General features: G+C 31.0%; 10 protein-coding genes, 1 long non-coding RNA gene and 1 pseudogene across 36 annotated transcripts; 6 read left to right on the top strand and 6 right to left on the bottom strand.

The window, feature by feature from the left end:
• Positions 1–1,526: 1,526 nt before the first annotated feature.
• Positions 1,527–7,203, top strand: LOC137814643 (nuclear transcription factor Y subunit A-10). Of its 11 annotated transcripts, none has more exons than XM_068617475.2 (8): positions 1,527–1,986; positions 2,099–2,150; positions 2,640–2,685; positions 2,817–3,140; positions 5,154–5,263; positions 5,364–5,432; positions 5,558–5,698; positions 6,333–7,203. In XM_068617475.2, exons 4-8 carry the CDS (start codon positions 2,876–2,878, stop codon positions 6,738–6,740), a joined length of 993 nt encoding a protein of 330 aa, XP_068473576.1. In that variant the 5' UTR covers positions 1,527–1,986; positions 2,099–2,150; positions 2,640–2,685; positions 2,817–2,875; the 3' UTR covers positions 6,741–7,203. The 11 variants fall into 11 exon arrangements, with proteins under 11 accessions (XP_068473576.1, XP_068473577.1, XP_068473578.1 ...); XM_068617476.1 differs by having other exon boundaries at positions 1,537–1,986; positions 2,099–2,272; XM_068617482.1 differs by having other exon boundaries at positions 1,647–1,986; positions 2,640–2,700.
• Positions 7,204–8,716: 1,513 nt separating this feature from the next.
• Positions 8,717–12,083, top strand: CP33 (chloroplast RNA-binding protein 33). Its single transcript, XM_068617472.2, has 4 exons — positions 8,717–9,258; positions 9,395–9,496; positions 11,317–11,625; positions 11,733–12,083. Exons 1-4 carry the CDS (start codon positions 8,845–8,847, stop codon positions 11,859–11,861), a joined length of 954 nt encoding a protein of 317 aa, XP_068473573.1. The 5' UTR covers positions 8,717–8,844; the 3' UTR covers positions 11,862–12,083.
• Positions 12,084–12,920: 837 nt separating this feature from the next.
• Positions 12,921–24,728, bottom strand: LOC137814641 (TatD related DNase). Of its 7 annotated transcripts, none has more exons than XM_068617470.2 (12): positions 24,576–24,728; positions 24,457–24,477; positions 24,288–24,388; positions 23,928–23,985; positions 23,794–23,837; positions 23,645–23,725; positions 23,347–23,417; positions 23,118–23,228; positions 22,656–22,738; positions 22,044–22,260; positions 21,682–21,765; positions 12,921–13,488 (listed from the first exon to the last, which is right to left on the bottom strand). In XM_068617470.2, exons 1-12 carry the CDS (start codon positions 24,595–24,597, stop codon positions 13,422–13,424), a joined length of 960 nt encoding a protein of 319 aa, XP_068473571.1. In that variant the 5' UTR covers positions 24,598–24,728; the 3' UTR covers positions 12,921–13,421. The 7 variants fall into 7 exon arrangements, with proteins under 7 accessions (XP_068473571.1, XP_090161068.1, XP_090161065.1 ...); XM_090304942.1 differs by having other exon boundaries at positions 23,118–23,232; positions 23,626–23,725; positions 24,576–24,694; XM_090304939.1 differs by having other exon boundaries at positions 23,118–23,232; positions 24,576–24,694.
• LOC150029677 (uncharacterized) lies at positions 18,240–19,266 on the top strand (annotated as a pseudogene).
• A 1,350-nt stretch (positions 24,729–26,078) lies between the features above and the next one.
• LOC137814640 (syntaxin-121) lies at positions 26,079–28,524 on the bottom strand. The gene is made up of 2 exons (XM_068617469.2): positions 27,659–28,524; positions 26,079–26,923 (listed from the first exon to the last, which is right to left on the bottom strand). Exons 1-2 carry the CDS (start codon positions 28,200–28,202, stop codon positions 26,571–26,573), a joined length of 897 nt encoding a protein of 298 aa, XP_068473570.1. The 5' UTR covers positions 28,203–28,524; the 3' UTR covers positions 26,079–26,570.
• Positions 28,525–36,292: 7,768 nt separating this feature from the next.
• On the bottom strand, positions 36,293–37,652 carry LOC137816221 (syntaxin-121). The gene is made up of 2 exons (XM_068619297.2): positions 37,094–37,652; positions 36,293–36,654 (listed from the first exon to the last, which is right to left on the bottom strand). The coding sequence occupies exons 1-2, from the start codon at positions 37,650–37,652 to the stop codon at positions 36,293–36,295; spliced, it is 921 nt and encodes a 306-aa protein (XP_068475398.2).
• A 2,115-nt stretch (positions 37,653–39,767) lies between these two features.
• On the bottom strand, positions 39,768–55,671 carry LOC137814639 (Tetratricopeptide repeat (TPR)-like superfamily protein). 5 transcript variants are annotated; one of them, XR_016523263.1, is made up of 27 exons: positions 55,246–55,658; positions 55,063–55,157; positions 54,808–54,910; positions 54,333–54,437; positions 54,005–54,167; positions 52,892–53,012; positions 52,626–52,694; positions 52,439–52,519; positions 52,216–52,310; positions 51,961–52,111; positions 51,209–51,295; positions 50,965–51,084; positions 50,757–50,885; positions 50,557–50,654; positions 50,328–50,451; positions 50,065–50,172; positions 49,127–49,265; positions 47,038–47,148; positions 46,809–46,933; positions 45,575–45,754; positions 45,359–45,469; positions 43,170–43,334; positions 42,939–43,097; positions 42,472–42,705; positions 41,945–42,142; positions 41,015–41,127; positions 39,768–40,891 (listed from the first exon to the last, which is right to left on the bottom strand). XR_016523263.1 is itself a non-coding variant. In XM_068617468.2 (27 exons), exons 1-27 carry the CDS (start codon positions 55,412–55,414, stop codon positions 40,345–40,347), a joined length of 3,870 nt encoding a protein of 1,289 aa, XP_068473569.2. In that variant the 5' UTR covers positions 55,415–55,671; the 3' UTR covers positions 39,768–40,344. The 5 variants fall into 5 exon arrangements, 3 of the variants coding, with proteins under 3 accessions (XP_068473569.2, XP_090161056.1, XP_090161052.1); XR_016523264.1 differs by having other exon boundaries at positions 41,945–42,112; positions 42,939–43,087; XM_068617468.2 differs by having other exon boundaries at positions 41,945–42,112; positions 55,246–55,671.
• Positions 55,672–58,050: 2,379 nt separating this feature from the next.
• LOC150029676 (uncharacterized) lies at positions 58,051–58,620 on the top strand. Its single transcript, XR_016523262.1, has 2 exons — positions 58,051–58,157; positions 58,268–58,620. It is a non-coding gene; the product is annotated as an uncharacterized LOC150029676 (long non-coding RNA).
• Positions 58,621–61,594: 2,974 nt separating this feature from the next.
• LOC137816220 (Dof-type zinc finger DNA-binding family protein) lies at positions 61,595–62,743 on the top strand. Its single transcript, XM_068619296.2, has one exon. It carries the CDS (start codon positions 61,931–61,933, stop codon positions 62,717–62,719), a length of 789 nt encoding a protein of 262 aa, XP_068475397.2. The 5' UTR covers positions 61,595–61,930; the 3' UTR covers positions 62,720–62,743.
• An 8,625-nt stretch (positions 62,744–71,368) lies between these two features.
• On the bottom strand, positions 71,369–72,974 carry PUB22 (plant U-box 22). Its single transcript, XM_068617467.2, has one exon. It carries the CDS (start codon positions 72,842–72,844, stop codon positions 71,588–71,590), a length of 1,257 nt encoding a protein of 418 aa, XP_068473568.2. The 5' UTR covers positions 72,845–72,974; the 3' UTR covers positions 71,369–71,587.
• Positions 72,975–86,845: 13,871 nt separating this feature from the next.
• Positions 86,846–89,281, top strand: LOC137814635 (BTB/POZ domain-containing protein). Of its 4 annotated transcripts, none has more exons than XM_068617462.2 (4): positions 86,871–87,034; positions 87,238–87,285; positions 87,741–87,909; positions 88,009–89,281. In XM_068617462.2, the coding sequence occupies exons 2-4, from the start codon at positions 87,274–87,276 to the stop codon at positions 89,049–89,051; spliced, it is 1,224 nt and encodes a 407-aa protein (XP_068473563.2). In that variant the 5' UTR covers positions 86,871–87,034; positions 87,238–87,273; the 3' UTR covers positions 89,052–89,281. The 4 variants fall into 4 exon arrangements, with proteins under 4 accessions (XP_068473561.2, XP_068473562.2, XP_068473563.2 ...); XM_068617463.2 differs by having other exon boundaries at positions 86,918–87,068; XM_068617460.2 differs by having other exon boundaries at positions 86,846–87,034; positions 87,741–89,281.
• Positions 89,282–92,373: 3,092 nt separating this feature from the next.
• LOC137814636 (BEL1-like homeodomain protein 1) lies at positions 92,374–97,674 on the bottom strand. Of its 3 annotated transcripts, none has more exons than XM_068617464.2 (8): positions 96,577–97,674; positions 96,233–96,353; positions 96,014–96,101; positions 95,706–95,798; positions 94,733–95,551; positions 93,798–94,171; positions 93,584–93,644; positions 92,374–93,504 (listed from the first exon to the last, which is right to left on the bottom strand). In XM_068617464.2, exons 5-8 carry the CDS (start codon positions 95,519–95,521, stop codon positions 92,689–92,691), a joined length of 2,040 nt encoding a protein of 679 aa, XP_068473565.1. In that variant the 5' UTR covers positions 95,522–95,551; positions 95,706–95,798; positions 96,014–96,101; positions 96,233–96,353; positions 96,577–97,674; the 3' UTR covers positions 92,374–92,688. The 3 variants fall into 3 exon arrangements, with proteins under 3 accessions (XP_068473565.1, XP_068473566.1, XP_068473567.1); XM_068617465.2 differs by having other exon boundaries at positions 96,014–96,058; positions 96,577–97,122; XM_068617466.2 differs by having other exon boundaries at positions 96,014–96,058; positions 96,198–96,353; positions 96,577–96,759.
• Positions 97,675–109,998: the final 12,324 nt, after the last annotated feature.

Genomic DNA, 109,998 nt, shown 5'->3' with positions numbered 1-109,998 from the left:
AGGGAGGGGGAATGGGCCAACCCCAACAAAAGGATATAATTTGTGGTCCTTTCCTGTACTTGGTTTCTGTATGATTTTTTCCCTCCTTTCCGCTTCTCTTCACATGTGTCTTTTTAGTGAGTGGTTCGCTTAAATAGTGTACAATTATTTGTTGACAAACCTCTTATCATAAAAGAAGGGAAAAGTAATGAAAAAGGAGGTCTTGGTCTTCCTAAGTAACAGTTATCTTAGAGAGCTACCTAAATTAGAACATAGGTTTCCATGGAACATGTTCAAAATAAACATTATAGCCGGCTAATGAAAATGAAGTTAAATAGATTGGAGACAACAGAATCTACACATGTACCTAAGATTCATCTGGACTCTTAAGTATATTATAAACCTTTATTTTCTCTTTACTATATTTTAACACTATAAATAAACTTCATGTACTTAGGCTAAAGAAGATTACGGATTGAGTGTTCAAAGAACTAATATAGTGTCAATAGTCAAATATTCATCATCACTATTTCATCATGAAATCCTGATAAGAAGAAGAAAATCAAATGCATATTTCTCTCATGCTTTCCAAATTAATTTACTTCTATAACACTTGGTGGTTGTTTCAGCAGTGGCAGCTAAGCAAATTACAATAGTTTCTATCTAAAAATTTATTGAAAATGTAACAATGGTGGTACGAATGTGTTATGGTGAAAGCTAAATCCAAAGAGATAAGAAAACTGGGGGAATATCCAGTGTAAATAGTATTATGCCTTGTTCGCGTTGTAGGCGGATTTCTAGATGTGTAAATGTTTTCTTTTTTAATGACACTCTGTTCATAACATACTATTTCTGAACCATCTAGTTTCATCACTGAAATCGAAGTTTTATCTACTGATCTGATCTCTGTTATTTCTAAAAACGTAGACCATAATATAATGGAATTTGTCAAATCAGTAAAAAAACTTAGTTTGAACAATATTTTTTAGACTAAGATAAGATAAAAGGAGATATTTGCAGATATGCTAACATGCTATACTATCAAAATTACCGTGCCAATAACCTTAATTCAATAGTAATAGACTGTCATGAATAAATTTATATATTTATTAAAATGTTTGGTATAACAATCACTGATTTTTTTTAAAGTACCAATTAATATTGGCAAATTAATATAACATAGGTATTATTCGATTCCTTCCATGTCATAATGGTTATGCATAAGCAACTCTTGAACTGGAGAGGGTAGGGGAAGACCAGAAAAGGGTGATATATGGTTTGGTGTCCCACAAATATGTATAAAAGTAGTGCAACAAACAACGAAAGTGATAGATAACTTTAAGGTAGTTAAATGAATTTAATTTTTAAAGGGCGTGAACGGTTAAACTTTTTGAGTGTTGGAAACAACAATTCTATTCACGTATACAGTAAAGAAAAATGGGAGATCTAGACAATTTTCTTGAGCAACCAAATTTTGTAAATACGAAAATGGGGCAATCAAAGGGTATGTGTGTAACTAAAATAGTATAATGCTACCGACCCCTCTCATCATCTAATGGACCAAACCAAAGGCTAATAAGCAAGCATGCAGACTTGAGAACTCAAGACAGGACCACATTTTCTTTCTAATATCTATAAACTTAGCATAAGGTGCCTCCTCAACTTGCAGTAGTGAGAATATAAAATTAGAAAACAATCAAAGGGCATTGCCACAAATAGAGAGGGTGGTGGTTAAAATATTGGCACAGCTTGGCCACCATCCTTGATTTGCACCATCCTATTTTGGGTTTTAGAGATGAAGGGGAGAGTGAGAGAGGTAGAAAAGCAAGTATAATCAATGTAAGATACTTGAAAAGATTAGATCAGTGGCAATTAGTGATGTTATAATTCATTCAAAAATAAAATAATATTAAAGAAGGGGTCACATAGTACTAAAAGGAGTTGGTGGAGGGACCTTGGTGTGCATGAAAACCAAACCTCATTGGAGTGTTATTTTCCATTACACTTGTACGCTTTCATCTCCCTTCTTTCCCTTCACTTCAACTTTCTCTCTCCTTTCCTTTGCTCTTGTCTACCGACATCGCTCCAATCTAATGGGGTTAGTTCTATTTCTGCGTAGGATTCGATGCTGCTACTCTTTCTTCAGTCTCTCTAATCACTGAGTTTCATATGTTAGTGCTCTCCCTTTTGGTCTCTTCTCCTTCTTGGAGTTAACGGTTATTGTCAACTTACTCCTTGGAACTTGATGCTGACATAAGAAAAACTCCTTGGAACTTGACTTTTCTATTTCATGGTGTGTGTGTGTGTTTTATTTTGTTTTTTTGGTTCTTCTTGTATCTCTAGCTTGGGTTCCTGGCTCTGTTGGTTTATGTATCTTAGTTTTGTACTTCGTATGTATGCTCATATCTGGTTTATTGTTTTTCTGTTGGGATAGTTGTTGGGGTGTGTTTTTCTTGATTGTAATTCCCATCTCACTTTTGTCTTCTTCTAATTGTCTTCACTTTTGTGTCACTTTTCAAGCTCTAAGGTCTTCTGATTATTGCTTTGGCTTTCTAGAATAGTCTAATTAACTTATTTTGTGTGTTATTAGTTAGTATTATAGTTGATTATTGGCAAGGCATGGAAATTGAAATTGTCTTTTGATGTATATTTCAATTCAGCTCCTCTCTGTTGATGTTTATGCTGAAGACTGAATAAAAATCTGAGGTACATGCCATTTATGTACTGATTCTCCCCTCTTTTCTTTTTCTTTCTTGGAAAATTTGATATTTTGTATCTTCCCCTTGGCCTTATTAGTTGTCTTGCTTTGATGGTTGTTATTCCATCCTTGCTTACAGGAACTTTTTTTCTACGCACCAATACCATTAACTTAGAAATCATCTTTTGGAGGGCGTATATGGCGATGCAAACTGTTTATCTTAAAGAACATGAAGGAAATGCACCCAATTTTGTGGGGGCCTTGTCATCTGCAGCTTCAGCACCCTGGTGGAGTGCTTTTGGATCTCAAGCTGTTCATGGGGGTGAGTCTTGTGTACAAATGAAACCCTTTTCATTGGAGCTTCCTAACTGCATAGACCAGCATGCTGTCAATAAGCCTTCGGCAAGAGGAGCTGAACATGTGTTGGGCAAAGGACATACAACTCAGTTTACCATCTTTCCAGGTATTTAATTTTGGATGTATCTCTCTGGTTAAGTTGTACAATTTAGTTCAATGCGTTTTCACCAAAATAGTAATTGAAATTAACTATTGATGGAGTTATGAGTAATATTTCTAGTAAGGTTTGATTCCTAAAAATGTCCTTCTTGGGTGGGAAATGCCTATACAAACACATACTAACTGCACATAGTTTGAGAAAATCAAAGAAAAAGCAAAAAAGTTATTTATTTCTTCTTAAACTTTGGATGGCTAAAAAAACTATCTTGCAACAAATATTCTGGCCCTTTGTTTTCGGACTTATTTTCATTTGAAAGAAGAATGATATGCAAACAAGGGAAGCTTGATGTTCAGAATGGTGGGTCACCTCACCATCACCACAAGGAAATAAATTATACATATGAACGATCTAAGGACTTCAACTTAATTTTTCTTCTTGATTTACTAACGTTAGAGTGTGACTAATTGTGCTTATTGACCTGAACTGGTGAAAGTAAAATAAAAAATTACTTCACTGAAAACATTGCAGACGACACTTTAGAGTTTACCCCTTTTGTCAATGAAATAAAAAGGTTAACGTACTCACATCGTCTCTGTAGTATCTCTCCAAACTCAATTAAGTTTCTACAGTCCAAAACCCTTTAAAAAGTCCCTTATAATTTTCAAACAATGCAAAAATGGTCCATATTGTAGTTCAATACTTTCACTCTAAACAGAGAATAAATCCAATAAACATGGTTGATTACCATTGTTGGAAAACTGTAGGGATTTTCTCAAAATGGTTTTAAAATTTAAACTCGGTAGGGACATAATTGAATTTTGAGTGAAAACTATAGGGAACAAAATTTGATTTAAAAAAAATCCGTGGACAGTATTTCAGTACTTAATTAGCTTGAATTTTGAGGAAACTGCTTTCCATAATCACCTCAAAAGACTGTCATTATTGAACGGATACTGATACGAATATGGATATGACATGGACACAAACACTTCAACAAATATAATTTCTAAAATGTAAACACGAAGACATGAATCTATATGTTATTATTATGAATCATATAAATTGACAATTATGTGAAAAAGATTAGTCAAATATAATAAAAATGAATCTAATTCATTTATCTAAAATCCAAAAAGTGAAAAAAATATAATTTATTTAAGGGATTTCATCCCTTTCTTGATTATCATTATTGAAAACAACACTTTAGCTTAAATTCATTTAAAAACAAATTAACAATTTAAAGAAAATTCACATTGTATTGAAGATATGATAAGAAAATTAAAAAAAAACATTTTCAATAATTCATATATAATCTAAATATTTCTGATCATGAGTAGGTTTTGTTTTTTCTTTCAAGTCATAATTATACAAAAGTTTGAGATTTTAAAATTATTGTATTTTTTTTTTTTAAGATTGTGTTAAAATAATGTTAAAATGGTTAGATATTCATTTGAATTGAACATTTATGTGTATCTCCTTATACGTTTCAGACACATGTGTGTCATATGCTGTAATTAAGCTAAGATAGTCAATAAATTTAGCTGAGGGTTGAAACTCGAAACATTCTACCAACTGATAACCTTCAGAAGTAAGACCATTAATAAGATATATCATCTCACACTTTCACACACACTAGCAGAAACACATTCATCCACAGAGAGTATTAAACTACTGTTTTAAAAAAAAATTGGTATTATTGATGAAGCCAATTCCTACTGTCTTCTCACGCTGTGTTCCAAAATTCCATAAAGATTGCTCATCAAAATGCTGTTTATCAGTTTTAAGACAGATAAAATGAGATTATCCTTTTAGGCCCATGTGCTAGCTTCCAAAACACTTGAAACTGATTTTTTCGTGGATTGAGTTCTGAATCTAAAATCCCATCGCAGACTCCCGTAGAATTGTTGATTGTTTAGAAAACTACTCTGCTTTTGTTTTTCATTTGTTAGAAGTGACAGTGTTTGCTGTACTTGACACATCAACTTTCCTGTGGTAACCATTAAGACGTTTCTTCTTCAGATGATTGTAAAATGTCAGATGAAGCGCAAACGCTTCAGACAACCATATCACTGCAGCCATCACTAGCTGACTCCCATTCTCGTTTTGAGATAGGATTTAGTCAGCCCATGGTAAAATCTTCTCTCAAAAGTAACCACTTTGATGTTTTAGCATTTTTTATTTGTGTGATTAAACATGTTTTACTTTTTCTTGGTACCCTTCTCTTTGTAGATATGTGCAAAATATCCCTATACGGATCAATTTTATGGGCTCTTCTCAGCTTATGCACCTCAAATTTCGGTCTGTCTTTTACTTCACCAAGCTTGGTTATACATGCTCTCACTATATATGCTTTTGCCTTTGGTAATATAATGTAATCTTTCACTGTTTACTAAATCATCTATGTACCATCTGTAACAATTTAGGGACGTATAATGCTGCCACTTAACATGACATCTGATGATGGACCAATTTACGTAAATGCTAAGCAGTACCATGGAATCATTAGGCGTCGGCAGTCCCGTGCCAAAGCTGTACTTCATCACAAATTGACTAAACGTCGCAAGGTATCCCAATTTTTTTTTCATCTTATACTAATCAACATATTGTAGCCTCACTCAGCTTCACCCAAATATGACTTATGCAGTGGTGGATTATTTCTTTTAAGTAACGAGTACTATATACCATTGCAATATATAGTGCATTTGTTAGGTGCATGCTGTCATAATTCTTCAAATATGATTCACAGTTCAATACCATTCGATTGGATTTGACTATTTATATCATAAGATGAATCTTACGTGACTTTGTATCATAGTATCATACTCTATAGACATGAATGAATTTGTGCAATTTTTTATATGAATCACTCATTCAACTATTCATTTTTATTTTCTTTCACCAATTCTCATGAAAGAAATAGAAAAGACATAAAAGTTTAAATTGTCAAATGAGCTTCACAAACTTGGATCATCTCAGCAATAAACACTTGTATTCTTTTGTGATTTTAACAGGCAGAAATAATATGACAATGAATTATGATATCAAGTACGTTTAAAATTCTTTTAACAGAAGAAATTTGATCATTAAGGTGTTTCTGTATTAAAGAATCCAATCTCACATTCTGTGCTGATCACTGGCACTGATTACTTGTGAAATAGTACTATTTCCTCTTAACTGAATTGTAAATCTGTCTTACAGCCTTATATGCATGAATCGCGCCATCTCCATGCAATGCGGCGACCAAGAGGATGTGGAGGTCGCTTCTTGAACACAAGAAAATCTGCTAATGGAAATGGCAAAACTGGAAATGAAGTGCATGAAACTGTAGGTGAACGATTGCATTCCAGTGGTTCTCAGAGTTCTGAATTCCTTCAGTCTGAGGCTGGAACTTTGAATTCATCAAAAGAGACTAATGGCAGCAGTCCAAATATTTCGGGCTCAGAAGTGACTAGCATGTATTCACGTGGAGGTCTTGAAAGATTTTCCCTCAATCATTTTGGATCTTCTGTGCACACTCTGGTAGACATGATAGATGGTGGGCGTGGTATGATCATACCCACCAAATGGGCTGCAGCAGCAGGTAACTGCTGCAACCTTAAAGTTTGACTAGCAAAGAATCAAGGGGGGGGTTTAGTTCAATGATGCACCAAGCCCCTCCTTTATGAGACCAGATGAAGAAGCTTGTTTTCAGTTGGCTGTGTTGACTGTGACAAGTTTCGTTCTGTAGGATCGTCCTAACATCTGGTCTAGGCAATTCATCCCTGGCTCATACTTTGGCAATCCATCCTTGGCTCATAGTAACTGTAGGCAACTCATCCTTGGCTCAATGTACCTGTAGTAATTTGTCTTTCTGCACCGAACTGTCTTTGACATGCTACAAACTAATGACTTGATACCCTGACGCAGAAGACAATTCAGTGTCTTTATCTTTGTGTGAAAATAAAAGCATGAAACTCCACTTATGTGTATTTCTGCTATGTCTAAACTTGGTTTTGTATTTAGGAACTATGTATTATAGAACTTTGACGTGTGGTCTTTGTTAAAACAATGCACTGGTGTGTTTTTCTCCTCTTGAGCAAGTCAAAATTTTATTATCCTACCAAACTATCGCCATATGCAGCAGACAAGTCAAAGGTAGATGGACTATCTCATAGCCACATCAATCCATCGTCTAAATATCAAGAAATATCTGATAACTAGACAGCATTATTCACTGAACTCAGATGTTACACTAAAAAAAATAAACTAAATTTTTATAACAAAATAATTTGTTGCAATAATAACTAAATTAGAGACCATTTTAGAAATTAAAACAAAAATTTGTTTCTAAATTAGTTTGTATTATTGTTAAATAGTTTATAAATTGGTATCTAATTAGCACCAAACTTTTAGAGACTAAATTTAGAAACTAAATAATTGGTAGTTAAAACATTGATTGCTAATTAGATACCAATTTATAAACTATTTAATAATAATAGAAACTAATTTAGAAACTAATTTTTGTTTTAGTTTCAAAAATGGTCTCTAATTTAGTTACTATTGCAACTAATTATTTTGATTTCTAAAAATTGATTTTTATTTCATGATTTTTTTTATGAGTTCTGTTTCTGTTTTCAGCTCTAAGACTGACTACTGTTTCAAGATTTCCTTTGAGATGAAAAAAAGAAGCATGGTTTGTTACATGCTATAGTAAAACTTCCACTTTGCTCATTAATTCGATTTTCACATGTCATACAATTGATTGTTCTTTAATTTTATACACACAAAAAAAAACTGTCATACAATTTGCAGGAGTGGAACCTGAGACACGAGACTAAGATAGGCCTGTAATCTTCAAAATATACTACATATTATATCATAATTATATAAATTAAGATTTAAAATTTATGTGGACAAAGTTAATCAAATTTAAAATAGAATTAATCTAATTCATTTATTTAAAATTAAAAAAAATTATTAAAATCATTTACATTTTTCTAAAAATTAAACTGAAATCGTGCTAGAATTTCGAGAACTTGACATTTCGTATAATAATTTAAATTTAAGAAAATTTGGGTGGAATATTTAACTTTCTAATTTTGGGTACATAATAGTTCAAAGTATGCCAAATCACCACTCCTACCTACCCATCCGCCAAACAAATTACTCTCTCAACTTCTTTGACAGTTTGAATTATTCATGATTTATTGTTTTAATTTACCAGTTAATTATCATAATGTTTATTATCTCATTCCTTTTTTAATCATTACATCCAACTACTAAGATTAACAACGGTCTACTTCTTAGAAATTAAATGTTTCCATAATTTTACTATTTTTATAATAATTATATTATAAATAAATTCTAAAAATATTTTATCAGTTGTAAGTATAAAAATTAATTGATGCAGAGAACTTGAACTGTATTAACATATTGCATTTAAAAAAATACCGAACCAATTCTTAAAACTAATTTCATAAAATTATTGAATATTCCACTATAACAAAACCATATAAAATGGAAACAGTAATCTTTATTTTAACTTTGAGTAAAAAAAGAAAAAAAGAAAAAGTGAGAGTAACATTTGGAGGTGTTCCCAAGCAAAGAAACCTTATCCTGCGAAGTTGTGAATAAGAAAACCCAAACTCTGCAGCATTAACAATAGGTGTCACTTCACTTCCAATTCTATACTCAATTCTGAAACAGCAACCCTTTCTCTCTCACACGCTAAATGGCTGCTGCAGCTTCTTTTTCCTCCTCTATCTGCAACAGAATATACAATCTTTCCCTCACCCACTCTTCCGTTTCACTCACCTCCAACTTCCTTCAGAGACCCATTTTCCAAAAACAACTCAATCTTAACCTCAAGTCCCAAAGCTTCAGTCTTTCATTTCTCCCACTTCATCGGCTGTCCCCACCTTCCGCCACCTTCGATGGGCTGGAAGTGGGTCAAGACATAACAGAGTCCCGACAAGACGAGCCAGTAGCAGAAACCTCTGAAAAAACAGAACAAGAGGAAGAGCGAAAGGTTTCAGACTACGATAACGATGCTGGGAGGCTCTATATTGGAAACTTGCCATTTTCAATTACTAATTCCCAATTGGCAGAGCTCTTTGCAGAAGCTGGCACCGTGGCGTCTGTTGAGGTTTCTTCCTTTTGCCATTTTTGCAAAACCTTTTCACCCTTTGTGCTTGTTTTTCTGTTTGATTGATGAATTTGAGGTATTTATGGTGCAAGCTAATACTGTTTCTTACCTTGTTTTGTTTGATTGAATTTTTTAGATTGTGTATGATCGTGTCACGGGTAGAAGCAGGGGATTTGCATTTGTTACAATGGAAAGTGTAGAGGATGCTAAAGAGGCAATTCGAATGTTTGATGGCTCTGTAAGTCTCAGTACATTACCTGCTATACAATTTTGTTTGTGAAAGATGCTAGTAATACACCATCCAGACTCCAATTCATGTAGGTCCTACCACATGCTTAGGTCTTATTCTCCATTTAGCAGGTTTCATTCCCAAACTAGCGAATTGAATTTCAATCAATAGGTGAAAATATGTTGCAAAGAGAGTTAGAGACTGTATTATTAGAACTCTTTTATGGTTCATTTACTCAGTGTTCATAATCATAACGACAAGGTGTTCCTTTCCAGCAGAAGTAGCTGCTTTTCTAATCCAATAATTTGTTTTTTCCTCCTGTCTTTAATCAAAGTAGTGTGATAGACATTCCCTAGAGTTTGTTCTGATTTTCTGAGTTATCAAAGGATGATGAAGTCCTTATATAATGAAAATTATTCATGAGAAAATGATTCACCATTCCTAAAAAATGGAAAAAATTCAGTTTGCATAGGGTTTTATTTTCTTGTTGCATTATTTGTACTACTTCCTCCATTTCATATTGATTGTGGTTTTAGCATTAAAAAGGTCATATTGATTGATGTTATCACATTTCAAAGAAATATTATACCTTCTATTTCAATTTTGTCCTCCAAATAAATACTATTGTCTTGGCAAAACTGAATGTTGCAATTATCAAAATGAAATACTATTTTAGCAAAATTGACCCCAAATAAATACTATTCTCTTGTAATAGTTAGCAATACCAAATGGAGGCACTAATACTTATATATTCTATGTGTGAATAAATTTCTTCATAACCACTTGTAAGAGAAAAAAATTAGAAGAAAATAAAATAATTTTTGGGATAAAATTAGTATATACATAAATTAATTTGTAGAGGTTGTAGAAGTTATCTCATTAATATCTCAGTAACTTAGTTTTAACTTATACATAAACTAATTTTAGTTTATAGAGAACTTTTTTTTCTATTTTCTTTTCCTAGGAGTATTTATGAGAAACTTATCCTAACAAGGCCACAGCTTCTATAAGGTTACATTAAAAAACGTCGGTTAAAGGGAAGTTACTGGAAAGTTCCATCAGTTTGTAGATGTTAAAACTAGGAGGCAAAGCAATCAGAATAAATTACTGCATTGTTAAAACTTGGTTAAAATTTAGTATCTTAGCAGAAAAAAAGATAACTGAGAGAGAAAGATAAAGGGATTGAAGAAAATAAGAGAAAGGACCATGGTAAGGAGGAAGGAAGGATTGTCAGATGGATTAACATGTTAAGGAGAACTGAGGTCTTGTGAGGGATCAATGACTGAGCCATGAAGAAAGTAACCATAAGAGCCCTAATACCATAACAGAAAATAAAGATAAAGGGATTTAAAAAAATAACAGAGAATGAGGAACTTTTCTCTCTGCAAAAATGTGTTCAGATGTTTTGACATATGTACAGGCACTGCATCAATGCTATGCATCACTGAAAATAAAAGAAAAAAAAAATTGCCATATTGCTGGGCAATAGCAGAATTGTTGAGTTGTCCCTTTTGTAACAGAATTACTGAGTTGGTATTAGCTCCTTCTAGAAGTCTTCCATCCTTATCCTTATATATATATATATATATATATATATTTATTTATTTATTTTCCTTGCCTTATCATCATTTTGGATGACAATTTGTTCTTCCAAAAGATCTCTCTTATTTTGGTTGGTTTTGTGCGGTAGGAGATATCTTATAAAAAACAATACTCAAATGCCGCAACCAGGCTTTCAAATTATCTTATTAAAAGCCTTGATCACATCTGAGCTTTCTAATATAAATTATCAACTCAATGCTAAAATTAATGACTTTTTTGGTGAGCAGCAAGTTGGTGGTAGGACTGCTAAGGTAAACTTCCCAGAGGTACCCAAAGGAGGGGAAAGATTGGTAATGGGGGCAAAAATAAGGGACAACTACAGAGGCTTTGTAGACAGCGCTTACAAGATCTATTGTGGAAACCTTGGCTGGGGAGTCAACTCACAGGGTCTTAGAGAAGCTTTTGCTGAGCAGCCAGGCATATTGAGTGCCAAGGTCGTCTATGAGAAGGACAGTGGAAGATCTCGAGGTTTCGGGTTTGTTTCTTTTACAACTGCCGAATCTGCAGCAGCTGCCTTGGACATTATGAATGGTGTGGTAAGAACATTTTTGGTACATCAGTTTTGTAATTTCAAGTTCATCTTATGATATCAGTCTAACTATATAACCACATTCCTTCTGAATGTAATGATGTGTTTTTTCAGGAAGTGCAAGGTCGCCCATTGCGGTTGAATATAGCTGAAACAAGGACACCACCATCTCCTCCAGTAATCGAGGAAAATGCAGGAAGCAATGCTGAAAGCTCGGAATTGGTTTCAAGTGCCAGAACATAAGGAAAATTTAATCGATCAAAATTTTGCCCGCAAAATGCACGTTATTTGGCTTCTTCCTGAAAAGTTTCACTTGGTATCAGTAAGTTGTGAAATCTATTTTTTATTGAGCAAATATTGATCATATCTATACAGGGTCGATGTTAATTATACAGTTTGTAATTATGGAAGTCTAGCTTTCAGAGTTTGGTAAACTAATAATTTATTCAAGTGAATTCTTTTTAAGTCCTGTTGTTGAGGGGTGAAATAATGATAAAATGGAAGCGAAGGCGACATACATAAGAGCCACTAATTCGCTATGTAGGGAAAGCAGCTTGGCTAAGAGCATGTCAAAGGCAATCATTTAAGCAAGGGATTAATTCAACTCATTATTTCTATATCGTCATTATTTTGTACATAATTTTAATAGCACCCATTATTAATTGCCGAATAGGCCAGATGTTTGGCAGCTCTATATATCATAACGATAAGCTATTTTAGGGTAAACATTCAAACCATTATTGTAGAAAAACAATTATAAAAATCCAAAAGAAAAAGAAATCGTAAGTGATACTTGATATTAAAGATGACAATTGGAACTGTTTGAACAAATTACCTAATAAACTTGTGTCGATTTCACCCGTATTCTGAATGGACTGTTATTTTAAATATGATATAGTCCTAAATTTGAATCAAGATTGACTTGTTTTAAAAGTAAAAACAATTAAAAGAAAGATAAATAATAAAATAAAAATAAAATATGTACTTTGAAATTTAAGTTACATCGACAAAATTATTTTTATTTTAGATATAATGATTTAATATATAAATTATAATCATAATTATAATACACACATATGTTATAATAAAAGTACAACATTTAATACTTATTTAAAAATATCTTGTTAAATGGACTAACCTAAAACTTTAGATTGCGATTAAACCAAAATCCATTGAGATTGTGCGATAAAAAAGTTGGTAAAAAATGATGTAATTCGTTTTAAACAACTTTTTAATCTGATACCGATTCATTCCCTCCTGATAGGTCTGCTTGATATCACATTTTTATAGGGATGTCCATCATTGTCAACAAGTTTTGTGATATTAATTTTCAATAATTTTTTGAACAAAGCATGATATGACGAGTGATACAGTGACTGTTGCATCATCTTACACCGGGCTTGAGCAGTTGAACTCATACTGACTTGAAAAAAGTGAAAAGCAACAAAAATGTTTGGAGGCAGCACTTAGGAGACTACAGAATGATCACCAATCAGCCTCCATTGATTTACTTCTTGACATGACATCCAACAAAACATATCCACCATACGACATATCGAATCCTATTGGCTTCTGGTTTAGTATCATAGTTTCTTCACATTATAAGTTCATTAAAATAGAGTGCAATAATTTGTCATACACTCATCAACCTCTGGGAATCAGTCTGATTTGTCACTTCCCAAAAGTGACTGGACTGACAATCTCAGTTGCATTTCAAGACAGTTAGCTTTCACGAGAAAATGCACATTTGGGTTGCAGAACAGCTCCCAAAAAATACGAAGGACAAGTCACTAGCAGGTCTGTTTAAGAAGAATTACCGCCGGCTAGTAGAGCATCAGCAGCAGAATCCAAGTCATGAGGGAAAAAAATCCTGCAAAGCAAAATTTTTATTGGAGCCCAAGAATACATATTAGGAAAATAAACACATGCACAAGCATAGAACAAAAACATAGAGACATCCCATATGATAACGAGTCACACGTAAATTTGGGGCTTTTTACATCCTGGTGTAATGTTTTTAAAACTACTAGAATTGAGAGAAATCAAAATACTTAATCAAATTACTACGAATAAGTGGTGAGTGCGAGGCACGACTCTATGCACAACTTTAATTAAAATGATAAAGTTGTGAACAGGAAAGACAGTTTTAATGTTGTAATGCAATAAAAGAGAGTGTTACAGGACAAGATAAAAATAACTCAAGCCGTGCGTTAAATTTAGGTTGAACAGGTTGAACAGAAGTTCTCTCCCAGTTCCATGACTTCTGGATTGAAAGTTCCGTGTTGAATGGGGTGATCTGCAGTTGACGAACCACAAGACACCACGTCAATGCCGTAATAACCTTCCACAAACATCATCGATTCCTAGATTTTACTCACTCTGGCCCCACCTTATCATTATTAAATATGTACTTTTCGTCGCTTAGGTTGGCGAACTGGCACCCCATCTTGTCTCTCCGGTACCGCACCAGCTTGCTTGTCACGTTCGCCACCTGCTCGCTCCACCACAGCGGCTCAATGTCCACTGCCACCCTCGCCACACTATGCACCTCCAAGAACACTCTCGCCGCTGTAGGGAGCGAGGGAGCAACCGTGGGAGTCTCTCCCTCCGATGAGCCGAGGAACGTGGCGACAGCTTTACCAGCAGAAACAGTGCAGGATAAAGCATTTTGGTTTTGATGTGAAGTGTGGCCAACTCGTCTTGTGTTTGTTGTGTTACTGTGTCTAAGTTATACACTATATATACTAAGCAATGTAGAGACTATTTCAGTCCGATATGAAATTGTTACCCATGCACAGAACTTCGGTTATTTACTCCATGCACATAACTTAGTTATTTTTACGTTGTAATAAAATTGTGTCCAATTAATATGACTTCTTTTGATTGCATTACAACTCCAAAGTTGTCTTCCATGCTCACAACTTTACCATCCTAATTAAAGTCATACTCAGCAATAATGATTTTGGTACAACTAGAATTTTGAACCAAAGTCGTAAAATCATAGACATGATTTATGCTTTTAATTTCAGGTCCAACTCAAGTCGTGTTTAATAATGACAACTTTCCTTTCTATGAATAAAGTCGTGTCTCTTTGGCACAACAACTTATCCACAATGGTAAATAGAGTTCATTTTAAGGTTATCAAACTCTAGGATTAACTTGTATATCCTTACGAGTTTAAGGGTCAGGTGAAGGTTGACGAGTCGACTCGAGAGTAAACTCGGTCAAACTCGTGAGTTTAATACCGAGTCAATGAGTTGCGAAAAAAAAGGCCCAAAACAGTGCGTTCCATTGTGATTAGATTAGATTTTAAGGTTTCTTTACCTGGTTTCAAGGTTATCAGACTTGAGAGTCTACTCAGACTCGTGGGAGCCCGGCAAATGAGCTCCAATTACGCTCACACCCTAAAGAACTACAAGTTAAACTCAAAACTCGAATAACAAACCTCTTTAATTCTGGAGTTCTATCCCCAAACATCTCCCACCAAACTGCAGGTAACATACCTTTCCTACCCAGTTTTGCATCTTCCAAAGAAAATATTCCTCTTGCATGATGAAAATCAATAAGTTGCAAATTGATTTTTTTTTTCTTTCTACAATCTTCTCATGCACATGTACAGCCCCTCCTTCACCTCGGCATCATCATTTATAAAGTTTGGTTGATAGTGTAATTGGGGGTTTAGGTAATAGGCAGTTGCATGCAAAGGCTTATGAAGCTGATTATTCCACCTCTGATCAATGATTTTCCAAACAGGTTCATAACTACGTACCAATTATGTTATGTTAGAAATAATTACACAAATAAATAAGTATTTAAATTTAAAAAGGAAGAAACTTAGAAATGTTACCTTTTCTTGATATTATTAAAGTTGTTTTTAATCTTCTCTTTGGCACAATCCATCTCCTCATATATAAATCTCATTGCGAGTTTTACATCCGAATCTACCAATCGAAGGACCGCCATAAGAGGGGCAACAACTTTTAAGCATATACTTACATTCTTCCAAAATCGACTATCTAATATCACATTTTGAACTTTTCTCCCTTCTTGTGAAGTTCCAAACTTGATTGTTTTACATTCTTTTAAACATGGTCATCAATGATATTTTCATTTCATAAAAACAAGCTAGAGTCAAGTATGTTGGGGCAAATCTAGTCATTCCAAGCCTTATCAAGTCCCTTCCATTTGTAAACTTTTTCAAAATGGTAATTAGCATTGTTCTACCATAAATGTATGTAGTGATCCTTCTTAATAGTAGTTTCATGGACCTTTAATTGCTTCTCAAAATCTTCAAATATTAAATCAACACAATGGGCAGCACATGGAGTCCAATATAAGTACTCCCTTTTTTGCATTGAAATTTGCAACATTATCAGTAACTATCTAGTATGTTTTCCTCACCAACAAATTCTACCGCATCATCCAACATTTTAAATATTTTTTCTGCAGTTTTTGAGATGTCGAAGGTATCTAATGAATAGAGAAACACAGTTCCTTTAGGACTGTTCACCAAAAAATTACAAATTGAACGTCTTTTTTTGTCTATCCATCCATCAGACATAATGGTACAACCTATTCTCTTTCATTCATCCTTATACTCTTCAAGTTATATATCAGTTATGTCTACGGCTTGTTTCATAAGCTTCTCTCTAATATCATGATATGTTGGAGGTTTATAGCCAACACCATATCTACCAATCATGTCACACATCTTTGCAAAAGCTAGATTTCTAATAACATTCATTGAATGGGATGGCACGTGTGTAGAAAAATTCGGCAATTTGAGCATCAACTTTTTCTTTATCACCTCTTTTGTACATTTGATTTAGAGTAGCTTGAACACCATCAAGAGACGAAGATTTACTTTTAAACATCTTGCTAGTGGTACTTTCACTATATTCTTCACTATCAGTTTGTCCAAGACTATTGAACTTTTTTTTCTTCAATGGAGACATATTTAGCTTCTGAGACAACTTTCAACATTAAAACTTTGATTTCTTCCGGTACTGATACACAAGGTTCAGAGTCATATCTTGTTCCGACAAGATGATGTTTGAATCTAAAAATTCCTCCAATAAATATTTTTGAGCAGTAATTACATTTCATTTTTTCTCCGTTCCCTGAAGCATCAGTTTCATGCTTCCATCCAATATTTGTTCTATTTCCGGCAGCATTCTTACTTCTAGGTGGCAGTGGAAATGGTGAATTTAAACCACTTCCAAACATCTTACAATATGCCAAAAATTAAAAAACAAACAATCAATTAGTCAATATGCCCTACAACTAAAAAAAAATCCAATTTGTCCAAAGAACTAAATAAACTTCAATCTGCCCAAAAATCTGCCCTAAACCCAATCAACAAAAAAAAACCCAACCCATTTTTAAAAGCTAAAACCTAATTTTAAAAACCCTAACCCTAAACCCAATATGTCCTAACCCTAAAAATTCACCATAGCAACAGCACGTACCTAACCGACAGCGAGGACGCGCAGTGCAACAAGGATCGCGACGAGCAGTGGTGCGACTCGACGAGCAGCGGTGCAGTGCGACGAGATGCTACACCGATGAGGGCAGTGAAGAAGATGAGATCGTGAACGTGAAGAGTGGAACCAGGTAAAACCCTAAAAATTCTAACATAATCACAAGGGAACGCACCATTTCGGGCCCTTTTTACAAAACTCGATGACTCGACTATAAACTCACGAGTTTGACCGAGTCAACTTCGGATTTAGTCAAAAATGAGTTTACTCCTGAGTTGACTCGCGAACCTTCACCTGACTCTTAAACTCGTAAGGGTTTACGAGTTAACCCTAGAGTTTGATAACTTTGCGTGGTTCCATTTTTCACGCTCACAGTGCCATCTTCTTCATTGTCGTCGCACTGCACCGCTCCACTCGTCGCACTGCACCGCTCCACTCGTCGCACCTCACTGCGCATCCTCGTCGCACCGCGCATCCTTGTCGCTGACCGTTTGTGAAGCACTTAAGTAATTTGATTTAGGGTTAGGGTTTTTTTAATTAGGTTGGGGCTTTTTAGGTGATTGGATTTATGGCAGATTTTTTGGCAAATTGAATTTTTTTTAGTTTTTTGGGCAGATTGGATTTTTTTAATTTTAGGGCAGATTGGATATTTTTAAAATTTTGGCTACTGGATTTTTTATTTTATTTTTGGCACATTGTAAGATATTTAGAAGTGATTCAAATTCAGCATTTCCACTACCATCTAGAAGTAAGAATGTTGCAGGAAATAAAACATATATTGGATGGAAGAATAGAACTTATGCTTTAGGGAACACAAAAAAAGTGAAATATAATTACTGCTACAAAATATTTAATGGAGGAATTTTCAGATTCAAACATCATCTTGCCAGAACAAGATATGACTCTGAACCTTGTGTGTACCAGAAGAAATCAAAGTTTTAATGTTGAAAGTTGTCTCAGAAGCTAAAGATACCTCACTAAAGAAAAGAGAGTTCAATAGTCTTGGACAAACTGATGGTGAGGAAGATAGTGAAAGTATCACTAGCAAGATGTTTAAAAGTAAATTTACATCTCCTTATGGTGTTTAAGCTACTCTGAATCAAATATACAAGAGAGGTGATAAAGAAAAAGTTGATGTACAAATTGCTGAATTTTTCTACACAAGTGTCATCCCGTTCAATGATATTAGAAATCTAGCTTTTGCAAAGATGTGTGACATGATTGGTAGATATGGTGTTAGCTATAAACCTCCAACAAATCATGGTATTAGAGAGAAGCTTCTGAAACAAGTCGTGGACAAAACTGATATAAAACTTGAAGAGTATAAGGATGAATGGAAGATAACAGGTTGTACCATTATGTTTGATGGATGGACAGACAAGAAAAGACGTTCATTTTGTAATTTTTTGGTGAACAGTCCTAAAGGAACTGCGTTTCTCTATTCATTAGATACCTCTGACATCTCAGAAACTGCAGAAAAAATATTTAAAATGTTGGATGTTGTGGTAGAATTTGTTAGTGAGGAAAATGTAGTGCAGATAGTTACTGATAATGCTGCAAATTTCAAGGCAGTTGGAGGACTGTTGATTCAAAAAAGGGTGCACTTATATTGGACTCCATGTGCTGCCCATTGTATTGATTTAATCTTTGAAGATTTTGAAAAGCAATTAAAGGTCCATGAAACTACTATCAAGAAGGGAAGAAGGATCCCTACCTACATTTATGGTAGACCAATGTTAATTACCATTTTAAAAAAGTTTACAAATGGAAGGGAGTTGATAAGGCCTGAAATGACTAGATTTGTCATAGCATACTTCACTCTAGTATGTTTGTATGAAATGAAAACATCATTGATGACCATGTTTAACTCTGAAGAATGAAAAACAAGCAAGTTTGGAACTTCACTAGAAGGGAGAAAAGTTCAAAATGTGGTATTAGATAGTCGATTTTGGAAGAATGTAACTATATGCTTAAAATTTGTGTCCCTCTTATGGTGGTCTTTCGATTGGTAGATTCATATGTAAAACCCGCAATGGGATTTATATATGAGGAGATGGATTGCACCAAAGAGAAGATTAAAAACAACTTTAATAATATCAATAAAAGGTAACATTTCTAACTTTCTTCAATTTTAAATTTAAAATACTTATTTATTTGTGTAATTATTTCTAATATAACATAATTGGTACGTAGTTATGAACCTGTTTGGAAAATCATTGATCAGAGGTGGAATAATCAGCTTCATAGGCCTTTGCATGCAGTTGCTTATTACCTAAACCCCCAATTACACTATCAACCAAACTTTAGAAATGATGATGCTGAGGTGAAGGAGGGGTTGTACATATGCATGAGAAGATTGGTTAATGACGTTGCAGAATGGACAAAAATCAATTTGCAACTTACTGATTTTCACTATTCAAGAGGAACATTTTCTTTGGAAAATGCAAAGGTGTGTAGGAAAGGTATGTTACCTAGAGAATGGTGGGTGATGTTTGGGGATAGAACTCCAAAACTAAAGAGGTTTGTTATTCGAGTTTTGAGTTTAACTTGTAGTTCTTCAGGATGTGAGCGTAATTGGAGCTCATTTGAAATGGTAATTCAAGTTCTTGAAGTTATTTAAGGTTTATCTTGATTTGATTTATATATTGACAAAAATTTCATATTTAATTATAGGTTCATACAAAAAGAAGAAATTGTTTGCACCAGAAGAAAATGAATGACTTGGTTTATGTAATGTATAACTCGAAGTTGAGAAACAAACAAATTAGAAGATTTGTTGCTCTCCCATTTGAAGACATTGAGTCAGATAATGAATGGATAACTGAAGAATGAGATAATGTTGTTGAGGTTGAGCAAACTCAAGTTGAAGATGATGGTGTGAAAGTTGATTTAGTTGGAGGAACAAGTTTAAATGATTTAATTCTAGATGCAGCAAATTTTGATAATATAGTTTTTAATGATGGTGTTGATGGTGATGAAGATGATGATTAAGATGGTGATGAAGATGATGATTAAGATGGTGATGAAGATGATGATGGAGATCTTGGAGATGATTTCCTTAGAGGATTATATGAATGAGACTTTTCAACTTGATAACATTTGTGTTGTTTCAGTTATTTTGTTGGTGTATGAACTTGTTTATTTCAATATTATGGAATTGGTATCATGAATTATTATTTTTTTTGTTAATTTTTTTATGTGAAGTAGACTCTTACATGTCGGGTTTACAGGGCTCCCGCGAGTCTGAGTAAACTCTTGAGTCTGATAACCTTGGTCCATTCTAGTAATTTCGAAAAGAAATTGCATCACTAATAAAGGTAATATTGGTGAAACAAAGAACTTACGTCTTAGACATAACTAAATATAAAATACAAGTTGTTAGTGAATTATTAATTTCTTATTCCATAGAAATAGGAATAGCATTAATTTCATCCCCTCCTTGAGAAACGTGAGTAAATAAGATCACTTCTATTTTGATTCATCAAGAGACAATGAAGACTCTTCAAGAATTTCAACACCATCATAGCTATGTCATGCATCTCCACCAATGCCCCCACACCTTATAAATGTATAAGAGTGTATTTTAGAGAGTGTATTCCCTTATACATGCATTCTTCTTTTTTCAAGACAAAATTAGTATGCACAAAAACCAAGTGCTCTTATGATTCAACTTGTTTATCTTCGATGATTGAATGGGTTCCAAAACTCCTTTCACAATATGAGAAATTAGGTTGTGCATAAAAGGCCCTAAAGCAAACATTTTAAGGAGGGGAGCAAAAGAACCATGCATCACCCATTAAGATTTAGAATCTAATGTCCACCTATCTTCATTTGACTTAAAAGAAGCATATTATTTTCTTTCTACGAGGAATCATTATATTCAACTACAACATTTTTTCTATCCACAAACAGTTGTGAACAACTTTTTCAAACCCTTGTCTCTCTTTACAATAAAATCTCTTCATCATCATGGGGAAATTCTATTCGGAGCCACTCATCACTACAATACCTATAAGTCGAGCAAAAGTTAATAGATAACTTAAAGTAATTATCTAATTACTTATAACAATAGTACTTCCGAACTCAATTATGAGCAAAATTAATTACTTTCACTGATTAAGAATAGTAGTTAAATTTATTTCATATTATTTTCATACAATAAAGTTATATTTCCAAAATTGCTCTCAAATTATATTTATCGAGAAACAGTTATAGAAGTCATCCTAATTCCAGATGATGCTCAAAGAGAAAATAAAATCGATACTCTTCCTATTTCTAGGAATTAAGAAATTACTTGTAACTTCTAGTTTATATTTGGTAATGTATAAGAAGTATGTTTTTGTTTGGATTTTTGGAAGACAATTATTTACAATTTTTATTTTATATTTACCAATGTTAAGAAGTATATCGTAATTTGATTATTTTCAAAATGTATACCATACATATCTTATCCTATACATATTGGTGTATTGGGTATGACTCATATCTGATACTGTTGTATCTCCCATGATCAAAGATTAGTAATTGCACAAGTTTTTAATTCCATCAGTAGTAGACACAAGTGTAGAGACAGGCTATGTTACCTGCAAGTGTTATGGTATAATGTTCTGCTGAGGTTAGCCACGTCATTGATGCCTTTACAGCCAGCAACAACTTCAAGAACTTGCCTGGAAATTGCAATCATGATTATTTGAAGACGTATAATTCTATGCATAAAGTTAAATTCATTTAGTCAGTATAGGAAAGTCTTATAAAGTAACAAAAAGGAAAAACTAGCAAATCATGCTGAGGTTTTCAATTTTAGCAAACTTGAATATTCATTTCCTAACTACAGTTACATTGACTAGAAGATATTCCTTGTGGCGATGGTACCAAAGCCATATAGAAGCAGTTAATAAACTAGTAAGTTGTCACAGGCCAGCTCAAACAAAACCATCCCACTTACTTAACTAAACAAGGTTCATTGCGGCCTTTAACAATGCACTCTTGATCATACTTCTCTTTCTTCTTAGAAGGCCATGTAGATTTAACAAAACCAATTCCTGCATGAGTATTCTTGATTTCACAGTATGGTGAGTCTGTCTCGATCATCATTCTCTCAATAGGTATACCCTTAACAACATCAAGATTCTCAGTTGTCTTCAGAGAGCACCCATTTATGCCTGACACAGAAACAAGGTAATATTGGTGAGATTTAATTGGAATTCTAGTATTCAATCACCACAATCCAATATCTGAAACAGAAATTTTATTTAAGTTTTAACAAGGAAAGTCAAACACACCAATGTCCTATACCGAAACACATAATTAGCCATTACATATTGAACACATCAATTATATGTTTATTGTTGTGTTTCCTTTTTCCTTTTTTAGTATCCAAACATCGGAACCAACGATGTGAAATCTTTCTCAAGATATATTCATCTTTTTATCTCAACAAAATTGCCATTAGAACAATAAAATCCTATCTTTGGAAAGACAAAGCCTAAAATCAGACATATCAAGGTGACTTCAAATTGTTCAAAATACATAATAAAGCTTGAAAAGGTGGATTTACCTATGTACATTTTATCAAATGAGAGAAGCTTAATGCTATCATCCATACTACCAGTAAAGGAATGGGTGACTCCAGCAGTGAACCTGATGTGCAAGTAGAAACTGTTAGTACAATTTACATCTTGAATTGATTATCTTATAAAATACAAGCAATAGAATAAAACATGTGCGCTCATGTATATTAACCTAAAAAATAAGGGTAAATGACATAAAAAAACTCAATGTTATTTATTTATTTTTGCAAATAATATTTGTATCATGTGTTGTCAAAGGCCTCAATGTTGCACTTTGTCTATAAGGATCTTAAACCGTTTATAGCCTAGGATGGCAATGAAAATGTCAAATCTCACAATTAAATTCATCTTCCCAATATAAATAGAATGATAAGCTAACCATGGGATAAATTAAAGCAGCATGATTACAACATTATCAATTTCAAAACAGTAAGATTCAGCAATCGCACCTGTCCTTATTTTTCTCTACTATTTCACAGAAATCTGCAGCAGCTTCTCGCATGTGCAAAAACATAGGCAGTTTTGTGATATATGCTAATTCAAATTGTTTCTCGAAATACCTTGCTTTCACAGATAAAAAAAAACGTGTGATTTGTTGATGATTTTAATATATATAAAAAAAATAAAAGAGAAAAGGAATATGACATATCTAATCGAGACTATGGTGAGAATGCATACTTCTTTTGAGTCTCTGCTGGGCAAAAATGAAGCCTGTCATAGTCCAATCCACATTCTCCAATAGCAACCACCTTGCATATGAAGAAAAGTAAGAATAATATAACAGTTATTTCTAAATAATTGGGTAGTTTCTGAACTAGAACACAAGTTCTGCAACTATATGAGAACAACATACACAATGACAATGTTTAGTGAGCATGTTTACAAATGAGATGGAACTCAACTATGTAGATCTGAAATATTTAGTTAAAATTTGGAGATGTTTGAAAGTTGTCTTACCACAAGTGTATAACCATACCTTTCCTTTCTGAATTCCGTCTTTAGCCAAGGACAAAAGAGCTTGAAAATGCTTTTCTGGATCTCCACTCTCCTCAAATTCCTGAACCAATACACTAAGTCATAGTTACAAACACTTCCATAGAAGAGTTCCTAAAGGAGAAAAACAACCTTGCATCGTGTTGGATGCACACCAACGGTGCAGAAAAGTCTTCCTATAATTGATCAATAAATAATCAAATTAGTGAAAATTCACATTCTGCACTAGAAAGCCATCAAGAGAAAGCAATGTTAAGAAGACAAACCATCTGTTTCTGCAATTGCAAGCGCTTCCCTTGATTCTTCAAGGGACCCACCAGTTACCTGCGACACAAAAAGCAAGTCCTAACTAAACACAGACCATTCACACATAGAACACAGTTCATATTGTATGTTATCAAACTGGTGTCCAAAAGGCCTTTGTCCAATCAACAGGTTTAAAATTTAAATACCCGAAGCATCCCTCGTTGTCCCAATTGAAACATGTAATATCTTCTTCAACTTTCAATTTCATAACTCAGAATTTCACTTAATTTCCTCAATTAATGATTAAAGCAAAACTAACATTAGTAATAAAACTTGACATTACAGATATGAAAGGTTGGTTGAGAAATAGGGCACATTACAATAATTCGGGTGACTCCAGCAGCCCAAGCCCTGTTCAAAACGGTTGCAATATCGGAGACGTGACATTGCTTGCCGTGGTAGATTCCCTTGAACATGCCATCTGCAGTTTTTTGAATTAGATAGAGAAAGACGAATGACGAACAGAAAATGTTTGATTGAATGCCTCACCGGTTAAATTGACGGCTATATCTGCATTTTGTATTCGTTGGAGAGAAAAGAAATGGTTAGTTCATTTGACTTACAATAGAATCTGAATCGAAAGCAACGTGAGGAAGCGTGTTACTTACCTATCATTCGAATGCCTGCCATGGCTGATTGGGTTGCCTCGCTCAACAGTGAGGAGCAAGTGGGCTACAACTTCGTTCATAATTGGGTCTGCTGGTTTGCCATTTTATACGCTGTGCCCAATTTCCATTCTATCACTTTATAATAATAATTTCTCATTGAATTTTGAAATATATTTTATTTATAAACATCACCCCTTTTTTTCAATTTCTTTTTGGAAAGTAAATTTATATTGTGGATTTATAAAAATTTGCCAATCCTATTAGTTAACTAAGACTCCTTTACTAACTTAAACTTTTTTTATCCTCTAACCCAACATTTTTTTTCTTTTTATATATGTTGAATCATTACATACATTACTTTTTTTTCTACCATTAATACATTTATATATATATATAAGTGACAATTTAAAATAAGTTTATTAGATTAAATCAGTTTTTATTTAATGATTTTTTTTATAGTGAAAGTTAAATTATTTATATTAAAAAATTGTTACATTTTTTTATTACAATTAATATATAATTATTTGTTTAGACAGGATGTTTATTTGTTCAATCAATTTTAAAGTCTATACAATACATTTGTTAAATATTTCTAAAAGAAATAATGGTAATTTAAATTAATATATACAATTTTATAGTATTTTTACTATTAATTACTTTATGATATTATTTTAATTTAAATATGGTACATCAAATTAGTCTTTTTTATATGTAATTTATTTTTACTAGTGGAAACATAGTCGCAACCTTGAGCCTGTTTATCCGTATTTTCCTTTTTCTCAATTTTCATGGTGATAGAAATTTAACATACATGCATAAAAAAATTGGATGAGTCAAAAATGAAAAAAAAAAAATAACATATGTAAAAAATATGAATTGATTAAACAATCTTTTTTTTTCTTCTCCGGTTTGAGTCTCTCTTCTTCTTCAAGTTTTTTCTCTTCTTCCATTGGTAGTTTTGGGATCGGAGTGTGTGATAATGTTCACGTTAAAGTTAGGATTAACTTGATGATGGATACAAAATAATAATGATTTTACCAAAGAATATAGTTGTTTGAAATGGAGTGAAGAGAGTGATTGGAAATGAAAGTTATTTTATTTGATAGGTGAAATTTGGTATAGAAAGGTGAGAGTATGATCTCTCTTCCTTTTGTTGCCTTTAAATAAGGAATTAAGGAAAAGAGTCGGAGAATTTACCTATAAAAATTGTACATTAAAATTAAATTAAAAAATAGTTTTATTTTTTAAGTAATTCATATGAAATGAGAAAATATTTCATTGTACTAATCAAATGAGATATATATTAAATAAGGATAAAATTGAAAAAAAATTATCTACACAAAAAAATGATATTAATGAAAAATCGTCTTTATATATAGCTATAAATTAACCAATATTAAACTTTTTGCAAAAATATACGGGTTCAAACAATAGTTTGATATAAAAATAAATTATCCAGTGAAAAATAATCCATAACGATACTAACTAAGAAATTAGCCGTACTATAACCAATTGAGAAACAACATTTATAAAGTTTTAATATATACACACGTACACCAAATGAAATATCGTACGTAAAACGTATCATGCCTACAACTTAGTGATATATACACCAATGCTTCCTTGTTAACATGAACAACATCATCCCACCGTAACCCTGGTTTCCATTCTCTTCTCTCTTTTTTTCCTTCTTTCAAAGAGGCCATGAAGAGATAAAAGTATAGTGCTTTAGCTTCAGCCTTCATATGCAAGTAGAACTTCCATTGTCGGAAAATTCCTCAAACAGTCGTTAAACAGCGGCAACGAAAAAGCATACGAAACGATACCAAAATATATATATATATATATATATATATATGATCACTACGAAAGCCACGCCAAATTAGCTTTGACTTCACTTGACTTGTACCAAGTTTTGATGTTAGATCCCATATATTTGCCACCACTACCAATGATGACACGAACAACCAATTGGAGTTTGACATTAAAATCTGATCAATTTCTGAAAACAATGGGTAGAACTATGACCAACATGATAATGAAGAGGAGTATGGCAAAACAGGTCAAGTTACGGGTGTTCTTCTGATGATTCCTCACAACCTGCAAATGATGCACCCCTTTGCCCACGAAGGAATTTGCAAGCTCCATGTGGCTCTCTATGTCATCCAAGTGTTCACCCTGATGTTGGACCAACAGTGCCATGTCCAAGAACACTTGGTGCAGCTCCTGTAGATTTCTCTCTATCTCTTTTACCGTGCCGTGCCTCTCCTGAATCTCTTGGATGGTGTCCATGATGGTGGCTCTCCCTTGCTGTTGGATGGCTTTCTGTAAGAAATTTTCACTCTCACCTGCTCCATCAAATGTTATCACATACGTGTGCCATGGTGCCATCAATTTTAGTCGGTGCATTTCTCACACAATAGTAGTCAAAGATCAAAACAAGCACACACAAAATTTTGTTTAACCTAATTAATTTTGTTCATACAATTAACTTACTGTTCTCTATCTGGCTATATATTTTGCCGCAAGCAATTAAATGTGGACTATTTGTGTAAATTTAATGACAGAAAATATATTCCCGAATATCAGAAAAAGGTTTGATTTGATATGTATGTCGAGTTACATACATCAATATGTAAGAAGACAATTTTCTTTTCTCATCACTCTGAGGTGAGAGCTGGTGTCACAATTTCTCCCTATTTTTTGGATAACCTAATGTACTTTCTGAAATGGCTTCACCGAAAGCAGAAAAATTGAGCAAGATAATCATACTAAATACTAAATATAAATAAAAGAAGTTCATTTACATAAGCAGTCTAAAAATGTAAAATACCAGAAATTTTCTGCAATGCTTTCTCATAAAAACTGAATAATCAAATAAAAAAAAACTTAATATAGAGATTAACAGATTAATTTAGTAAAGAAACAAAACTTATATTTGTTATTGTTTATCTACTCAATTCTTTTTTTTTTGTATTGCCCGTATTCTTCAAATAAAAGTTCAATTCTAATAAAGAATACTACAAGTATCTCTAAAAATTGCATTAAATTATTTTAGAAGTGAAAATGTGATTATTGGTTACCTGTAGAGATGAGGAGATCAATAGTTTCAGCATCAGGATTTTCTCCGGTAACAGCGTAGTATCTACGTTGCACAGTATCTCTATACTCGTACGATATCTGTTCCCTTAGCTTATTGAAATTCTCCATGGACTGTTTCAGATTCTTGGTCAAAGCTCCGACCAGTGCCGTTCTGGTCCGGTCGGAGTACGAACCGGGTCCACAGTCGGGCAAGGAGAGGGTGGCTTGGTTGGCGCGGCGGAGAGCCTCCAAGCGAGTCTTCACCAGCTTGGCTTTGGTGAGAGCAAGAGCCACGTCTAGGTCCATGCGAGACCGAAGCTCCCTAACGCCCTTGGGGCTGTAAAGCGCTTTTCCGTTTTGGTTTGAGCCACGGAGACTTAGGTGGAGACGCTCTAGCTCCTTCAGTTCTTCCTTCACCGATTCCACTTCTTGGAAGAACTTGTCCAACGCCATGCCACCTTGTGTTATTTCGATCACGTGCTGCCCTTCTTGTTGCTGCTGCTGCTGTTTTCCCTTGGAGAACAAACTCGATAACAAGTCGTTCATTCTATTGATTATCTCCTTCGTGCCTTAAGATAACACAAGTAAAGAAGAAAATCTTTCTTATCCAACTTTAACAGGATGATGCTGTGTGTAACAGGTGAGAAAAAAAGTGTTTTGAGATAAGATAACAGATGGTAGGGAAGAAAATCAGAATTGTCTTTTATTAAAAATACTATAAGAAGTGAGAAGAAAGATCTTTTTCTATTCTAGTAGATTCTGTCTATGACAACAGAAGGAAGAAAGTGCTTGAGATAGTAGAAGGCAAGAAAGAAAGAAGGTAATAGTATCTGAAACAAACAAGAGAAGGAAAAGGTGATTTGAGAAATAGCAAATAAAAGGGTTGTGTTGTGTTATATAGGGTGGCTAATGTACCTGTGGTTACCAGGTTTTCATTGAAACTGAAGTTGGTGGTGTATAGCCTTATGTACTTGGAGAGGGAGAAACAGAAAAAGATGATAATTATCTGGTCAAATGGATTGTGTTTTGTAGATTTGTTATATAATTGAAGCATAATTAAGGAAAAAGAAACAGTAGAAGATGAGAGGAAGCACCCCACAAATAGACGGAAGAGGGAAACGATTCGTTAATTAGTTGAGAGAAAGAGTTCTGGTTTAAGTTATTAACTAGTTATGTATTAACTGTATATGGTCGCTAGTTTGGCTTAAACTATGGTTGAAGTGTTGTGTTCTACGACGTGTACCTGCTCAACATGAAGCTTCCTATGAATACTTGGTCCTTCGAGATTGTAACTAGTTTCAGTACAAGGCTTATCCAAAATAAACTTGTTTAGATACTTTTTTAGTATTAATTCCTCTATTTGAAGATAATTTTTTTTACATAGCATAATTAACGTAGTACTGTTTACGAGTAGCAATTTCAACATATTTTTAATGCATTTTTTAACAACTCAAGTTTTGTTTAAGATTTATTAGAAATTACAAAATAAGAACGAGATTGATTAAATACATGCAAATATGACTGTCAAATTTTTATCGTTTTTAATAATATGAAAATATTCAATTATAATATTTTATATTAGGTGTGCTTGTGAAATAATAGTCAAGACTCATTCTTATTCATCTCAACAATTTAATAGTTAAGGACATTTAATTTAAAAACTCAACCCAATAGAACACAGCAAATTAGATAGATCTAATCTGTTGAAATTGTATAATTAAAAATATACAGCTACAATTAAGACGTACTATTTTGGTAGCATGCACATATTTTACAATGTATAAATTATCTGAAGTGAATTAATAATGTCGATATAAATAATACAACGTTCAAAAATATAAATTTAATAGTTACTGTTAACAAATTTGAAATAATATTAAGTAATATAACTTTTGAGGTAGCCAATGGAAAAACCAACAAATTTACACGCATAATAACTTATAGTTAGATAAAGTTATGAAATTATTTACATTTTTAGTGCATAAATTATTTTCTCTTGTGTATATATGAAAATCAAATATGTCAGTAGTTAAGCAAAAACTTTATGTCTTGTATATAAAATTTGTATTCCACTACAATTAAGCTTGGAGAAGATAAGCTAGCAGTTTTTTATTTTTTTGTATTCAGGTTTTACAATATATTATGTTAAAAAAATGAATTGGTACCTAAGTTAAATTGTTCATTCATTCGTAAAAAACAGTAATTAATGCATAATAAAAGATAAAAATAAAAACAAAAAAGGCCTGATATTGAACTTAAATATTTATGGATACGATTGACAACTCAAGACCACGTAGTTCTTATAGTAGGTAGTAATCGATTTCAGACTTTTAAATTATAATGATATATCTCTAAAATTTTATGTATACATATGGAACTTATTGTTTTGTATTCGAAATATTTAATTTTACAATTAGAGCAAAAAATAATAATTTTAAATATTTTAGTAAAAATGATAAAAAAAAGTATTTATATTTATAAAATTGAAATTAATTATTAACTAAATGACTAATTTTACGTGTGGTTGATTTAAGGGTACATGTCTGATTTTGGATTTAAAGTTGGAGCTTTACGTATAAAATGGCTCTCACTAAAGAAAACTCACCACTGCATTCCAACTTTAAATAGGTTTTACCTCTTTAATTTGTCCTAAAGGAATTGGATAATCAAAACCTAATCAAGAACAATCGTATTGACCAAGGATTAATTATTAATTTATCCATTAAAGCATGAGAAAATTTTATAATGAATAGACTTTGTATGTGTGTGTGTGTGACATATATAGTAACTAGATAAACTAGTTTTATTAATAAAAAAATATTTATTACACTTTTGTATTTCTAATGTAGAATAAATAATTTTTTAAAATAAAATATTATCCCTTTTAGATCATTAAATTAACCATAAAAAATGGTGGTATAACAACTACATGTGTTATTAATTATTAGCTGATGCATTTCATTATATATGTGCTCATTCACACTGTTTTTTTCTTCTTCCAGATTTACATTATTTTTTCATTTTTAAACAAAAGTTAAAATCATTTAAAGTTTTCATACATAAAGTGTAAAATTAAAAATAAAATTAACAGATATTTGTTTTTATTTACTAAACACAAATAACTATTTCTACTTTCATTGTAATAAATAAGATTATATTTAATTAATATATTTAAAAATAAAAATAGATTATGTATTGACAATATAAAATAATTTTATATCATCATTCTTTCACATATTACCATAATAAAATTGTTGAATTTTACAATAATTATATTAAAAGTCATAAAAGTTATTATTTATATGTTCAGTATAAAAAAAAATTAACAGTGGACAATCATTGAACTCTTTTGAAAACTTTGAATGTTATAAATGTTGAAAACTTCACCTTTAAATTATATAACCTAAAGTGTGTAATTGAACCGTATGTTTAAACGTGTAGTGAGAGAATTTTGAGTAGTTTATACAAAATTCTAGATTTTAATTTTATCGTTATTTTAAAGTTTTCACCAAACATGAAAATTTATAATATCATATAATTCTTATCTTTTCATTTTTCTATTTTTTTATTTATAAAAAATTTTCATGTTAGGTATCATTATGCTACTTGAGATCTCAACTAGGCTGATATCCCAAGTAACAACAATCATTTGTCATCGCATAAAAACAATATTATTAAAAAAAAATACAAAAATATGGGGGACTAGATCTAAACTTATATGTTAACAAAAACGATATATAGGTAGACTATATCTATTAATAAAGAATTTTAAAGCCTAGTTGAGATTTTAAGTTGTATAGTGATGCCTAACATGAAAACTTTTATTTTAAAAAAAAGAATTCTAAAAACAGACTAGATGGAAGTCTATTATACCAATGAAATGATTCTCTATGAATAAATCCTAAATTAGCCAACTTTTCAGCATACACATTCTCTTCATGACGAAAAATATGAGTAACCCTAAACCTGATTTTTCCACAGTAATTAAGACAAGTATTTCATCGATTACGAAGCATCCGAGAAACATTTGTCCTAGCACTAAACGCAACACAAATCAAGACAGAGTCACATTCCAACCAGACATTAGTAAGACTCAACTTTTGAGCTTCCTCCAAAGCATATATAACTCCATAAAATTTAACAATCAAAGCAGTTCAGTAAAGAAACGCAGAGAAAGCTCATACATAACTTTTCATTTTATTTAAGTGAAAAACAATTCTTTTTACGTCAACTTAATTTTAATGTTCTTATAAATATTATTCTAACCATTTTTCTTCCAATGTATTCGTTAAACATAACGGTCATTTTATATACAAGTTAAGTTATTAAAAAAACTTTTATCAGTCAAATTATTCTTCCACGTACTTTTATTTTATAAAATAAAAACAAAACATCCTTTTATAATTTTTTGAGTATTCCATAAGAAAAAGGAAGAAAAGGTCGATGGTTTTAACTTTTGTTCGGAAAAACAAAATAAGAAAATATTTAAAAATTAAAAAAGTAAGAAGAATTTAAATTTTTTATACTGGTGATATTTGTTTTGAATTTTTTTAATCTAGAGAATAAAATTGAAAAATTAAATAATGAGGAGTAGGAATAAACATAATAGAGTGATTAATTGGTCTCATTCTATTTTAGCTTATATCATAACTAAACTAATCCACCGTGCCAAATTAGTCCTAGGACACAAGGTAGTAGGTATATATGTTCACATCATAGAAATTTCGGTATTTTTTTGCTTCATTGAAAAGGAATTGGAATTAAAGCTGAAATAACTTAGAATTTGATTAATTTGCAATTATGTGTGATGGTAATGTCAAATATGGGATGTTATTGTTTGTATGAGAATGATTATTAGAGTTCTTTAATATAAAATTTTAAGTGACAAACAAGGAATTTTTAAGATAAAATATATGGATGACACATTTTTTTTAAGAAGTAAATTTTGTTTAACTCAATCTTATAAATAAAGTGAAGTTTACACTAAAATCTTTGCTAATTATATACCAATTTAGAAACTATTTAATAATAATATAAACTAATTTAGAAACCAAATTTTTTTTAGTTTATAAAATGATCTCTAATTTAGTTATTATTGTAACTAATTATTTTGGTCTCTAAAAATTGGTTTCTATTTCATGATTTTTTTTTGTAGTGTTATAACCATTTATATACTATTGAAAATTTTATTTTTAGTTGATATGTAATCTTCAACATGTTCAATATGATGAGATTTGTCAACTTATGTGTGAAACTATATAATGAGTAATTCGACAGTGGATGAATTGATAAATTTAATAAATTTTTGTTATAATGCTTGTTAGTTCATATGTTGTTTTTTAATTTCTTTTGTTTGGTTTCATTATTATTTTTATTAGTTTTTTTATTATTTTTGCTACGTAAAGATAAAAAATAATGCTTAAAATGGTGTGTGATTGTATGGAATTATGATATCATCCCAGGTCAGGTAAAGGTGTTATGTTAAGCCAATAAATAATGACGTTATTAACAGAATTACATCAGTAAATAATTATATTTAAAATTAAATGAAATATGTTTATAAGAATTAAAAATAAAAACAAGTAAATATAACCGATATCATAATTGAAAATAACAATACATAATCATTCACTTTAGGACAAAAAAAAAATAGTGAATCCAACAAGATTTAAAATAGGATTTGTTGATTTAAAATGAAAAAAAAAGATTTTATTGAATTTAAAATAAAAGTTACTAAAAAATTATTTATATAATTTTATTTTAGTTTTTAAATAATTGTAAATCTTATAGTTCAAAAACATAACGGCAATTTTACATACAAGTTATTAAAAGAATTATCAGTCAAATTATTCTTCCACGTACTTTTTATTTTATAAAATAAAAACAAAACATCCTTTTATCACTTTTTGAGTATTTCATATGAAAAAGGAAGAAAAGTACGATGGTTTGAACTTTTCTTTCGAAAAACGAAATAAGAAAAATATTTAAAAATAAAACAAAGTACGAAGAATTTTTATTTTTTATATTGGTAAATATTTGTTTTGAATTGCTTAAATCTCAAGAATAAAATTGAAAAAAAATAAATGAAGAAAGAAAGGAACTGAGGAGGACGAATAAACATAATAGAGTGATTAATTGGCTGATAAAAAAGAGAGTGATTAATTCTTCTTAGATTGTAGCATTGGAGAGAGGGCTTGATCACTGTGTTTTAGATGGTTAGGAATCCTATCTCTTCAAAATAAGGATTTAAAGACTCAAAGCATTCATTTGATTCATATGAACAAAATATATTTGGAAGGTTGTGTGAATTACTCATATAACATTATTTATATTTTTTATACATAATGTAACTATTTTTTTTTTTTTTATCTACACCGTTTCAAAAGTAAAAACATAATAATAATAATATTTTTTTTATAATTTTAATTTTAAATACATTAAAAAATAAATATTTTTAATATTTAAAATAGTTATAATTATAATTAATGAATGAAGAAGTGGGTTTCTACAAAATAAAAAAAGTAGTAAATTAAAAATGTTTAGTTTAATTTTTTTTTTAAGAATTAAGAAAATAAAAAATTAAACCATACAACAACATAAAAGTTGAACCTATGAACATAAATTAGTATTTTTTATTATTATTATTGATTATGTAATCATGTTAATTTCAACTAAAAAATACAGGACATAATTATTAAAAAAAACAAAGTCAATTAGTATTAATTAGTAGTAGATATACAAATAATATCGAAGTGCCTACCCTAAATGCAAAATCCTAAAAAAAACTAATGTAAATACTACGCTTAATGTTTAAAAATGAGAAGAAAAAAATGTAAAAATAAATAAATATAGAAAATAAAAACAGTAACAATAAAAATAAAAATAAAAATAGAAATAGAAATAAATAAAGGATGGAAAAAAAATAATAACTAAAAAGTGAAAATATATAAAATAAAGGCACCACAAAATAAAGATAAAGATAAAAAGATATAAAAAAAAATTAAAAAAAATCTAATTAATACTAATTGAGTTTGGTTTTTTTATAAGTATGTTATATATATATATATATATATATATATATATCTTTTTGTTTGAAATTAACATAATTACATCATTAATAATAATAAAAAAATATTAATTTATGTTTATAAATTCAACTAGTATCATTCTTTTTATCGGCGGTTGGGATACATGTGAAGTATGCCATTTTAATTAATTTAATTCTTTGCTGATAAAAAAAATTAAAACAAGAAAGAAATAATTTATATCTTGGTTAAAAATAATTAATATAAGGAATAATTAAAAAAAATATATAGAAAATGTCAAAAAAATTATGTTTTAGACGGAGGAGGCTTTTTGATAAATTAAATTAACATGAAAATATAAAATATTCAATTTAGTTTTAGTTCTAAAATAATAATATAACTACAATATTGGTATCTTAAATGTAATCGTATTTTTTTAATTTAAAAATTAAATAAGATTCTATTTGAATTTAAAATAAAATATAATTAAAATAAAAACAATTTATATAATTTAATTTTACTTTTAAAATAATAGAAAATCTTATAGTTCAAAACAAAATCTGATTCAGTATAAAATTGAATTTTTAAGATAATAATAATATATTTATAATAACAATAATTTAATATTTTTTTAAATTGTACAATGTCAGGAAAAGCTAATAACAGTCTCAAGTTGTACTATATAAGAAAAAATATATATAAAAAGTGAATTATTAAATTTATAATATGTGAATGAATCGAGGTTTCCTCAAGTACAAAATCACATTATTTCCTCATATTGTTGTGACAAATAGTTTATTTGAATGATATTAACTTTAAAAGTATCTGTTTAATCATATTTTAAAAAAATATACGCACAAGTTTTTTAATTAATTTCAAATTTAGTTTACTAAATCTTTTTCAAAATATACAATTTTAATTCTTAAGGTTTTTAGATACACTTACGCAAAATATTCATTGTATAAAAGTTTAAATAGGTTATTTATCATTGAAAAATATTTAATAAAGATAATGTCATATTGCATTAATTAAGTTTAGGAAGAAAAATAGTATTTTAACATAAGTGCTATGTAGAATCAGTATCTTTTTATAGTTCATTTCATGTAAAGTGAAAAACTAAGTTTAATATTATAATACTTTGCAGTCCATTTAGAAAGAAAAAGAAAATATACATTGACTATGTAAAACTACCACCTAACTATCTTTAAAAAATATCTAAAAGAAAAAAAATTATGACTGGTAAAAGAATTCCCAAGAAGAATGATACATTAACAACTTGAAATTTTATGTAAAGAAAGAGGGTTGTATATGAAACAAGGTTTTCTATCATTTTTCAATTCCTAAATCTACTCAACAGAAGTTACAGAAGAAACAACCTTTTCCAGATTGCAGCATATGTAGAATTATAGCATCTAACCTTTGGTCACCCTCTACACTTCCTTCCAAGTAATGTTGAAAGTGTGCCAATCACCCTACCTTGTAACATGATATTGATTGATCCAAGACATAAAAAGTTCCAGATGAATGAAACCAATAAGAATGGTAATTAGGTTAAGTTGTTGTAGGAAGAAGAGAGAATAAGTAATGGTGGTTAGTGGCTAGTGACTTGTATTACTTTTCCCATGGTCTTACGAAAAAGAGCACCACAAACAATACAATTGCTACAAGAAGGATAATAGCACAGTAGCCCCACTTGCGGTGGTTTTTCTGCTCCTTCCTTGCAATTTCCAGATTCTGAGTCCCATTCCTGACGAAGGAGTTTGCTCTTGCCACTTGGTTTTCTATATCATCCAATTGCTCCCCTTGAGATTCAACCAGCACTGTCATGTCAAGGAACACCTGATGCAACTCCTTCAGATTCTTCTCCAACTCTTTCATCTCATCATGCCTCTCTTTTATTTCATTCATAATGTCCTCAATTCTTCCCCTACCCTGCCCTTCAATGGCTCTTTGTAGTAAATTCTCACTCTCACCTACACCAAAAATCGCATCAAATATGAATTGTTACTATCACTCAAGTATTAATTTGTAAGTATCTATTTAAAAGTCACATTTAAGCTGATTTGTAAGTGGATTATATATTATGCAGATAAAGAGAACCAAAGCTACTTCTAACTTGTTACATTTTAGACTCAAAAGTATTTGGGTGAATATTTGAAAGAACTTAGAACATTTTATAATTCAAAATATGAAAAGGAATTAATTTCATTATCTATTCAATAGAACAAACACTAGCTAATATAGTAACCTAAGGTTTCTCAGTCACATAAAAAATCTTATATATAAGAACTACTTTTATAAGAAATGTTAAAAACAATGTCAGAGTGTTAATATTATTTCTCGCTATAATGAACTTGTTGAAACACAACACGACGAAGTTGATGACAAATGTGGTAGAAGGATTTGTGTTACCGGAAGAGATCAAGAGGTCGAGGGTACTGTCGTCGGGATTATTGCCGGTGACGGTGAAATATTGGCGTTGAACGGTCTCACGGTGTTCCGTGTTTATCTGGTGACGCAGTTCATTGAATCCGTCCAAGGAATCCTTCAGCTTCTTCCACAGGGAGATCACCACGGAGGTTCGGGACCGGTCGGAGGACGAACCCGGTCCACGACCGGGAAGGCTCCGGTGATCGGCGTTGGCGCGTTCGAGCGCCTCCAACTGGAACCTGACGAACTTCGCGGTCTCGAGAGCGAGTGCCACTTCGGCTTCCATGGAGAAGCGAAGGTCCTCCATGGCTTTACCGTTGTGAAGAGTCTTGCCTTGTTCGTGAGACCTCTTCAGACTCTGCTTCAACTGCTCCACCTTGTTCAGCTCTTCCGTTATTGCTTCCACGTTGCCAAAGTACTTGGCCAGACTCTTTGCTCCGTCGTCGTCGTCGTAGCCGCCGGCCATCTCGATTACACTGTGATCCGATGGCGGAAATTGGTAGCTGCGGCTGGAGGAGGTGGTGGACAACAAGTCGTGCATTATTATTTCACGTAAACGAGTTGTTGTTTTCGCGATTTCACTTTATACGAAGTTTGAAAAAGTTTTATGATAGAAAGAAAATTGAGAAAGAAATAGTTAATGATAATAAAGAAGAAGGGAGTGAAGATTGAAGAAGAAGAAGAAGAAGAAGAAGAAGATAAAAGATGAAGATAAAAGAAATAGTGAGTTGGTTAAAATTGGGTTACATTATATCAAATAGATAGCAGAAAATTTCTGTTTTTATTTGTTTTAGATAATAACGGATATAATCTAATTGATTTTGAAAAAGTTTGAAGCCAAGTGTAAAACATATTATAATTATAGATTATGAAAAGAAAAATTGAAATCTTCACATTTCAGCATTTATATAGTGTCAGCAAATGTTGTGATAACTTTTAAATTCAAAAGTTACTGTAAGAGAAGAAAAAAATGTAAATCCAAATGCACCAATTTATTTTAAACTGTAATGTGTTTTAATTCAATTTTATATGGTTAAATTTGTTTTATCTTCCCATTTATTTATTTTAAATTAAGACTGTGGATTTTAAGAATAGTTTATCATCATTGACACTATTTTATTTATTCATTCATTTATAAGGGAAATAATTTGAAGTGATGAGAGAATTAAAGAGGATGCAGTACGAGAACCAAAATAATAGAGTATACACAATAAATAATTTTATATTAAAATAATTTTAAATATTATGAAAATATTATTAATATTATTCATTTTTTTCACTCTCTTTTTTATTTATTAAGCAAGTGAAACAGTCTTTTTTTTTTTACTTATTTCTTTATGATTTTTTATTCATTCAAAATCACACATATTTTTAATTAATTGTCATCTATTTCTGTTATATTTTCTTTCTTAACTATTTCTCCTCTATTTTATCTAATCCAAAGATAATCTTAAAAATCAGGTGTATGTATCAAATTAATGGATATTATTTTACATGACATGACATGAATAGGCATACACATGATTTGGTTGGATGGTACAGTTAAAAATGAAAAAGTTTAATGGATATTTTTTAAATATCATGTGAATAAACATATAGTAATATAATACTGGGTTAAATATGTTTTCCTATAATGTGAAATTGAAATCATCCCAGTTTCCGTTAAAAATGTATTTATCATATAAAAAATAACAGAAAAAGAACCATCCAACAAACTAAAAATATATTTAACTCTTAATATTTTTTTATAAAAAACTTTCATGTTATGCATCACTATGCTACTTAACATCTTAATTAGGCTGACACGTAACAACAATTATTTGTCATCACATGAAAAAAGTATTATTAAAAAAAAGAAAAAGAAAGAAAATACAAAAATATAGAGGATTAGACCAAAATTCATATATTAACAAAAACGATACATAGGTAGATTATACCTATCAATAAAGAATTCTAAGAATATACTAAATGGAAGTCTATTATATCAATGAAAGGATTCTCTATTATAATTCGTTAATATTTTGTTTCAAATACAATATAAAATGAAGAATTGAAAAAAAAAAGATAAGAAGAGAATAAAAGTAGTTTATAATAAAAGGAATATTTTTTATTATAATATTATTTTATTTTATGTTTATTATATAGATTTTTTTATAATAGATCATGAAATAACTTCTAACATGATCAAATTATGAAATTTTTAACCCACATTTCACTTATTTCGATTGAAAAAAACCCACTGGAGAATTTTTCTTTGGGCACTTCACCTCACTGAAGCAATGAAGGATAAAGGATAACCTATGTATCACACATATTACCTTAAAGATTACCCGTCCTGCCTTAATGAACAATAACAAAAGTTAAACTGAAAAAAATGATATGATAGTAAGTATTTTCTTTTTTTTCTTTTTCAGCCCCAAAAAGGCAAGCCTACTTCTCTAACTCAAATTCATAAAAGTGATATATTATAATTTGAATGATGATGATGATAAAGTAGTGACTATCTTTCGCAAAATGATATCATAGTATGCATTTTCCTTTTCAGCTCCAACAAGGCAAGCCTACTTCTCACTCAAATTCATGAGAAATGCAATTAACCTCTGCAATTGAGTTCGGCTTAAAGGTAATGCGATTCGAAACTTGTGTTAACTCTGAATTAAAGAAATCAAGTTATTATAACAATAAAATGCCATATCCTCTTTTTTTACATAAAACTAAGCAATCTGAACTGCTTGGTTCATGTGTAGAAACAATAGAAAGAAGAATTGCTCCCATCCTCGTCGAAGTACGCTTAAAACATTTGGTGCAAGTGCAATCACTTCTTGCGCTGGTGACGCTTGTACGCCGCCTAGATGGGTAAGGGATGAAAAACTATCATTCGATTACCTCTGCTGTGTCCACTCTGCAATTCCATCCATCCCAACTTAACAGTGAGGCATGCAAAAAATTAAAGATGGTCTTGGTAAAAGTACTTATATAACTTTCTTTCTCAAACTTGGCCAGTCCAAATACGCCAGCCAGTCTGTTGGATGAATTGTATGTTGCCATCGTCGTTATTGTTCGGATAAAAAAGTTGAGTTTACCACTTTATCCACCGAACTTTTACAGTGTTCCTAGTTCCTAACGACATTTTAACAATACATGGAAACGTATACAATATATACAGCCCCCCGGCTACAACTCATCTCAATTCTAGCATGAGATAAACAAACAGCAAAACATTTACAAACTTCTCAAGTGGACTGGAGCACGGTAAGATAGTATTTATACCCTTGGCACTGGCCTGAATGCTGCTTCTTTTCATCCCTATCTCCCTGTCCATTGGATGGAAGTTTCCAATTCAAAACATAATTTGACAGGTCATATGTCCCAGGAGAGAATACACAGATCTGAAGAGGAATTTCTGCCGAGGACATAGCCTCAATGTGGAGGTGGGTTGAGCTTGATCCAGACCAAATATATGAGGAGGCACTTTCCAATGATAGTGCCTTTCCTGGTTGGGTTTCAAGAGCATTTGATGTGACTTTGAGTTCATTCACTGGGGTGATATCGTGCCATCCAGCTTGGTTATCAGTAGTTGCAGATTGAACCACATTTACACTGTTCATATGTCCACCATTACCAGCTGAATCTAAGGTGTCAATGCGTACAAAAGCGGTGGCACCAGATGAATTGTGAATGTGCATCTTCATACTTATTTCACAGAACGATGCAGAGAAGTCATGATGCATGGTTTGAGGTCCATCCACTAGCCACGAAATAGGGCCCGTGCTAGCAGTACTAGCAGAAAACAGAAACTTATAAAGATAATGCCACCAAAAGACTAGTAAATAACATACACATGGAAATTTAAAATTTATCATAAAGTCAAAATTAGAAGTATTATGTGTGGAAGAAACATACCTGAAGTGGCACGCGTGATGGGACATTACAGACGAAGGATTAGAGAAACCTGGATCGTCGCTACTCTTGAATGGGCAAGAGATTAATACAAAATCAACGGTATTTAAGTCACCCTACCATAAAAACAGATGAAGCTCGTATCAGTAAAAGGAGAGAAAAACAATAAACAGTGACAAGACTTTTGTAACAGTCAATAGTAAATGTCCTATGACACTGGCAAACAAATTTGTCCTACAACCTATGCCTGTGGCAGTCAAAGTGAAATATAAAAAAAACTTATATTAGTACTAATTGAAATATCTTATCTATCTTCCTAGTTAATTAACCAACAAAAGATAAAGTGAAATCTAGTAAAATATGAAAAATAGATAAAAATATTCTCATAGCTAATTGAGATTTTGATACTTGGTTAGTCAGTCCTACTTGAAAGTTAAAAGCCTCAACTGATCGAATAGAATGAAAAAAACATGTATGACAGAAAAATAATTAAAACAAAAGGTAAGGAAGCAAAGAAATTATGAGTGCAGTAGCACGACCCAATCCAAGCAAATCAGATATGCCAGTATCATTAAAGCAACCATGGGCTTAGAAGGGAAGAAGATAAATATATCCCAATGTATATTTATAGCCAAGGAAAATCATTTAAAAGGTGTATGGTATTTAAGAGAATATGGTAATGGAAAAAGTGTATGAGCTTGAGAAGCCGGAAAATATGCAGAGAATATCACTTTACTCTGGATTAGTACCCTAAAAGGGCATAAAAAAATATAATAAAATACATTTGGTTAAAAAATATTTTTATGCCATCATTTGCTTTCTACCCTCCCACTTTCACCAGCACAATCAAACATACCCTAAATGATATGGAATTCAAATTACAAAAAAGATACACTTTGGTTGGACTCACGTGAAAACAAAATAAACATCTACCTTGTATGAAACTTCCTGCTGCAATCTTTCATAATGATGGAAATTGACCAAAGGTGCACTGTTTATATCATAAACTATATCTTCAATACTTTGGGGTACCAATCTTGCATTACTTCTGACAGGCAATGTGGACATGTTGTCCCCAAATGTCGGAAGCCTCCTTGATTTCTGAGGGCAAAGAATAACCTAATTCAGCAACTGTAATAATCACACATACACAACAAGCACACAGATTCCAACAAGTAACGACATTTAGTACAAGCACATAAACAGAGGATACATAATAGAATAACACTAATAACATTTTGTGGGGTTAGAACTACCCACACGAGTTGGAAAAATATAAACAGGGTTTTATAAAAAAATGTTTGGTTTGCATGAAGTTAAAGTCAAGTTTGGACCTAAAAGCATGTTTGAGTAGAAGTGAAAATATAGCTTTTATGCTGGATTGAGAAATTCATATTAGGTTTGAATACTAACTTGCATTTGAAATAAAAGTTTTCACACATAAATCACTTCAGACAAACCTTTAGTGTAAAGAAACATGATATTGCTTGACCAGCCATCAATGATTGTGAAGGAAAAATACTATCCGGAGCTTGAACTAATGAGATTTCCCACTGGTGACCAACTGATGACAACTGACATACTTGGAAACTTTCTGAGCTAGTCTTATTAACAACATCCAATCGAACAAGAAATTCTTCTAAGCTTGATCGGAAAGGAAAGATTTGAAAGGAGACATCCAATGATGGTAATACCTGCAACGACCAAAATTTGGTACTTGCGAATTAACAAGATTCTATGCCATGCATATACAAAAAATGAACCATTTAACTGTTTTTTTTTTTAATTCACAACGCAGCAAAAAATCACACTAACACAATCATTCAATTATTTTTTCCAGCCACCAAACAATAAAAAACAGGTTACAATATAAAGAAAATAAAACCAGTGAAGCCCAAAAGTTTTCTTCAGCATTCATTACGCTAACCTGCACATTGTAATGCAAGCGAAGAGTGCGATACTTGATGATACTTGATACATCTCCCATCTCATAATATATGCTCATGCAAAGAGATATATCACCTGGAACAGCAGCCCTAAACCAAAGAGGCCACAAGAAGGGTGTTTCACCTTGAACTGATGTACCCTGAAAGGAAGTGTAAATCATGTGATCAAGGAGTTAACAGGAGCCAAATATGAAAGAAATAACAATACTGACCTCTGGAAACAAAAAAACAGTGTTAGACGTGATATTAGGATTAGCATGCAGATCACTTTGTACTGAATCTGTCTTCTTTCTTAAACATGCAGGAAACTCTGACATCACAGTTTCCTGCTTCCCAATTATAAGGAACCTAGGATGACTTATCTTCATCTTCAGATTCTGCCAAAACCACAAATGAGAAAATGTATAAAGAAAAAAGCAGTGCTAAAGAAAAAGGAGGAAGAAAGAAAGATCTGAAGTTCACCCAATACAAGGCCATGCTAATAAGGAAACTAGTAAAAGAACATTTAAAACATCTTACTAAAAGTCTTTTAATATCCTTATATAATAGCAGGTATTGAATAGTTTGTGTTTTCAATATAATAAATGCTCTTTTCACTAAATACTTTCCTCTCATTAGCATATTATATATACACACACATTTTAGAAGTGATTGCTATATAAATATTGGCTTAAATATTTTTGTAGTCCCTAGAATATAATTTTTTGTTTGTTTTTGTCACTTATTGTGTGTTTTTCAAGTTCTGCTCCCTCATTATTTGAAAACACCTAACTTTAGTCATCATTATCTTGCTTTGATAGAGGGTAAGATGTGTAAATGAAATGTCATACCATGGTAACATCATCACCTCCACCTATAATAATGTGAAGATTGACCTGCTAAAATCTTGTCTAAAGGTTCCTAAACAGGCTAACTGTGCTAGACCATCCGGGTTTGATACACAAATTCTATCATGTTTGGTCGATGGTCTTAGGAGATCATCTGGTCTCTTAACTTCTACTGAGACCATATATTGTTTGGTGAAACCATCTAAGTGACTTTCCAGTTCAGTAAAGAGAAGCACTATTCACATATCTTCCTTGTTAGTTTAAGCAGGTTTCACTTGTGTTATTTATGATGGTATTGATGTATAAATAAGACATTTGTATCATCAGTGAAAACTAACGTTTGAGTTATTTATACTTGAGTGAGAGTTTGTTGTGCAAGAGAAACTGTAATGTTATAGTCTCCAAGTTTAGTGAACTCTCCCGTGGATGTAAATTGAAATTCATTAACACTTCAATTGAACCACATTAATTTGTGTGTGATTCTTTCTTATTCTTCCTCTTGCTGTTTACCTTGTACCATCTATATTTTGCAGGTTTCTTTGTTATCGTTCTCTATTTGTGTGGTAGTTGCTATGCAGTGAATTTGACTGAGCTACTGACATACCATAACAAAAATTTGAAAATCAATAAGGAATCAAAATAGAGTGGTTATAATTATGGGAACCCAAAAACATTTAAAAAAATAGCTTTTAAGGATCATGCATGCAGATCCCATATTAGGTATGCAGAAACCTCTTTTACGGATGTTCAAACAATGCTGAGAGGACAAAGTAAAAACTGAGTTTCTTTCTTGCCGTAATATTCTGAAAATCTTGAGTATGTTGATAGAACGAGGCTAACCAATCTTAAAAGATAGTTTAAATCATTGAAGTTAGGATGAATATCAGAGAAAAAATTGGAACAAGAAATCTCAAAATGACAACGGGGATGCTAATCAATTATGTTATGCAGCAGGAGCTTCCTTATTCACCAGATCCAAGTTGCTAATTGATGAGGTTAATTCCATAAGCTTCATAATCAATTAAAGCAGGACAGCAAATTGATTAGACTCGTTCAACCAGTTTTTGAGTCCAGATAAGTCAGTCTAAGTGATTAGGACTGTGTTGCTAATTTATTATTGTTTCCTTTTAATATTGAACTAACTGATTAGCAGCTGACAAATACTAAAGAGTTCTAGACTCAATTTTGCAAGAGAGAAAAAACAGATTACCCATCAGGGAGACACCCCTGTTTGGTAATGAGATCATATTGACCAACGTGTATTAAACAGAAAGGAAAATAAAAGAAGTGAGAAAACATGTTTGGAAAGAGAAAATGAAAGTTAATGAACTTAAAGAAAAGAAACAAAGGAAAGAAATATTTAAGGCTTTAATCATCCTTTTTTAAATTGTAATAATTGTTCATGCACCGTACTTATTCTTCTATATTATTTATGCATCATTTAAGCATACTTATTTGTGCAATATTCTCATTAAAAGTACATCACGCTCATTAAGTAGCTTGACAACCACATGGAAAATTATTATTGAAATTGTTTAAATTTTCTTAGAGCAAGTTAACTCCATACACAGTACCTTAACAGGAAACTCCGATGGATTCCTCAATTCCAAAACAAGTTGACGTAAATCTCCAGCATATGCCTTTCCAGGTAAAGGGTGGATGGAACCCTGAAGCTTGGGTATGCTCTGGAAGTTTGGAAAGGAAAAAGCTGTTTTAGTCCAAACTTAGAGACTACAAGATTCATGTGGAAAAAAGACAATAGTGAGAAAGTGAAGGATAAAAGCAAGCACCTTAATAACCATAAATTTAAACTTCTCATTTGGCAAGTCCTTTGTTTTCCTTCCTTTTATATTCTTCTTTGGTTGACACAACTCAAAGTTGTAAAAGCCCACGATTGTTCCCGACAGTTTCCACCTAACACCAATAATTTCAAGAGTACCCTCTTCCTTGGGAGTAACTGATAATTCGATCTGGAGAACCAGTACTACACAATGTTAATTTTGCAAAAATGATAACTTGAAAATAGAATATACACATAACAAAGGCAAACGTATTTGTGTAAAAAGATAGCTACCAAAATATGGCAGAAAAGAAGATGGAAATTCACAGTAATTTCAATGTATTATTGATGAAATAGATCATACAGTGCCTAAATGCTGAAGACTGATGAAAAAGGAAATTCAATGGAAAAAGAACATGTCCTGGGCAGTGGATCTCCCAAAAGTCCCAGACTAGCCTCTCCAATCTCACTCCCTAGCCTAATACCCGATACAACCAAATCACGTTTTCTCTACCCTCCCTGCTGCAAACTCAGTACTTAGTTATACAGTGCAGATCCTTTTCCTATTGCTCTTGATAGCGAACCCTAAATTGCACCCCATTCATTTTTTATTATATGCACCTTAGTTATTTTTGGCCTGACAAGAGCAAAATAGGAAAAATCAAGACATTCTCTTATGTGCATTGTCAGGCAGCTACTTTCTAAAAGAATAATCTGTTGGAAGTTTTTGGAGTGTTATGGGTGTCTTTCTAACTTTGTGCAGTATGCCACTTGTGGTTTTGTTGTAGTACGCACACATTTTCAAGAGCTTTTCTATTCTGATACTCCTTTTCTTTTCATTTCTCACACAACTTCTACAAAATAATCGGTTTTAAAAGTCACAAATTAACATTAATCCATTCAACCTAAATTTTAAACTAAAACTTTACAATCAAATAAAAAAAAACAGAACATCATTTTTTCTTTTTCTAATTAATATTTTAGTCCGCTGTATTCTTAAGGTAGACAATCTGAACAAAAAAGATATACATCATTTTCACCTTGCCAAAAGGAAAATTTATCTTCATCTTCCACGACAGAAGTCTAGTGCCATTCTTCTACTTAAGCTCAGTTTAATTGGAGATATGCACAAAGTTAAGATGGAAAATAAATTTCTCGATTTTCCTTAATGCAACACAATTTGCATATTTTTAGACAAGAGAATATCTCTTATACTATAATTTGTGTCTGAAACAAAAACTCACCATGGTTGTTTCACCACCTCCTAGTAAGAAATCAACCTCAGATACCATAAATGAGGAATTGTCAGAGCTCATATTTCTAAAGTGGTCAACCTTATTATCTTTCTCCATACTTGACTCAATTTCATCTGTAGTACCCATAACAGAGTATTACTAATGAATAAATATAAAAAAAAATGCAGAAATTTATAAAAAAAATGGTAGAAGATATAAGCAGGCATTCATAGCTTACTTGATATAACTTGATCAGTACTGGCAGAATACTTGCATACGAGTGTAACACTAGATATGGGAATTGAGATTTGAAGAGGATTTTTAAATTCAATAGTCACCTTCACAGATTCTGCAAATGGGTGCAAAAAAATAAACAATGCACCAATAATACATCAAGGAGGGCCTTAACAACTTTAAAAATACATAAAAACAGATCCAATTTTTAAAAATTCTACTCTTCATACTTTTATTTTTTACACTAATATCAGAAGGATTTTACACAAGAAAGTCCCACCCTCATCAAGTTTTCAAATTAATTTCAAGTAAAAATCAGGCACTTCATAAACTAACAGTTCAATTCAATTCCCTAAACTAATGGAATCGATGGACCTGCTTAAATGCTCTGTCTTCTACAATAATTGTAGGATAACGAAATATGGGAATTATTTCAAGTTTTAATTTAACGCATAATTACAACGTGTACATGCCAAAAGCACTGAGTATTATTCAACTACTTAAATTGCCAATATTTAAAATATTACAATTTACAACACAACAGATGTCCTTGTTCCACTCCTGATGGTCTAATGCAGACCACAGGGTTGTTAACAACTAATAATCATTTACGTCATAATAGAATAAAACCTGACGATGTCAGAGGCTTAAGATTGGGACACCCTAAAAAACTAATGTCCACTTGATTCTACACACATGAATTTTCTTAATCTATAATGAACAAGAGATCCAATAAGGAACAAAATAATATCTAATAATGTGAAATATTTGGTAAGATATTTCTCTATCGAATCATATCATATCTACCTGTTTAACATAATCAATTTATATCTCTAACATAATTAAAATATATCTCTACACTCCCCATCAAGTTGGAGCATATGTATCATATGAGACAAGCTTTTTACAAATATGTCAATACAAGACTCATTGAAAGACTTGGCAAACAAGTCAATTGGCTGTCGAAGATGACAAAGTAAATAAAGACAAAGCTGGTAGATATTTCCCAATCATGACTTTCTCTCTATCAAAGTGACAGTCAATTTTCAATATTCAATATGCTTCATTCTTTCAAATCATGTCTTTAACACTTCTCCTCAAACTAGAATATATATCATGAGTCAAGCTTGTTAAAAATGGTAAGGCAAGACAGTAAACAGTACTCCAGGGATAATTGTCTGCAATAAATAGTATTTCCTAGACAAACGTTGAGAGTAAACGATACTACTTGGAAAGAAATCAACAGTAATCGCAAGAAAACATTGATGATAGACAGTACCTGCTAGAAAAACAGCGATATCAACGGTAAACAATACTTATCGGACAGTACTTGCCAGAAACACATCAATGGTAAACAAAACTCACTGGAAAAACATCAGCGGTAAACAATAACTAGCTGGAAAAAAAGCTCACAGGAAAAGGTTTGTTTGAGAGTCATAAGGGGTGAACAATAGTGCCAGCTGAAAAGAGATAGCCGAAAAGTCATCTATGTTGAAGAAAAATCATGGAGGTGAACTGTAACGGTGGCTGAATAGTGTATCTGGCGCAAAAAGTGACAGCAGGGAAAAAAAGAAACCAAGAAATGTACACAATTTCTAAATTTACTCCTACGAATAGTGGACCGCCATGGAAAGCCTTGATTTGAGTTCCCTTCTTGTTGGGCTCATGATCCCATGTCGAAAGGAATAGTGATAGAAAAAAGTCACAGGATTATACTACTCTAGCAAGATGTTAAGAGAGAAATCAAAAGGGAATAAAATGAATTGTGCGTTATGTGCACACATGATTATTCTTCTTCACAATGAACATGAGATATAATAAGGAATAAAATAATATCTAATAATATAAAATATTTGGTAAGATATTTCCCTATCAAATCATATCATATCTCCCTATTTAATATTATGAAATCATATATATCTCTAACATAATGAAATCATATCTCTAACATCTATCACATAAAATATAAGACAGCAAATGAAGTTTTTATCCTCTAATAGTTAGGGGTCAAGAGAATTGAAAAAATATTTGAGTGAAATAAAAAGAAATATAAGGATTCAATTATCAATCTCAGATGAAACTCTACCACTTACCGCCTGCAACACAAACATTTTGACTGTGCTTTTTTAAAATAAGCTTTGATTGCAACTCCAACCAATTAGTCTTAGCAGCAGAGAACGATGGTAGCATTTCTTCCTCCAAAGAACGCCACAAGCTTTCTCTAGTGTTAGCCTGAAATGATAGTTACCAGAGAGAGGTGACGCTTCAAGCATCAAACTACAGCCATTAACTATTAACACAAGTACAACAATGAAAACCCATGGTATAATGGTTATATCAAAAATTGAATAGAGAAGAAAAACAAAATCCTAAATGACCCTTTTCAAACCACACAATGAGAAGCATAATTTCTACTCATTGCTAGCAATCACCTCAGCAAGGATTTATACACAGAGCCCGCCCTAATCTCTGTTGAATGAATTGATTGTGTCACAAAAGAATGATTCTATTGTTTCCATAGTACAGAATATTTTGCGCTAAAATTGGTGTTATATGAGGCCCACTCAGTAGTTTACTTAAATTGTTTCAAAGCAAATCTAAGCTAACTTCATAGCAAATCAAATAAATTAGCCATAATAAGTGGCTAAGATTGCCAGGACACAGCAATATGACTAGAATGATTCTTTAGTAGTTTAGTCTTAAATATGATCCATAGTTCCTAACAATCAGGTAAAGTCCATTATGATAAGGTGTTTCACGCTTTTCAATGAGGTCAAAGAACAAAGAAGGAAAAATTCACCTCAAAACTGAAAATGAAGGACGATGTAAAATTAAAAAAGAAATACTGGAATAAAAACTTAACCACTCAAGATGCCCACTAGTCAACAAGTGGCTACTCATTAACAACTTTTTGAACATCTTTAACTAGTCAGATGCTTAATTGTTCCCAAACAGTAAATATTTTTGTGAATATTTCTCTCTTGCAATTTCACTCACACAATGGGGAAGCATGGAATTGGATTCTACTTACAGCTGAAGGGGATCCAAATGTCCGGAAATCTTCGTAGATGACCCTGAGTGTAGAGATGTTGATTACAGGCAATTGAAGCTTTGTTACCTCATACGTCCGTCCAGTTTTCTACGGTAAACAAAAAATTAAGACAACTGTCAAATTAATTAGCTTCTGTCCTAGCATCGAGATACAAAAAACACTGAAATTATAGTTTTGTTAAAAGCAAACTATTTTAGGAATTATAAACAAAATTTCAGAAAATATTAAAAAAGCACTAGCACCTCCACAATTTGAAGAAAGTCGCCTAGGAATAATTCCTGTGTTGTCTTGGACTGGTGGCTACAGGACAAGATTTCTGTCATATGCTTGACAGCCACGTCATACATCCCAAGAGAAGCGTACCACCTAAAACAACCATCTCAATTAAGAAAGTTCAAAGCATGTAGAGGACATGCTTCTTGATAAAAGAAAATCACAATAGAATATGGAAATGAACCTAGTCTAACTTACTGTCCTATATGGAAATGAACATGATCATTGATGTAACTCCAAGTAGTTCCTCTAAAAACAGAAAGAGCACATCGGTAGGTTCGAATTGCATGTTTAATCTGAGCATGTCAAGGTCAAAGATAAAAAAAATTAGCAGGGAAAAAAATACATTATTAAATTGGTATGGGGAGTGTCTGCATATTGTTGATATTCCAATGTACCTGGTCACACTTTTTATACTGCTCACCGGAAAGCACTACATGAAATCCATATTTGCGTAACATGGAGGGTTTAGACAACAAGTAGCAGTATGATGCTTGTTCAAGCATCACAGCAGAATGTAGGATATCCTAAGACAACAAATTGGTCAACAGCGGAAAACAATAATCACAAATTATAATTTTTTTTATTTTCTGAAAAAAACACTACCTCACCACAAATACGAAAATAAACAGTAGCTGCCTCCTTATATTGATCACGTGCCTTTAACATTCCTATCCACCACAGACCACATCGTGTTGCATTTAGCTGACCCAATGATCCAAGCTTCTGAACATGTTAAGTTAATTGATCAAAAAGAGAATGTGAATGGTATATACCAGTAACAGAGCCTTTTTAGAAGAAAAAAAACGTTACTCAATCTTTCTCATGATCCAACATAAACCATACATACTAAATATGTGTTAAAAGCGTTTTCCATGCAATATTCGGCTTCCTTTCTTGATTGATCCAATATGAAGTAAGTAAGTCCCATCATTTCCTGAAAAATAAAGTAGAGAAACAGAGAGTGATGTATTTCAGAACATTCTACCATCTGAAAACTTATGTATTGAAAAAAAACAATGTTAAGGAACTACAACACTAGGAAAAGGAACAATTCAAAAAGGGTTTGTTCTTAAAATTCTTTTATTTTTACTTCAGATAATGAAATGGTAAATGCTAATAAGAAGAACTACAATAAAACAAAAATGTCAAAGAACATCTTTAACAATAAGCATGACTAATGCAAGGCATGAAGTTCATCTGAAACCCTTATTGTAATGTAACTTTTACTTAGAAGTCAATAAGATTATTTTGACTTTAATCCAAAACGACAAGCAATGAGCCATGTAGAGTATCTCATCAACAATATTACCAGCCTTTCAATGTTTCATGCTTTAAGAAAAATAAATAAATCCTTCAGTAAGAACATGACAATAGGGTAATAAAAATTCAAAATGGGTAGAAGATAAATGATAGAAATAAATCATTCTTCTGAAATAACTCTTTATTACCAAGGGAAGAAATTGAATCCAATTCAACATCCTTCCACTGCTTCTCCACAAAAAAAAAAAACTAATCTAATGTGAAAACATCTAACCAACCATGCATCATCATCTGAAAGCCCTTTCCATTTGGAATATAAAAGATAATAATAATAACTACCTGCACACCAGCATAGCGCTTCCAGGCTTTATCAATCTTGTAATCTGTGGAAATTAGGCGATAATTTGACAAGGCAAGTTCATAATCTCGTAACATGAAAGCATAATCACCCAAAACTCGAATCTGGGATTCAATGGAATTAAAGTTATACCTTCAACAATGAAAACCAAAACCATATTAGAAAAATGCCAGAAATTGAATTATACATAGCATATGTGTATATTCTATCATAAGATATAAATAAATTTAACATACGCAGGACCACTGAGAGAATCTGCACCGTCTTCTTTCCCTTTTCTCCACCATAAATTTTTTATTTGATTTTTAAACCCTTTCCGTGTTGCAGAAACCTAAACAAAAGAAAATAATAAAGAAAAAAGTGAAGGACAATCAGAATATAGGTCAAACTAATTAATCTAGGGTCTGGATTAACAAATTCAAAAACCATGAATTCAAAAAGGGGCTAAACATAACAAACCTGTTGGTTGAGTATACGAATTTTTTGCTCCATACTTGGAATGATGTGCTTAGATGATAAATCTTGCATTAGAACTTTAATCTGTACGCAGGCAACAAAAATAGGTAGGAAAAAAATGCAGGTATGATGTAAGCATAAATCCAATATAATGAATCTAACAGCCTTTCTGGTAGCAAAAGCCAAATACCTCATCAATATCATCCATGTTAAGAAAGCAACCAAGACCTTGACTGGGAGTAGATGAGGAATCAGTTATCTGTCACAGATTTCAGGAGACAACAGCCTAAATTGCTTACTTTCATATCAACAGAACCAAAATTTTATATAATTTTTAACATAGGCTCCAGAACACAAGAAAAAGGAAAAAGCATGAGGCAAGGAAGATGAACTAAATAATCAACTTGTTTTATTCTGGAAAAGAAGAAGCTACAAGTCCTCGCCAAACAAACTTACATATGAAGCCCAAGGATTATCTTGATGTTTGAATGGAGCATCCACAGAAGAATTAATACAAAGCAACGAACAATCGTTTGTACCAAAAGTACTCCTCATTTCTGTCAATATTCTACTTGCTCTGTTGAAGAAGAATAAGCAACTCAAATAAGTCTAAAACTACATATAACTATATATCTTTCCAAAGCAAATTAATGAATAGAGACGACCCGAGATTGCATCAAGTTGCAGCAAACAACTTCCAAATTTTCGTTCTCTTTCCTTAATAAAACATTTTTTCAGTTTCAATGCTCACACTCGCACTATGAAATTTTGAGAAGTGGTTGAGCATAGATTAAGAAAAGAAACAAGAATTGCAAAGAATGAATTTGGTTTTTTGCCAAGAAAGTCTACAGCAGAAGAAGGCATTCATCTTTTATGGGGGTTGATAGAAAGTTACTGCAGAAGAAAGAGACTTACATATGGTTTTTATTAAACTAGAAAAAGCTTGTGATCAAGAGCAGGGAAGTGTTATGGGATACTTTGGAAGAAAAATTAGTTCATATGCATGGCTTATTATATCCAAACTGGTGTGAGAACTCCAAAAGTTGAGACTAAAGACTTTCTTATTGAGATAGGATTACATTAAGGCTCATCTTTAAGTCCTAGTCTAATCATCCTTAAGTAATCCAGTTTTGGTTCTAGATACCAAGAACAATACAAAAGACTATCCCTAATTGCATGCTTTTTGCAGATAACATGATTTTGATTGAGGAATGAAAGGAGGTGATTACCTTTAAACTTGAGCTTTGGAGACAAATTTTGGAAACAAAAGGTTTTCACCTAAGTATGAATAAGATAAACTATATGGCTAACAATAATTTTGGCAAGAGACAAGGGGAATATGACTTGGAAGTAAAGATGGGAGATGTCATACCACAAATTTGTAACTTAAATATTTGGGGCCAATACTATAAAATGTTGGGGACACACATAGGAGCAAGCAAGATGGCTAAAATAGAAAAAAAACATGGAGATTATTTAAGATCGTGAAGTAACTATCAACCAGTGCATGTTCTAAGTATATGCACACTTAAAAAGCTTCTCAAACAAAAAAGGCAGCATCATTTATACCTGTCTGCAGGACCATCTTGATTATCATGCACTAACAAGTAATGCTTTGAAATTTTTGGATCCATTGCACCATCATTAAAAAGGGAAGGAAGCTTATCGGTATTAAAAAATTCAACAAATCTGTTAATAGGTTGCTCATCCTTAGAAGAGACAGCTAGAAGACCTGCAAATTATTCAGAGGAAAGACAAATATATTCGAAAAGATACATTCAGAAGACAGAAAGTAGAAGAAAAATTCAACATCAAATTATGTAGAGATACTATTATACTATGTATGAGAAAATTCCAACACAAAAGAATAAGAGCTCTAACTGATTCCAAATCTTACATATCACGGGATGGTCAAAAGCTTCATGGTCTGAAAAGGAAGCCACACGAACAAGCTCTTTATTGAGAAACCGAAACCAAGATGGTGTATTTTGGTATTCAGAACCTACAAAAATATTTGTCAACCAAACCAGGTCTTAGACAATGACAGAACTAAACTACCTTGGCATCACCATTCCAGCCCAAGTGAAGCCTATTATAGCAGTATAGCACTAATATTACCTCAAGCTTTGTTTTGTTCAATTAAATTATTGAAATATATCATGTCCGCAGTTTAATCAAACTGAAAAACCCAGTACCCGAGCTCAGCTGAATTCCAAGCCCAAGCAATTCAAAATAAACATTAACTATTCGATGTATAGCCGCGCATTCATCCACATATAAACTAAACTATTAAATCTAATTGTTTTACCATGTGAAGGCACGTATATGAACATACAAAACAAAAAACAATTAGATACAGTGAAGTCACTTACTCGAGGAAAGTTCAAGATTAATTTCCGGCAAATCAGAACTCGAGTCAGGAAACTCTTTCTCCCCTGCCTCCGTGATAACTTGCTTCAATTGCTCTTTAGCTACCTAGTAAAAAGATACGGATACACAACACATGATAAATCCTAAACATCAAACAAAGCACGGAACATTCAAAAAAATCTACGAATCAAGCACATCCAAAACATGGATGAAGCGATGGCCGGCATTGATAAGAGAACGCGCGAGCAGTTAATTACCTTCAAATCGGGCCTCTTCACATCGGAGGCGTAGAACAAGCGTAATTTGAACTTGTGAAGGCGATAGGGTTGGTCACTGGCAGTCCTAACAGGCACTGCACGATGTGGTACAATGCTGGTGAGGAGTGAGAAGGCGTAGCGGATAATGAATTAAAAAGGATTGGATGCGGAGAACGAGATTACCGTCGATGTTGTCGAAGGAGCAGAACGGCGTTAGCGTCTGGAGGAAGGAGAGGCCGTTCTTGAGGGAAGCTTCTTCGACAGAAGGAGTTGAAATAAGCATCACCACCGGAGTGATCTCCTCCAATAGCATTTGCCCCAGCGGCGTCATCAACGGATCTATCGTCGCCATCGTATAATGGATATTCTCCTTTGGCAGGTTATTCGCAGCTCGCCGGCACTGCGATGTGGTGGAGTCGCCTCACTCTTTCTCGTGTCGGTCTGAGAGAGATGCAGAGCAGATCCGATCTCTGCCGTCAAGATGCGATTGGAATTTGGGGAGTAAGGACAAACGACAAACGGGGAACCCACACACAGTTCAGTCTCCAGAGGAAGTTGCCTTTGCCTTCTACGACGTCGTCTACCAGAGTCCAGGCAAAGATTAGTAATAACAAATAAATGCATTTATAATTTTTATATAAACATTTGTAAAAAAAAATGGATTTTTTTTTTTACATAACCAATTGTTTGGACATTCTACGAGTTCAATTTTTCCTAAAAGCAATATTTAGTAAAATTTTACTCATTCCTCAAGAGAACTAAAATAGTTTGAAATGAAACTTAAGAGAATACGAATTGATAAATAAATAAATTATATATAATGTCTACAAAAATTATATTTATGTATTTTTTTAAGTAAATTACATTCATTAACTCAAAATTTTGCAAAATTAATATTCTTACTGAGGTTATAAGCAGAATTAATGAATTCCTTGGAATAACAAACAATCAATTGCATTGGTTTATATTTGTTCTCAAATTTAAATCCTGACTATTTATGCAACACCGTTGACAATATAATAAACAAAATATATAAATATATACTAATATTGTAAACTTTGTAAACTTTGTGTTAAGATGTACTATAGTATAAGGCTTTACTCCTATAAAGAAGTTTACAAGGAGTTTTATTGTCGAGTTTCAATTAAGGCAGTTACATAATAAGTGTTTATATAAATTTAACAACTAGTTTTAATAAAATACTGATTAAGACAAATAAGGCACATACAAGTTAATTGTAATGAAATATTATACAACAAATATAAATTATTAATTAAGACATTAATATATTTCATCTTATTTCAAACAATCATCTTTAATTCATATTCAAAATATTCATATAAATTCGCAATTAATTATATTGTTTATCAAAGTCTTTAAATAATTGTGTTGATTATCGAAATAGTAATCATTTTCTTCTATTTACTCTTTTTAAAATTTTATTAATTCCTATAGTTTATAATAGATTATGACTTTATAATTTATGATATACTCAAACAATCCATAAAAATAAAGTTACAACACATAATTTTTATTTTTATTTTAATATATTTTCACGTATTTTTACGTTATATATTAATAAAAACTACAATTCATTATAAATATTAGTTATATATTAGTTATTAAATAAATTTAACTAACATTTGATAAAATAAAATAATAATAATTAATTATTGAATTATATCACTACTATGATTAGTTATGTTAATTTTTTTTGTTGTAGTATTTTTTATATTAAATTAATGTGAGGTTTTATAATATTAAAAAAATAATACTTTTTATTTATATAAGATGATGATTTATTTTTTAATTTTATAGTATATATTTAATATTTTAATAAATTATTTAAAGTTTTGTTTTTATTTAACTTCTTGAGTTTATATTAATTTTTTTTATAATTATTATGTTTATGAGTTGTAATTTATTTTATAATTTTTATGAATTTTTTTATTGTTAATTATATTATTTTTTATTTTTTTATTATTTTTTTGTTACTATAGGATTTTTAATATTAAAAATAATTATTTATATAAGAATAGATTTATTTTTCAATATTATAGCACATGTTTAATATTTTTAAGAAATTACTTGAAATTCTGTTTTTATTTAATTTATTAAATACATATTTTTTTAATTATAATTTTTAAATTATACCTATTTATATTTAATATATATTTATTTTTTAATTATAATTTTGAAATCTACTAAATATGTGAAGGTTTTCATTTTTAAACAAAAACTCATTTTATTATTAAATTTTTTTAATAGGTAAGGGTAAATTTGTAAAGTTATATTTTACACCTTTATATAAAATCAAAATTTCTTCACAACCATCACCCTACTCACAAACTATGTATCATCGACACTACACACCGACACGGATAATGAGTACGTATAATCTCTAAAATGTAGAATATAAGGACACAAATCTATATATTATATAATTATAAATTATATAAATTGACAATAAAGATTTATGTGCATAAATATGTTTCATATTTTTTTATAGCAAAAACATGTTTTTTTATGGTTAGTTCAAAATGATTTTTTTCTTATTTTTATAATCATAATAAAAATCTATACAATAAATTTGAGTTTTTAAAAAATTAAAAAAAATATATTTTTTAAAATTTTATTAAATCCGTGTTAAAATTGTTAAAAATTCAACAAATATTTTTTAAATTAGACACTTTACAGTTATATATATTTGTAAATGTTATGTATTATGTAAGTGTTATATGTATTATATCACTGTCTGCGTACCATTTAAAAGAAGTCTCAAAATATCATAACTCACAAACTTTCTTAAAATATCCTCAAATACCCACATATTCATTCTCAGAAATCTCCCTACGCCTTCCCAATCCAAAGACATCCAAAATTATGAATTTTTCCTTCATTATATGTTAAGAGTTTTTTTTTTAATAAAAACAAATTAAAATATATAAAATTACTCTCTTATTATCTATCCTAATTCTTTTATCATGAGAAAAAATTAAGTGCTTGCATCCGTCGCTGTCATCGGTTGCCGTTGTCGGTGAGGTTTGCAGCTTTTCCGTTAATATTTGAGAAAGTGTTTCTGAGATGTTGTCGAGGTTTGCACCTTTTCCGTTAATATTTGTGCATCTTCATCAAAGAACCCTGAAATGTCTGTATGTTATTTATCTGTAAACTCTCTCAGAGCAGTGATTTTTTGTGATATGAGGTCATTACAATGTTCCAAGAGCTTTCTTATTCAATCTTGTGGGGATTACTGCTTCGAAACCAAACGAAAGGAGCGAAAGGTTCCAAGGTTGGCTACTCTGCTCTCGTCTATTGGATTGCTGTACAAAGTGTTGTGTTAGGTAAAGAACTCCATTTTAATATCAATTCCCATCTGTATTTTGAATTTTGTTTGTTGGATGATTTTATTGGCCATTAATTGTTGATGTTGACCAAACTCAATCTCAAAGAAAAGTTCGAAATTGCTACTAATTTCTTTAGGTTACAGAAACTCAATTTGTATTATGTCATAAAGTTTGAAGCTTACTTTTGCTGAAGTGTTAATTATTTGGGTATAATTAAGAACTTCTTCATAATTAGTTTTATTTTGTTTTTGTATCCTTGATTTAAGTTGTTGTTCTGAGAATAGTCACCGTGTGATTATAATTGTCATTTTCTAAAGTAAAGAAAGGTTAATTGCTGAGTGGTTGCCGTGAGTGTTTTTCTTCATTTTCCCCAATCTAAAGTTCAATTGACTGATTTGTTTTAAGTAAAAGGACAAATGGTGAGTTAAAGTCAAATTTGGGTCATTTAATTTATTTTTCTTCAGTTCCTTTTTATGTGCACATCTCTTTTTTGTCTAACTACATTAAGGTTGGTTTAGACTAATGTGACCATGGCGGTTAGGAAGTTGGTGTCTGACAATCACATTGTAGTTAAAATTATCCTTAAGAACTCCACCTGTTGTAAACAGGGATGCAAATCATTGTTGTTTGACGATGATTTCAAAACTGAAAACCTCACCATCTCCAACAAATGATCCAAGTGATCTTCTTTGCACACCTGTGATCTCAGAGTCTGTTACTCCTTCCTCACCATTTCCTGTGATCTGATTCTCTTTATATACTCCTCTAGTTGTCCCCACCTTTCAACTGCTGCAATCATTGCCACCAACATTGGATTTACAACAGAGTGGACTAGCTCAGCCACAGTGGACCCTTCTCCACCCAAACACTTACCAAACAACAAATAAACTAGTACTCACAAACCTAAGACTCTAATAATACACAAGAATCAAACATAAAGAGCTAAAGGAAGAAGGCTGACATAACAAAAAGTGTGGATGTTGTTATTATCCTCATAGGAGTCAGCTCATCAACTCCACTTTTTGAATGTGGTTTTGGTGCAGTGTCATTTACATATTGGGGTGACGGTGTTGCCTCTATATCCAAGACCTTGATAATTATCTTGTGCCTCTGTCATAGTGACCATGAACCCCACTAATGAAGTAGAGCAGGTCTGGCCTGTCAAACTGGAAGACAAACCTGCATTTCCTATGAAACTCACAGAATTTATAAAACTTTACCTCCATACAACTTTACCATTGCTTTTCCGTCAAAAATATGCAATTACTTCGGATTTTTCACCTTACCTATGGAATTGGTTTGTCGGTAATACCACATTTTCTTATAGTGTTAGATGGTAGTGTGAAACTACAATTAGGATTTAAGTATTGCCTCATATTGAGTATATGAGGATTAGGTGTGTAATTAGAAGTCTCATTGAGTGAAAATAAGTGAAATCAACAATATATAACAATATATAAGGAGAAAGACCTACAAACTTTCATTCGTCTTTAGATCTAGAGTTAAAGCTTGACGTCATATGTCTTGTATGGATTGACTAATGACTTATTAGATCCAAATCTCCTTGATTATGTACCAAGTTTTCCTGGTATATTCACTCGTACCAAAGAGTAGAAATAAAAAAAATGAGTAATATATAGAAAAAAAATTCACAAACCTATTTGTTTCAATTTTTTTGAAATGGAGGTAATGTCTTTATTTTTATATGATTTCCTAATGGCTCCCCGAATCTTTTCCGAACCAAACAACCATCTAATGATTTATCTTAAAAAATGGTGTTCTAGAAAGGATAAGACTAATATTTTCTAAATAAAAATGTGTTCGAAAATGTATTATTAGACTTTCTTATAGCGATCTGGTGTTCTTTTTAATGATTCTAACATGTCAAAGTGCTTATTTTTACTAGACAACTCTTGTGATGTTTGCATTTTTGCAGTTGCGGTTGTTTTTATTTGATATTGTTTGACTACGTTAATAATGGGAAAGATTAAAGCAAGAAGAAAAGGAAAAGAAAAGAAAAGAGGAGAAGCATTCATTCACAACAAGTAAGGTTTGCATCATGGTGGAGTGTCATTTATTATTCATTGATATAATAGTACAGTATTTTAAAGGTTTTGCATGATCCGAGAAGCTCAAGATCCAACCAATAACAATTAATAACAACCTCTTACTCGTACTATCGTGCAAGAGACATTCTTTCTTCAGAAAATGCAAACTCAAATTAATCCCATGTGCTCCTTTCTTAAAGAACAGTCGAACAATTAGCGTACTGTACTTTTAGGTTGACATAGCTTATAACTTTGAACTGCATTGACGGAAAAATTTGGATCAAGTTAAAAGAAAGAAGATGCGTGAACCACTGCATCCATCAGAGCTTCATAGCAAAAGCAATGCTCCTCCAAGTTTCTTGAGTCTTGATTATTGACATAACTAACCCGACTTCGAAATTAATAAAAACAGAAAGCATTTATAGTTAATTTGTTGTATAAAAGACAAGCTTGGTTTAAACTAGATGTTCTTAAAATTCTCTTCCACAACAGATACAAGTTTAATTTGTCACAAATTATTAATTAAGAAGCGTACAAATTAAGCCAAAGCGGACACCAAGTGGAACCCATGACTACTCCCAAAATTCATGCCAAAAAAATTATTAACTTATTCAGCGCACGAGGGAGCTGAACAATGATTAGTAGGCGTGATTAAAAAAACCTTGGTATCAATTGATTTCATTTTTCTTTATTAGTATTGTTAAAGAAGCGAGATCAGAGAATTACATTTGTGACCGTACGTTATCAACATTACGTTAATTCAAGTGAAACAATGTTCAGATATATGTTCAGCAAGAATTTGAGTTCATGTTCTACAAATGAAAAAAAAAATTGATTAGGAGAAGAGGATAATCATTCAGGTTTTCTAATAATCATATGTATGTACTAATTATAACATAATTAGCAAAAAGGAAATATATGTGTCGGTAAAGTGCAGTGATTTGTTTAACTTCTATTTTAAAGTCTTAAGGGATCAGGGAAAGATTGAGATTGGGATGCTAAACTTTTGTTGTGGGATCTGCTTCTCATGTATCTAAGTTGTTGGTTGTTGAAAGAAGAAACCTGAAATGATTCTACCGAGGGTTTTGCTTCCGCTATCACTCATCTCCACCAATATAAACATCCCACGTAGGGTTAACACCGACACCATGCATTAGCCCACGGAGCAGTGACACCAGCTGGCCTAACTTGCCCCATGCATGTTCATGTGAATGGCCGCATATACAATTCCAAGATCATATCCAAAGGCCCTCTCACGTGTTACATTATAAAACAAACTTCACCCCTACACTCAATGTGCTTTATAGGAGTTCAAAGCTTCACCATCACACAAAATGTTCATATAATAAATTGAAGTCTAGATAGTCTTTTGCACTTCCCCTTTCTTGAAATCTCCCTCCTCTCTCTCCCTCTCACACAAAGTCCTCAAACAAACCATAGAGAGGGAAATGCATTGATATGCTGTGAGTGGTGATGGAGAGAGGGTGGAAGGCTAATAGTGTTGAGATTTCACCGAACTGTCCCAGGTGTAGTTGTTCCAATACCAAGTTCTGCTACTACAATAACTACAGTTCAACTCAACCACGGTACTTTTGCAAGGGCTGCAGAAGGTACTGGACCAAAGGAGGATCCCTCCGCAACGTACCAATTGGTGGTGGCTGCCGCAAAAGTAGAAGGGGTAGATATAATAAGACCTTAAGACAAGCCAATAGCCCAGTTGGGCATTCTGATTTAAGGCCTTCATCTTCAGTGATGTCTGATGGGCCAAATATTGATATAGCTCAAGTCTATGCAAGTTTTCTCAACGTGAAGCCAGATCAAGTGCAAACATTTTGCTCTCCTTCTCCTGAGTATTCAAGCATAATTAACACTGATTTTGGCCACAGTGCTTTGTCTGAAGAGCACGGTCTTACCGGGCGCTTGCATTTTCATGAACAGCCCACAGAATCCTATTTTAGTGAGGATATCGGAATGTACTTTTGTGGGTTGAACTCTATTCAGAAGCATAAAGAATATAGTAGCAGTCATGATACAACAGTTACAAAAACAAATTTTGAGTTGCCCCCATTACCAGGTGAAGATGCAGAAACCTCACATGGTAATGTGTCGTGGTCCAATTCTGAGATGATGGTAGATCATGGTTTGCAAGCCACCCAATGGCCCCTTTTTGAACCAGAAGCTTATGATGCAGACTTCTTAATGGGTAACTATTGGAGCCACTTCGATTTGCCAAGGGATGCTTCTTTTTCCACGCCTTTATAATATATATAATATGTGATTCTTCAATACCGCTGCCTTTCTTTGGTTTTTCTGGTTATATACAGTTTATGTATAGGTTGGATCAAATCATTAATAAATAATTTGAATATGTAAGCATATGCAGTTTTAATTTGTGTTACGTGCACCCTAGTAATGATTACAAACACTTTTCTATCATAATGAATATATTTCGATATCTGCATCCAATCTAGTTATACTTTAGTTTTAAATATTGGTTACCAGTACCAGGATAGGGACCGGATTTGTTCTCCTCCAAAGCTGTGGAGAAAGTTATTTTTATGTAAGAGTGAAATGAATATATATACAGAGAGAGAGATACGTATGTATGAACTATTCATATATTGTGCTATTTTCCCAATAGTTTATACCATATATTGTTATGATTTAGCGATTTTATTGATTGGAGTCTCACCAAACACAAACCTGAAATTTGAGTTGTGGCCAAAACAGAAGTAGCATAACTGAAGGTGGCAAGGACAACAAGGGAACCCAAAAGCACAAAAGTGCAGAGTGGAACCCATTCTCATTGCTTTAACTTATGGAAACTAAAAAAAAGAAATCTCTGAAGGCTTGAGACATAGTTGTTGCATAATCACATTAGTTATTAATATGTATTAAGAATTTGAATATCAGAAACTACTAAACAAATGTGTTTTCTCTGTAATAACACTCACCCAAAACCACTTACCTTTTCAATTAATAGGTTTTTTCTTCTTGTAGAAACCAAACTCATTACATTAAAAAATATGTTAGAAATATTTGTTGCAAAGTTTGACAAAGTTGTTCCTTAACATCCTTCTAGCCTTGAATCGCTCCTTTCATTTCATTGTCCCCTTACCACATTCAATGCCATGATCTCTGGTCTATTTCAGTTTGGAAGTGCATATATATGAGTGAGTTGTCATCATCATCAAGAAATCCACTTGTTCTTTTGAAGGAAATCTTGTTTTTCCTTCATTGAGAATCAAAGTATTAAGGAGTGATATCAAAATCAATTTTTTAACACACTGCCAGGTGAAAAAAAACAGCTTAAGTCTTAAGAGTTTTGGCAAATCTGGTATAAAATTATTTCTTCGCACTAATTAAGACTCACTAAACAACTTTTTTTTTATATATTTTTCTTAACTCAACATTTTATTTTGTGTATTAAGTTTGATTTGTATTTTTAAAATCTTCGGTTCATTTCTGACTTTGTAATACAAATTTTTATTTTTAATTTTACCTGTCAATTTTCATAACATTAAAGACAAAAGTCAATGACTTTTTACATATTTATGAACCAAATGAAAACTAAAAAGAAAAACAACAAAAGTGATTATTATTTGGAACTAATTCATGACTTTGTACATTTTTAAATTTATCAAATAATATTGTTAGATCTCACATCGATTAGAAACAAAGTCAATGTGTATGGTTAGATAATTAAGAATTTATTGTCATGAGTAAATTAGGGAGACAAGGATGATACATTATTTTGTGTAAAACATCCATACAAAACATTGTGGTACACCTGTGTTTATTGAAAAGTAGATTTTAAGCTTAATTCAACATCATAAATTAACTTATTATAAGATAAGGTTTACATCCACTTATATGCAATTAAATCTCTTAATCTTTATTTGCTGTGAAATTTTCAACAATGTTTTGAATTAATTTTGACTTGAAGGTTTACTCTTAGGAGTAAGATAGGAACGATTGAAGGTTCCATTTAGTGGTGATGCAGTTTCTACTTTTTCTCAACTATTTTTCTCCTTTTCAAGAGTAAAAGGTTAGATGTTTGGGTGGAATATCTTCTAAGCAATTAAGGGTATTTCTTTTGGAGGCTTAGGGCAATTATTAAGTATTTATGCTCATTAAACATAAGCATTATCTAGTTACCTTCAATATACAAATTAAGTTCCTATATATGGGTGGTTTCAACTAGTTTGTATATAATAGTTTTTCTTGTCTTATAAAATACTTTAACAAGACTAGTAAAAATAAAGAATTATAGAGGAAGATAATTCAAATACAAAGGAGAAGAGGTTTATACAAGTCTTGTTATTTTATATGTAATAGAGACAAATTTAATTAAGAATCTACCAAAGTCATACACTCATATTTTAAGACCAATTTTAATATTTATTTATTCACTTTTTTTTTTTGCAGCCTTTTACTTGTGTAACCCGTGTTAAGTCTTTGGCTACAATTAATTATCAATATTGTTCATTTTACAATAAAAATTACAAATAATACTCCAGTAACTGCAGAATAATATGACGATAAAATACATAAAAAAAAAGAATAGAATTTATAAAATAATAATAATTGAATGGTTATTAAAAAAGCTTAAGAAACGTTAATGGTCTGTGGAATTAAATATTAGCAGTAATAAGCAGAAGTCTGAGAATTATAAGGGTCAGAAGAAGGGTACTAACTAACTGTTTAAAAAGACTTTATTGGGGGTTCCAACCAACCCAACTTGCACCTCTTCACTCATCAATGCCCACCACCAGCTAATAGTAATGGTCTTTGGTTCTGCATAATTTGGTCAGAAAATTATATTCAAACGTATACGTTCTTTCACGTTCACCTTCGCCACTATATTGACCTTCAATCAACACCATCTCACTACCAATTTAATATTCAAATTCATAAACCACGTATTGTTTTGTAACCAGGTGCCCAGAACCCCACCACAGTGTCGTTTTTCGAGACAAAGCCAAGCTATTCAATGTTTCAAAGTTTGGACTATACCTCAAACAAACCAAAATTAAAGAACAACCAACCTACAACCTGTGCATCACATGATCCTTCAAAATTAATAGAAAAATATACATTCAAAACCTTGTTCAAATATACAACCCACATTCTTTATCTAAAATTTCAATATTTTATATAAAATAATAATATATCATCCCTAAAATTAATTTAAGCTTACCATATACATCTAAGAAACTCACCCCACCATACACAAATTCATAGATCCATCTTTATACAAACAAATTGCTTACATCTATTTATATAATATATTTAATCTCATTGTATATTGTATTCTTTGGAAACCACGATGATTCAGCCACTATTCATTCATAGATCATTGCGGGATTTACGGGTGGCTATACCACATGAACTCTTAATTATAAAATTATATTAATAATTTTAATTTAATTATTAGTGATAAATATATCCCAACTTTATATTTTTGTTAAACTTATTATTATCACTAAAGTTTGTCTTTTTCTTCTACTTTATATGTTATAATAATCTCTTTTTTCATACAATAGACACTAGTTCTTTATTTAGTATTTAGGTCATAAATTCATTCTTGTAATACTCAGAATGTTTAGAAGGTGGTGTATCTTGTTTTTCTGTAAAAGAAAAATAGTTGTTACCAAGTAGTTATCTAATGTGTTACCAACATTTATATTTTTCTTTAGGTTTTTTATATGGGTTGAAGAACTCTTAGTATTCCCATTCTATTTTTTTTTATTGTTGAAAAAAAATCTCGCTTTTAATTCGAATATTTTAGTTTTTAAAAAATAATACACTTCATTAATATTTCTAATTAGTATAGCCCCAAAAGCAAGCAAATAGTAATAGTAAGAAAGAGTACTAATTTGTGCCTCATTCATTCTTAAATATTAAAATATGACATCGATAATTAATTCACACTTGCTAAGAAAGATGATTAGTTTGTATGCTTATCTATTTGCAAGGCCTCGATCATAGTATGCAAAGGAGGTTACTCTTTGCTGTTTCAATTGGAAATGGATCATGCTTCATTCTTTTTGTAATAAAGAGCAAATCTAGATGTTGCCATATTGTCCTACTCAACCATGCTTGGGGTCCCTTTGTATAAAGTATACTATTGGGTAAGTTAGCTTTTGTTTAATATGCAGTTTTACATAATTCTGTTTATGCAGTTAATATGGAGGTTAACAAGGTTATATTTAAAAGAATAGAGACTTACCCCTTAGCTAAGGAAGGGAAAAGTTTTGCGCTATTGTTGCAGGAATATGGCAGTTGAGGTTGAAATGCAGGTCACCAGGAATTTTGGAGGAGGCTTTAGAGGAAAGGATACTGTTATGGGTTTTTCAGCTCAAACAATAATCTCTTAGGAAGTTTTTGGGGTTATGTGTATGATGATGTAGGAAATGCATGTGTAATTTTGTTGCAGATACGCCTTTTGGGTAATAAAGAACATGGTAGTGTATACAAATATGTTACAAAATTTTGTATTGTAAGGACAACGGTACTAAAAGGCTTGTAATTCACGTCAAGAAGTTGTATCTATCACTTATGTAATATGTAATGTTATTTATGTTCTTTTAAGTAGATTGCGACACCTCTTAAATGTTCCGTTTTAATTTATTTATTATTTGCTGATAAAAAAAAATGATTAGTTTATTCAATAACATTAAATTTTTGTATCTATAATTAATATATATATATATATATATATATATTAAAAATTACCATTAAATATTGCAAGGGGAGAGATGCATAGTAGTGAAGTTTTAATTTATAAAGTTAATTTCTTGAATTCTATAACGAAATTAGAAGACACAATTTATAACATTTATATTTGTGGACAATTAAGGATATTTTGATAAGAAAATAATTGATACAAAAAATAATTAAGAATATACATGTTTCGCTCAGAAAATTATGCTCATAATAAAAATAACAAAATTTAAACTAATTAGAGATCGAGGAGTCTTATGAAGGGGTTTGACTAATTCATTAATTAGCATTATTGGTTTGACGATTTATTTATTTATCATTAATTTTGGGACGTCCAAGGGATTCTTCTGTTTATTTTTTTTGGGTCAACATATGTAGATGAAAAAGTTTCTGACCAACAAAAATACATTAGATTTTAAACTTTAGGAGAACTACGTAGTTTTCCTAGCTTGGTCTATCTATGAGTTTGAACAGCACATTCACAACTATATACTCCTAGATCTCGTTTTCTAGAAGTACATGCATATACCACGATTGATCCGTTGAAGAAACTGAAACTTTTCATTCAAAAACATCAACAAACATCATAAAAGTTTCAAAATAAATCAAATTTTGCGATCTTTCCATGCCGAAGTAGTCTCAAGTGCGTGTCAAAACTCAATCATTCTTAACAATGCAACACTCTCTTTGAATAAGTTTTTATGTAAAGTTGATTTTTCATAAAAAGTAGATGTGTATATTTTATGGTGAGCTTAAATTTTCTCAATGTAAAATGCATTTTTATAGTGCATGAAGAGAAGAGTGTTTTATTAAATCATGCATATTAAAAATATAAAGTAGGTAAGTCCTAAGTTGCATTTAACTTTTGACTTTGTGTATGTGAGATTGATCATAAAGATTTATTCCTTTCTACTTTATAATAAAATAATATTTTCACAGTCAGATGTGAATTATATGCGAGAATTAAAAACTCTTTGTTTTGATTTATTCAAGGTACTCAGTTGGCCACGTCTTAACCACGAGGGCAATTACAATGTCATAACTTAAACAAGTTTTTTAACATTAATATAATGGAAGAAAATTTAATATAATTAATATCAAACAAATATTATTGTTACAGAACAATTAATTAAGGCGCTCCAGATTTGAAAGAGATAGTTGCTTATTGAAAGTAAATTACTCCTGATTGGAAAGAAATTACTCCTACTTGAGTTATAATGATGGGCAGAATGGGAGATCACATGTGTTGTAATTAATAAAACTGGTAAAAATGGTGTGTGGAAAAAGCTGTATCCATGTATGTTTGCCCTTTTCTACTACTCAGATTTATAAGGTTATGCTAGAAGATATACTATGTCATAAATCCAAATATTACTATCTAGTTACAATATTATAATATCAAACTTACTTGTTACAACTAAACTCCACACTCTAAACAAATTATTTATATATATATATATGATTTGTTTGTGTAAAGATATAAGAGTTATCAATAAAAAGAAACAGGACATATTAATATGAAAATTACTATCACTAAAGAGATAATTATTAAATATATAAATTAAATATTATTTTATAAATTTTAAAATTATTAACATTTAAAATTATTTTTATTATTAATAAAAATTACAAAATAGTTTTTTTAATTAGTATTTAATATTAACTAACAAAATTTTAATTAAATACTACTAGTTTAGATTTTACAAAGACTATTAACCATATAAGACTAATTAGTCAGTATTTTCGTATAATTTTTATTGTAGTGGATGTTACAAAGAAATAGTGATCATTAGTATTTAAGGTTTAAAATTTACTTTAAAGATTAAATTAGTATATAATGTAATTTTTATTATTGATAAATAATTTTTAAATTAATATTTATTTAATTATCAATGTTTTAATTATGAATTATTTAAATTTTAAAATTGATAACTGAATTAATAGTTAATTAGATATTAATTTAAAAATTATTTATTAAATAATAATTTTTTAATTTTTAAAATTATATTTAATTTCATTAATATAATAATTAATTATTTTTTATTTTTAAAATTGGTTTTTATTTAATATTTTTTTTATAATATCTAAAAAAATATTACTAGTTAAATATGCGGGAGGAAAGAAAGAAGCTTGGTATAGGAACTCCATAAGCCTAAGCAAAGGCACAATGAAATGGTGAGGAAATTCACCAAATAGGTAGTTTTCTTAGGGATATGTAAATTTATGGACTAATTTGTGGGTGAAGGCTGTTAATTACAGAATCCAAGTAACAAATATAAAGAATATAGAGCAAGGATATGCTATGAACATGCAGTAGAAGGAAGTAGTAGATGACATAAGCATGCTGCTTGCAAACAAAAATTATGCATGAACATAATATTTCAAACCAGAAAATTCAGAAAGGCCAAGAAGTTAGTAGTGTTACAATGGGAGCAAACCAGAGATGTGATGATGTAGAATATGGGCTAAGGAAAAATTTCCCAGCAGATTTATCCAGATGGCAAATGTAGAAGGAGGAAAAGAAACAACAGATTGGAAAACTATGTTTTATTTGCTCCATCTTCTTACTATCCAAGTTCTTTATTGGCTTCCATTCCTTCGTGACGACAACCTCCCTTCTTAGAGAACTTGCTTCATCCTCCCAACTATATTTTGGCCTATTCACGTACATGTGGTTGTTGCCAATGTGGTTGTTGCCAATCCAGATTTTATCCAACTCTTTTTCAGTTCATTTGTGTTTCAGACTCCTTCAAATTTAACAAAACCGAACTTCTGTCCTTTCCATTTTAATTTTCTTTATATGAATATTTTCATCATTGGTCGGTATGGGTGATCATGGATTGGATTTTTAAAAATTCAATCTATATCTAATCCAAATTCAAACTATATTCATTTAACTAGGTTTGGGTTCACTCAGCTCAACTTAGTACTAGATCGACTAAACTCTACGTCAGTCTGGGCTCACTCAACTCAAGATGGGCTTGAGTTGACTCGACCTGACTTGGATCTGGTGACAGCTTGACATGAGCCTGTACCGACTCAGCTCGACATGGGTCCTAACCGACTCAATCAATATGGGTCATGACTAACTCGGCTCGATATCGGCCCCGACCAACATCGGCTTAGTCCGACTCGGCTCAACATTAAGTCGGGCCGACTTGACTCGACATGGGCCTAGATCGAATCGGCACAACATCGGGCCGGGTTGATTGGGCTCGACATCGACCCAGAGCGACTCGACTCAACATCGAATCGGGTCGACTCGGCTCGACATCGACTAGAGCTGACTCGGCTCGACATTGGCCCGGGCTGACTCAACTTGACATGGGCTTGAATGGACTCAGATCGACATGGGCCAAACCGACTTGGCTTGACATGGGCCTGGGCTAACTCGGCTAGACATCGACTCAGCTCGACATGGGCTCGGGCCAACTCGGCTCGACGTCGGTTGAGGTTGACTTGGCTCAACATGAGCCTGGACTGACTCAGATCGACATGGGCTGAGAATGACTCGGCTCGACATCAACCCGGGTCGACTTGGCATGACATGGGTCCGGTGCCAGCTCAACCTTGTATGGGTGCCGAATCGACTTGGGCTCTGGCCCACTCAACTCGACTTGGACCAGGGTTACTCGACTTCTACTTTTCTCTGGATTGACTCTGCTCGACTTTTGCTTGGGCCGACCTAGCTCGAGTTTGGCTTGAATCGACTTGGCTTGACTTTGCTCAACATGGGCCAATATTGACTTGGTTGAACCTATGCCGGAGCCAAGTCAAAATCCAACCCAAAATTTATTTTGAATAATCCAAAAATGTATCCATTTTATATCTAATTCATATCCAATTAAATGGATTGAAATCAATAATCCAAAAATATATGATAAATCCATTTAAATAATTAAAAGTAATATGAATTTATATAATTATGAATATAATTTAGCAATTTGAATTTTTGTTTACACCCTGTAAAGATATCCAGGTATCTTACTCATCAAATATATTAGGGAAGTGTATGAAGAAGAACGAGGTTGATTACTCTAGATCCATTTTTTATTATGTGATATTTTTCTTCCTTTAAGATATGCCCACAATTGAGCATATAGCTTCAAATTCAATTTGAGCATTTCAATCGAACTCAAGCAAATGAAATGTAAAGGGAGGGGGAGAGAGATGAACTAAAAAATCTGGAACAAAATCGGTATGAATGTATGATTGATTAACTTTTTCTGTGTCAATTGTGAGGAAACACAAATCAAAACCTAAATCGCTACCCACCAATATTTTTTGTGGGCAGTGAATGTATCTATAACTTGAACCTAACTGTGTTGTGTCCTTTCCAAATAATTCTGTACATAAAAAATTGTAAAAGAGGTATATATGGTTCAAAATTCTCTATGGATCATTTCACGCATAAGCCGGGTATGAAGAAAGCATATTGTTGGGTATGCATGGAGTATTCTTCCACACCCGAGCATGCAATTTGAGTATCTCTCTTGCCTTTTCCTTGGCCTTGTTCCCGCTATCCACCTGAAGCACCAAGCACAGTTTCGCCACCACACCCAGTTTCAGCATCTCTTGAACAACATGTGGAGTCGCAGAGAACTTGGAAACACAAAGAAGAATCCTAACAGCCCTATCATTCGCCAATGTCGAAACTCTTAAAATCTTCTTTGAAACAATGGCAAGACCTGCTCCGTGACTCAATAGTTCTGCTCTTCCTTCGGCACACTGGCATAGTATCTCCAACAGCACCAGCATCATCTCACAAGGCTTTCTATCCTTGCAATCCAGAAGAAGCTCTATCAAAACAGGAACTGTTCCGGCTTCCACAGCCTTGATCCTGTTCCTCCCCCAAGGAGAGAATTGGATTAAGGTTTGAATGATATCCTTTGATGTCTTTGTTGAAATCTGATCCTTCAAGACTTGTACTAGTTCCACGAAAAGTTCTTGTCTTAGATGCAACAGTTTCACTGGATCAGCCACTTCAGACATAGATTTCAACAAGAAAACTGCATAAGCGCGTGATTCAAAGAACCCCTTCTGCATGACTCTCGTCAAAGACTCAATAAAGTCTCCGTTTCTGAAGCTAATAAGAGTCTTCAACCCTTGTTCAGATAAATCAAGAGTGTGAAGCAGGCTCAATGCTTCATCGCTTGCAGTTGTTTTCAACTCGAATCCAGATCCATCATTTGGGTCAACCCCATTTGAAGAATCGTTGTTGTTATTGACTACAATCGATGCTAGGAACTCAACAGCACCCGCAGCTTCCATGCATCGCTTATTTGTCTCGCTTCCCGAAGCGATGGATTTGAGTCTTCGGAGGCATGTGAGAGGGGAGTGAGAAGCGTCTTTGAGAAGCTTCGAAATCTGAGTCTTGTTTACAGGAGGTTTTGGAGTTGGGATCCTTTTGATGCCGTGAGAAGCGTTCATTGTACACCAGGCTTGGATGAGTCTCCGAAGAGTGTGGTTGGGGGTGAGATCGGTGTAATCTGTCAAGGGTTGTTTGGTGATGGGGCATGTGGTATTTTTCCTAGAAAAGAGCCACGTTTCGATGCATTCACGGTCGTAGGTGATGCCCGTTGAAACTGTGACCGGATCCTTCATGATTTGTAAAGAAATGGGGCAGAGGAAGAATGAAGGAACATCGATGTCGTTGTCCATGGCGATGTTGTAGAGGAAGTGTAGAGCCTAACCTTGATGAGAGGGAAAAGGAATTGAAGAAGAAGAAGGTTGTGATTGTTGAATGGTTTGTGAGGGTTTGAATGGTTTTGGAGTTGAGAAATGAGAGGAGGGAGTAGTTGGTATATATAGAAGAGTGGGTGTGGGAGTGGGAAATGTTGTAAAGTCAAAACACGCAAAAAAGTAGAGCCTCCGTTGAAGAGAGAGAAAGAGCGTGCTATGACTATTCCAAAGATGAGATACCCTTTATCCAGTCGTCAACACGTACAAGAGACAAAACATGAACAAGATATCTGAGTGAAACATTTAATGCACATGGGAATTAGCTCATTATTTATCCTCTTTACTTCCTATCAACGTCCTTCTTTCCAGCCTGGAAAAAAAAAATATATATATATATATATTAGAAAAAAAGAAGTGATGATATTTTATCAATTTTTTCTAAGTGGTTTGATTAATACAATTTTAAAATTAAAATTGTTTAATTTAAAAAAAAATAAAATTCACAATGGAACGACCGATTCAATTCAGTAACTCGATCACTCAATCAATCGACCACAATGACAAGGTCATGTGACGACATGTGATCGACCGACCTATAACGACGAGTTATACTTGACCAAGTCAGCATGGTTAATCCACAATTAGGGTTGTTTAACACAATCTTAAACATGAACCAATCTTCTAATTAGGTCTACCAATGAAGGTTAATTAAGGTAATATAAATAACACAAATTTCAAAAACCAAATACGTCATTATCTATAATACTCTGACACCCGAGTGCCGACACCCTAATTTACTTGAGCATTGAAGTGTCTTCTGCAGGTACCATCCCAACCAATAAAACCAAACGACCAAGTGAAAGAAGGCAAAATAGAAAGTTAAAAGTGACTCTGACCGACCAAATGGAGTACAAGAACAATAATTATCTAGAATCCAACACCCAATCGAAAACACAACTGAAGAAAATGGTTATAACTGGTAAAATAAATAAATTACTTTAACAAGTGGATCTTAAAAGTCACTAGCAGGTTGTCAACAGCACTCTCGTCAAAACTCATGTTCCATGGTGAACCATTTGCCTGATTGGTAACATTGACCTGTTAATTTAAGTATAATGCAGTATTTATTATCTGGCTGCTGGCCGACCAAATAAAGTGTTTATTCCACCGCATAATACGTGTAAAGCGTAAACTACAGAAGAAGAAAAAGAAAAAGAAAAAGAAAAAAAAGTTTTTAATTTTTCGAGACGATAAAAATTAGTCACTGTTCGGTGACATGGAAATAGCCGTCGGCGTCGTTTCTCATGTGTTACTCTTATTTTCTTCTTTGATCCAGCCTTTTAAGTACCAACATCCTTTGACTAAGTTTATCTCTTTTCCTTTTTCTCATTTTAAGACTCCAGTAAATTGCATTTTTTTTTCCGAAAATATGATAATAATTTTTTTATTTTAAATTGCTAAAGATTATCACAATGACCTATTTAAGCTAATATTTTAAACATGATTTTACTATTAATTTAAATTTACTATAAATGATGAAATAGTTACATTTTATTTAGCGTCAGATCAACTTCTAAAAATGATTTTTGCCAGATAAAAGATTGAGTTCAAACCGTAGTTTTAAAAATCAAGTTAAATTCTAATCTTATACAATTTAGACGAATTCAACCTATTTTTGTACACAAAATTATATGTATTTGACCTATTGTTGCAATAAATTAGTTCCAAATCCAATTATGTATTCCAAAATGAGATAGCTTCGGGTTAAATCAAGAAAGAAAGACATAAAATAAATTATTTATCAACTTGCTGACTGAAAAACATCTATCAGCTTCATCTTTTTTTAATATAGTATGAAATACACCATTTATCCCATAACTATACTCCTTTTATAATTTTTTTTTCTTTCTATAAAAACTACTGTTCTTTTGAAAACCTTAATTAAAGTTCGATGTTTTGGAATCATGTCTCTCATTTAATAATATACAAATAATTAATTAAAAAAATCTCATCTAACCAGATAAAAAATTGAAATAAGATTACTTTGGTCAAGATGTTATAATACCTTTAAGATTATAGGTACAATAAGCTTAAAAAATAATTTTTACTTACTAAAGAAAGAATAACACTTTGCATACTATAATTAAAGTGCTTGCAATATATATAAAACAAACATTAAAGTTATAGCGCGATATGACTTTAAGAAACAGGTGATCTTTGTTTAAAATACATATATAGTAATGATAACTAATATAATATTGTATCTAATTAGTGCACGTGAAAATTATTAATGATTGTTTCAGTCTCTAATAAATATTTTTCTGCGACACTATAGAGCATGCCAAATAAACAAGACCATAAAATATGTTTTATTTTTGGCTCATCAACCCACCAACTTGCAGTAAGTTAAGTTATAAAAACTTTAGTTCATTAAAAAATAATTTAAATTAAATTGACTCACTTTTAACTCAACGTGAATCAACTTGTTTGTCCAACTCCTATGAGTAATTTAAGTTTTTAAAATTTAATCATATGAAAGAAATATCATAAAGCTAAACTTTCAATGATCAAATTGTTTTCAAAATATTTTCCAAACAGTTACTTCTCTTCACCGTTGTTTATTTTCTCATAATATAACGATTATAAATTATTTTTTATTATAATGATTAGATTAATTAAGAAATATATATAAAAAGGACTATTAAATTATTTCTGGAGTAACTTTTCTCGTCTCCATGTATAAATTTCATAAAAGTTTACCTAACGAAATAAAAATATAATTTTTAAAAAAATTATGTTTTCTTAAACAAATTAATGTCGAAGAAAATTTCTAATACGATAAACACTTTTATTTTCTATTGGTCGTGTTGTTAACGGCTCCATACTACAAGTTGTCTAACGTAAACTATTCATATTTCAACTTTTAAAATAATTGACACGAGCAAAATGTTGGTAAATTAAACTGGTGATGGCGTCCATGACGTAAGTGGTTATAGTTTAGACTTTAGATGTCGGCTATAAAATTAGTCATGTGCGGACCCACACCACCGCAATGTCTTTTCACAATATTAAAAGTTTTATCTCTTTTTTCACTATGGCAAATTTTTTATCTCAAAGTATTACCATAGTGAAAAAAGTCATTGCGGTATAAAAATGAATAATCTATCATATCTTCCAATAATAATGTTATACTTAAAAAAAGTCATTAAATATAAATTAATTTTAAAGATAAAAAATAGTTAATTACTGTATTAATTAAAATAAATATTTAATTTAATAAAGGATAATAATTAATTATTTTTTATTTTGAAATATTTTTAGTCGATATAATATATTTTAAGTACTACATCTATCTAATTTTTTTCACTTGACAAATATTATACTTTAATGTTTATAATTATCTTAACTCACATGTTCCATTTAACTTAAATAAAAAATTTGAAAAATGAAATACAACATTTAAAATCTAATAAAATAAGTAAAATAGGTTTTCAAACACAGAGAAAAATATATTTCTTAAGAGAGGTTCTCTCACTTGAGTGACACTTAATGATAAAATTTAACTTTTTTTTATAATAGTCTCCTTATTGGTGATGAGAGAAGGAAGGAACTCGGGATCTAAAGACATTTTTCTTGATCTGTATTTCGCTTCAACCATATATGCGAACTTCATAAATAAGAAAAAAAAATAAGTTATTGAAGTTCATGTATCTAAAAACTATTTTAGTACTTATGTCTCAAAACCAAGTTCAAATAAACCATTTAGAGAAAACACAAAGGTAACCAACTATACCTACCTACCTAAATCTTCTATTATTTAATAATAATGTTCATACGTATTACAATACAGTTTTGTAGTTTCAAAGTTTTTTTTTATTAAAAAAAAAAAGTATTTGAAGGAGGTTTCAACACTTGTAGAAAAAATGTTTTTGGTTGTATGACATAGCTCTCAAACCCTTCTATTACAATATAACCTAAAACTGTATATGTATCCAACTAAACCAAAAAAACACCTTTGCATTCATTAGTAATTCCTTGATGCTATTACTCAAAAGAATACTGCTAATAAGCAAAACAATGTGTACAACTTTGCAAAAACTTGCAATTAAAAAAAAGCTAAGTTTTCACCTTATGATCACACAATCACAAAAATGTAAATGTTGACCTTATTGTACTCAATTAAGCCATACAAAATTTATGGCTTTCATGTTGAAAATAATTCTGCACTTGATACCTCTTGTAATTACTTGATTGTCTCTTTGTTGTGATCCCTACATCAATAAAACAACTAAGAAATCTAACTTTTCTTAGACAAATTTTAGTCAACATAAGATTTGAATGGGACCCTAACTTTGGCTGAAGATTTACCACTGCATTCATTAGAACTTGAGACATGTTAGTGAACTAAGGCACCATTTGGAGTAAGTGAAATTAGTTTTTGAATCTTATTAGTTATTCACTCCCAACTTCTTAGTGAGCCAGCATGAAAATCTCTACACCATCTATTAAAAATAATTTTATTTATGTGAAACTATAGAATTCATATGCTTATCATCCAAACCTCTTTCTGTATTCTATTTTGTAATTAGTCAAACCAACCAAAAAGAATTGTTCAAAATGTGTTTTTGCCTTGTAATGCATGACATTACACATGTGAAGAGCAAATGATTGGTGCCTTCCTCCTCCATACCACACATTGGGAAGAGAGTATTTCCTAGAGCTAAACCTCTCCTAACCAAATTCATATTCTATCCAAAATCATCCTCCAAGCTAAACTTACTAACTTAAATTTAAAAGTTAAATTGTGAATATCTTTGGAAACTTAAACTCATACATGAACTCTTAAAAGTTTTGGTGCATAAGTTTATTTTACATAAACTAAAACATCATACAACAATCCATACTAATAAATTAAGATCAAAACAATAATTTAAAATTAATTATCCTTTATAAATTATTTTTCACACACTTATATGAATAACCCAAAACGAACTTTCTATTCAAAATATTTTCTCATTTTCCTTTCCAATCTATCTCTAAATTTTATCTTTGTTTTATGGTTTGATGTATACAAAGGTCACCCTCATGTTTCATGTTGTGGGGAGCTGCTTCTAGAAATGTTTTTGGTACTGTTAAGCTATAATGTTTTGTATAATAAGATTTTTTTAGTTTTTTTTTTTACATGTTTCTGGTTATGGCTAAACAGATTGATTTTTTTTTTTTACATAGATTACAATACTCCTAATACTCTTATTTATTAAAATTCTTTATTAGTAATAAAAAAAAATATTGTATTTAACCTGTAACCCCATCAGAATCTCGTTAAAGAGAACAATAACGCATCTAACACATTAAACTATTGATCTCGTAAATTTTATTGACGTTATAATAATTAAATGGCTGAAATAATTTTTAAAATTTAGTTTAAATTTGCTTTTAGTATTTAGATTTAAAATAGAAGTATTCATAGTTGATTTTAGTTTAGTTTCTTTTAAAAAATTATAAACTGAGTCAATCAAACAAGTTTAGTTCAGTGTTAACATTTTTCATGTGAAATCTGAACCAAACAACTTGATAAATAATAAGTTGATTTAGTTCGGATCCATGTAATTTAACGATAAAAAATGTTTTAAAATGTTAAAAATGCAGTAATTTTTTGTAGCATAAATAAGAAAAGTTATTTGTTAATGTATTGTTCCATTTTGTCTTAATTATAATGTGTAACCTAATTATCATTTAAATGATTCCTTTTTTATATTTAAACACTCCCAATCTATTAATTACTTTAAAAAATTTAAGTTGATTTGAAAATACTTTTTCCTTTAAAATGTATCTATGATTGTTTCTAAAATGTTCTTTTTTTATCCCAATACTTATATTTTTTAAGCTTTACTTCAATTAAAAGTTTATAATATACAGATATTTACTAATTAATGAAAAACTACCGAAGAAAAATAATTACACGTTTCTTAGAATGTGTACACTGAGTTTGTAATTTATTTTAAAATATTAATACTAATGATTCAATGTTTTTATTAATAATAAGTTGACTGAGAATGTGAGGAAGACCGAAGACCCTTCTAGTATAATCAAACTTGTGATGTGAGTGTGTGTGCGAATAGTCAAACTCGTTCAACAATGTTACCAATAATCCATTCACTAATTAAAAACCAGAAACAACGGTGTGTAAAAAAATGGGCTATTAAAGATCAAGGTAAGTATAATAACTAATTTATCAAGAACATAAAAAATAGTTCAATTAGTTCATTTTAACTATTATAAATAATTTAAATGATTGCTATATATGATAAGGCCTTTTTTTCACCAGACTTAATTATTAATTTTATTCACATCCAGTGATACTTTTTATCACACTCTTAATGATATAAAGCAAAAACTAAAAAATTAATAATGATAAAATCATTTTTGTAAAATGATTACTATTTTTCCAGTAACTCCTAGTCATCTTAATGTTTTATACCAAATTAAGAAAAGTGGTTTTAGTTAGGGATATTTATTAATAAACTTAAGAAATATAATAGATTAGGTCTTAGAAAAAGATAAAACGTTATTTTTAGTTTTTTTTTAAAAAAAGTATATTTTCATTTATATTTTTTTAAATAAAAAAAATATTTTAAAATTGGGCAAATCGTATGTATCATTGTCATGTACAGTTTTAATTTTTATATTAAACTAAAAAAGATGTTACATCAAATTTTATTTATTAATAAACATAAAACTAATTATAAATTAGGCCTTAAAAAAGATGAAACGTTATTTTTAGTTTTTTTTCCAAATAATATAATTTCATTTGATATTTTTTGAAATAAAAAAAATAAAAATATTTTAGACTTAGACAAATCATACATGTAAAGTACACAGTGAAATTTGATGTAACATAATTTTTAGTTTAATAAAAAAATTGAAATCACACCTAAGAAATAAAATCAGGCCAATTTAAAAATATATATCTTTTTCCTATTTTAAAAAATATAAAATAAAATTACACCATTTAAAAAAAAGGCATTTTTTGAGTGGCCTATAATAAAAGACTAAAAAGAGTATTTATCTTTCCATTCCCTCATCCAAAAAAAAAAAAAACTACTCAACTTTTCTTCTTATATTATGTCCATTCAAAGAAAAAATTATCTATTTTATTATATTTTTGAATTACGATGCAGCAAGAACATATGAATATTTTGTGGTTGTATGAATCCTATCTGTTTTTGTAACAATGATTGATTGTGTAGTTTAAGGAAAGAAGACAATTCTTTGTGTGTTTGAAAGGTATTTTAGAAGTGACGAGGTATAACCATATTAATAGTATTGAGTATTTGTTAAACATTCAAACTAAGTTGTTAGAGGTTCAACTCTAAAACAATGGTCTCTATCTTACGAGGTCAAAAATTGCATGGCCAAAAACAACGGTCAGCCGCAACCTAAAACCTTTCTATTTTTCATTTTCCTCTTTTAATAACAGGGAAGACCACAGTCCACGCCATTATTCATAAGTCAGACATTTCTATATCAATATTTTTATTATTTGTTCAATTTCATTTTATTTCTTTTAATCAAATTATTATTAATTAGTTTCTTCTAGTAGCATGTATATCAAACGTAGCTGAACCTCCCTTACAATTTCTAGATTTTCAACACTCTTATTCACACCAAAGTACCAATACACATTTGAATTATTTTATTTAGGTTATTGGTGTTTTTTATGAATCGCGAGTATTTCTCCAATACAACTTCTTATGTCAGGATACTCATCAAATAAAAAAAATTCTTTTCGCTGGTCTATGAGCACTTATTCAATCATTTACTTATGAAATATATCATTAATTTTGTATGGTCGTCGACCCTGAAGTCTCTTTGGCTTACGTCAAAGGCTGAGAGGTTGTGGTCATAGACCGATCCTAAAGTCTTTTGTGTGGTCATAGGCCGACATTGAAGTCTCTTTGGCTTACGGCAGAGGCTGAAGGGCTGTGTGGTCATGGGCCGATCCAGTTATTTACCTTGATGATTGGTGTTGAAGGGATTAACGTTACAGAATCTGTGTAATGGGTAGTTAAGTAATCAAAGGAGTTACAAGGAGGGGGGAGCAGCGAGAAGGGGAGCAGGTCGAAGAAAGCTATAAAAGGGAAGGGAGACTGACTAAGAAAAGAGAAAAAAGAACATAAAAAATTAGAATGTTGAACAATAGCTCAGATGTCAAGTTGCATAGTGATGCCTAACACGAAAACTTTATAAAAAAAAAACAATCTTGATGTTTTAGGTTAAAAGTTATTTGTTTTTTACTAGAACAAATTCTATGTGTTATATATTGATACATTGATGTGTGTTTCTTTGATGTTTAGATTGAAGAATTGAATATATAAGTATAGTAAAAATAAATTGTATTAAATATAAGTTGTAAAATACTATATTACTTGTATTTTTAATAAAAAAAAGTATGATGCTTTTAAATTGCGATAAAAAAAACTATTGAGTTTCATTAATAAGGTGAAAAGATGAATTAAATAACAGAATTATATAAATTAGTAGTTTACCATTTTTATAATGCTTTTTAATGATGTAGTGTTGACCAACATTTTAAAATCTTAACAAATGTTGTAAAATGGTTACATAATTATATAATATTTTATATACTTAAAGATTGTCTTTAGTATATTCTTTCGATCTTGAACTTGAAAGAATGAAGAAAAAAAATTCTTAAACGATATTTTGAGAAGCTTTCCCCCCCTAGAGTTTTCTTCATTACGAAATTACTTTTATAAAACATAATTTCTTTTTAGTCCAACTTCTCTCTTTGTAAAAGAGAAACCTAAAGTAAAATTTCAAACTGTTTCTTTAATCACAACTTTAGTCTTACAGAAGTTTGTTTCCAAAACCTTTAGAAACTATTTCCAGCACAATTTTATAATTGTAAGGATCAATTTCTTTTTTAAGTTTAGATAAAAGGTTCGAACAATTCAAAGTTAGTAAGTCATATATATATATATATAAAATATATATTCTTAATAAGTTATCTAAGTTTTGCCCTCATTAATATCTATTAAGTAGATATTTTTTTTTCAAATTAAATGATAAGAATATAAACAAATTTTATCAAGAATTCTTATTTCTAACTAAGAAACATGAATGTTAACTATATCATTCAGTTTAAGTTTAGAAACAGAGAAATTTGTAGTCAAATTTTTATTCTTCTCTTTTTTATCTTTGGATCTCTTTTTTTATATTATATCGGTCCTCTCTCTCTTGTATATCTTGTTATGGTTCTGCTTTTAGTATTTATTAATATGAAAATTTTCTATTAAGTATTTAATCTTCGATCAAATATTTTCTTAATAATAAATGTTACCCTATCAAAATCGTCTTCAAACTAACCGGATCTAACTATTATCCGACAATTAGAAAAAGACCATATGGTTAACAAAGTGAGATATGTTTTTCATGTTTTTTAAGATTAAGAGACCCAGTCCCCAGTCGTTGAGTTATGTGATGAAGATCGTTTTGTGACCCAAAATGTTTTTTTTTTCATCTTCTCATGAATCACATTAATTGGTTCCACACTTTGAAGTCCACCTTTTTCTTTTCATTTTTCCTAACCAAGTTGGGACCAGATAGCTTCTACTCCAAATAGTATAGGAACTACAAGTTGTGGAAGACCATTTATTACAACTTTTAGTTTTTTTAAAAATAAGTTTCTGCTTTTTAATATAATAAATGTTACTAATTCATTACCAAGGAGAAAGAACAATTTCTGAAGTATAATGTATTTTTTTTTTCCAATTAAAGTTAGTTTCATGACTTACTAAAGTAAAAATCTTGATTAAAAAATTAATATTAACAGTGTATCTAATAGATTTCTTATAATATACAACAAATTATTTTTATTATGCTATTTATAATCGTGAAATGAAATATTCGTCAATTACTAGTGTTTTTATCCGTGGGTTATTTTTTAAATAATTTTACATAATAAAAATTTATTTTAATTAATTTTTAAAACTGTAAGATTTTAAAAGTTGCTGCATAAATAATTTTATTTTATTTATTACAAGTACCAAATAAAAAAAAATTATAAATTAATAATTGTTTTAATCTTCAAGTTAAATTGGTAATTATAATGAATTTTTATTAGAAAAGAAGTACTCGTTACATTGAAAAATATGAATAATTAAAATATAATAATATGATATTCTTAGTATTAATTGTAAATTTAGATTAACTATCTAATTTTTTAATGCAATGTTACTCATTATTAATGTTTATATATAAACATTTTTATATATAATTTATTATTATTTTATTGAACAAAATTTCTGCAATCTATATTTATAATTTATATGTATGATTTTAATGGATTGCTTCCTCAACTGAATAAATCCATAGAATCTTAAAATATTTATAGCGAGAGCTAATAAAAGTAATAGAAACTAGAAAACAAAAGTTTATCCCAAACGAATGTTGTATTTAATATTTAAATTTAATTACATAGTACTTAGTTATAATAAATGCAATTTTGATTTCTTTAGTATATGTTTCTTATATTTGTAATTATTTCAACTAAATTCAAATAAGAACATAGCCTTTTTTTTCCTTATTTTTGTGGAGGTATAAGCATTCTTATTCACCTTTGAAAAGTCTCCTTTCACAAGGCAACCAACAACTTGGTTGTCATGCACTTGCTATCACAGTTTTGTAGGAAGATTTCCATTTGTTGTAGCTATTAAAGAGGAGACGAATTTCAGAATATCTCACTCTTATGGCTCATAAGCTTGAAAATAAAAATAAAAGGCACTTACAAAAGAAAGAAAAGTATGAGAATGAAAATCGTCTAACTTAAGGCTAATTGACCCTTCGAAATACTGAGATCTATTCAAAGAGATGTTATTTTTCAACACATTTATTTATATGTAAAGACTGTAAATGAAATATTTAATACATGGTCATACCATAACTTTTTTATTTGTCAATCTTACTAGTTTCATGTGAGGTGCACCTCTAATTGAACTAATAACTAATCAACTAGCAAAAACTAACTAATTTTTGAATTATTCTTTGGTAGACCCTGTACTACGGTTATTAAATGTTTTATGAAGCTACTTGTTTATTATTCTAACTAATCTCTACATGACATAATTTAAATTTGTTAATTTACATATAAATAATACTCAATTATATAAAACTGATAAAGATAGCATATAATATAATATCACCTAATAATTTCTCCACCACTTTAAATTTTCTCTACCTAAACCCATATATATTTATCATTCTTTAAAATAGAAAATCAATAGAAAATACATATTTAATGATGTTTTTTTAAGCATTCGAAAACATAATTATAATCTTATTTAATATAATTGTCGTTAAAATAAAGAATTTTAATAATTACTAGTGTAAAAATGTTTATTTACGATAGTTAATATATAGTTTTTCATTACTAAATGTTGTCTATCAAAATAAGATGACATTTTTTGAAACTAAAATGGGTAGATAGACAACGGTTGTAAGAGGAACCACGGTTTATTCCCTTTGTTTAAATAGACAATAGTTTCTCTTACAACCGCTATCTATAGTTTTATTATTATCCTAATTCGAAGTTCTGCGCCACTCGTTCTTTGTGTTTTCTTTCTTCTTCACACTCTCTCTTCAATTCTTTTGAATGTTTTTTTCACTCATTGCCTTTGTAATTTATTCATACCCTCATTGCTTTTGTAAGTTCTTCCTACCCTCATTGCATATTTTTCCTCCATTCTTCCATTGGTTCATTGTTTAAAGTTCTTTTTCATTATTGCGCTTCGCTTTTCATTCAACTAAGAGTAGTAAATTTGTTAGTAATCATCAACCATCAAACGCATGTATTCTATTCAAATAAGTCCAAATAAACTATTTATTATACCGTTTCTGAAAAAAAAAAGTATTTTCGAAATAGGTCAACAAAGATGGGAAAGTGAATTAATCATTCTTTGTAGCGTTCCTATATGCACACTTTAATTTTATTTTGTTATTTTGTTTTTGCATTTTTAGTTTTTTAGATATTTTTAAAATAAGAACCAACCTATTTCAATTTTTTTTTCCTTTTTGCATTTTGTTGTTCTAATAGCCTACTCTGTACCACCTCCTCTTGAGTCTTCACGAGCTTGATTTGTACAGTAATATTCACGTTACTAATTGTGTCAGGTCTTATGTTGCAAATCATATATATTATTCTAAAATTAAGGGAAGTTTCTTCCTACGCCCTACATTTTCTAAAATTACTCTTTCACAATTTTATGTGATTCGAGAATAAAAATTTCATAAACAAAAAATGTTTTCAGAATAGGAGTTCTTAAGTAAAGAGTGTTTCAGGAATAGGAAATTTAAAAAACAAAAATCATTTCAGAATATCCTTTTCAAAATAATTTTTTTATTTCCAAATTGTTAAATCCAGAATTAATAATGTGTTCCGAAAAATATGTTCTAGAAATATTTCGAAAAAAACAATCCAGAAATAATTTACAAAAGGGCTAAAATAGTCTTTTTTTGAAATGGATGGGTTGCAGGAAGAAATTTATTAGGATGCAGAAAGAAATAGCCAAAATTAAGATGAGTCAAACTGAAACAAATGAACCTAGAGGCAATTGCTTCCTGCACCCAACAATTTTGAACCCGCACCCAATACAATTTTGAAAATTCCAAAAATATTCTTTATTCTAAAAATGAAAATCCAGATTTGAAAATAATGTATTCCGAAAAAGTAGATCCGGAAGAGATTATTGTATTCGGGATATAAAAATCAGAAAACAAAAAATCAAAATCCCATTCCAGATAAAAAATTTCATAATTGAAAATAATACACTATGAAAAAATTTATCCAAAAGATATTATTGTGTTCCGAAAACGGGTCGGGAATTTAATTTTATATGTATCCCATTTTTTAAGGGTATTTTTGTCTTTTTACTGTAATTGGGTGCAGTTATATGGTGCAGGAAGCAATTTCCGAACCTGATCTTGCTAAGGCTCTACCCAATTTTGTAACAATAACACTCTAGGAGGTTTTTTTGCACCTCCATTATTTTTTTACACTCATAATTATAACTTTGTTTTTCAGGTTTATGAAAAATTGTCTTTAATCTGAAAGTTATTTTTTATTCTACAATTCAAAAATTTATTTTTTAATAACGGATTTTATAATTCGAGAGTTTTTGTATATTATAAATTTTATTTAATTTTTTATGAAAAAATAACTTTTTAAATTTTATAATTCAAAGTATTTTATTTTTTAATCCATTTATGATACAACATATAAAAAAAAGAAAAGTAAAACCGATGACGGGAACATGACAACAAGGCGATTACCATTTAATCCTAACAAAATACGTTTCATATGGTACAAGTTGGAATGTTTTCTTTTTAAGAAACATACTTAAAAACATATTTTGGATCATAAAATTTGAAAAGTATTTCCCTACAAATATTTTTCGAGTTTTATAATCTGAAATATATATATTTTTTATCTACCCTAAAAACAATATCAAGCGTTGTGACTGAGAAAAAAGCAGAGGAATACGTGATTAATAACGTTGTAAGATGTAAGATGGAGTGTTGCGTTTGAAAAGAGAGAAAGAGGACTCTGACTCAATGAGAAAGATTGGCTGCGAAGTGAGAAAGAAGAAAAGATGCTCAAAATAGTGAATAGAAAAAGAGGGGCATAAGGTTATTTTCATTTTTCATTAACGATATAACGGTCATTTCGCTGATTCTGTGGAGGTGCAGGAAGATGTATGGAGGTGCAGGAAGAATTTGCAGCTCCTGGACAGGGCTCACGGGCTGAAAATCATGAAAAGAGAGAAAGGAGAGAAAATTGTATTAAAATGATTAGTGGGTATTATAATGAACCCATTATAGTGAAGGTGATTAGGCAGATGTATATGCATAATTAAATTGTTTGTTAAAAAATGAATAAAGCGTACATAGATTTAATAGAATGGTGTATATATCCATGCAAGTTGAGCAAGTTGGGAAAGGAAAAACATAAAAAAAAGAGAACGCAACGATGCGTTTAAAGTCGATAAGAAGAAGCAATGGGTAATAGGACAGGAGAGTGCGTGTTCTTCCACCATCGTTCCTCAGATTGAACCCTTTTAACTTTGCACTCACATGGAATACCTCTTAGATCCGGTACTTCTTTCAATCTCATTCATTTCATCACCATGTGCGTTTCCCATTTTCACTCTTTTCATTTTTTCCATGATTTCTTTATTTCGCTTTGCCTCCATTTCAATTTCATACTGTTACCCATAATTCACTCAAGATCCCATGCCTCTCTCTTTTTCACCTACCTTCGCCTCCTTCTAACTTTAATTCTTCTTTTCTGATTGCAGCTGTAGAACTATCGCTTTTCACTGCTCTTAATCTCAATGGAACCTACTGTGAGCTTCTTTCTCCACCCTTTCCCCCTTCTATTTTATTCCACTGTCAGATTTCACCACTGTTAATATCACTTTATTAATATTTAAAATTCAAAATTTAAATGGAAAAAATTAGGTTTTTATACAATCTTCTTTCCCCTGTTGCTTTCCTAGCTTCATCAATGTACATCAAACGTTTAATTATATGCAAGGGCAATTTGTGAATTGGAGTGCCTCACTCTTCAACACCAACAATGGTCAAGGTTTTAAATTTTAGCTGTGATTAAATTGTTTTCCTTGGTATTTTGGGAAATAGCAGACAAATGCGTCCAATGCAGTCACTTTTTTAAAACATTGACAATAGATCATCACTTGCGGATTTCAATTTGTTATTTCAGTATTACCACCTAAATGTAGGTTGTCAAAGTCCCTTTTACCTGTTATTAGTGATTACATTATTATCCTTTTTCATTCAGGATAAAGAAGAAAAAATTGCTTGTGTGATTGGTGACCGATTAACTAGTGATGTTGTTGTGAGGCTACGCACTCCGGAAGGTCGAGATGATTGGCTATACTGCCACTCAGAGATTCTTGTAAAGAATTGCAAGTACTTTGCTGATCGGTTGTCTGAGAACTGGCCAACATGTCAGATCCTTGATTCTCGCAATTGTGTTGATATCTATTGCCAAGAGTTGGATTTTGATTACCATGTAAATCTTATACGTCTTCTCTACATTGTCATAGATGGTTCAGTTGATGATTTGTGGCATGGTGTTAAAAATGCCCTTGGGATTCTCCAGGTCGCAGTTGAACTTGGATGCCCGCAGATTATAACTGCATGTGTGAACTACTTAGAAGCTGTTACATGGGAGGAGGCTGAGGAGGAAGAGATCTTGAGAATTGTACCTCGAATGGGATTACAGGCTGAACCTATCCTGGCTAGACTTCAACCAGTTAAGCAGTCTGCTATCATAAACATCTTTGTCTCTGCTATCCGTTTTGCCACATCATCCCCATCCCCAAATATGAATGATCTTAAATCTTCAGCACAAGAGCAACTTGAGTACATGCTAACTGAAGATGATGATACCCCTTTATTGACAGCTGATGACAATATAAAAGTCGAGGTAAAAGAATGTGTAAACAGACTATTTGCGCGGTTCATCGACTCGGTAACAGCTTTTTCATCTGGTACTGCAGAATCACTATCTGAGGCAGAAAATATTCAGTTGTTTCAATCCTGTTTTACTGATTTGTCGTGGGCCTGTCAGATACTGAGTAAGTTGGAAATAATGAGAGAATTTGTTGAGAATTGGTTTGATGCATCAGAAAAAATTGTCAAGGTTCTTGAACAAGGAAGTTCTACAACGGAAGTCATTGAGATAAAGTTAAGAGCTGTTGAGGTGACATCAAAAGTTTTAGAGGCAATTGGTTATGGCACTGTTATATTGCCAACAGCAAAACGCCTTCAAGTTTTGAAAGTGTGGCTTCCATTTGTGAGGGTTACTAAACCATTGATTGATTCTGTTACAACGAATTGTGAGAATGCCATGCTGCTTAAATTAGATGGCGAAATGTGGCAATCCTTAGAATCCACCTTTGTATCTATCATTCTTGCATTGCCATCGGGGGATCAGGCAGAGATTTTAACCGAGTGGCTGGATAACGAATATATGCAGTATCCAGACTTAACTGAGGCATTTGAAGTATGGTGTTATAGGTCCAAGGTTGCTAAAAGAAGACTATCGTTGCTAGGGGATGAGCATGCCATGGCCAACTCATTTTGAAGCTTTCACAAATTCTGTTATTTTATATTAGAGTCTAATCCCAGATTCCTACCTTGTCAAGGCATTGCGAAGAAATCATCTATTTTTTTACATGAACGGAAATTTTTGTTGGAGGCATTTAGAATCTCCATTTCTCAACAATTCAATGTAAATTATTCTAAGAAAATGTTGTACTAACTATGAACTGTAAAGGATCTATTTTGAAATAATTTATTTCATATTAAGCAAAATCATGATACTCTACATATTAACGTTGAATTTGCTTGGGCATTTCTAATTACATGGAGATGTTGCTCAATACAGGTCCTGCAGCGTGGTTTGTTAACTCAACATGAGTACACAACGCAATCGTATGAAGTTCTATGGTATTTTAAAGGGGTAAAACTAATCATTTTGGCGCCTGCTTGATCGGAAAGGAGAAGAGAAATTGAGTTTGAGACAATAGAATTCGAGTAATTGCTTGGAAATTTGAAATTGAAAATTCTCTTTATGTGCATAACAAGCTACCTCTTCTTTTAAGAGGATAAAACTTGATTAGCTGCATAGATAGTAAAACAATTTGACCACTTCATGTACTCCTAATGATTGAGCGACAGACAGACACCCATTTGCGCACCCATACATTTTCATCAATTGAAAGGTTGGTTGGGTTTGTGCGGTAGGTATTAAAGGTGATGAATATTATAATGATAATATTTTTGTCATTTTAATATTTTTTTTACAATTTAAGTTATACATACATAGTTAGATGAACAACATAATTAACGAAAATATTACTTAAGATTTTAAAAACAGTTGGCGTGTATAATAATAAAGAGAACACACTAATGTTTTATGTAGTCTCTTTAATAGTTAAGCTTCATAACGTATTATACACACAATTTTGAAACAACTAGAGTAGTCCTCAACTCTGATAGAGTGATCACCATTGTAGACTAGCCGAAACAATAGAGTTGTAGTATAATTCATATGATCGGAGATTATTGTATCACATTAGATAGATTGGCTAGAAAGCCTAGCTACCAACAATAAACATTGATCTATACATTCAGAAGAAATTGAGAAGTTATTTTTTTCTGATATTTTATTAGTTGGACATATAAGTAGATGATATTGTGAAGATTTATTGTATAAAGGTTGAAGTATCCATAAAATACTTTTTTTTTATTTTTTTTTTAGGGAGAGTGAGAGGTGATTGAGATTGGATCAAACATCATAAAGTTTGGTCAACACCAATTTACTTTGTATTGAATGTGTGTTCGAACCGTGTTGCTGTCGTGTACCAGTTTTGGACCATCATCATACGAGTGTCTTCTGCATGTTTGTGTTAAATTGGCATGCCAACTATCAGTTATGATGGTAAGAAAATCAAAATCTTTAGCAACAGCTTTAACCTACAAAATCTCGTGTTATATGAAAAACTACGATACTATTCTTCAAAATAATATCACTTTGTTTATCTAAAAATATCTTACAACAGTCAAAATCATTCCCTGTTCAACAATTTCTATATCCATGCAACGAATGAAATTGTTTATTGGACGAGTTGGTAAGATAATCTTGAAAAAAATTACTCATGCTTCCCTTGGGTCTCTTAATTATATACCACATACCTATTAATTTCTAAATAGAAACTCACCTATTTTTAATAAATTATCACTCACTTTTCTTATTTTATTTAATAACTAGAACTTATACAAAATATATTTAAAAAGATTACAAATTAAAGTATTAAAATATAAAAAAATTAAAATTAGTCATTACATTAACAATGTAAAAAAAATTATATCATCATTCAATTATAAATTATCATATAATTAAATAGAGTAATTTTTTTAATATTTAATATAAAGTTATATCTTAATTGGTGATACAAATAAATGAACATAAATTTAAAATAAGATAAATCACAAATAAAATAAATCATTTAATATAATTAGTGACACTTTATTGTAATTAAAAAAATGTGAGTATAATTTGTCCATATTCTTTAATCGGCAAATATTAATGATTAACGTTTTTTTTAAAATGAACTTCAACTCTAGTCCAAAAACCCATAACTGGAACCATAACCTTTCCCTCCCTTTTGATTTTCAAATCATACGTATGCAGATTATGCATAAATTCTTTTAAATATGTATTTTATGAATTTTACATTAAATATTTTGAAAATGAATTTGGCTAATGAAATATACCTTTAAAAAATATTTTTTAGGATTATTTGTCAATTTTTAGTAATTTTAACAGTTTCTATTTAAACTGCCAAAAAGTGATAATTGTGGATAAAAAATGGTAGTTCCTGTTTTTAAAATTTATGAGATAGCATATTACCGATAACCTTAGACATTTTCATGGTAGAGCTATCACAGAAAGAAGAAGACAGTGTTATCTCAACTTTTAGCTCGGTAGTTTATGGGAGAGAAGGAGGAGCAAGAGAAGAAAATTGGGCAACCCTTATGGGACAACCCAACCTTTCGACCAAGATAAGTAATATGCTGAGTCGCAAATTAAATAGATTAATTCTAATTAAGGATTATAAAACATGATTAAGGAATAGTTGAGTCTACACTAATCTTCACTTAGCACAAATTCCAATAAAAAATTGTATAAATAAGAGGAGATTCTCGTCGTAAAATATAATGACGATTTTAATTATGAACTTGTTAATTAGACAAACATTTCGGCTTAAACATCAAAGAGTTTATTTTTGTAGATATTCCACCTTCACATACATACTCAAAAGATGAGTGAAAATATAGAAAACTAAAGAAAATTGATAGGGGATAGGTTACTTGTGTAAGCTCTTTGAGTTAAATTGTTAGGTAATTTTCTAGTTATAAATTTGATGAGAACTAAAGAGTTATTTAAGTTAAGATGTCATAGAAAACGCTAATCATAAGTGACTGGAAGATCTCTCATATTTAGCAAAATCTCACCCCACTAAATTAACTTATAAGTGAATTATTAAATAGATAATGCCTTAATTGATAAGGTCCACTGTCCATAAAAAATGTTATTAACTACTTTTGGGACCTATAAATAGACCCACATAGTATAGGATAAAACAACACAGATGAGATTTCAAAACTGATTTTGAGATTTTGTAGGGAAACACAACTTTCAATGACTAAGTTTGCTTTCATTTCTTGAACTAACAAAAAAAGAATTCTGTGATAACATCTTCAAATTTTCTTTTTATTTATGAAAGACATAATCCTTCTAGATTTTACTTTCATTTTGGTAGACACATATTGTACATAAAAAGAATATATTATATTGCATTCAGTTCTGGTTTCTTCAGTGTGTAAAATAGCACAACATATATTTTCAATGGAAGATATATTGGTATCTTTTACCAAAATAAAGTTTATGACAACAATCCATCTATCCCACCTTCAGAGCTTACAAAAATAATATACAACCTCAACCATATACTTTCAAATCCTAAGCTATCTAAGAACTCAAATAGTTCTATGCAGGGTATAAACTTATACTAAAGTAAAATTCCTTCTTTCTTTACACTACAATTGTTCACCACTCCCCACATAAGCAGGGAACTAAGAAGAAATTGAGAGGGATTCAGAAGCAGCGAGTAGTAGCATTGTGCTATCACATTGCTCACCTTTCAATGTGTTACTCAGGTCACAAAGTCTGGCAACAATTGTGCAGCAAACCTCTTTGGGTTTTGCATGCTGATACTCTCATAAGCTGCAGAAGAGTGGGGAGAGGAAGTGTTTATGCTACCAAACTCATTTGGTTCACCAATGTCCAAGCTTCTACCCAGTTGAATGTTTTGGTTTGGGAGGAATGTTTGATGGGTTCCTGGTAATGAGTCAAGACCAAGAGTAAGGGAAACGCCATTACCTGAAAACCTTGGGGCAAACTGCTCTGCATCAAACCTTCCAATATCCCCAATTGGGTACTGTCCAAAACCACCAATGAAGTTTGTTTGGTTTACCATGAAAGAGGATTCGTTTCTGCCTTGCCTATCGTCCCCAAATTTCATTGAGAGTTGTTCATTGTTTGCCTCATTGGGCTTCACATCAATGTTCATTGAAGGTACACTATTTGGGGAATGCATCATCTCATGATTCCTTGCTTTCTTCGGACTCCCTTGTGTGATCCCTTCTAGCTCTGATGATCCCATGAAGCTGAATCCTGATTGGTTTCTCACATTCCCACCAAGTTGTGACGTTGATGGTCTAGAAACTGAAACCATAGCAGTGTTCTGGCTCTTTGAAACCTCTTGTTTGGAATTAAAACTTTTAGCCTCGGTTTCATTGGAAGGACCTCTCTCTGGTGGGGCTGCCATTTTCGTAGAAGAATCTTCATTGCTCTTGCTTGATTTATCCTCAGATCCATTCTGTTCATGATCCTTCATCTCTTCCAAGTACATTTCCTCCACCATTGGCTTCCAAAGCCGAACTCGAGCATTTATAAACCAATTTGAAACCTGTCACCCGCCCAGAACTATTAAGGTGAAGAACCAATCATCAAATGGAAGAGTTAAATAGCATTAGCATGTTAGTTACCTGGCTCCTTGTTAGCCCTGTTTGTTTTGCCAACATGTGTTTGTCCGAGTCCTTGGGATATCTGGAATCATTTAAAATATTGTAAACTTTTTCATTCTAAAAGAATCAAGAAGTTAAAATAAATTGAGCTTATCTAACAAGATAAAATCAGCTGATGCAGTTAAACTTTTGAAGAAGTTAGAAGAGAGAGTTTTTATAAAAGTTAAGTGCTTACGGGTGGAGGAAGTGTTCGAAGAGCCAGGCACGAAGAACAGAAACAGATCTTTCAGGTAATCCCCTCTGGGGTCTCCAAGCATTGTGCTGGATCATTCCCAATTGTTGAAGAGCTCGTTGCTGCCTTAGATGATGGTCCACATATTTGAGCCTCGAACCTTCTATTTTCCCTCCAAAGCAATCTTCTTCTCCTAAGCTCTTGTTAGCAGCTCGAACCTGCCCTGCAATTGCATCTTTCAAACACCGAAACTGCTTAGAGATTGTTTGCAATGCAAGGGCAGTGTATGTCCTCGCAGACCCAATCCCCGCAGCTTGCTCAAACGACGACACCACTATCTCCATCTGCTGGTGGTACTGCCTGTACCTTTGCTCCACCTTCAACCAAAAGTATCACATCAATAAACTATCCATTTATTCAAGTGTCACAAAAATTTCGATATTGAAACCAACCACAACCATGCAATTCATCATTATTAGCACTTCACAATCTTTCTGAATTTCCATGCATTAATCATTAGATTATATTATTTTTGGCGTGACAACTATATTTTTCCTGAACATACCTGAGTGAGACATTATCAGATATACTACACAAACACCTTTTTCAAACAAGAATTCTATTTGAAACATTATAAGTAATTAAAATAAACACTTCTTTTAACATAAATTCGATCTATAGTTTGTCTTACTCCAAATTATTCTTGATGCTCAACCCAATCCATTTTTCATTAGATAAGATGAAGCTATGATTTCAAGTCCAACGCTAGTAGTCATACCAAGATTAAAAGCCAAAAACACCAATACTGTTTTTGAAACTCGTTGAAAAATGGGAAATCCAATTAAAATGTGAAAGTTTGAACAATTGACTTGTTCATAAACGTGAAAAACACGAGAAGTTTAACCAAACATGCTGTAATTAAAGTGAACAACACATACCTCATCAAGCATGGCAATTAGTTTTGCTTTCTTCATCTGAATTTCTTGTCTTTCTGCAGTCGATAGCTCAGAGCTACGTTTTCCGTTCCCTTCCCCAACAACTGAACCATCTCCACTACCTGCAGCGGATGATTCTCCAATCACCTTGTTCTGTCCACCACTCTTTTTACCCAGCTCGGTGCCAGTCCCATTGTTAACATTCACAACCTCTTCCAAAAGTTCATGCGCTGCCTTCAAGTACTTTGAGCTCAAGAGTACGCTCTGAATGCCCGAAGCTCCATTATTGGTAACCCCAGACGCCGACGACGGCGAACCGCCCGACACGCGCAAGTCGTCGCCTGACATCCCCGGCGCCTGACCCTCCCGGAACGACCCAAGCCCCAGAGACAAGCCCTGCTGTGCGCGTGGGGTTTCACGCGCCGCCGAGGCCGGGTCAAGCGCGTTCCAATGATTGTACTGCATGCGCGGGAGGAAGCCATGCAGTGCCGAGACGTCGTGGTGCGCGTGCATGGAGTGGTGGTTGAGGTCCTGGGAAGCGGAGAGGGGGATTCCAACGAATTGTTGGGTGTGAGAGGGCGGCGCGTGAGGGTTGAAGGAGTTGTTGCTGTTGGTGCCGGCAACTGCGGCGGAGTTGAGAAACACGAGATTTCCCGCAGCGTGTGAGGGAGGGGGCTGCGACGGCGCGTCGGAGTAGTGGATGTAGCCGGGGTTCATGAGGACAAGAGTTTGGAGTCCGTCGGCGGCACCTGATTGGATTTCGGAGTTACCATGATGAAAGTATGTCGCCATCGGTTTGGGTTATAATAGGTTGTTACTTCACTGAAAAGAGAGCACTACCGCCACGTTAGTTACGCTATGCTTTCAAAGTTCACATCCAATCCAACACATGCCACCAAGCCACAACCCTTAGTCCCAACTTTCAACACATAACCTAAACATGCACCTCACTTACACATGTATATTTGTGCCATACCTGCGATGAATCTTGTAACGATCTGTGGATCAACCCATCAACACAACTCCCAATATTTGCAGCTCCTTAGGTAGTTTCTCTCTCAAAAGAATCCTGAGCAAACACAAACAGAAGTGGGAAAACCGATGAAAATTAAACCTGAATAATAATATCTGAGATCCTGTTTCACTTGTAGTTCATTCCAATTTAAGACACTTTGTGCATGGTTTTGTGATGGTGTCTCATGAAGTTTGAAAGAAAAAACTTAAAGATAATTCATTTTGTATGTATTAGTTAATGGAATGAATGATATGGTGGCTATAGTGTACCTGGTGATAGGAGAATTGGGGTGCGCACGTGCTTCATGATCGTTTCTGAACGGCAAGGGAAAGAAGAAATTGATTTGCAGTGAGTGAGCTGAGAAGTACGAGAAAGAGAGAGAAAGAGAAGGACGCACACGCACAGTTAGTCTCACCCATGAAAGCAAAACAGTTATGGCTAACGAAAACGTACATGAAAGCAGAAAGAAATTGATGGATCAAACGGACCTGTCAACGTGCATATGTGATCTATGTATCTATCTATCTATGTTTGGGATTTCATCAGTCGCTTCACTTGCAAAGAGGAAAGCTCTCTGTCAGACTCAAATCCGCTGCAATTCCACCCCAACTGAAAAGGGTAAAAAAAGAGTTGAAGAGAGAGATGGTTAAAAAAGACTTGGGAAAAAGATGCCCATCTTTGTTCACTTCATTATCCACACATTTATGATCTTTTTCTTTTAAAAAAATTGTTTTTTTATTATATGAAATTCTGGGTTGGGGGGAAATTGTGAGAACAATGAAGTGAGCATACATGCCTCAGTGCCTTTTTTTTTCTTTTGAAAAACAAGTACCTGTGAAATGAATAGATCAAAACAGGGGAACTTCTTTTGATTTGACCCTCTCTTTTCAAATCATTTGGTGCACAAGCCAAGCACCCTTTGATGAGCAACAAAGAACTTTTGAATATAGAGAGAGAGAGAGAGAGTAGCTTTGTGCTGAGAAATCTATAAAAAATATATAATGAAAATGCAATCAAGGTGTGTCAGAAGATACAAACAGCTGAAAAACGAGGAAACGTCTCCTTCCGCAAAGCTCAATTAATTGTTTGTTTAATAAGAAAAAGAAAAAGAAAAAAAAAGGAGGATGATGATGGACAAGAAGCGGGTGGAGGGATCTCATTGCTCATTTCTCCATTAAATATCTTCTTGTCGTTTTCGCAATTTCCATATTTTTCTCATCAACTTATTTGGGAATTTTTTGTGGTTGGATGCCTGAGTTTGAAGATAAAGCAATTAAATGGCTAAGGAACGCAGAACCAACTACCATAACACCAACTTTAATGCTTTAAAAGCTGAAAATATATTTGTCAAAATTATTTACAGTTGTATTTCCCTTGTAATGATTATCTCTTAGATTTATTTGTTTATTTATTTATTTATTTATTAATGCATTATCATCTCTTAAACTTTACCAGTTACCCTACAGTGTGTAAATTTTAGCAGATTAAAAGTGTAACCGGAAAAAGAGAAAAGTTAAAGAGAGAGTTAAAAAAGCAAGGGGTCCCAATCAAGTGCATGTATGATGTGTCTATGAATCATGAGCCCCTAAAAAAAGTGGTCCCTTCTTGGCTCTCATGCATCAGACCTATACTAGCAGACATCAGCATATCACAATGATCAACAGAAGAAAATAAAATAGCATAAGTCAAGATATTATTTGTTCGAGAAATTAATCTATCCTTTCCCTCGTTTTGTTATCCCAAAAATGAAAGCCTGTAATTATCAGAATTTGTCTCTGAACAAATTTTGAAGGCAACCAAAGGATGACTTGACTTGGATGCGTGAAAAAAGAGCACAGAGTAGAAAGAAATGGACAAAGAAGGAAATGCACGGTCCAATAAATAATTAGTAATAACCCTTTCCAGCTTGTTTGAGGTAACCCCATCATTCGCATGGAAAGACAGAGAATAACCATATTTATTAAAATTCTGAAGTGCAACGGCTATTTTCTACATCCCAGCCTTTTAGAAGTTTTCAATCACCATCAGTAACTATTATTGTGTAAGAATGAGCAGTGACAAATTTAAGGCCTGTGATGTTAATAGGACTACAAATTTCGAAGTTGGGGACATTCATTCATTTAGCTAGCTCGGGTATCATATCCATTCATAAAGCAAACCAATATTTTATATTTATATTTATATAATATGGTAGGCGCGCTATTAATATATAGTATATGTGTATATAAAAGTTTCTATGAATGGCCTTTTAATAATCAATATGTCATTCTCCCACAGATCAATGTCAATAGTATTTATATTTCATAGGTCTCTTGGATTCTTTCGTCAAAACTCACGCCAACTTTTTGTTCTTGCCCCAGTTGCATTAACAACCAAGTTTTCACAGCTAGTAAAAGCACATTGGATCTCCCGCGGACACTTGTGAAAACCAGAGTAAAAGGGTAGTAGTACCTTCAGTTACTCCATTGATGCATACTGAATATTCATATGTCAGAACTCTCAATACTTCTCCCTGTACTTAAAAAGGTCCATGGATGCTCCTCTACACGCCACTGTGCTGCTTCTTTTCTGTCTTTTCTATTCTTTTCACCCTAAATTCTTTCAATAATATTATTTATTCTTCATACTTCCATTTTCCTAATCATCATATTTTTATATTTTCTAATAATCCGTTTCAATCATTGCCTTAGTATAAACAAAAAAACAAGAATTGCCATTGAAAGAAACCCATTCATTCAGCAAGATTGTATTTCTATTCAAAAATACTCTGATTTTTTAAAAATCTAAACAAAATTCCTATATAGAAATTTTGCTACATCTATTTTAAATTTTTAATATATAAAAATAATGACATTAGGGATAGATAGTTATGATTTATACAACTTTTTTAAGGTAAGGCTAATTCTATTTTAAAATTCTAATATAAAATAATTACATGTTGATATGTTGCTTGCGGCAACTTCTTTTTTAATTTAATTAATTTACTTCCCTAGTTCCCCTGGCTGATCCATAATTTGAATACTCAGATTTTTCAACGAGACCAAAGACAAGGTAAAAAAGAAAAATTTCTTCTACAAAATGTCAAAGAAAAATGAAAAAAAAAAAACTTGAGCTAATACACTTATATTATCTTATGGGTGATTATTTAGATGATAAAAGTAATTAAAGGGAAAAAAACTTAGATGGTTAAAATCCTACTTGAGATTTAACTAAAACTTATATTTATATAATTGGATGCATGTTGATAAGCAAATGATTTGTAAAAGTAAAACCATTACCTAAGAAGGTGGAGGTTATGAGCATGATGATGGTGACACGGAATTCAATTACTTTGGATAAGATGTTGTATGACATAATGCTGCAATTAAACAAGTATAAAATAAGGTAATGGTGACAAAATGTGGGAAATTAAGTTATAATGAGGTGAGTAATTTTATAGTCCAAGTGTATTTATCACAAGAATAGGTAGCCAGAGGCAATAAACTGCAAAACATGTACAAACCCGTACTGGTGTCCCCTAAAAGAATTTTGGATTGTGTTGATTTTGAGTTAACCAAATAGATAACTGGCACACATCACATCATAGAAACCCCATTCTCTGATGATCCTGAACTCACCCTGTCGATGTTTTTGGGTGTGACTATATATAATATAAAAGGGGATTTTGTAAGTTGTATGGTCCCTTTGCATGTGTGCTCTATCAATTTCAATATTGTTATCATGGGACTCTTTGCTTCCTCATGCTCCTCTCGCCCTTTTCTTATTCAAATTTCTTTTCTGAAGAAAATGACTTCAAAAGAAGGAAACACTGGGAAAAGGTCATAGATTTCCTATTTAAACAATTCTATATATTCAGTCAGTAGTATACGTCAAAAGAAATGATCGCAAAGGCAAAAGTCAGTAGGAATAAGTCATATATTTACGCCCGAATGGTAATAATTAAGATCTAGCAGCAGTTGCGTCAAAACCATCATTGTTTACTAAAGAAGGGGTAAAAAATGTGGAAATAAAAAAATGAAGGGTGTGTGGAGCATATGGTATAGTGTGTGACGTGAGATTTTTGAGCTGGCAGTGGCAGAGAGAAGGGTGAGTGAGGGGTGCATGAATTTCAGCAGTGGACCCATGTTTTTATTAGGGAGGGGAAAAAATGAGAGAGTTAGTTTGGTGATGACTAGTTTGTAAAGTTGTTATCCTTGATGGAAGGAATAGCCGTGTGAAGACGCAACTATTATTTGGTTCTGGTATGCATTTGGACGCAGGTGAGAGAGTGAAGACCGAAAGAAAAGACCCCTAATATTGAAACAAAAGTGAAGGGGCCACAACACACCTACCAACGACCCCACTCACCCCACTTCCTGCTACCAAGTTCTTCATCCCCCGGCATCTCTATAAACCATACACAAATGCTACCAATAACACCACCACAATACAGATATCAAACTTCAAATCTCATCTTATACACAACTTTCGTATAATATGTTTTATCTACAGGGTTTGGATAAGTCTACTGCAATAATTCCACAAATCCTTCCAAACCATCAAAATTCCCTTCTCATGTGTAAAAGTATTCATCACGCTTGTCCCCATTTTAAATAGCTTCTGATGTTTAGTGCTGACTTACTCTGTAAATAAAAAATAAATAAGTATTTTTAACATTAAAGTGATGTAATATATGTATTTATTTTAATAAAATTATATTCTTTTTAAATTAAAAATACAATTATTATTTTAAAAATCTCTCAATTGATTATATATTTTGACCGAGTCCAGGCATCTTCTATTATTTAGTAAATCACTTTATTAAACATTAAGAATAAGTATAATAAATACATGTTAAGCAAAACATGAATCTAAGACTCGTAATTGTTTTTATGCTCAACAATATATACATATAACACTGTACTAACATGTTGACATGGATTAAAAAAACTTACATTCAATATATTTAGTACAGTGATATATAATTTCGTATCATTTAGTGGAGGTTAAGAATAATTTAAATATACATTTTTTCCTTAATTTACTAAAATATCTTTTAAAAATAAAATTGTGATGAAACACTGATCTTCCAAACAGACAATATTTCGAATGCGATGATTGACTCTAATGATCTTATCTCTTGAATTTGAGGTCGAAACATTGATATCGTATATGAGAACAATAGTAGTTTTAAATTTAATAATTTTATAAATAAAAATTATAATTAACAAATTATATTAGAATGGATCATTTTAAATAATCTACCCCTCCCATTTAAAGAAACAACTAATTATTTTGAAGAGAGATGTTCATTAAGGAAAGATTCTAATGAATTGGAATGGATAGAGGTAACAGTTACTGCATCTTCCTTTTTAAAAAAAATGTCTTGTTATCTGTTGGATATTTATTTGAAAGATATGTATAAATTATTTTATACTTGCAAACATGGATATTAATATGTTTATTATTTTTTTCAAAAATTTAAACAAATTTTTTCTGCAATCTAAATAGAATTATGTTATATTATATTAACATAAATAAAATTATTGTTGCTAAAAATACAAATACAAATTAAATACACTACAAAATATAAGTTTGAATATAATTTATTTAAAATAAATTTTAATTTTATAATCTAAATATAAAACACAAATATGTAAAGTTAAATTTTAAACAATTTTTTATTTTTTTATTACCAAAAACTTTAATTTAATTACTTGATTTTTAAAAAATAAATAAAAATTACTAACAATAAATAATAAATATTTTGTAAATGTGAATGTTATGATAGTAATACTATAGTCTATTGACACTTGGATATATGCTTCAAAAATTTATAGGAATGTAAGGTGTCAATCATGAATATTTTAACAGTTTTTTTCAAACTAATATAACTTTACCGAAAAATAAGTAAAGTTTAGGTACAGATTTTTTTTTATTAAAATTCAAAACTTGAAATATCTAAAAGTCAGGCTTCTCTTTGGTTAAAGATTTTTGGGTTACAATTTGTATTGACATTGTGAGTGAAATTGGAAATTATAGAAACTCGGTCATCTTTAATAGTGGAGTGCCAAATGTGTTGAAGTGTTCGTTTTGATACACATTAATGCAAAGTCTTGTTTTGCTTATTTCCCGTATTCTAGTTGGGTTTTAAATCCTATAGATTGTATGAGGTTGATTCTGTAATGTTGGGTAGTATTGGTCTGGTAACCCCTTTACTAAACTGGTAGGTAGGCGTTCTAATTGGAGTTTATTGTCAGGTATTTATGTATATGAGTTGGACCACTCTTGAAGTGGTTCCTATTTATTTATTTATTTATTTAATTGTTGATAAAAAAAATCTAAATTAAATGTGGAATTGCATCGAAAAAATAATTTGAAAGAGATAAAAAGAGGATCGAAATTGACATGATAGACATATTTAAGAGTAGACGTAACTGGTTTTGAAGAAAAGAGAGGCGCAGAGAGTATAAATTTGAAAGGGAGTTACATTATTGATGTTGAGGATGAGATGTGTTATGTTTTGTTTATTTGAACGGTCCTGTAATTCTAAAGCAGGCGGCTAGTATGCCCCAACTTTTGCCTACTTCGCTACCTTTGGTCTTTTGTTGTGATGCATTCTTATTGTATTCTATTCTATTATATTATCATATCCGACCTCAACGTATGTTTTGGTTTGTTGGCCATGCCTTGCCTTCTGTGTCTTCAACACTCAAAAGTCAAGACCTCATACAAATTGATAGCCATGTCAAGTTCATTGAATCTTCTTGACATGACTCCACCACTTTCCTTTTTTTTTTTTTTTTTCTTCCAATTTCCATGCATGTAAAAGTCACCATTTGGGGGGATAAAAGTTACTCTATTCTACAACTACCAAAATAGGTTTAAAGCAATACACCCATATGAATATTTTCAAGTTATGATCTTTGTTTCTTTTAGATTAAGTTAAAGTAACTTATATAAAACTCAGCCAAACTTTTTTTTATTTAAAATATGAGTGGCACCAATATAAAACTGATAAAAAGAAATTTATCTAAAATATTAACTTTTTCTGCTGAATCCATCATCATTAAAATTTTATCAAAATGCCAAGTTCAAACCAGAGGGATGACATTTTTCATTATTAAAATGAATAAATGCAATGTTAGTTGTAATAATGAATAAACTTACTAACTAATATCATTTGTAATTAGTCTCTATTATACATTTTTATGACTATTTTATGATAAGTGTATTGTATTATAACTAATACTTTGTCCCTAAAGATCCGGAGTAGATAAATTATCAAGTATAAGATTCACTAAATAGAAGATAATAAGTAAAAGTGTTTGGGATGTTTGTTGTGTATGATTGCTAGAATTGTAAATAAAACAAAGTAAAGAGTTGTTGATTCAATTGGGAGAATGAGAATTGAGATTGTGAATCATCCTTTTTACTCTTTTGTATTTTGAAAAGCTTATATTCTATCATGATGTCCATATAAAATTCATTTATATGGATTTCTCACATATAAAATTATTAAGAGAGTCTCATAAATATTGATTCCTCTCACATCTATAAAAACTCTTTATCCTTACGAATATTGATAGCAATTAACATTTCAAACTTATTCCTAACATTCAAATATGTTAAGCATTATCGTTTAGGTCAAAAATTTAGAAGTACTATTCAGTCAAATCTAAGGATCAAAATCATGTTAAACAAGTCTTACAAATAACATGACAATATCAATCATCAATCAAGAACAACATAATATTATATTTAAATATCACCTCGATACATAAGATTTTGAACATATTAATCCAAATTCCAAAGGATTGAATTGGTCACTCATGTTGGCCATTACAAGAATGGAAAGCAAGAAAAGAAGATCCAAGATGTTTCTTCTTCATGACTGTCTCCTTTTAGGTTTTCTATCACCTTTTATTTTCTCAATGGTGTTAAGGGTTGTGCATCACGCCTCATATTTAACCTAGTTGGGTCTGGGTTAAGTGACTTTTCGTCTAGGCGAGTTGGACGAGAAAAAATTCAACTTCTCTGGAGTGATCTCGCTTGGGTGAGATTGGGCTCGCTTGGGTAAGATTGGGCTCGCTTGGACAAGTTCCTCTAGACTAATTTTGGCTTAGGCAAATTTGGGGGAGTTCTTGTGTATTATAGCTTTCCCTTTTCATCTTGTCTATTATCCTTTAGCTCTTTTATCTCCATTTTTCTCTAAAATCCTAAAATTAACACAAATTTGAGAATAAACCGTTCTTATTCAGGTTAAAATTACAAAATATGTAAAAATGTTTAAATTTATAAATTAGGAGTTAAATTATAATTATTTTATCAATAAATAAGCGTATGTTTTAATGTGAAATATTACTGAAATATATCACTTATCACGTTTAGTTTATTTAGTTAAGTTAATTAATAAATAAATAATTAGGATGACTCTCATATGACTAAAATAACTCATTCATTACAAGAAATTTAAAAATTATCTACTAATTATTACCTATAAATTTAGATTTGTAAATAAATTAAGACTTATTTCATGTACAAATTATTATCCGTACATAAAATCAAATTAGATATGATCTTTTTTATATGACAATGAAGTAGCATGACGGTAACGACTTACAAGTAAGTTTTGTACTTATTTTATACACGTTGATGTGTGATAATTTTAAAAAAAAAATCTATATGTAATGATAATTGAATTGGTAAAGTAAATGAAGTAATTATAATAAATAACGTATTGAAAAAATAAAATTAATATTAACATAGTTAATCATAATTAATAATAAAAATTATAGTAGAAATATTTATAATAAAAATAACAATAATTTCGTAAAGTTTGTTGGTGTAGTAATTATAAGTATTGTATTCTCAATAAGACTTAAATTCGATTTTATCTTGCATTAAATTGTTAATAATAATAATAATAACATTAATAATATATAATATTATTATTTATGTACGAACACAAATATTTAAATCTGACATAATCTTAGTAGAAGTACACTCAACATAATTAAAAGACCTATTAATATATATTTTTTTAGTTTATAGCCTCTTTATGTGAATCTTTATCCTACTATTAATTTTCAATTAAGAAGAGTATCTTCTTAATTTTAAGGTCAATAATTTGAAAAGGTCATAAACCTTAATTATCAAAACTAAGTATAATCTAACCCCTTGTAAATATAATGACTCATAAATATAAATATACACATAAACTTAACCATAAGTCTAGCATAGTTGAAGATTTTATCCTATAAAGGGTTTAAAACACATCGTTCTCATTCATGTATCTAATATATCACAGTAAAAAAATAAACAACAAGCATAATAAAGATGACAAGTTAATTAAATTAAAATAATTTTACAATTAAACAATAATAATATTTTATTTATCTTCCAAAAACATCAATAAACAATAATTCCTGTATACAAACGTCAACATAAAATTTAACAAATTATAAACTATTTGTGGAATATCTTAATTAAATATTCTATTAAATATTAACATTTAACTCAATCTAAGAGTTAAATCAACAACGAATCTAAGGGTGGATTATCAAGATGAGATATAGACATCAAATTCATATTTCTACAAAAATAACATCATTAATCTCGAATTAACTAATAGGTGAAATATTTTTTTTTTTAATGAACCAATAACTTATGAACGATTTCTAGGGAGATTTATCCTAATGAGAACAATGCTAACAATGCAGTTCAACATTAGGGATTATGTTTGAAAAAAATTGTTCGAAAATGAAAAATTGGTTAGATTAAAAGATAATTGTTACTCGATGCTTGAAATCGTTAAACTATCAAATTGTAGTATTTGACAAAATTAAAAATTAAATAAATATAAAATAATAAAAATAAATAAACTTGTAAAAAGTTAAAAAATATTTTTATATTTATTTTAATTTATTTATTGACAAAATAAATTGTTTATATATATATATATATAATTTTAACAAAAATACAATCATACAATTAAATATTATTTTCCAAGTCTCATATTAAACGTGTGTTTAAAATAATATATAAATATACACAAAATAGACAAAATATAATATAATATTTATAATATAAGTTCTATATATGTCGAATAATTGGATCTCATGTAAAAAATACCACACGTAAAACAAAAAATTAATAGTTTCTTTTAGATATTAATATTTTTTAGAAATTTTAAGTTACATAATAATATTTAACATAAAAACTTTTATTTTAAAAAAAACTCACTTTTAAATGAAAATGTGATATTTGCTATGGTGGTAATAAAATTTAACGTTGAAAACAACCCATAAAGAATGTATATGTTCATCAATGTTAGATTAATCAAACAATTACACTTTATTTTATAACAAAATAACTAATTATTAATAAATATTTTATATCAATAATATACTTATCCAAAAATATATACATATTTTGAGGTAGATATAATAAGTTATGATTCATTGGTACCTTAATAATCTTTACCAACTTAGTGTTGATTCATTGCAAGTAATATATGGTATGCAACTCAAGGACTTATTTAACATGCAATCTCTCTCAGTCAATTCAGGTGTCCTCAATAAATGAGACTCATTCAGAACTTTTTTTTTTTTAAACCAACTTTTGAGAGTTTGGTTTATTAGTTATCGGATAAGTCTGCACAGTATTATAAAATATAAATTATTTAAAAAAAAAAAAATATATATATATATATATATATATATTACTGGACTTTTTAATATTTAATTAATGTAGATTTAATTCTGTCAGCTGTTTTCTTCCTTTTCACCCCATCATTAACTTGTGCTTCATTAAAATATATATATATATATATATATATATATATATATATATATATATATTCATCCTATATTAATAAGCAAGCAACGTCACACAATAATCATAATTTAGATTTGTTATTTTTTACAGATTATTTTTTTTCAAACCAGTCATTTGATCTTATACTCTCTTACCTATATCTGGATACTCTCATAGCAAATAGATAAATATAAATATATATATATATATATATATATATATATATATTGTGACTAAAGCACAAATCATCAAACATAAAAAAGAAGAATTTTACATGAGATATTATTGAATAGTATTTGTGATATCAATCTTTTATAATTATTATTTTTATTAAGTGAGATTTAATATTTGTTTAGATTGATGAGATTTCACATGTCTAAAATATTTTTCTTTATATTGTGTGTTTAGTTAAAAAGTAGTAGTTTTTCTTTTATTAATTAAAGAGAGAAAAAATTAATATTTTTAGAATTTAATTAAAGATATCAACCATTTATTTTGAAAATATGTTTAACATGATTGTTGGACATCTCGACTAGAGATTAAAGTCTTTTATTGTATATAAGTGGGTGCAAATATTAACCCTATGAACTGGTTTTATGGAGTTGAGTTAGACTTAAAATCCACTTTGTAAATGATTTTTTTATTAGTTAATAACTTAAAAAGATAGTGTATTAAAACTATTTTTTATTACTAAATTCTTCCTTAAAAATGAAAATGATGTTTTTAATTATTATTCTTAAATATTCAATGCTATTTTATTTGATATAGTTACGCACAATATTTTTATTTTGATGTATTGAATTTTTTATATTTACAATTTAATTTAATCTAAATAACCACTCGCCATTCTAGGGGTATAAAATTTATATCTACTCCCTGTTCTATTTTTTAAAAAAAAATATTTTTTTATAAAAAATATTGTATATTATTTTTAAAGTTTTAAGATAACATATTTATATTAAAATTAATTACGATAACAAAAAGAAAAAAATATCGTAATGACACATAAATTTATATAAAATTAAAAAGATAAAAAGTATAATAAATAACTCATTCAAAACTATGATAAAAAAAATAATCTTCTTTATTTTTTGAAAAAACTTTAAACCACTATTATAAACAAGAAAGTTAGTAATAATATTTACGAATGCAAATTTCTTCACTTTTTTTTTTGTGTGTGAATGTGTGTACACTAGAGACCAAATTATTTCGTTTTTGGTCGTTTTTTCTTTTGTTGAATTATTGCCATCCTCGTCATTTTATTGCCATGAATTTTGATGAATGAAGTTTTGGACAGAGAACGATAAAAATATTTCAAAATTAGCATTTACTCAAAATTTGGCAGATTGAAAAACTTGGAGGAACTAGTTCCGCATATCTCTCGTAGGACATGTGATGTGCTTTCACTTACACTCTAATAAATAATATTTCCTTCCATCTAATATTCATGTTTTTTTGCCTTCAACTAATCCATGGATGAACAAAAGCAAGATTAATTAGCAATGGCAAGGCTGTGTTTAATTTGTACAACTACCAAAAAAACTAATACATTCTACCACATCTTTCTAATAGTTTACTACTTTGGTATGATAAATATTGAATATGTTTTATATGTTAATTTTATATATTGGGTTAGAACAATTTTTTTCTTTTTTTTAATTGAATTTTAATATCACCTTGATATTAGACAATGGATTAATTAGTTATTACTTAATTGGATATATATCATACCCAAAAATTCTATAAATATAGTTTCATTCTTTAGGAAGTTCTCAACTCAATATTATCTTTACTCACTTATACTTTATTTTTAAAATTTTAATTATTATTTGAATCTTTTTTTTATTTTCAATTATTATTTACAAATATTATTTTTTGCCAATTATAATTAATGTTAGAACTAAACTGCAGCAGGTGGGACTCGAAGCCAAGTCCCTTAAGATATGTCCATAGAAGCTTTAACCACTACACCAGTCAAGTTTTGTTGTCATGTTGTGATTATTATTATATTTATAAGTATGATTATCAATATTAATATAATTAATAAAATAAAAATTAATAAAATTCTTCATATATTAAATATCATCATTATTATTAATATTATTAATATTGTTTAATATTATTAATATTATTAATATTATTAATATTATTAAATAAATATTATTAAATATTATTAATATTATTAATATTATTAATATTATTAAATATTATTAATATTATTAATATTATTAAATATTACTAATATTATTAAATATTACTAATATTATTAAATATTACTAATATTATTAATATTATTAAATATTACTAATATTATTAAATATTACTAATATTATTAAATATTACTAATATTATTAAATATTATTAATATTAATAATAGGTATAAATTAGTTATGGTTATTATTATTTATGAATATGAATTATGTTTTTATAATTTTTCATATTATATTAATGTTTTTAATATTATGTATATAATTATTATGATAATAGTTGGTAGGTAATAGAGATCAGTGGGTGATAGTTCGTAGGTAATAGAGATTTGTGAGTAATAGTTGGTAGGTAATAGAGATCCGTAGGTAAAAGTTGGTAGGTAATAAGATCCGTAGGTAATAGTTGGTAGGTAATGTTGAATTTACCTACGGATTCAAAATTCGTGGGTAATAGTTCGTAGGTAATGCTGAATTTACCTACGGATTCAAAATCTGTAGGTAATGTCCGTAGGTAATGTTGTTCGTAGGTAATATCCGTAGGTAATGTTGTTCGTAGGTAATATCCGTAGGTAATGCTGAATTTACCTACGGACTCAGATCCGTGGGTAAAAATCCGTAGATAATACTGATTTTTTTTGTAGTGACATCCACCTCAGACAATTCTCTTGGTTAGCCATTCAACCAACAACACTGTAGGAGTTTGATGGAACCCCTACCATCCTTGGGATATCATTCCTCAATACGTTTATCAAGTTGTGTTGCAATTTTTTACTCAAAGTTAGATTCTCTCAATATCTCCATAAATACAAAAGAAATAATTCAATATGATCAGTTGAGATGAAAAACTTATTCCTTTTCCCTTTTTCCAACAAATTCACGTCTTTATTATCACAAAGACTCAACATAAATGGAAACTGATTCAATTTTTTTAGACTCGAGAAAACAACAAATGAAATACATAATATGGAACACAACTTAATCTTTTTAGTAATACAATAGGATGAACCAAAATGTTTATTTTGGGATTCCTCAATTTGGATCAGAATTTATTTATTCCGTATAGATGTATTTTAGAAATATGGTTTTGTTGAGGAGATATCATGCTTGTAGAAACATTAGTTTGGAACATTATTTAGTATGATTGGATTAGTTTGGAACATTATTTAGTATGATTGGATTTTCGACTTGATGATGTTTTGGTTGAATCTAAGAGGATGATGTTACTGAGTAAAAAAAATAAAAATATTAGT

Source organism: Phaseolus vulgaris, chromosome 1 (assembly GCF_051622355.1).
Source record: "Phaseolus vulgaris cultivar YP4 chromosome 1, ASM5162235v1, whole genome shotgun sequence".
In the NCBI taxonomy this organism is placed as follows: Eukaryota; Viridiplantae; Streptophyta; class Magnoliopsida; order Fabales; family Fabaceae; genus Phaseolus; species Phaseolus vulgaris.
The sequence above is the reverse complement of the archived record's forward strand: the minus strand, read 5'-3'. Positions and strand labels throughout refer to the sequence as shown.

Bases quoted from the DNA above. Each gene is read 5' to 3' on its own strand.
- LOC137814643 (XM_068617475.2), top strand. From the start codon at position 2,876: ATGGCGATGCAAACTGTTTATCTTAAAGAACATGAAGGAAATGCACCC. The intron at 5,264-5,363 runs GTAAAATCTTCT...TTCTCTTTGTAG, and splicing joins TAGGATTTAGTCAGCCCATG to ATATGTGCAAAATATCCCTA. The intron at 5,699-6,332 runs GTATCCCAATTT...TCTGTCTTACAG, and splicing joins AATTGACTAAACGTCGCAAG to CCTTATATGCATGAATCGCG.
- CP33 (XM_068617472.2), top strand. From the start codon at position 8,845: ATGGCTGCTGCAGCTTCTTTTTCCTCCTCTATCTGCAACAGAATATAC. The intron at 9,259-9,394 runs GTTTCTTCCTTT...TGAATTTTTTAG, and splicing joins GCACCGTGGCGTCTGTTGAG to ATTGTGTATGATCGTGTCAC. The intron at 9,497-11,316 runs GTAAGTCTCAGT...TTTGGTGAGCAG, and splicing joins TTCGAATGTTTGATGGCTCT to CAAGTTGGTGGTAGGACTGC.
- LOC137814641 (XM_068617470.2), bottom strand. From the start codon at position 24,597: ATGGCAGGCATTCGAATGATAG. The intron at 24,389-24,456 runs GTGAGGCATTCA...AAAAAACTGCAG, and splicing joins TATAGCCGTCAATTTAACCG to ATGGCATGTTCAAGGGAATC. The intron at 23,229-23,346 runs GTATGCATTCTC...TGTGAAAGCAAG, and splicing joins CCAGCAGAGACTCAAAAGAA to GTATTTCGAGAAACAATTTG.
- LOC137814640 (XM_068617469.2), bottom strand. From the start codon at position 28,202: ATGAACGACTTGTTATCGAGTTTGTTCTCCAAGGGAAAACAGCAGCAG. The intron at 26,924-27,658 runs GTAACCAATAAT...TTGATGGAGCAG, and splicing joins TGATCTCCTCATCTCTACAG to GTGAGAGTGAAAATTTCTTA.
- LOC137816221 (XM_068619297.2), bottom strand. From the start codon at position 37,652: ATGCACGACTTGTTGTCCACCACCTCCTCCAGCCGCAGCTACCAATTT. The intron at 36,655-37,093 runs GTAACACAAATC...TTTTTGGTGTAG, and splicing joins CGACCTCTTGATCTCTTCCG to GTGAGAGTGAGAATTTACTA.
- LOC137814639 (XM_068617468.2), bottom strand. From the start codon at position 55,414: ATGGCGACGATAGATCCGTTGATGACGCCGCTGGGGCAAATGCTATTG. The intron at 54,438-54,807 runs GTAAGTGACTTC...ATATTTTTGTAG, and splicing joins TAATCTTGAACTTTCCTCGA to GTTCTGAATACCAAAATACA. The intron at 46,934-47,037 runs GTAAGCTATGAA...TGGGTACTACAG, and splicing joins TACTGATCAAGTTATATCAA to ATGAAATTGAGTCAAGTATG.
- LOC137816220 (XM_068619296.2), top strand. From the start codon at position 61,931: ATGGAGAGAGGGTGGAAGGCTAATAGTGTTGAGATTTCACCGAACTGT.
- PUB22 (XM_068617467.2), bottom strand. From the start codon at position 72,844: ATGGACAACGACATCGATGTTCCTTCATTCTTCCTCTGCCCCATTTCT.
- LOC137814636 (XM_068617464.2), bottom strand. From the start codon at position 95,521: ATGGCGACATACTTTCATCATGGTAACTCCGAAATCCAATCAGGTGCC. The intron at 94,172-94,732 runs GTATGTGTTGTT...TTTTGGTTGAAG, and splicing joins TAATTGCCATGCTTGATGAG to GTGGAGCAAAGGTACAGGCA. The intron at 93,645-93,797 runs GTAAGCACTTAA...AAATGATTCCAG, and splicing joins TTCGAACACTTCCTCCACCC to ATATCCCAAGGACTCGGACA.